At 49.2% G+C, this 139,007-nt stretch overlaps 7 protein-coding genes, 2 long non-coding RNA genes, 1 other non-coding gene and 1 pseudogene across 42 annotated transcripts in view; 5 read left to right on the plus strand and 6 right to left on the minus strand.

Annotated features, from left to right (window-relative positions):
* The window catches only part of Elavl3 (ELAV like RNA binding protein 3), a 37,142-nt gene extending 9,923 nt beyond the window's left edge, over positions 1-27,219 (minus strand). The window contains exons 1-5 of one of the 4 annotated variants that reach the window (XM_006510022.2): positions 26,663-27,219; positions 11,714-11,933; positions 11,385-11,488; positions 1,581-1,734; positions 1,246-1,471 (exon numbers count right to left, since the gene is read on the minus strand). In XM_006510022.2, coding sequence (XP_006510085.1) covers positions 1,246-1,471; positions 1,581-1,734; positions 11,385-11,488; positions 11,714-11,933; positions 26,663-26,671 — 713 coding nt within the window. In that variant the 5' untranslated portion in view covers positions 26,672-27,219. The remainder of the gene's footprint in view (positions 1-1,245; positions 1,472-1,580; positions 1,735-11,384; positions 11,489-11,713; positions 11,934-26,662) is intronic. The other 3 variants (XM_030244064.1, NM_010487.2, XM_006510021.2) reach the window with 3 other exon arrangements.
* A 3,264-nt stretch (positions 27,220-30,483) lies between these two features.
* On the minus strand, positions 30,484-46,468 carry Zfp653 (zinc finger protein 653). Of its 4 annotated transcripts, none has more exons than NM_177318.3 (9): positions 46,122-46,449; positions 43,221-43,264; positions 40,774-40,989; positions 32,877-33,488; positions 32,574-32,751; positions 32,360-32,471; positions 31,487-31,601; positions 31,066-31,165; positions 30,484-30,966 (listed from the first exon to the last, which is right to left on the minus strand). In NM_177318.3, exons 1-9 carry the CDS (start codon positions 46,412-46,414, stop codon positions 30,789-30,791), a joined length of 1,848 nt encoding a protein of 615 aa, NP_796292.1. In that variant the 5' UTR covers positions 46,415-46,449; the 3' UTR covers positions 30,484-30,788. The 4 variants fall into 4 exon arrangements, 3 of the variants coding, with proteins under 3 accessions (NP_796292.1, NP_001297688.1, XP_006510470.1); NM_001310759.1 differs by having other exon boundaries at positions 32,574-32,775; XR_001778929.2 differs by having other exon boundaries at positions 30,533-30,966; positions 32,574-32,789; positions 46,122-46,468.
* Positions 46,075-61,204, plus strand: Gm16845 (predicted gene, 16845). 2 transcript variants are annotated; one of them, NR_040406.1, is made up of 4 exons: positions 46,075-46,237; positions 51,093-51,156; positions 51,323-51,424; positions 60,016-61,204. It is a non-coding gene; the product is annotated as a predicted gene, 16845 (long non-coding RNA). The 2 variants fall into 2 exon arrangements; NR_040407.1 differs by lacking the exon at positions 51,093-51,156.
* On the minus strand, positions 46,508-61,369 carry Ecsit (ECSIT signalling integrator). 9 transcript variants are annotated; one of them, XM_011242539.3, is made up of 9 exons: positions 60,422-61,369; positions 59,096-59,281; positions 53,221-53,338; positions 51,301-51,718; positions 49,664-49,887; positions 48,756-48,813; positions 48,499-48,647; positions 48,055-48,160; positions 46,508-46,596 (listed from the first exon to the last, which is right to left on the minus strand). In XM_011242539.3, the coding sequence occupies exons 3-9, from the start codon at positions 53,314-53,316 to the stop codon at positions 46,541-46,543; spliced, it is 1,107 nt and encodes a 368-aa protein (XP_011240841.1). In that variant the 5' UTR covers positions 53,317-53,338; positions 59,096-59,281; positions 60,422-61,369; the 3' UTR covers positions 46,508-46,540. The 9 variants fall into 9 exon arrangements, with proteins under 9 accessions (XP_011240841.1, XP_011240840.1, XP_006510433.1 ...); XM_011242538.3 differs by lacking the exon at positions 46,508-46,596 and adding an exon at positions 47,312-47,653 and having other exon boundaries at positions 59,096-59,277; positions 60,430-61,369; NM_001253897.1 differs by lacking the exon at positions 46,508-46,596 and adding an exon at positions 47,319-47,653 and having other exon boundaries at positions 60,430-60,500.
* A 6,143-nt stretch (positions 61,370-67,512) lies between these two features.
* Gm6581 lies at positions 67,513-67,981 on the plus strand (annotated as a pseudogene).
* Positions 67,982-74,293: 6,312 nt separating this feature from the next.
* Positions 74,294-84,294, plus strand: Cnn1 (calponin 1). 3 transcript variants are annotated; one of them, XM_011242388.2, is made up of 7 exons: positions 74,294-74,491; positions 76,214-76,335; positions 79,379-79,445; positions 80,443-80,580; positions 80,743-80,853; positions 82,944-82,970; positions 83,059-83,801. In XM_011242388.2, the coding sequence occupies exons 1-7, from the start codon at positions 74,429-74,431 to the stop codon at positions 83,302-83,304; spliced, it is 774 nt and encodes a 257-aa protein (XP_011240690.1). In that variant the 5' UTR covers positions 74,294-74,428; the 3' UTR covers positions 83,305-83,801. The 3 variants fall into 3 exon arrangements, with proteins under 3 accessions (XP_011240690.1, NP_034052.3, XP_006510032.1); NM_009922.4 differs by having other exon boundaries at positions 74,326-74,491; positions 82,824-82,970; positions 83,059-84,294; XM_006509969.3 differs by lacking the exon at positions 74,294-74,491 and adding an exon at positions 75,395-75,476 and having other exon boundaries at positions 82,824-82,970.
* A 3,764-nt stretch (positions 84,295-88,058) lies between these two features.
* On the minus strand, positions 88,059-92,268 carry Elof1 (ELF1 homolog, elongation factor 1). Of its 7 annotated transcripts, none has more exons than NM_001357314.1 (3): positions 92,183-92,268; positions 88,881-88,998; positions 88,059-88,752 (listed from the first exon to the last, which is right to left on the minus strand). In NM_001357314.1, the coding sequence occupies exons 2-3, from the start codon at positions 88,994-88,996 to the stop codon at positions 88,617-88,619; spliced, it is 252 nt and encodes an 83-aa protein (NP_001344243.1). In that variant the 5' UTR covers positions 88,997-88,998; positions 92,183-92,268; the 3' UTR covers positions 88,059-88,616. The 7 variants fall into 7 exon arrangements, with proteins under 7 accessions (NP_001344243.1, NP_001344240.1, NP_001344242.1 ...); NM_001357311.1 differs by having other exon boundaries at positions 88,881-89,016; NM_001357313.1 differs by having other exon boundaries at positions 88,881-89,016; positions 92,010-92,268.
* On the minus strand, positions 89,017-89,086 carry Mir7084 (microRNA 7084). Its single transcript, NR_106052.1, has one exon. It is a non-coding gene; the product is annotated as a microRNA 7084 (primary transcript).
* Positions 92,269-101,799: 9,531 nt separating the features above from the next.
* On the minus strand, positions 101,800-110,819 carry Acp5 (acid phosphatase 5, tartrate resistant). 9 transcript variants are annotated; one of them, XM_006509944.3, is made up of 7 exons: positions 110,686-110,759; positions 106,810-108,012; positions 105,596-105,681; positions 104,936-105,202; positions 104,604-104,731; positions 102,748-103,093; positions 101,800-102,335 (listed from the first exon to the last, which is right to left on the minus strand). In XM_006509944.3, exons 4-7 carry the CDS (start codon positions 105,200-105,202, stop codon positions 102,093-102,095), a joined length of 984 nt encoding a protein of 327 aa, XP_006510007.1. In that variant the 5' UTR covers positions 105,596-105,681; positions 106,810-108,012; positions 110,686-110,759; the 3' UTR covers positions 101,800-102,092. The 9 variants fall into 9 exon arrangements, with proteins under 9 accessions (XP_006510007.1, XP_011240686.1, XP_030099880.1 ...); XM_011242384.2 differs by lacking the exon at positions 105,596-105,681; XM_030244020.1 differs by lacking the exons at positions 106,810-108,012; positions 110,686-110,759 and adding an exon at positions 106,574-106,717.
* A 176-nt stretch (positions 110,820-110,995) lies between these two features.
* Positions 110,996-112,830, plus strand: Gm39306. Of its 2 annotated transcripts, none has more exons than XR_870578.3 (2): positions 110,996-111,413; positions 112,695-112,830. It is a non-coding gene; the product is annotated as a predicted gene, 39306 (long non-coding RNA). The 2 variants fall into 2 exon arrangements; XR_870579.3 differs by having other exon boundaries at positions 110,996-111,186.
* A 19,088-nt stretch (positions 112,831-131,918) lies between these two features.
* Positions 131,919-133,428, plus strand: Pigyl (phosphatidylinositol glycan anchor biosynthesis, class Y-like). Its single transcript, NM_001082532.1, has 2 exons — positions 131,919-131,986; positions 132,805-133,428. Exon 2 carries the CDS (start codon positions 133,068-133,070, stop codon positions 133,281-133,283), a length of 216 nt encoding a protein of 71 aa, NP_001076001.1. The 5' UTR covers positions 131,919-131,986; positions 132,805-133,067; the 3' UTR covers positions 133,284-133,428.
* The last annotated feature ends 5,579 nt before the right edge of the window (positions 133,429-139,007 follow it).

Below are 139,007 nucleotides of genomic sequence, written 5' to 3' on the forward strand. Positions count from 1 at the left end.
GGCTACCCCCTCGGGTCCTGCCAGAGGATGAAGGGGCTAAGATCTCTCTGGCTTAAGAGGAGGGCTTACAAAGGTGGCAGGGAGGTTTTCCTCAGTCTACAGGGGGATGGGCAGCTTGGGCCATCCCAGGTCCACCAGGGGCTCCCACTGATCGCCCACTGGGGAGTGCCTGAGAGTGACTAGTCTGGATCTTGAGCTCAGGTCTTATTTTGGGCTTGTACATTCTCCATCTGGGGTGAAGGATTCTCAGTAAAATGGCCCAGCACAAGCCGCTCTACCCAGCTAACACACAGATCATGGCCAGGACACAATGAGAGGAAACCTTTGGTGGTGGCATTATCCACGAGGAAACTGAGGCACAGCTGGACCCATGTGTGGTGGTGGGTGGGCAGAGACAGAGAAAAGAGAGAAAAAGAGAGAAAGGAAAGAAAGAGAAACACACAGGCAGAGAGAGACAGAGACATGGAGCAGAAAGACAGACAGACAGAAAGACCAAAAGAGTAGCTCAATAGGAGAGACAGACACACAGATGCTAAAAAGGCAGACGCATGCAGAGGAAGATGGAGGAGAAAGGACAGGACAGACAAAGAAGGAGAAGAACAGGAGAGATGGGGTGTCCGGGCTGTTTTTTCATTCTTTTTGCTTACTGTCTTGTTTTTTGTCAGCTAGGAAGAGAAACCTCAATCAAGAAGCTGCCTCCATCAGATTGGCCTGCGGGCAAGACTGAGGGGTTTTCTTGACTGATGTGGGATGTCCCAGCCCACTGTGGCTGTGCAGCCGAGCCTGGGCTGAGCACGGCATGGGCAGCAGGTCAGCAAGCAGTGCTCCATGATCCCTGCTTCAGCCCCACCTCCAGCTTCCTGCCCTGATTTCCCCTCGTGGTGGGCTGCTTGCTGTAAGATGAACTTAAACCCCTTTATCCTCACACTGCTTTTAAATATGGTGCTTTACCACAGCAATAGACACCATAACCAAGACATGGGGGATGGGGTGGGGTGGGGTGGGGAAGACAGACGGGCGGACAGACAGACAGACAGACAGACAGAGAAAGAGACAGAAGGCCACAACTGGACCTCAATTTGTTGCCAAGTGTTGCAGCCAGCATGCACTGAGCTCCTGCCTGATGTACTAGGCCATGTTCCTGATGGTGGGGTGTCCCCGGGTCCCCACTCTGTGCAGGAAACAGGCTCAGAAAGAGCTGCAGGCTTGAGGCACCTGGCCTGGGGTCTGGGGACTCTGGCTCACCGGAAGCGCTGTGTCTGATGGTGCAGGGGGCCGGCGTAGCGCCTGGCAGAGGACTGGTACAGGTGGGTGAGCAGGGCCTGCCCTGTCTTCTGACTTGGGTTGTTTGCGAACTTGACCGTGATGGGCTCAGCAGCACCCAGTGGTTTCTGCCCATTCAGTCCCTTGATGGCCTCCTCTGCCTCGATCCTCTTGTCAAAGCGGATGAATCCCACACCCCGAGAGACACCTGCCAGGGGTATGAGGGCATTAGTCTCAGGCGCTCTGTCCCTTCTCACATGACTCTCCCCTCCCTGGGACACCCATGCTCAGTGCACCCTCCCTTCCTGCATTCTGACCTGTGGCCTGGTCCAGCAGGATTCTGGAAGTGATGATTCGGCCGTACTGGGAGAAGAGCTGCTCCATCTCCTTCTGGCTCATGGTCTTGGGGAGGCCACTGACATACAGGTTGGCATCCCGGATAGAGGCAGAACTGGGACGTGCATAGGACACCTGGGCGGGGTCAGAGGACGGTGAGGGTCATAGAAAATGACAAGCCTCAGAAATGCACCCCCACCCCACATACACACACACTAGTTTGCTTAGCACATGGCCTGGGACTGGGGCTGAGTGAGTGGCACCATAGAAACAGGCTAATACACACCCATCACCCCAGTGCCAGGCAGATGGAGGTAGGGGAGACCAGAAATTAAAAGTCACCTTTTTGCCGGGCGTGGTGGCACATGCCTTTAATCTCTGCACTCGAGAGTCAGAGGCAGGCTGATTTCTGAGTTCAAGGCCAGCCTGGTCTACAGAGTGAGTTCTAGGACAGCCAGGGCTACACAGAGAAAAAGTCACCTTTTACTGTATGTTAAGTTCAAGCGTGCCCGCGTGCCCTGGGCCACATGTCACCCTGTCTCAAAGAACAAAGTAGGAGCTTGGGGAGATGGCTCTACAGGAAACTCTGACAGCCTGAGTTTGTTCCCCAGAACTAATGGTGGAAGGAGAAGACAATGGCTCCCAAAGGCCTGACTGCTTACCCCCCCAATAATTAATAATAATGAAATTTTTCTTTTCTTTTCTTTTCTTTTCTTTTCTTTTCTTTTCTTTTCTTTTCTTTTCTTTTCTTTTCTTTTCCTTTCTTTCTTTCTTTCTTTCTTTCTTTCTTTCTTTCTTTCTTTCTTTCTTTCTTTCTTTCTTTCTCTTTCGACAGGGTTTCTCTGTGTAGTCCTGGCTGTCTTGAAACTCACTCTGTAGGCCAGGGTGGCCTTACTTGAGTCCAGAGGTCCTGCCTCGGCCTCTCAAATGTGGGGATTAAAGGTGTGTACCAGAATGCCTGACTAAACTTGGGAGGTAGAGGCAGGTGGATTTCTGAGTTCAAGGCCAGCCTGGTCTACAGGGTGAGTTCCAGAACAACACAGAGAAACCCTGTCTAAAACCACCACCCCCAAAAGACAACAACAACAAAAACAAACAAACAGAATACCTGACTAATATTTTTTTTTATCTAAAAAAGAAACAAATCTAAATGTCCCTGTGCACACTGGGTGATTCCTGGCTTCAGGAATCCAGTTGTAACTTATGGGTCATGCCCAGTTCTGGATAAGCCAGGGGTGTCGCACAAACCGGGGAGGCAGAGGCAAGTGGACTTCTGTGAGCTTGAGGCCACAGGTACGCATGTGCGTGGCTTGAGGACTGCACCCCCACCCCGCCCCTTGCATTCTTGAAAACTGTCTGACCAATTCACTACAGCTCCAACCTTTGAACTCTGTCCACAGACCTCGAATGCAGTAAGGTCACCTCTCAGCTTTCATCCCTCACCCCCTTGCTTCCTTTCTTTTACCCCAAATGGACCAGGCAGTCCAGCCTCAGGACCATTGCTCTTGCTGTTTTTGCTGCTTAGAAGTCTGTCTCTTCGTGCCAGCCTTGATGGCTGCTGTCTGTAGTACTAACACTCTGCAGGATTAGATGGAATGCTTGCCTGGTCTGCAGAGTGAGTCGGAGGCCCCGTCTCTACCCTACCCCATAGAAACACTCTTTCCTCTTTTCCTGCCAGTCCACAATCTGAAACATCCTTCCTATCCCCTCCGATTCTCTAGCATGTGTGTATGTGTGTGCTATCCAAGGTTGATGTGTAGCAGTCACAGGACAGCTCAGGGTGTCACTTCTGCCCTTGCACCATGGGAATCCATGTGGTCAAATCAAGTCACCAGGTTGGGCAGCAAGCGCATGTCACCCTACTGGAGCCTCTCCCTGGCCCCCAGTGATGACCTTATCTCCAGGTGACTTCTCTGGCTTGTGAGATCTGTACATTAGATATGGCCATTCCATTTGTGCCCTCGCTGAGGCCACATCTCAGCAATCCTGCAGCTGCTCACAAGTCGACCAGCTCAGACATTCACAGCACGAGAGAGACACTGGGAGTATTGTGAAGTGGGGAAAAGAAAAGTCTGTTTACAGAGTATTGTGGAACCCCAGCTCATTGTGTCTTTATCAATGTCCTGGAGACTCGGTGCAGGGGCCCCGCCCACAAGTGTCAATGGGGTGACCAGTCTGTGTGGTGGAAGGGTCCTGAGCGCCCCTCCCCCCTTTCTGCTGAAGTCTGCTTTCTGCTGCTTCTATTCAAACCCCTGAACCTGGGGTAGATAGGAACAATTATTATGGGTGGCTGTTTGGGGAGGGGCATTATGGGACTGCATTGCTTCGTTACAAGTAACTAATTAGGGGCTGCTGAGATGGCTCGCAGCCGGTAAAGGGCTTGCCACCAAGCCTGGTGACCTGAGTTTGATCTTTCAGACTCATGGGGTGGAAGGAGAGAAATGACTCCAAAAGCTGTCCTCTGGCTTCCCCACACACAAACATGCGTAAATGTTATGAAATTAAACCAGAAACCTAGTTAGGACTGGTGCTGTCACTCAGCTGGTGAGAGAAGCCCTCTCCATCCTCCCCAGGTGAGCGAGTGTGGTGGTGCTCTGGAGGTAGAGGCAGGCACATCTCCATGTGACTTTCAGACTTGTCTGGTCTACACAGCATGCTCCAGGCTGCCAGGGGAGAGCCCATCTCAAGAAAAAAAATTCTTTTCACACACACAAAAAATAAACAAAAATTATAGCCTAGTATTTGAGGTTTCTAACTCCACCATGGGAGTGTGTAGGTTTTGATTGACTGTTGTTAAGACAGGGTCTCACTATATAACCTCCAGGGGTCTGGAGCACACTGTGTAGACCAGACTAACATCCAACTCAGAGATCCACCTGCTCCATCTCCAGAGTGCTGGGATTAGAAGTGTGTGCATCACACCTGGACTGGAATGGTGACTTTTGGTCTCACTTTGTAGTCCTGGACAGCCTGGAAGGCACTGCAGCCGTGAATGATGAAATTGTGGGCATGTGCCACCACACCCAGTTAGGGGTGGCATCTTAGGTCTCAGGTCCTATAAGGCACAGGGTGGATCAATCACCTCATGTCTGTATAGAGATAGGTACACAATCCCACAGCACATGTGTGAGAGAGGACAGCCACAGTCTCGGCCCCCCTACTTCCCCATCTTCGTCTTGTCTGCTGCTGTGGACAGCAGCACACCTGGCCTGAAGACTTCCAGAGAGGCTCCTGTTTCCACTTCCTGTCTCCCTGCAGGAGACTACAGATACCCACAGCCCCCAGTCTTTTCCTGAATCCTGGGGTTTTGAACTTAGGTCTTAAGGCTTTTGCAGCAAGAACCTTATACGGTTCTTCCAAAATGGAAACATTCCATCCTGCAGGGACGCTCCTAGAGCAGGAGGATAAATAACTCAACAAAGTCTCAGGAAGTCCCTGAAACTGAGCAGATTCAACAGCCTCTTCCTGCCAGAGTAAGTAGAAAAAGCTGAGTGTCCCTCTGAGACTGGCACAACAGAGCTGTAAAGAAGACTGTGAGGCCAGACTGACTGCCTGGAAGAAAAACCAGCTGAGCTGCCTGAAAGAGGTTTAGACCACCCGAGGCCCCCAGAAAGGCCACTCTCTACCCTGTTGAGCTGCCTGAAGGCTGTGCAGTGTGCTCCCCCGTTCCCAGCTTTGTGAGCTGTCACTGTGCTGAAGTTGGCTTTGGTGATGCAGCTGTCTGAGTCTTTTCTGCTCCTGTAACTCCTCACGCACATTCCTGTAAGTAACCCCAATAAAAGGCATCGGCTCACCAAGCTGTACTCTCACTCTGGGCTGTTGTGGGTTCCTATGTGGAGTTAGTAGATGTGTGTGCTGTGTCGCCCCAGGATTAGTTTTGCCATATAATGTATTTGTCTCCTGATCAGTGACAGAACTAGAGATGAGTTGGGGAGGAGCGAGTGTGTGGCGTGCAGCTGAGGCTGAGAAAGAAGGGCAAATGGGGAGGGAAATCCTTGGGAGCTGTCTTTTCCTACGTGGTGTGTGGTAGTGTGCCGCTGCTGCTATGACAGCAGTTGCGTGCTTCTTGCCATGGGTGGTAGACATGCCACCAAGGCTGAGCCATCGGAATGAGGGATGTCTGTAGGAGGAATCTCAGCACGGCAGTCTTCGTCTATGTGGTATGAGGTGGCATGCCTGCTTGATGAGGTGGGGGGCACCATGTGAAGCTGGAGATGCCCTGAAAACAGTTGGAAGTTTAGAGATTTCACAGTCTTTTAATATTTGTGCAGTAGAGGTGGCCTGGCTGATGTGTGTGTGATCAGAAATGGATCCGCAGGTAAGATGGTGGCCAAGCAGGTTGTTTGTGTAAAGGAACAACTGCAACAAGAAAGGCAAGGTGCCGGGGTTTCCCTGCTAGCCTTGGATCCAGGAATAAGTCAGATGAAGGAGAGGATGAGATAGAAGATGCCCCTCAAGGCTGACCTTTAGTATGGGAAATAGGGAGATCTGAGACCTGGCGTATAGATGGGGCCTTTACAGAGTGACCAGGAAACACTGTGAAGTTGGAGGACGTGGTGAAAAAGACTGTGCCGGCCTGGCGTGTGTGGCTGTGGGACTTGGGAGCAGACGGGATCATGACTGCTGTGGAGGCGGAAAAGTGAGAAGTGTAACGTCCCATTCCTCCTTCAGACAAAGGCAGCTGACTGGAGGCCATGTGAGCGCAATCAGCCTAGATGGACCCTCATCAGCACCTCTAGGAGTAGGCGGTTATCTCCTTCTGAGGTTCCCATAAATAATCAGGAACGGAGGGACGTAGACGGGAGAGAGGAAAGCTGTGTTTGAACCTCAGCTCACTGAGCAGGATAGACCTACCCATGTTCATGGAGGAACTAAGGAAAAGTTCTATCTGGTCAGTCCGAGGCTGGTGTGGGGTTTCAGTGGCTTCACTGAGGCCTTTGGTGGGCAAAATCTTTATAAAGGAGGAAATGTTTTGGCAGGTCCCAGCAACTTAGACCTGCATCCAAAGGAAAAGACCAGCCAGGAGGAGTTAGTAAAAGGGAAAAGGAGAGAAACAGCTCAGCTCCAGTTACTCCAAGACAAAGGCGCCAGGATTTGTGTCTAGCTGGAGCTAAGGAGACTTGATAGAAGCCAGAGTGGGTGCTGAGGAGCCTGGTGAGCCGTTCCCAGGCCTGTGCTAGCACGATACAGGTGGAGACGATCAAGCCTGTCCCAGGGCCAGTAATTCTCCCCCAGACTAAGGAGGGTTCATTTCTCTCCACCAAGGGTTACGTCAGAGGTGGAGGTGGTTTGTCCAGCCACAAACTCCCCAAGCATCCAGGTGTGATGAGTAGAGAGACTACAGTCATATGCCAACCCAGGGCCTGTCTGATGCAAGGAGCCAGCGGGTCAGGCGCACCAGGGTGAAAACAGAGCCACATCCACTTTTGTCCCTGAGTAGGTCTGAGCAGATCAGGCTCACTGAGTTTATCGGGTGTGGAGAAATGTAGGGAGGCTCCAGGGAAGAGCTCCTGGTATGGAAACATACTGTCTCAGAGAGGATGACTGGGAGCTACAGGAACTAATTAAGTGAGCGCCTCCCATGCGTGCTTTGCAGCCAACCTTGAGCTGTAGAGCAAGCACCTGATACAAATGGATGGAGCGTCCACGCTGCACCTGAGCTTGCTCATGTCTGACTTTAGTATCTTCTTAGTTGTGAACATCTGGTATCACCTGACACTTGCTGAGGACAGGTAACAACAGACTTTCAGAGAGCTTCCCCAATGTCATCTCTGTAACCCACCATTTGTTATGGGATGGTGGCTCGGGATGTCACCGTGTCCTCCTGCCCAGTCTCTGAAAAAAGGTTTTATTAAAGAGATGACATAAAGCTTCCCTCCGAGTGTTTTGCAGATTTAGAAAAACATCATAGTCAGGTGCTGGTGCATGCTTTTAATCCCAGCGCTCAGGAGGCAGGCAGAGGCAGGAGGATCTCTGTGAGTTCAGGGCCAGTCTGGTCTACAGAGTGAGTTCCAAGACAGTCAGCCAGGGCTACACAGAGAAACACTGCCTCAAAACAAAACAAAACAAAACAAAGAAGAAAAATCAGAGCCACAGCTTAGGTGTAGTATTTCCCCCACTTAGTTTACAACCCTACTGGAGCTGGGTTCATTGAAAGGGAAAAAAAAACCAAAAACATGCTACGTGGGTGAAAAAGAACACTCTTAGACACCGTAAGTTTACTGAATGAAAACCCCAGTGCCAGGGGTGGGCTATCTTCCTATGAGTTGCTGGCCAGGGAAGCCCCCTGTGGCCCCACAAACCATAAAAACTATTGCTACTGCAGTTGGCTGTATGTCTGGACCTGAAAGTTACACCCTCTTGTTGAGGACAGAGCAAGTGCGAATGTGCTTGCTTTGATTGTAGGATGCAGGAAAATAAAGCTGGGACTGAAGGGAACAAACCCCACCCACCCCCACCCCGACCTGCTCCTGGCTTTTGTAGTGCCTGAAGGAGCCACGTTCAGGCTGTCAGTGAAGAGCTGCCACCAACATTCCTGCATGCGGTCATATGCGGACAGCACCTCCTTGTGCCCGCTTGTGCCGCAGTGGCTCCCCGGTCCTAGGTGAGACCAATAGCCTTCCAATTGGACCTAAGGCCGTTCCAAAAGAGAGTTCCTATCGGATACTAGAAGCCAGGACAAAAACCTTTGCCTGAGGAGGTTTTAGGTCCCAACGGGGAAGCAACTTGTATGGTTTTTTTTTCTAGATCACTGGTTCTCGACCTGTAGGTGGTGACCTCTTTGGGGGTCGAATATCAGATATTCTGCATATCAGATATTTACACTACGACTCAGTGACAAAATTACAGTTATGAAGTAGCAAGAAAACAATATTTTGGGGTCACCACAACATGAAGAAACGTATTAAAAGGTCACAGCGCTAGGAAGTCTGAGAACCACTGTTCTTGTCAAACTGCCTTCTAAGTGTGTGTTTACACCCATGGATCACCTTCATTAGCCTCAACTCATAACGCCTGGTGAAGCTCCTGAGAACACGGGGCTGCTGCTCTGGCACGGTGGCCTACTTTTCAGCCACAGGTGGACATCTGTAGTCACCTGCTCCAAGGCTCAGGGTTCATTGCAGAAAAGGGGCAGGAAGAATGGAAGAGAAGGAGGAAGGGGTGGGGTTCTGCCCAACAGTGAAACATTCCATCCTGCAGGGAAGCTCCTAGAGCAGGAAGGTAAATAACTCAACATAGTTTCAGGAAGTCCCTGAAACCGACCAGATTCACCGGCTTCTTCCTGCCAGAGTAAGTACTAAAAGCTGAGAATCCCTCTGAGACCAGCATAACAGACTGCAAAGAAGACTCTCTGATAAGCCAAGCAGTGTGCTCCAGGTTCCCTAGCTTGTGTGAGCTGTCACCCATGCTGGGGTGTGCCTTGGTGATGCAGCTATCTTTGAGTCACTTTTGCTCCTGTACGTACCCCTCCCCCATATTCCTGTAAGGAACCCCAATAGGACTCATGGCTCCCCAAGTTGGACTTTGGTGGTGCTATACTTTGGTCTGTCATGGGATGTCTACTGGGGGTGAGTAGCCGCGCATGCTTCCTCTCCCCAGGGACAGTTTCACCATACAACATCATCTCAGCCATTACTTGCCCTGTTTTTGTTCTTCTGGGGTGTGGTGTCTGAGGGGAGGTATAGGCTACGCTCTTCATTAACTCCACACCAGGATGGGACCTGGGGCGCCCAAGTAGCTGGAAACATTTTGGCACAAATCTGCCAGGGCACAATTTAGACATGATGGACATGATCACTGGACACAGACTCAGCTGCTACACAGTTCTGGTGAGAAAACTAGCTATGGAGTATCATAAAAGTCACTGCCATGCTTGGAATATTGGTCCTCCAGAACTACAGGAAGAAAGCAATCAGGGTTAACCCTGCACCAACCCTACAGCACACAGGGCCACATACCCTGCACAGGAGACACAGGCAGCCACACCAAGCCACCCAAATATCTTATTCCAACAGACACATCCCCCAAAGTATCCTGGAAGCCACAACAGGAAGTGTAGTGTCGCATTAACATCAGGGTCTGCACACACATAGTCACTTTTTCTGTTGCTGTTTGTCTTTTGAGACAGGGTCTCACGTAGCCCAGGCTGGCTTTGAACTTGCTATGAGACCAGAGATGATCTCCAATTTAGGATGCTCTGGTTGCCATTTCTAGAATGCTGGGATCCCAGGCTCTGTGCCCACTGTGGTGCTGGAGAGCTTTGTGCATGCTGGATTGATAGGTGTTTCTTGCAGGACTGTTACCCCAACCCTCAACTCTTGTGCATGAGGGTGTGTGCCTGTGTTGGCCAGGGTTTAACCTTAAGAGTCATTAGGAGCTGCCCACCTGTGAGGGTAGAATGCCAGGGGTCTGCCTCGTCACCTTCTGTACTAAGTTACAGGCAAAGGACACCAAGGTTGTTTGTTTGTTTGGACAGGGTCTCATACAGCTCTGGCTGCCCTGGAGCTAGCTATGTAGACCAGGGTAGCCCCACCTCACAGAAATCTGCTTGCCTCTGAGTCTTAAGTCCTGGGATTAAGGTTATATGCCACTACCTACACCTGGCTTGTCGACTAGGGTTCTGGGAATCAAACTCAGGTCTTCAAAACAATCCAAACAATTGGGCTATCTCCCATGCCCCACCCCCAGTCATTCATTTATTTATTTCTGTGTGGTAGATGGAACTCGGAGCCTCTCCAGGCTGGGTAAGCACTCTACCATTGAGCCACACTCCCAGATCTATACTTCAAAGTATAGTTATCCAGACCTGCCTGACAATAGTCACTTGCATACACACTGTGTCCCGTCTGTCACCACAGAGTCATGGTCCATTCTTTCGCATACCAGAAGATTCACTTTCAGGCACTAGGGTCCACCCTCACGTCCCTGGGGCTTCTGGATTAAGCTGACCCACAGAAAGGCTCATCCAGGGTTACCATCTTCCTCTTCTCCTCATTGGGGAGAGGAAAAGATCCCTCTGCTTCCGTTCCCATGACAAATTGGGGGCCAGATGGGCACCCTCCGCCTGGCCTCCCCAGGGGTCCTGGAGCAGATTTGAAGGGAGGAGCCCAAACACCCCCAGGCAAGTTAGAGAGGGGGGTTTCCATGGTGATTTCTCCCAAGGGAACTTTGGCTCACATGGTCCCAGCTGCAGCTGCTGAGAAGGGAGGCCATGGGGGGTGGGGCATTGTACAAAGGTGGGGGAGGGGCCATTCTAGCTTGCCCCCTCCCCAGTCTCTAATTAGATTCCAGATGGCAGATGGGCCCCACCCCCTTTTCCAGGACAAAGACAGTGCGGGGGTCTCTCCATGTTGTCCTGGTCACTCTGTCCTACCTCCTGGACCTGGCAGATTCTCTATGTTCCAAAGAAAGTGTGATATACTGTTGATAGTGCATTCTCCAGCCAGGGGAGTGGCTCAGCAGGTAAAGGCCTGGTGCCAAGGAGGACATCTGATTTTGATTCCTGGGACCCACATGGTGAAAGGAGAAAACCAGTTCCAACAAGTTTGCTCTAATCTCCACTCATACATTGACACATGTGTGACCATGCACACACACAGGCAGAATAGTAAAATATATAAGAATCTCTCACACTGATGAATGAGGAGACAGCCCCAAGAGATAAAGCCAGGCAACCAACAGGAAGACAAGGGACCAGACCGGAAGCTTCAGGAACAGAAAGGAATGATGGGGAGGGACAGGGACAGCAGTAAGGGGCAGGCGTCACAGAGGGTGGGGACACTCACCTTGATGGTCTTGGTCTGCAGTTTGAGGCCATTGAGGGTGTTGATGGCTTTGTCTGCATCATTGGGGTCAGAGTAGTTCACAAACCCATAGCCCAGGCTCTGCCCTGTGGGAGGATCAGAAGAGTGACTTCCCTAGTCTGCCTAATATCCCCCAACAAACCCTGCCACTGGACAGCTTCCCACTCATTTATCCTCCTCGTGGTGGTGTGTTCCCCAGAGAGCCACTTGGCTCCAATCATCTTGAGATATCCCACCAAGGTCACACTTGTTTTTCTGAGGCCACTTCCTCCCTGCTTCCCACCTGGGGCCACACATAGAAAGAGCCACACCTGTGATCTTATCCCGAACCAACTTGCAGGATTCAATGTCCCCGATGCTGCCGAAGAGACTCTTGAACTCGTCCTGTGTCATGTTCTGGGGTAGGTAGTTGACGATGAGGTTGGTCTTGCTGTCGTCAGTGGCTCCATTTGTCCCAAGGAGTGGCCCGTTGGGCAGGGCCGGGCCGGCCGGCCCCCCCCCAACCTGAGACTCCATGGCCCCCAGTATCTGCTGGAGAAAACAGGTCGTACCCGCTCACCGCCCAGTCCCCATCACTGGGCTAGAGCAGGAAAGATGGGTTTGGAGATGGATTAGACATGTCTAACATGGACTTTGTTGATAAAGAGGGTCACGGTTTCCACTGGGTTTTGTTTGCTGGTCTCTCTGACTGGAGGTCCTCTGGCTCTGTAGCCCAGGCTGGCTTGAGCTCACAGAGATCTACCTGCCTCTGCCTCCTGAGTTCTAAGATTATAGGTTCACCACCATGCCTCCTGGCTATATTCATCTCCTTCCTTCCTTTCTTTTTTTTTCTTCTTTCTTTCTTTCTTTCTTTCTTTCTTTCTTTCTTTCTTTCTTTCTTTTTTTTTTTTTTTGGTTTTCTGAGACAGGGTTTCTCTGTGTAGCCCTGGCTGTCCTGGAACCACTACTACCCGGCATTCATCTCCTTTCTTTTTTTTTTAATTATTTATGGAGCTGGAGCGACAGCTCAGCAGTAAAGGTGTTTTCATGCCAGCCTCAAGACCCGAGTTCTGTCTCCATAACCCAGTAAGACAGAGCCGACTGCCACATAAAGCGTCCTGTGACTCCACTAGAAGACTGTGACAAGTGTACCACACATATACACAAACAAAATGAAAAGCTAATGCATTTTGAATCAATCAAAAAAAAATAAATGCTTTATAAGTGTCTTACATGCTTATAATCCCAGCACTCAGGAGACCTGGGCTAAACGTTTAGTGAGAACTTGGCCTTTTTTTTTTTTGGAACATGGTTTTACATAACCCAGGCTAGTCTTAAAACTTGTTATGTAGCCAAGGTCAACTTTGAACTCCCAATTTTCCTACCTCTACCATCCAGGTGCTGGGATGTAGGAGTATGCCACCACACCCCAGAGCCTGTCTCAGAACCTAACCATAATACGGTGTATGGGCAGGGGCTACGACTCAGTGGTGGGGCCATTGCCTAAGATGGGTGAGCACCAGAGTCTGACCCCTAGTCCACAGATATCGTGAGCTTCGGTCCACCTTGGCTGGAGTGTGTGTGCTGGGTCTTGGTCCTAGTGTGGCTGGGTTGGGAAGTCGTAGAACCTTTAAGAAATGAGACCTAGTGGGAAGTAATTAGGTCATTGGCAGGGAGTGTTTACCTTGGAAGAGACTGGTGCTCTCCAGGGACCCTGGCCAGTTCTCTCGAGGGCGAGGGCGAGGGCGAGGGCGAGGGCGGGTTGTTTGAGGGTGAAGAACAAAGCTCAGCGGTTCAGAGAGTTTGAGTTATTGTGAAGGACCAGACTCTGTCAGGCACCTCAGTCACCTAACTCTGCCTTCAGGGCAATCTGATGTCTTCTTCTGGCCTCCAGAGGTACTACACTCATATGTGCATACATAAATAAAAACAATCTTAGAAAGAGGGAGAGGGAGAATGGAGAGAAGGGGAGAAGGGGAGAAGAGAAGGGGGGGAGACTGAGACTAGGTTTTTTCAGAGAAGAGTGCTGGGTGAAACCCAGGCCTAGCTGGAACAGGAGGGTGTCTAAGCTGCAAGCCCCTTTAGGTTTTGTGCAGAAAGAGCATCCCATGTGCCTGTCCCTTTTGAACTCAGCAGTTTCTTCTCCTTCTTTGCTTTCCTACCCTTCAGAGTAGGGGGTTAGCACAGGCTCCCAGGGATGGCCCGTTGGCCTCCTGGATTGGGAGAGAAACCCTCCAGTTTCTCCTTTCCCACTTCTCTGCCACTCTGTGACCTAGTCAGAAGGCCTTCCAGAGGATGACCAGATAGGCTCACCTGCTTTTGGACTTTCAACCTCTAAAGCCAAGAGAGTCTGCTTTGTTGCAGTAGTACCTGTATGTTGCTGACGCAGTAGCACGTGTCTATAATCCTACCCTGGGGAAGCGAGGCAGGACCCCTGCAAAGATCCTCCTGCCTCTGCCTCCCCAGTACTGGGATTAAAGATATGCCCACCACCAGCTGGCCTCCCTCCTTCCTTCCTCCCTCCCTCTTTCTTTCTTTCTTTCTTTCTTTCTTTCTTTCTTTCTTTCTTTCTTTCTTTCTTTCTCTCTCTTTTTTTAAGACTGAGTTTCTCTGTATAGCCCTGGCTGTCCTGGAACTCACTTTGTAGACCAGGCTGGCCTCGAACTCAGAAATCCACCTGCCTCTGCCTCTCGAGTGCTGGGATTAAAGGTGTGCGCCACCATACCCGGCCCCTCTTTTCTTAATAAGTATTCAGATTCAAGTATTGTGTTATAGCAAGAGAAAGTAGGCAGCTGTTCATATAAGCAAGCAAGTTCCTAAAATCAGCCTATTATTTTCAGAATAATAACAGAACACTTCTCTTCATATAAAGTAGTCATAGCCTGTCTGGCAGGGCACATTTTTAATGCCAGCACTTGGGAGGTTGGCCTGGTCTATATATCAACTTCCAGATTAGCCAGAGCTATACAGTGAGACCCTGTATTGAAGAGGGTGAGAGAAGAAAAAAGAAACCAACATCAGACAAAAAACTCGATATGTAACCGGGTATGGTGGCACACGCCTTTAATCCCCGCACTTGGGAGGCAGAGGCAGGTGGATTTCTGAGTTCGAGGCCAGCCTGGGCTACAAAGTGAGTTCCAGGACAGCCAGGGCTATACAGAGAAACCCTGTCAAAACAAACAAACAAACAAACAAACAAACAAACAAACCCCTTGACATGTAACAATTTCAGTAGTGTTAAAGCCAAAGCCAATCCCTTCTCTAATGTAATTTATTTTTCTTTTCTCACTAGAAGCAATTCCCATCTTGAGTGTGTCAATATTATTTCCTTACTGCATAATTTTCCTATTAACTGTTGCTCCCACAATTTCTCCATGATTTTGATTTGAATTTCTTTTCTTCTTCTTCTTCTCTTTTTTTTTTTTTTTTTTTGTAAAACAAAAAAACATCTGCAAAGAATACCAGCTTTGTTCCTTCATTTCTAGACTGTATCTGTCACCTTTTGTGGAGATGAGAAGCTCATTGCGAGGGTTCTTACCCCTGCTGTGAAAGCAACACACAAGGCTGGAGAGGCTGCTCAGCGGCTAAGAACACTGACTGGAAGAGGTCCTGAGTTCAAATCCCACAACTACATGGCGACTCACAACCATCTGTAGTGGGATCCAATGCCCTTTTCTGGTGTGTCTGATGACAGCTAGAGTGTACTTATTTATAGTAATAAATACATCTTTTTGTTGTTGTTTTTTCAAGACAGGGTTTCTCTGTGTAGCCCTGGCTGTCCTGGAACTCACTCTGTAGACCAGGCTGGCCTCGAACTCAGAAATCTGCCTGCCTCTGCCTCCCAAGTGCTGAGATTAAAGGCGTGTGCCACCACTGCCCGGCTTAAATAAATCTTTTTTTAAAAATGGAAAAAAAATACTTAAAAAGCTATCTGGGGTGTAGTGGTGCACAGTTTTTGTTTGTTTTGTTTTGTTTTTTTGAGACAGGGTTTCTCTGTGTAGCCTGGCTGGCCTGAAACTCACTCTGTAGACCAGGCTGGCCTCAGATCACCACCTGTCTCGGTGGTGTACTCCTTTAATCTCAGCACTAGGAAGGCAGAGGTGATGGATCTCTGTGAGTTCAATGCCATTGTGCATGCTAGGGATGCATGGTGAGACTTTGGCTCCAAAAGGAAAAGAGGAGAGCACTGGGCAGGATGGCATTTCCGTATGTTGTGTGTGATTCCAACATGTAGGGGACAAGGCAGGAGGATCCATGTATTCAAGGCCAACTGGAGCTACACAGTCAGACCATGTATCAGAAAGCCCAGCACAGGGAGCTGGAGGGATGGATGGCTCAGGGGTTGAGAGCGGTGGTTGCTCTGCAGAGACCGGGGTTTAATTCCCAGCACCCACTCCCAGTCATTTGCAACCGCAGCTCCAAGGAGCCTGATGCCCTCTTTTGGCGTCTATGGGCTCCCACACATTTGGGTGCACATAAACTCACACAAGCACACACATACACATAACTACAAAATACATAAATATTTTTAAAAGCCCCAAACAAAGAGACAAATAAATGTTTCAAATAGTTCACAGGCCCATAATCAGTTTAGCTACAGATATTCTGCCCCTCGGGATGGCAAGATGGCTCAGCAGATAAATGTGCTTTTCATTAAGCCTGGCAGCTTGAGTTCGAGCCCCTGGACCCACGTGGTGGAAAGAGAACCCATTCTTGCAAATTGTCTTCTTTTTTTTTTTTTAGGATTTATTTATTTACTTTATGTATATGAGTACACCATTGCTCTCTTCAGTCACACCAGAATAGAGCATTAATCCCATTACAGATGTTTGTGAGCCACCATGTGGTTGCTGGGATTTGAACTTGGACCTCTAGAAGAGCAGTCGGTGCTCTTAATTGCTGAGCCATCTCTCCAGTCCCGCAATCGTCTTCTTACCACCACACACGAACCATGGCACACACACACATGCTCACACACACACACGCTCACATACAATAAATAAATACTAAACAATTTTACACTGCAGTTGAGAAATTTTTTTCTATACAAGCTTCACTCAGTTAAGGTTGTTTAGTGTGGAAGTTGGAGGTGGGTGTGGGTGTGGTGACGGCACACACAGCCCCAAATCACTTGAGGAGCCCAGGCCAGAGATTCAGCATAATCCTCCCCTAAATGAGAGTTCAAGGCCAGCCTAAGCTACATGAGGTCCCACCTAAAAAGGTGGGGGTAGGGATGAAATGAGCCAGCAGGATGTCTCATTGGCACTTGCCTCAAAAACCTGACACCCTGAGTTTGATCCCCAGGCTCAGGTCCCACACTGGAAGGCAAGAATCAAGTTCTGAAGTTATCCTACGACCCTCTTCCACTCTCTAACACACACATACACACACACACACACACACACACACACACACAGAGATAATAGTACATTTTAAAGAAAGAAAAGAAGAACCCAGAATATTTTCTGCTGGGGCTGTAGCTCAGGAATAGTGTGCCTGTCCAGTGTGAGCCAGGCTCTGATTGACTCCCAGCAGTTAAAAACAAAGGAGATTTCCCCCCTAGATTTCCCCTTTCAGCAGGGCTTGAGCCTGAGTTCTCATACATGCCAGGTGAGTGCACCACACTGCCTTATTTCTCTAGCCATTTTGTTTTCTTGTTGAGCCAATGTCTCTTATACTCCAAAGTAGCCCATGGTGACCTTGAACTCCTGAACCTGAGTGCTGGGATTTGGGGCAGATACCACCACAGCACACTAGGCAAGCACTCTATCAACAGAGCTGTGTCCCAGCCTTCGCTTAGGCTCTGACATGGACCTTGTTAAGCTGTCTGGGTGTCCTTAATCTTGCAAATTCCCAAACTCCCAAGTAGCTAGGATCAAAACCATGCTTCACAATGCCTGTCCTGCCACGGCTTTGAAGAATCATATTGAATTTTATTGACTCATTTTCTGTAGCTATTGAAGTTTTTTGGGGTAAAGGTGGCTTTTTTGAGACAGGGCTTTGCTTTGTAGCCCTAGAAGGCATGGAGCTAACACATTTATTTTTATTCTGTTTAGATTTATTTTTATTCTTTTAAATTATGTGTTTGTGTGTGGGTGTGTGAGTGCAGATGCCAGCTGAGGTCAGAAATCTCCTGGAGCTGGAGTCAGAGGCAGGTGTGAGACATGGGTGCTGGAACTTGGGTTCCCTGTAAGAGCTGTAAGTGCTTTTAACTCCTAAGCCACCAGTCAGGCACCTCACCTCTCTCTCTGTGCCATGCTGGTCTGTCTCTTCCAGACAGGGTTTCTCTGTGATCAGTTTGTAACTCTCTCTAGACCAGACTGGCCTGTAACTCACAGAAATTCACCTGCCTCTGCTCCCAAGCAGTGGGATTGAAGGTGTGTGACAAGCCAGGCTTGGTATGTCTTTAACCCCAGCACTCATGAGGCAGAGGCACCAGAAACCCTGAGTTTGAGGGCAGCCTGGTCTACAGAGTGAATTCCAGGACAGCCAGGGTTACACAGAGAAATTTTGTCTTGAAAAACCAAAACCAACCAAACAAAAGTTATGGGTAGCCACACTTAGATTTTTTCCCCCTGTTTTGAGGCAGGATTTCAAGTACAGAAGACTGACCTGGAGCTCAGTATACAGCCAAGGATGACCTTGAACTCCTGATACTGCAGCCCCATCTCCGGATGCTGGGATAACAACTCCACTGGCCTTGAACTTGTGATCTTCCTGGTTCAGTCCCCCAGAGCTGTGATTCTAAGCCTGGACCACCACACCTAGTCTATTAAATGATATTTATGTTTAATAGGGTAGTGCTATGAATTATGTTAATTGATTTTCAAGCATCAAACCATGTACCCTAGGAAAACAAAGCTGCTCATGGATGCTTCTAAACATTTATTTTATTAAAGTTTGGAGTGAGGATGTTGGCAAACATGTTTCATCCCAGCATTCAGGAGCAGAGGTACACGGATCTCTGGGAGTTCCAGGCCAGCCAGGGTCAATAGTAATGCCCTACCTCAAATATTCTTCTAACCACATTTTATTTATTGATTTTTAATTTTTATTATTTTATTTACTCACTTGTAATAAGAATATTTGTGTAGGTGCACACACACCCTAATTTATGTGATGGTCAGAAGACAACTTGGAATTGGCTCTCTCCGTCTACCATGTGGGTCCTGAGGATTGAACTCAGGTCAGCAGGCTTGGCAGCAAGCACTTGTTGAGCCATTGCTCTGACCTGGTCATGCATATTGTAACTGTATTTTTTGCATTGCTTAATGTAGTTTGGTGGTTTTTATCTGTTTACTGGGATCTGGGAATTGAACCTAGAGCCTCACACTACCAGGCAAGTGTGAGACCCGCCCCTTCCACTCAGCCCCACCCCCTCCATGCAGCACTTTCTTTCATTCATTCATTCATTCATTCATTTAGTTTTTTGAGACAGGGTTTCTCTGTATAGCCCTGGCTGTCTGTCCTGGAACTCACTCTGTAGATCAGGCTGGCCTCGAACTCAGAAATCTGCCTGCCTCTGCCTTCCAAGTGCTGGGATTAAAGGCATGCGCCACCACCGCCCAGCGACTCAGCACTTCTTAAGTTTATATTCACTATATAACTCAGCTTGATACTTAACAGGTGTGTCCAGGCTTGACACTAGAACACGATGTTGCTCTCTATAAAGTTCACACTGTAAAACCACACAATCATTTACAAAATGTGCCCCTCAAAATATCATGTTTATTTGGAGGCAGGACCTCAAAGTGAAGACTGAGTTGCCCTTGACCACAGAGATTCACCTGCCTTGGCCTCCAGAATCCTGGGATTAATTGTGTGTGTCCGAATGTCAGGCAGAATCTGTGTTTAGCAGGGTAATGGTTTTGTGCTGGGTCAGCTTTGAAGCTCCTATGGCTACCCCACCTAGAAACAGGTGCTAATTCTGTTAAGACAGGTGAGAACTCAGGCTCAGAGATGGCAAGGAACCTACTGAGTCACACAGCATCAGCTGGCACTAGAGCTCAAATGCACTGGTCTCTCTGCACTGGAGAATAAGTTAGTATTCTCTCTGAGAGATGACAGTCACTAAGGCTGGCTTGGCTTTGACACTCAGTTGATGTCTTTGAACGCATCCCTTAAATTCTTGAGGCTCTGTTGTACCTTATAGCAAAATCAAGACAGCTGGAGAGATGTCTCAGCTGTTTTCCCATAGGACGGACCAGGGTTTGATTCCCAGCAGTCACATGGTGGCTCATGACCATCTGTAGCTCCAATCAGTCCTGGGGATCAGACACCTTCCGGCCCCAGGCACTGCACTTAGATGATACAATCACCCTTACACTTAAAAACGGAAAACAAAACAAAACAACCCAAAGCGGTTGGTAGTGACTCTGAAGGGTGGGCTGTGTTATGGGCCTTGGGAAACTAGGTCTCAGTTTGGCTGGAAAGAGTGCTGGGATCTCTATTGGTAGTGTCTGCCATGCCCTAAAGTAACCAGTACTGCCTCCAGCTCTTCTGGGCTGTGGTGGATAGAGAGGAGGCTGCAAGATGGTTCCGGTTCGGCAGGCAAAGGTGCTTGTTGCCAAACTTAATGACCTGAGTTCGACCCCCAGGGCCCATAAGATAAGAAAGAACTGACTCCTGGAAGCTGTCCTCTGACCTCCACGCTCATACTAATGTACACCCATGCTAGATACATGTAAATAAATAAAGGAAAGGAGAGGGTAATGAGCATAATAAAAAATGCCTTTTAGACAGGTAAAAGTAGCTTTAGGAGCCCAGCTACACCAAGGCTGCACTTCATACCCAGAACCCAGGGACATCCTCACTCAGGATAACCCAGACACTACTGGACATGGATCAGCAGAGACCAACAGCAATCAATACTCTGCTCTGCACATCTGGGGAGACACCTCCTTGACCTGCCCTGTGGGTGGAGAGTCTCCCCAGGATCCTGACCCTTGAATCCGAGATTTCTGTTAGAGGCTGGACCTGACCTTCAGCTAAGACAGGGCCGACAGATGAGGAGCCTTGGGGAGATAGGCCTAGGACTATAGTTAGGAATTTAGAGTGTGAACCTTATGTGATGACCCTCAGCATATGAAATACAACTTTTGTTATACTAACTGCGTGAATTAACCTGGCTCTCGATAGAGAGAGTATGGGTTTAAAAATCACCAAAGTTTGAGTGGAGATACACAGGGCACAGTGCTTTCCCAGCATGTGAGGCAGTGGTTTTAGGGCCTAGGACTGGAAAGCAGGAGAGGGACTTTTGTAATAATATCCTGGTGTTTTGGTTAATGCCTCTAATTCCTGTCGCCTTAGGTGATCTTCAGGAAGATCGCCACTACAGCTCAAGACCAGTGTGGGTTACAGTGAGCTGTGCATCAAAAACCAGTGGAGGTTGGTATCTTATGCCTCTTAACACAGCACTAGGCAGCTGAACACAGGATGATCACAAGTTCAAGGCCAGCCTGGACTACAAGAGAGTGTGTTTCAAAATAAATAAATAAATAAATAAAATGAACTGGATGTGGTGGCATGTACCTTTAATCCCAGTACCTGGTTGGCAGAGGCAGGCAGATCTCTGTGAGTTAGAGGATAACCTGGTCTACATAGAAAGTTCTAGGCAAACAAAAATAAAAACGGGACCAACAAGATACCTTAGAGCATCGATCCCCATGGGTCCTGTGAAATGGCATCAGGGTTTAGGCCGTTCCCAGATGGGCGTGCAAATCTGCAGTGATCCAGTCCCTTGGTGGCATCTATACTCGCAACTCAGAGGCCCAACTCAGCGTGGTCAGGTTATAGAGGAAACTCGGGAATTCCTTTTTTATTTGAGGTCAGGGCATCTACATGGAGCCTGAAGACCTGAATTCTGTTCCTGGGGCCCACATAGAGGAAGACCCAGTGCTTCAAGTTCTCTGAATCCTGCATACATACTGTGGCAGGTACCAAGGTGTGCATGCAAGCACTCCCCAACTCCCCTCACAGTCAACAAATAAAAATAGAAATGAAATGTTTGCCCAAGCTATCTATGCATAGTAGCTCACACACAATCCTAGCACTTGAGAAGCTGAGGCAGGAGTATGGGAAGTTTGCCTCAAAGCCAGCATGGTAGACACATCAAGGCCCTACCACTCCAAAAAAAAAAAAAAAAAAAAAATGCTGGGCACGGTGGTGGCACACACCTTTAACTCCAGACCTAGGCAGGCAGAAGCAGGCAAATCTCGGAGAATTTAAGGCCAGGCTGGTCCACATGTCACATTCCAGGCAAAACTACAAAATGAAACCATGTTTCAAAAAACAAAGCCCATATCATGCAGCAGGAAAGTGGTGGCTGAAGGGCTGGAGGGCAGCTAATAGTTCTTGGTTTGCTTCCACCAGACAGCCTATAACTGATCTCCAGGTCAGTGTTTTCATTGCCTTTTTCTGGTCTCTGTACTATCACCAGGCACATACGTGTACATAAACATGCATACAGTCAATACACACACACACACACACACACACACACACACATACATACACACACTATAGATCTTTAAAAACAAATGCTTGATGGGGCAGTAAGGTGGCTCAGTGGGTAAAGGCATTCATGCAGTCTTAGGACCAGAGTCTCACCTTGGCATTATGTAAAGGTGGATGGAGAGAACAGGCCAGCATCCTCTGACCTTCTCTCTCTCTCTCTCTCTCTCTCTCTCTCTCTCACACACACACACACACACACACACACACACACACACACACACACATTCACATGCACACTAATAAAATAATTTTCTTGAATGTGGTGGATGAGGGAGCTGAGCATCCTTGCCAACCATGCAGGACTGGCATTAGCTCGAACTATCCAGATGTGCATCCTCAGATATGCTGCCTAAAGTTTCTGAGACCCTCTCGTCCACACTGCTGAAGCTCAGATGACAGCGTGCAGCAGCCTGGGGAAGCACTGGGTCCAGTCAGCAGTGTCTGCTATGGGCTCTGTAAATTTCTAAGGTTCTTAGCCTCTGCCTTGCTCAGCATAGTGTTATTAGAACGCTCTGCCTCGGTGAGCACAGATCCCAGTACAACTCACAAGGGCTTTCTCTCTGCTATGCCTCGGTCCTGAATTCAGGTGGTCAGGCTCGGTGGCAAGTGTCTTTACCTGCTGAGCCTCCTCTCTCCTGGTCCCTGACCTTGAATGTCCAAGCCTCCCATCTCCACCCTGCACAGGCTGGGATTTCCAGGCATGCCTAGTTTGAGTGAGCTGGGAGTCCATTCCAGGCTTTGTGGTATGCCGAGAAGCAGTCAGTCGCCCAGCCAAATCACAGATCCTGCCCTTGTGGTGGCTCCTGAGTTCTTGGTTTAAAATGTCTGGACCTGGGGGCGGGGGCAGCGCTTGGGATGTAAACAAATAAATGAGTAAATTTTAAAAGGGTCAACCTCGTATGTAACTGTTGAGACAGTTGTGTGCCATTGGGCATAACTGCCTTTCTGTCTTCTAGAAAGGTTGACACAGGCTGGGTGTAGTTCAGTGGTGGGAGCTCTTGTCTCACATGTGCAAAGCCCTGGGCATTCGGGTATAATAGGGTGAAGGAACAGGAATCAGAGAGAGTCAACTCTGACCTCTAAGTCAGCTGAAAGTGACTGCCTACTGTGATCCTCTCAGAGTAATACAAAGCCACATCTAGTCTCTAAAGGAACATGTTCTGCATTGATTAAATCCCAGGCGTATTAGTAATGTCTGCCATGGGCATAGCTGTCAGACAGTGAACACTGCAAGGTCTGCAGTCAGGTTCCCTGATAGTGTTACTATATCAATAGCATAGCTGTGTTCTGAGAGCCTGCTCCTCTCCTGCTCTTGTTTGGTTGTTTTGTCTTTTAGTACCAGGAATTGAACTTGGGGCCTCACTCATACTAGACAGGCACTCTACCACCGAGCCCTCTACACAGTTTTTTTTTTTTTCATGAGAAACTTCTAGAAATCCTCCCAACACGAAACATTATGAGTGTCTTTTCTCCTCCGAACACAGGGATTGCACCGGGTGAAAAGGCAGAGCAGACACTCAAACCCAGGGCTCATCAGATAAAGTAGCTTGCCACCGAGAACTTGAGTTTGACACCTGGAATCCACACAGGAGAGAGCCAAATCCTGCAAGTTGTCCTCTGATCTTCACACAGAAATAAACTAATTTAAAAGTGTAATAAAAGTTAAAAATAAAGCCCAGGATCAAAGGACGAAAGGCCAATAATAGTAACAGCAGCCACGACAGCATAACTGTGGCAGAGCAGAACACCTGGGTTTGAGCCCCAGCAGTACAAAACCAAACCAAAACGAAAAACACCACAAAGCAAAGCAAAACAAAACAAAACTAGCAAGCCAAGACTGTAGCCCATGCCTGTAATTCCCGGAACCTTGGAACCTGATGCAGAACAATACCTGTCTTCCAAACAACAAAACGGAATCAAAAGATAAGCAAACGTCCCAGGAGAGCAAAGCATCCCTGTGTGCCTGCTGGTCACTGGGCTCTGAGCTTTGCTGTTTGTGGGGACGAGAGTGGGGACTGAACATAAGACGCTGTGCACACTAGGCGCTCTGTGTCTTCACTGTCACAAGTGAAGCCTTACTGGGTGACAGGCACTGAGCATATGGAGTTTGGATTTTTGTTTTATTTCGAGACAGGGTCTCGTTATGTAGCCCTGGCTGTCCTGGACCTCACCAGGCTGGACTTGAAGTGGTAGACATCCACTGGCCTCTGCCTCCCAAGTGCTGGGATCAAAGGCAATGTGTCACCACACCCAGCTACATGTTTTTAGACTTTCAGTGCTATATAGAAAAGTGGAAAGCATTTGTTCCATTTCTTAGTGAGGAATTTAGTGTTTGCTCTGGAGCCTACGCAGGCCTGTGTGTGTGTGTGCGCGCGTGTGTGTGCTCCTGCACCCGTGTGGAGATGGAAGGACAACTTTGGGTGTTGGTTCTTTCCTTCCATCTGTGTGTTCCAGCGATGCAACTCAAGTTGGTCCAGTTGGTCGCAAGCCCCTGCTGAGCCATATTGCCAGCCTTGAGTCAGCATGACACCTGACTCGACCCCAGCGTCTATGGAGTTACCTGGCAGCCATCCTGCCCACAACTGGGGGATACCAGGCTGTGTTAGTTCCGAGGGGTTCACTGCCCAGCCTGCGCTTCTTTCACTACTTCTCTCGCCTTGCCGTGCACCAGCTTAGCTGGGCAGGGCCGGGTGTTCATTTCACAGCTGAACCAACTGAGCCGCCTAAGCCGATAATGGGGATGGGATTGGCAGAAGCCACACCCGGGCTGCCCTGGTCCAGGACAGAAAGGAGGGGGGACAGGAGAGGCAAGGTTGACTGATGGGGACCTTATCTCCCTCCCTTCCGCTCTTCCTGTGGGCCTGTTTCCCACTCTAGGCTTAAACAGCCCCCTCACTCTTTCTCTTTTCCCCCACCCCCAGACTCCCTCTTTGTAACTGCCCTTACTCCCAATCACACACAGCTGAAGAAGGAATTTGTCAGCAACACACCTAAAGCTACTTGCTCCTCAGACCCCCTTGGCCTCCAGCTGGGCCTCTGGCCTCCAGTCACAGTGACAGATGCCTGGATACTGGTGACAATAGGGCTTTGAGTGGCTATCTAAGCACAGCAAGTCAGGGCCACCACGTGGTACAGACCGAACCTTGTATTTCTGAGCCCTTTTCCTTCTACTTCTAATCTACGAGGGGCCCCACTGAATCCGGCATCCCCTCACTTCCTCCTGGTCTATCCTCAAGGCATCCCTTCTTGAGTGTCCCCACCACCACCAGTGGTAATTCCAGGCCTCCAAGGGTCTCCAGGCCCTGCTGTAACCTCTGACCACACCCTCTTCTCTTTTCAAACAGAACAACAGATGAGGGAAGTCTTGGAGGTATATTGTAGGGTTTCTGAGAGTCTCCAGGAGGCTACATTCCTGTTCTCAGACCTGGATGAGCACCTTGAGGCCCAGAGATGGTAAGAAAATAGCCTGAGGTCACACAGCAAGCTGAGCCCTTGGGAAGGCATGGGGAGGAGGTGGTTCTTTCTTAAAGCCAGGTGGCCTAGTGCCAGGGCCCAGGAGAGAGGAGACTCAAGATGGACTACTGAGCTTCCCGACCCCCACCGTGCACACCACGACTCGAAAAGGAGGCCGGGAACAACACTTGGTGTTCAGAGACACACAGGAAGAGATCTCCAAAGAGCGGAAAAGGTAGGCTGGGCGCGGGGACCAGACAAAGGACGCTTGGCGGCGCGGGGAGCTAGTCGCTCAGGGAGGCGGGGGTGGAGCCAGGGTGCGGTGAGCACTGGCCAGCCCCGCCCCGGGACACGCCCGGGCTGCGGGGTGGAGGTCCTAGGGCTCGCTTGAGGCCAGGTCCAGGGGGCCTAGGGGCGGGGCCTGGATGGGCGTGGCACGACAGGGCGTGGCATGTCGGGCGGGGCCGTGAGTTCGGGAGCTGACCAGCTCCGAGGCTGCTGAAAGCAACCGTGCGCCGGCCAGGCGGCCCGATTTGCGGGCGCGTTCAAGGTCACCCTGCGGCCCGGAGCCCTGACCGGGGAGGGCGCGTGCAGCAGGCCCTATGGAGTACTGCTGCAGCCCCGGACGCCCTCACCCGGAGGCAGCGGCCGGGGAACGGGGAGCCCCCCTCCCGCACTACCCCCCCCCCCGCAGCCCCAAGGCCCCGCGCGAGGCTACGGCCCGGCGGAGAAACAAAGGGATCACGGCGGCCGCCGCGAGGCCTCAGGGCGCCCCCTCCTCTTCCCCTCCCCGCTTGCCGCAAGGTCGACGGGGTTCGAGGACGAAGATGCCCGCCTTTCGGGTGCGGCTCGGGCTTAGAGCAGCGCGATCCGACGCCACCCGCCTCTCCATCTCCCCTCCCCCCCAAAAAGCTCTCAGAGAAGGCCGAGTGGCATTACCCGGACCAACAGTGGGAGATCGTGGCCCTTGTCCTCCTGGGCGGCCTGCGGGTCTGGGCCTGGGATGCTGGAAGCATCCTCCGCCGCCGCGGCCCCTCCCCCACAGCCTTCCAGTGAGGAGCCACAAGGACCACCGGGTGGCTGAGGGCACCCTGTACACAGCCTGGCTTTCCAAAGCCTCTCGAACCAGGCTCCACTCCCCAAAACTCCGGATGCAGCTCTGGCCACTCTCAGGCCCGAGGCGCGGTACTACCCCCCCCCCTCCCCTAGGCCTAGCTAGGCCTGGTCCTACCCCCCCACTCCCCGCGTTTCCGTGGAGCCAGCCTCCGCCCCTCCCTCCCGTGTTCGTCTCGCGGCGACAAGGGAGTACCTACAGTGACCATTCTTGTGTGCCCGGCGGGCGCGGTCCGTATCGAGGGCGGCTCCGGGGGTCGTGCACTCCTAGGGGGGCGCCTGGTGCTCACGCCGGGGTCCCGCCCGGGCGTCTGCGTCTGCGGCCGCTGCAGAGGAGGAGATGGAGGCGGCGGCGCCTTCGAAGGCCGGGAACTGACCCGAGCCTGGGGATGCGCGCTTCGACGGCCAGACCCCCAGCGGCAGGTGGATGGAGGGAGCGGGCACGCAGTGGAGGGTGCCCGGAGCGCGGCCCCGCCGGGCCTGAAGAAGTCGCTCTTTCTGTGACTGAGATCTCGGCAGCTCTGCCTTCTGCGGCGGGCCCTCAGTTCGGCCTGTCCCGTGCCGGGTGATGGGTCCTCTCCTCTCGCCCGCCCTCCCTCCCTCCCACCGGCCCGCGCTGCGCGCTCCGCGCTCTGGGTCGCACTGCCGCCGCCCCCAGCCCTTTATAGAGGCAGCTGCCAGCGCCGGCGTCGCTCATTGGCTGAGACGGTGGGTCTCCGCCTCCTCCCGGCTCCCGACGGCGCGGCAGGTGGAAGCGAGTGCGGGCCTAGACTCTGCGTGCCAAAAGAGAATAGGATGAGGCATCAGATCTTGGCTCTTTCTTGCCTGCGGACTCTGACTCTAGTCTTGACACCACTCTCGAGTATTACTTTAGCTTTGCCGACAAATTGGGTTCCCCTCTTCAGTCCAGCATCTAACTCTGAAGGGGTAAAAAACAGCCTTTGGTGACCCAAACACAACCAGGGGTGCATGGGTGATGTCTGGGAGGGCTGGGAAAGGGCAAACACTCAGACCCAGACCCGTTCTGCTAGATCCGAAGTGAACAGTTTTTGTTTCCACATGGCCTCTGGTGATATTAGAATACTAGGTGTGGTGAGCCAGGAAGGTAGTTTGAGTCTAGCATGGGCTACACAGCACTTTATGCTGATCTGGGCTACATAGCAAACTTCAGGCTGTTGCGTGCTGCTTAGGAGACCCTGGGTTTTTTTTTTTTTAATTAAAGAACAAAGAAAAGAAAATCTAAACAAACAAACAACAACAACAACAAAAAAACCCAAACCAAACCAACCAACCAACCAAACATAAAACAAAAGTAAGGTGAGCACGATGTAAGGCTAACTTTAGAAGATAGTCAGAGTGATCAAGAGTTCAAAGCCAGCCTGGGTTACATAAGACCGGTTCTCAAAAATAAATAAAATAAAATAAAACAAAACAGAAGGCTGCAGGAAGCTGGAAAGATAGCTCAGCAAGAAAAGGTTCTTGCCATACAGGCCTGGAAATCTGATGTTTGTTTGTTTGTTTTTTGAGACAGGGTTCCTCGGTGTAGCACTGACTGTCCTGGAACGTCCTTGATAGGTCAGAGTGGCCTCCAGCTCAGGTATCCATCTGCCTCTCCCAGGTGTTGGAATGAAAGATATTTGCCACCATGCTAGGTAGCGACCTGAAGTGTGATCCCCTGAACCCATGTAAAGAAAGAAAGAGAGAATCAACTCTACATGGTACACACACACACACACACACACACACACACACACACACACACACGCACATGCACACACACTAATAGTAATAAATTAAAAAAAAATGGGTTGAGGATTGGTTCAGTTACTAGCCCATGAAACCCCAGATCCGATCCCTAGCACCACATAAACAAGCCTGGAATCACAACACTGGGGGTGCTGAGGCAAAAGGGTCAGAATCTTAAAGTCAGGGTCAGTTATGTAGTGAATTCCAGGCCAGCCTAGGCTACATAGACCTTGTAGCAAAATGAACAAAAAACAAAGAAGAACAGCAACAGAAAAAAGAAAGAAAGGAAAAGTGGTGGCGAGGGAAATGATTGAGCGTTTAGGGTGGTCTTTATCATCCTTGGAAGGACACACATTGTGTTGGTTTTAAGTGTGCCAAGTACTCTAGACCTCAGAATGTGGGCGCTAGCACCTTTTCTGTCAGGGGGACATCACACTGCTCCGAAGCAGGTGAAGAGGTTTGTGCTAAAGGTTCGGTATGATAGATCCCCATTAGACTCATACAGCTTAAGAGGTCATAAATAGGTATCCAAACTTGGATAAGCAAGACTTGAGAGTCGTACTGATTGTTTGGCTTTTTGGGCATGTATTTGGTTGTCCTGTGAAAGCACGCTTTTTATTTTTTTATTATTATTTTTTTAATTTTTTAAAGGAGGTTGGAGTGGCAACACCTCCTTTAGTGTTTAGAACATTTGCTGGAGCGGGATTGGGGGAGGGGGGTGGCTCACGCAAGGCTTCAGCACCACAGACAGCGGTCTGACAGGGTGGGAAAGTGGGAAAGCGCTGCTGGGAGCAGCCAGAATCACAAGACCTAGCCTAACCTCAAACTTTTTGTTTTGTTTTGAATTAACATTGTGTGTGTGTGTGTGTGTGTGTGTGTGTGTGTGCGAGAGAGAGAGAGAGAGAGAGAGAGAGAGAGAGAGAGAGAGAGAGAGAGAGAGAGAGAGAGAGAGAGAGAGAGAGAGAACATGCACGTGTGTCATGGTGCATGGGTGTGGGTCAGAGGGCAATTTTCAGGATTTTGGTCTCTTCTTCCAAGATGTAGCGCCCTGGAATCGAACTCAGCCAATCTTGGGGGAAGGGGGTGAAGGTAGACGCCTTTACCCATGAGCTGTCTCAGCAGTCCTATTCTTTTTTTTTTTTTTTTTTTTTTGATTTCTCTGTATAGTTCTGGCTGTCCTGGAACTCACTTTGTAAACCAGGCTGGCCTCGAACCCAGAAATCCGCCTGCCTCTGCCTCCCCTGCCCGGCCCCTATTCTTATTCTTGTATGCCCTTTCAGGATCCGGTTTGTCTAGAGTGCGAATCAACCTGATTTAACCAATCAGAAATGGCTCTCGAGAGACCCAATTGTAAGAAGCTCTGGAGATTGAGCCAATGAGAGGGCGCACGCGCTGGAGAGGGCGGGCTAATCACAGTGATCCACACAGTAGGGGCGATGGCAAAGCAGGCTCCTCCGGGTTTGTAGGGCAACTCGGCTGCGGAAGCAGGACCTCCCCCAAATGATAGCTCACCCCTGACCCCACGTTCCCCTTGGCTGGCAGTCAGTCTCTGCAGCCAGGTTACTCCAGGGGCAAAGGTCCCACCGTGGTTCCCATGGAAACTGCCTGCTCCCACTGCCTGAGTAAGAGAACTGGCTCTTGGAGAGCTTAGACCAGCCCCGTTAATTCTGCACCAGGCTGATGTACCCCCGAGTCCCAAGAGGGAATTGGGTCTTGTTGCCACTCCCTCGGGACCAATCTGCGCGTGGCGCCGCAAGGCTCCCAAGGGCACGTGCCAGAGCTCGCGGCTGTGCTCCCCTGGGTCACGTGTCAGCTACTATTTCGTCCGAATAGACAAACGGCTCGCGCACCACCTGGTGGTGGCACCTACTTCTTCATGAGTCTCCCCGCACGCAGTGGGTCCAAGGCAATTGTTATGCCACGGTGTCCTGTTCCAGGAACACACTGAGTCCTCCCATACAGGGATGGATTCTCTGTCACTCAAGTTTAAGAGCAAAAGCCACCTCCTCAGGGAAGGTTCCTAACCCAACCAATCACTCCATTTTTTGCCTGATGCTGTCTACATTGGAGTTTCCAAATGTTTGTTCAACAGCTTAGCTCCTCCCACAATTCTCTGGGCCAGGAACAAACATTCTGTAAGGGATGGAAGGTGTGGGCATCAGGATTCTAGCCCCCATCCCCTACCCGTGGGAGCAGAGGCTAACAGGAAAGATCCTCGTGTGTTATCCAAAGGTAGCCACTCCCAACTTAGCCTGGGTCAGGAAGAGAGCAGGTTAATTGGTCACAAAGGGATGCCCAGTGCCCACAATTATCCAGGCTTAGGGGAAGGGCAACTCTTTTTTCACTTTAATCTCATTCTGTGCTCTTGACACAGTTCAGCAGTGCAATCCCATGTGCCAGCTCCATGGGTGGGATGTGATGGGGCAGGGTGGGGCACCTGCCCAGGGAAGAGTGGGAATGCCTCCTTCCGGCCTGCGGTTGGGGCAGCCCCTGTGGCTGGCTATCTAGGGCTCTGATCGTCTGGACATAATGTCCAAGAGTACAAATAAATAGAGGCTGAGGTCCATGGGCATGGGCACGTCAGGTAGGTTTGTGGTCCGGGTGGCTTTTGAGCGTGTGGAACTTGACACTGTCCAGCTTCTCGAAGCGCTTCCCGCAGCGATCGCACGTGAAGTTGTACTGCACCTCGGCTGTGTGCTTCTTCATGTGCCAATTGAGCGAAGCACGCTGCCGACACTGGTACCCGCATATCTCGCACCTGCGTAGCAGGAGAGGGGGCCCAAAGGCAGTTCACCGCGGGCTGAGCCTCCCCTGCAACCCGCTCAGGTCACCTCCCTCCCTAGCGCTGGACACTCACTGCAGGGGCGTCTCCCCAGTGTGCGTGCGCCGGTGCACCTCCAGATGGTTCTTCCTCTTGAAAGACTTGCCGCAGGTCTCACAGGTGAACTCGCGGACGCCTGCAGGTGGCAGCGGCCTCAGGACCCCGCCCAGTAGAGGTGGCTACAAGGAGCAAGCTCTCCCCACCCCCACCCGGGCACCAACATCCACTGGAGTGACAGCAGGTAGGAAGAGGGCTTCTGACACAAGGTGTCAACTGCCAAGCTAAAATGAGCTTGCATATGACTCGTGTCGGGACTCAGGACAACTGCACATAAAAACCAGTGCCGGGTATAGGTATAAATGTGGGAGTTCACGGGTACAGCCTAGGCTTCCTGAACGCTGGAATTTACACATGTGCACTACACCTGGCCTATGGGTTCTAGCTGGCAGGGCCTGACCTGAATGGATGATCATGTGGCGTCGCAGGTGGTTGGATAAATAAAACTTCTTGCCACAGCCAGGGTGAGGACACACTTTGGTCTTCCCTTTTCGGTGCACAAGGTTGACGTGGTTCTAGGGGTGAGAGGGGCAGGAGTGGGTGCCATGGGTCCACGGGGGAAGGGGCTGTTAAAGTGGGGAGACATGCAGGTAGCCAGGACATAAGCCATAGCTGGCCTAGACCAGGAAGTGAAAGAGGCATCCTAGTGTCCAGCTTGGACAGGAGTACTGGGGTCAAAAAGCAGTTTTTCCAGTCCTGGCCCAGTTCCAGTTAACCTCGGTAGGCTCCTGCCCAGTACTTGGGAGGAAACCGAGGCTCCAGAGCACAAAGTTGGCTGATGCCTCTCAAGTGCTGGACTGCCCCTGGGAGATTTGAGTCTCTTCTCTCTTTTTTCTTTTTCTTTCTTTAACCCATGAGAACAGCCTAGGTGCTTAAAACATTCTCAGCAAGTTCAAAGGCTTACTGGTGCGGCCTTTTGTGTGAAGTGATGAGGAAACACCACTCTGCCTCTCCCTAGGGTATACTATCCACACTATAGAAGGTGAGCTATGGGGAAAGTTCTAATTATAGAAGAATCTGGCGCTCCCATGGCTAGTGCCTGAGGCCAAGATCAAGAGCGTGACCTGGGAGATGCTGGCCAGATCAGGTTGGCTATACCTATGTCTGCAGACATGGGGTCGAGGAAGTCAGAAGTCAAGCAAGGCCAGCTGTGAAGAAATGGGCTCATGGAGGCAGGCCCTACACCACTGACACCTGGTAGAGCCCTCTACTGCAGCCACATGGCCCAGGCCAGCTGGACCCAACAACAGGCCTGCCTGGGGGGTGGCCTCACCTGGAAGCTGCTGAGAGCCACATACACCTGGCTGCAGCCCTCGTATGGACAGTGGAACATCTCCAGCAGGCCATCAGCATCCATCACACGTGACCGCTTGCTCCGCCGTCTCCTGGAGAGAAGGGGCCTGTGGCATCAGGGTGCCAGTCCCCAGTGGGCTATAACCTGCAGCTGCCCCTTGCCCTTGGTCCCACCCATCCACCCTAGCACCCACTTCTCGGGCTCCTTGGGAATCTCATAGATGATGGCTGACATTTCACTGCTGTCCAATTCTTCTCCATCCACTTCTGCCTCTGCCTCTGCATTCTCAGGCACCGTGGCTGCCAGCTCTGCCAGCTCTGGGGCCACTGAATCCTCTTTCTCCTCCTTGAGCATATACAGGTCCTCCTTCTCTACGGGGTGACACGGGGTGGTGTCTGTGGGGATAAGGCTGTCAAGGAGCTCACTTCGAGGGCTACTCCTTTCCCTCTGCCACCCTTCCCAACCCCTGCCAAAGGCCACAGTGGCACCCCCAGACCTTTCTTGGTCTCAATGCTGGCTATAGAGGTGGTATCCATGGTGCTGTGCTGAGTGCCCTCGGGCTCCGTCTGTGTGTAGGCTGCCACACCCTCCATCATGGCACAGGGCACCTCCTCACCCAGGCTGCTGCTGGGAGTGCCGCCGCCAGCAGCTACATTGAGGCGGATGCCCTCGGCTGTGAGAGCGTCATAGCCAGGACCAGCAATGATGATCACCTGGGAGCCGGGCACCATGCCTGACACCGGGCAGCTGGCCACCACCTCACCCAGTGCCTCCTGGGGCATGTTCTCAAAGAGGGTGCCGGGGCCAGTGCCCACTTGCATGGGAACTGGCACACACACCACCGTCTCCAGGGCCTCAGGCCCGCTGCCTGCAGGGTTTTGGCACAGAGGGGTGCCCTGCTCAGCCAGGCTCTCCACATGGTGGACGTCAAAGGGGATATGAACTCCTTCCTGAGTGATAAGCCCACTGCTGCCCGTGGGGCTGGCAGGGGTGAGAGCTGCAGCAGCAGCTGAGGCTTTGGCTGGCTGGGTCTCAGGAGGCTCCTCCGAGTCAGAGCTGGAGCCCGAGCTGGATGAGTCAGAGCTGCCAGCCACCAGGCCACTGCCCACTGCAGGGAGAAGAAAGGAGACAGTTACTAGCTGGGGAGGTGGCTCAGCTTAAAGTGTTTGTTTATATATACAAGGACCTGGGGTCCACTCCCAGAGCCCATGTGAGAATACCATGCACGGGGACTAGAAAGACTGCTCACTGGTGATGACCCGGGTTCAGTTCCCAGCACTCATATGGTGGCTCAATCTAGTCTGTAACTCTAGTTGAAGGGGATCTGATGACAGCCTTTTCTAGCCTCTATGAGTACTGCACACATGTGATATACTTACGTACAAAGACTAATCACTCATAAAATAAAAACAAATCTTTAAATTTCTGTGTATCAACTAGTGAGATGGCTAAAGGCATTTGCCATGCACGTCTTGCTACCTGAGTTGGTTCCTGGAACCCAGATGTGGTGATCTGAGTGGTAAATGTTCCCATAGGCTGAGGCACTTGAACACTTGGTCCCTAGCTGGTGTCACTGTTTGGAGAAGTTTAAGTCATACAGCCTTGCTGCAGGAAGTATGTCAGTAGGGGCAGGATTTGAGGTTACACAACCTCATTGTCCCTCTCTCTCTCTCTCTCTCTCTTCTTCTCTCTCTCATACATACACATGTACACACACATATACACAAAAAGACACAGAGAAGACAAATACATACATGTACTCACATACATACACACAAATACCCATGTGCATGTACATACACAGAAACACGAAAATGCATGTATACACAATACAGGCATACACATATACATACAGATAAAGTAAAAATAAATCAAGGAACTACTCATTGTGTGACTAATTTACAAAAAAACAACATTTACACTCATGAAATTCTAAGGATTTTAGAAGTTTTTGCAGAGGGGATTGGTTCTTGAATTCCAAGCTGACATCCAAAATCTTTGATCAATTTTGGGGTAAAGAGGTGTCTCAGTGGTTGAGAGCACTGGCTGTTCTTGCAGAGGACCAGAGTGCGGTTCCCAGCACCCACATGGCAGCTCATAATTGGCTATAACTCCAGTTCCAGGGGATCAGAGACATTCTTTTGGCCTTTACAGGATATGTGTATGGTGCACATATGTATGCAGGCAAACACACACACACACACACACACACACACACACACACATATTTAGACAAGGTTTTTCTAGATAGTCGCAGCTTTTCTGAAGTCTCTCCATAGACTAGGTTGACCTCGAACTTGCAGAGATCCACCTGTATCTGCCTGCCAAGTGCAGGGATCAAAGGTGCGCATCACTATGCCCAACCTATGTAATTTTTGTAAATGTAGCATTTGCAAGGCTGTATCCGCAGCTCAGGTGGTAGAGTGCTTGCCGTGCACACGTGAGGTTCTGGGTTCCATCTCCAGTACTGCGTAAACTGGAGTGGTGCTGTTCCTCCAGCACTGTGGTAATGAGACTGGAGGACCAGGAGTTCACAATTATTCTTGGCTATATAATGAGTTCAAGGCCAGCCTGGAATACATGAGAACCTGTCTCAAAAAATAAGCAGGGAAGCTTGGCATGGTGGTACATGGGAGGAGAGGCAGGCAGATCTCTGTGAATTTGAGGCCAGCCTGGTGTACAGAGTGAGTTCCAGGCCAATCAGGGCTACACTGAGATGTGTCTCAGAGTAAGGATCTGAGTTTGATTCCCAGGACCCAGAGTGGAATGTCAATCACCAACACCCATTAAATTGTCCTCTGATATACTGACATCCACAACAGTGCTGCTATGCCACCCACACTCCCCCAACAAATAAATGTAATAAAAATTAAATAAGTTGTAAACCTTCATAGAACTTATATACACTCCCCCATTTGCCTTAAATCACTTATAATGCCTGATACAATACAAATTACTCTTTCAATACTGTATTGTTTCAGAAGCAAATAAACAAAAGCAAACAGAACAAAGTAAGGATTAAGCATCTCAAGAAACCGAAAAGAAGCCAGGCAGTGGTGTCGCACGCCTTTAATCCCAGCACTCCGGAAGCAAGAAGCAGGCAGATTTCTGAGTTCTAGGCCAGCCTGGTCTACAGAGTGCAGGACAGTCAGGGCTACACAGAGAAACCCTGTCTCAAAAAACCAAAAAAAAAAAACCAAAAAGAAAGAAAGAAAGAAAGAAAGAAAGAAAGAGAGAGAGAGAGAGAGAGAGAGAGAGAGAGAGAGAGAAAGAAAGAAAGAAAGAAAGAAAGGAACCAGGAAGAAAAAGGAACCAATAAGAAAAGAGGCCCACACTACACTGTGTGTGGGCCGAGGGTGTGCATGCTGCCTCTCACTCTCACGCCCTCCAGTTCTTGGATGGCTGAATCTGCATGCAGACAGAAGCAGTGCATTTGGAGCCTCTGGGTGCAGAGTACAGGCTGCATCCATTTTGCATGCATATGTTTATGTATCTGCATTTGTATGCACATATGTACAGATACATAAGGAGGTCAGAAACCAACAAGTATTGAGTACTTTCCTCAATAACTCTCTACCTATTTTATTTATTTTTATTTTATTTTTGAATCAGGGTTTCAGTATGTAGTCCTGGCTGGCCCACAACTTACTTTGTAGACAAAGATGGCCTTGAACTCACAGAGATTCACCTGCGTCTGCCTCTCCAGTGCCACATTAAAGATATCTGACATCATGTCTAGTTCCAACTCATTTTTGTAGACAGTCTCTCTTTCAACAGAGCTCACCATTTTGGTGATTAGCCCGGTTGGTCAGTGAGCCTCAGGGATCTCCTGTCTCCATCCTCCCACTGCTGGGGTTACAGGAGCTGTGGGAACTGAAATCATGTTCTCACGCTTGCATAGCAAGCGCCTTACCATCTCAGACATGTCCCTAGCTCCTGAACTGTATCTATTCTTATGACAACATAGACTGTATCAATGTCCTGGTGACTCTATGCTTTCATGAGGAGCTGGGTCTCCCTATTGAGCCTCAAGTTCTTGGTACCACACTTTCTGCTGCCCCTTCTCAGAATCCACTCAGCAACACTGGGATCCTCTTCACAAGACATTCTTCCGACAGAGCCTGTGCAGCTCTGCTCACAGGTGGCCCTGTCTCACAGGGTGGCAGTCCTGTCCTTCCTGTGGCTCAAGCCAACGTCCTAGGGCTTTCCTTGACTTTCTCTCTCACACCCACTTCCAATCTGTCAGCAAAACCTGTTGGGACTGGATCCAAAGTCCATCCACCCACAGCCCAACTGTCTCTTCTCAATCTCTACAGATGCTGGTCAAAGCCTCAGCATTCCTGCAACAGGAGCAGCTTGGTCCCCTAGCTCCTGGGAATCTGCTTATTGCTTCTCACAAGAAACAAGCTGGATATTCTCAAACCCAGCTTTTTCCTGTCCATTCTGCTGTTCAGCCATCTCCCATGCCCTGCAACAAGTAGATACCACCCAGCACTGGTTCCAGCCAATAGAGCAGCAGATACAGTTTCCCTTGGGTCAAGCGTCTACCTCCCTGTCCCTACCATCTAGCCAGGTAGGCCCAGGAGGAAGCTAGAGTCACAGGATGAAAAGTCCCTGAGTCCCCAGGTACTGGGAACAAGTACATTAGGGTTGTCAGGTTTGTGAGAAACAAGAGCTTCATGCAATAGTAACTGTGATGTAGCCAGGGGGACGGCTCTAAGGGTAAATGACAAGCTGAGTCTATCCAGGAAAAACTACATGTTACATGACAGAAGTGACTCCTGGGAGCTGGTGAGATGGCTCAGTGATTAAGAATGCCGACTGTTCTTCCGAAGGTCCTGAGTTCAAATCCCAGCAACCACATGGTGGCTCACAACCGTCTGTAACAAAATCTGATGCCCTCTTCTGGAGTGTCTGAAGACAGCTACTGTGTACTTACATATAAAAAATAAATTAATTAATAAAAAAAAAAAAAGAAGTGACTCCTGCAAATTGTCCTCTGACCTCTACATACATGTTATGCCATGGTCAGCCACATACCTACACTCACACACACAATGTCTTAAAAAGTATAAAACTTCTGAGTATGGAGGTACACACCTTTGATTTTAGCACTCAAGAGGCAGAGGTGGGCAAATCTCTCAGTTCAAGGCTAGCCTGCTCTATAGACCTAGTTCCAGGACAACTAGGGCTACACAGAGAAACTCTGCCTCGAAAAACCAAAACCAAAACACAAAAGTAAAAAAGTCCTAATGTGTGTCACTGTGAGGCCAGGTCTTCTTTAGTAAGTATTCTGAAGGCACTCAGTGTACACCTGCAGCCCATGCTATGTGTCCCAAGTCATCTCCCTGCCTCCTGCCTTCATTTCCTCTCTAGGTCTCTCACTCCAGGGACATTACACAAGTTCTGGCCTCAGGGTCTTTGCACCTGCAACCCCAGCTGCCTGCCAGAACCTTCTCTCTGGCATTGGTTGGGGCTGTCAGGCAGCTTACTCAGTTTCCCAGGGAGGTACCCTGATCACCTGCCTCCAACAGCACCTCTCCTAAAGTATTTGATGCTGTACTGATTATTTTGTTTACTGACTGGGCCAGAGAAGTAGTTAAGAGCATGTACTGCTATTGCAGAAGGTCTGAGTTCAGTCTCAACACCCATGTCAGAAAGCTCACCACCTATACCTCTAGATCCAGGGAATCTGATGCCTCTACACACAGACACACAGACACCCACCTACCCACCCCTCCCATTCCCAGAAGGCCACCAGTAAGCCAAGGGGCCCTGACATGTCAATTAGGCATTTGCTTCTAAAATACTAAAATTCACAAAGAGACTGAGGGAGCCACGAGTGACTGTGACTTTGACTATGCCCACAACACAACTGAAGCATGCTGTCTGGTACCCTGAGTTCTATGGCTCCAGAGCCTGGGCTGGTACTTACTTGCAGTCATGTGCATGGCCTGCCTTCACAGCACCACTCTAGGTCCCAGAATCATTTTGCTATCAGCCTAACTGACACTGGAGCCATTTACTAAGAAGACAGACCTAACGAGTAGATGGGGTTCTGACATTCTGTTTGGTTTTTTTTTTTTTTTGCTTCATGGCTATGGCTTGGCTAAGTGTTCACCAAGGCTCCTGCTTTAAAGACACAGTCCCCGAGATGGCACCATTAGAAGATGGTAGAACCTTTATCAGGCAGGCTGATCCTGAGGTCCCGGGTCACAAGTGTGCCCTGAAGGAAACTGCAGTACCTCTGCCTGCTCTAGCTTTCTATGGTGGAGGCTGTGGCGAGTGGCTCTTTTCTGCAGGCACTTCCTCTGTTGCTATCTATCCCTGAGTACCAGGTTCCAACATCTCCAGAGCCTCTGAAGCCTAGACAAGCCTTTTTCTTCCTAAGTTGACGGTCTCAGGCACTCATTATAGTGACAGGTGACTCACATAGGCATGGAGACACCACCTGATTCAGGGCCACAGAATGGTTACGAAGAGGAACAGGCCTTCCCGACACCTATAACTTCTCAGTTCCTAGCAACTTCCTGAAGGATATGTGATCACAATGGGCCTGGGGGGTGCCAGTCTGAAACCTCAGCTACTCAAAAGACTGAGGCCGAAAGATAGCTAGTTCAAAGCCAGCATGGACAACTTGGTGCCCCATATCCAGCTTCCAAATAGCTCAAAGGTAGACAGCTTGCCTAGCAGGGTAAAGCTTTTGGTCCCAGGCACCAACCAAGAAAACATCTGTGTGCTTCTGGATTTCCTTCACGGCTCCAGTAGAAGGTTCTCGGGCTGACTCTGGCATTACCACCCCAGATGTAGGGAGAGGTGCTTGGGGAAGAGGCCAGGATAGGAGCAAAGACATTTCCTTACTCCTGCCTGGGCAGACATGGCTAATGGATCACAGGGCTCATTCCCCAAAGCCCAATTATGGAGATCAGTATTGGTCTGGGGTGACACCATCGCAGCCTAGGAAGGTACAAGATAGACAAGTCTCAATCTTCCTGGGCTTCCTCAAGAGCTGTATGGCAGGACAGATGACAGAGTTATGAGGAGGAGTCAGATGGCCCGGGACAGGGCCTCCAGTAGGACATACTGAGGAGTGGCAGGCCGAGGAGGGCAGGGTGCTAACCAAAAGCACAGGACACCTTCCCTCTGGAGACTGGCCGAGGCCCAGCAGGGTGGCTGTGGGTGTGGACCCATCAGGAGTATTTCTCACCCCAGCTTCTCCTCAGCCAGCTGGGATGCCACCTGCTTGGTGATGCCTGCCAGCACAGACTAGCTCCACCCTCAAGCTGCCATAGCACTTGGCAACTGGCCCTCCCTATAGGCCTTGTCAGCCATGCCAGGTCCTGAGGTAGCATCCTCACTGCCCACACCAGGATGTACTTGGGCCTTCCTGGGAGTCCCTCTCAGCCTCTGTGGGCAGCTAGCCTAGTGTGACTTGTGTGGAACTGAGGGAGGGAGGGATGAAAAGTGTGACAGACTCAAGAGGCAGGGGGTAGTAGCGGAGAAAAAGGGACCACAGTGAGAAACAGAAGATCAAGGACAGGAAAGAAGCCTGAGTTCAGCCCAGGCCTGTAATCCTAGTTGCTTAGGATGCTGAGGCAGGAGGATTTCAAGTTCAAACTTGAGGTTCACTTGAGCTAGAGAGTTAACAGCCAGTGTGGGTGACTCAGTGAGACCATAGCTCAAAAGTAAAAAGGCTGAAGGGGCTAGAGAGCCTGCTCAGAGGTTAAGAACATTGACTGCTCTTCCAGAGGACCAGAGTTCAGTTCCCAGCAACCACATGGTGGCTCACAACCATCTGTAATGGGATCTGAGGCCCTCTTCTGGCGTGTCTGAAGATAGCTACAGTGTACTTATGTATAATAAAGAAATAAATCTTAAAAAACAAACAAACAAACACCCACAAAACAGGGCTGAGTGTGGTGGTGCACACCTTACCTCCAGCGCTCAGGAGGCAGAGACAGGCAGACTAGTGTAAGTCTCAAGTCAGCATGTCTAAAATACCAAATCAGGCCAGCCAGAGCTATATAATGGGACCCTGTCCCCAAAGCAAATGGAAAACAAACAAACACCACAAAACCACAAAGCATAAACTCTTACAAGGAAGCCAGTGAGTAACCCAGCTGATGAGAATGGAGGGGAGCAAGATGAGAAAGGGTGGGAAAGAGAGTGAGCAGGAGAGAGCTGAAAGGCCGGAGGGAACTTAAAAAGGTTGCTAGTACACACGAGGACAAAATTCTGCTCAACTTGGCAGGGACTTAGGCTGCAAGTCCTGAAAAGGGCTTGTCCAAGCTACTGTCCTAAAGCCACCAGTGCCACAGTCCTGCCTGACCCACAAGGGAAGTGTGCAGAGGCCCCTGTGCCTGCTACGCAGTGCCCTTGCCCTGCAGACCCACCTTTGTCACTGTCAGGCTCTGAGTCACTGAGGGGCTTGAGCGGGGAGTGTAGATCCTGGAAGTAGCGGTGTCCAGCCTCGCACTGCCACACAGCCGTTGTGTAAAGGCCAAAGGTTGGGTCAAGCTCAGCCAGGTGTGGCTCATACGGGCAGCGGTGTTTGTGGTCCTCATACCAGATGACCACGTTCTTCAGGCAGTTCACATTGCGCCGCCGCCCTGTGGACACAGGGCCCCAGGCAGATGTGAGGACAAGTGCTCCACTCCCCCTGGGGCCAACAATTCCCAGTTTGAGACAGCCTCTTGAATCCCACTCTCATTTTGCAGAGAGGAAACTGAGGTTTGGGGAGGTAACACAGCCTAGAGATAACTAGGACCTGGAGATAGCCAGAAACTGTCTTTGGCTGAGAGAAGTCATACAGTAGTGGAGCCTGGCACAGGCGAGGGCACAAAAATTGTTGGCTGTGTTTCTTTCTTTTTTCTAATAGGACCTTATTATGTAGCTGAAGATAGCTTTTGAACTCACAGAGATCTGCCTACTTTGTCTCACCGGTGCTGGGAGTAAAGTGTACCACGCTCAGCCTTTAGCTGTTTCTCTGGGATTGAAGACATGCACCACCACACTGAGCTGTTTCTAAATAAAAATCTTCATCCTGCCACCACTGGGCAGTGGTGCACTCGCCTTTAATTCCAGCACTCGAAAGGCAGAGGCAGGCAGATCTCTGTGAGTTTGAGGCCAGCCTGGTCTATAGAGCTAGTTCCAGGACAGCCTAGACTACACAGAGAAACCCTGTCTCAAAAAACAAGAAACAAAGAAAAAACAACCCCAAACCAAACCAAAATCTTCATCCCACACAATCCTGGAAGGTCTTCCTGGTGCCTTCCCACTGCCATCTACAGCCACCAGGGGGTGCCAGGAGAGCAGGGCATATCCTTTCTCAGCTTTTCAAGGGGGATGGAGAGAAAGGAGCAAGTGCCATGGTGGCTAGCAAGGCCATATGGCACCGCCAGGTCCCATGCCCTCCCTTCTACCTCCTTCTAGCCACACGGCCTCCTAGCTATCATTCAAACATGCTAGATATGACCCTGCCCCGGCCTTTGCACAGGTTCCTTGTCAGTGCCTTCATTTAGAAACCTCCCCCATGGACACTCTTCTCAGCAGGCACCCTTACCAGTGTCCGGCTAGTCAACTCTGGTTTGTTTATAACAGCACAAAGAGGCTGCCTGTGGCACCCACTTAGATGCCTCTTGTCTGTCTTCTCCAGTAGAGTATCTGCCCCACAGGGGCAGAAACATAGATCAGCTTTGCTTCCTTGGGGCAAGAGCTTCCAGACAGGGTAAGGAACTGGAGGGTGGGCATGGCAGAACCAGATGCCTGCATTTAGATCCTGGCTTTGCCACAATCTGGCTAGGCAACTCCTGGCCAGGGGCAAACCCAAATTCTGCATCTGCCAGGGAGCAGGAGGGAGCAAAGAAGCCAGGAAGGCCCTGAGGAAGGCTGAAGCCTATGATAGTAAGATGATGTTGGGACTGTCCTCCACCTGTAGGACTGGAAGGGAGAGAGAGCCAAAAGAAGCACCTGGGCTGCGGGAGTGAGCCCAGGGTCTCCACTCTAGTGAGACTCATGTCAGCGACATGGACCTCCACAGATGCTCCACTGCCAGCTCGGCACTCCCTAGCCCCCTGGGGCTACAGAGGGAAACCTACAGCTCACTTGTGTGCCGACACTGGGAAGGGGAATGTTTAGGCATGCCTGTGACCCTGACACAGGGCCATTTTAAGTTTTGAGGCCAGCCTTGGTTACACAGCAAAACCAGCCAGAAAAAACAAGCAGGCAGTCAAGACGGCTGAGTGAGTGAGTAAGGGTGCTTGCTCTCAAGCCTGGCCCACCCAGCTTAGGTACTCAGAACCCACGTGGTAGAAAGCAAAGACCAACCCCCGCAAGTTGTTCTCTGATTCCCACACCTGTGATGTACACACACAAAAAAGGATAAATGCATGTAAAAACAATTTTTAAGATGGGGAGCTGGAGAGCTCCTACTTACTATGCACAAAGCCCTGGGTTCCATCGCTAGCACCACGTGAGATGCAGGTGGTACACACCTGTCAGCCAAGTATCGTGGGATACAGGCAGCCTCTGCCATAGGATGAGTTTGAGGCTAATGCATCAAAAAAGAGGCAGAGCAGGGCTCACTGCCACCAGGTGGTTCTCTCTTGAACCACCATGATGGGCATGATGTAGACCCAAAACCCAAGGATTTGGCAAGGCACTGAGGTCATACTTAGTGGGGCTATTTTAGATTCACAGCATACTGCCTCGAGCAGCTACCAGACTGGCTTCCCAGTCTCCCTTCTGACAGTGTAGCAAAGGGACGAGAATGGCTACTGGCCACTTCCAGCATGCTCTGTTCTGCATGCTCCCACCCCTCCCCATGCTGGGCTCCACTTACTTTTCTTCCGCTTTGGCTTTTTGGGGACTTGCTCCCAAGGCTTCCTGTAACACAGAGAGGTGGTGAGGGTGAACAAGGGGCCCAGGCAGCCAAGTCCTGGCCTGATAGAAAACAACAGCAGTTTATGTGCTCTGGGTGCCACCTGAAGGTCTGTCGTCCTGCTCCCTTTCCAGCTCTGAATGGAGGTCTCACCATTCCTTAGCTCAGAGAACACTGGCACTCAGAGGTCCCTGGTAGATGGGATGTGGGACAGTGGAAGGAATGCTGAGAGGGGACCATGCCTACCCTGGGGGACACATACCCCGGATGTAGTCAGCCTTTGTGTCAATCATTAGAAACGTTACAGATGCAGGAGAGGTGGTGCACGCCTGTCTCCCCAGCACTCAGAAGGCAGAGGTGTGGGGATCTTGAATTGAGACTAGTCTGGACTATATCAAGAAAAGGACAGCTTAGGTTATATAGGAAAGCCTTGTTTCAAAAAGGCAAAGTAGGGGCTGGAGAGATGGCTCAGTGGGTAAGAGCACCCGACTGCTCTTCCGAAGGTCCGAAGTTCAAATCCCAGCAACCACATGGTGGCTCACAACCATCTGTAATGAGATCTGACGCCCTCTTCTGGTGTGTCTGAAGACAGCTACAGTGTACTTACATATAATAAATAAATAAATAAATAAATCTTTAAAAAAAAAAAAAAATTTAAAAAGGCAAAATATTGGAGCACATACTTAGAGTGCACAATGCCCAGGTTTCCTTTTCCTGAACCACACAAACCTATGTGGTAGCTCCCGCCTGTAAGCCCAGCACTCAGGCAGGAGAGCAGGAGGACAACTGCAGGTTCCTCCTCCCTGGCTGCCCAGGGCCTACCCTTACCACTCATGCTTCTGTGTCCAGGTTTCCTGGTTTAAAAAGAACGTGTTAACTCATTTATTTACAGGGTAAGGAATGTGCCATAGTGCTTGTGTATGGAGGGCAGAGGATAACCTGAGGGAGGAGCGTCCTTCCACTACCATGTGTCAAACACTTTCCTCTGAAGTGCTGGGATTACAAATATGCAAAGAATCTAGAGCTTCATGAAGGATGGGCAAGCTACTGATGGAGCCATATGCCCAACTAGTAGGGTTGTGTGTGTGTGTGTGTGTGTGTGTGTGTGTGAGAGCGTGCGCCCAGAGCTTCTCACACATGAGACACTCCACCACTGAGTTATACCCCTTGCTCCTAGCTGGTTATTGCCCCTAAGAATCAATGTATTTTTGTTTTTTGTTTTTGTTTTGAGACCTCTGTCTCTCTGTGTAGCCCTGGCTATCCTGGAACTCAACATATAGACCCAGCTGGGCTCAAACTCAAAAAGCTCTAGTTGCATCTGCCTCCAAAATGCTGGAATTACAGGCATGTGCCACTATGCCTGGATAACTTCTTAAAAATGATTTTACTATTTCATGTGCATAAGTTTTTACTTGCATTCATGTCTCTGCACCTGCCTGATGCCCTTGGAGGTCAGAAGAGGGCATGGAATCCCTTGGAACTGGAGTTACAGATGGTTGTGAACCACAATGCTGGTGACTGGAACCAAACCCAGGCCCTCTGAAAGAGCAACAAATGCTCTTAACTACTGATCCAACCTCTTCAGGGCCTAGAATCAACTCTTAAAGAATCATTCATACAGATGAGTGCAGACAAGAGCAGAACACGCTACACCTGAACCCTTACTATGGGCCAAACCCTTTCTATGCTCTCTATTTTCATTTTGTATTTTATTTGAGATAGAGTATCGTTATGCAGCCCTGGCTGGCTGGAACTGTCTGTGCAAACCAGACAGATAATATCCAATCCAGTGTTCACACCATGCAGCTACTGGCTGGGGAAGCTGGGGCAACAGCTGGAGTCCCAGGGTGAGCTTTCCCTCCATGGCTTAGCATCCAGCTTGTCTTCCCACTGTGGACACCTGCACTGTGAGACAGCAGGAGTAACCTCTATTGGAAATGCTCCACCTTCTAGCTGTTCTTAAGGGCATGGGGTTTTTACTCTTGGGCACTTCTGCTGTCCTTGTCTCTTCCTGGAGGACACTGAGAGAGACATGCTTGAGTCTCAAACAGGAGAGGCCATCTACACTTTCAGAGCCTGCTTCTCAGTGTGGCAAGCTGCACATGACAGTTTACCAATAGGTCTGACAACTACAGCGTGGTGAACCATTCATGGTCTTAGTCTGATCCCTAGAGGGCACGTGGTAGAAGAGGACTAGCTCTGCAAAGCTGTCTTCCCACCTCCTTATGTGGGCCTACATACACCACACACGCACACATACACAAGAATAAAAGTGCCCTCACACCAAGCCTGGCACATGCCTTTAGTCCCAGCACTCAGGATGCACACAAGTAACCCTGACAAGGTTGTTGAAACAGGTGGCTGGGTTAAGGCTGCTTTCTTGTTGAGGATCCGGGTTTGGTTCCCACAACCTACATGGTGGTTCACAATGGTGGTTTCTGGGGATCCGACACCCTTTTCTGACCTCTGCAGGTAGTTCATGCACGTGGTACACATATATCCACGAAGGCAAGGCACTCATACGCAGAAAATCAGAGTGCCCAGCACCTTTGGAGGTTTACACCTGAGAGCCAGCCCCAGGCCAGGCCAGTGGAGGCGGGTCGACTCTTCAGACGGGCCAGTCGGAGCTTCCGAAGGCGGGCAGAGGGGTGGGGCACAGGCTTGCATTGGGTAGTCAATGGGTCGGAGGCGGAGCCGCGAGGAGGCGCGTGAGGGGTCTGGGTTGCCTAAGCCCGAGACCGAGGGCCGCCAGGCGGCCCGGGGGTGGGGCTTCACGCTCCGGGGGCGGGGCCGCTGCCCTTTTCGTCCCTCCCCCGGCTTCTTCTCTCCCTCCCTCCCTCTCCCGGCCCCGCGCCCCCTTACCCGTGGCGACCGCTACGCTGGCCACGCTCCAGCGAAATGAGGTAGGCGGCAAGTTTGGCGTCGCTCCAGCCGCTGCGGCGTCTCAGGTCCACCCAGGGGCCGTGCGCCTCGCCCAGGTACACGCGCCGCACGTCGTACTTCTTCCGGGACTCGAGCCGCCTCCGGGCCCGGTCCGACTCGGTGAGCCGCGGCCGGCCCCGCGCCTTTCTGCCTGCCGCGCCTTCCTCTGCCGCCGCCTCCCCGCCTGCGCCCGCCTCCGCCTCCGCCCCGGGCTCTGGAGCCCGCTCCGCCATCCCCCCCTCCCTGGTTACCGGCCTCCCCCGTTGTTAGGAGCCTCGACCGGAAGTGGCGCGCCTAGTCTGCGCCGCCGGGAGATTTCTCACAGGGTCTTCTCTGCCCGCGGCGCCAAACGGGGACAACTAGCCATAGCTGCGCATGCGCGTAGTCCGTCCGGCCCAGGCCATGGAAGTGCGTTCTGTTGACAAGTCAGTTATTTGGGAGGTAGAGGCACTGGGTACTGAAACTCAGGTAATCCTTGCCTCTCTATTGAATTCTTCGGCAATGTGATTAAAGATTTTTTCAAAAGGGCTGGAGAAATGGCTCACTGGTTAAGGGCACTCACTGCTTTTCCAGAGGACCTGCGCTCAAATTCAGCACCTACATGGCAGCTAGAACTGTCTGTAATTCCAAGATCTACCATTCTCACATAAACATATATACATGCAGAACACCAATGCACATAAAATAAAGGTAAATACATTTAAAAGATGTTTTTAAAGGCCAACAAGTCGGCTCTGCAGGTAAGGTGATGGCTGGCATACTTGACAATCTGAGTTACATTTCCGAGATTCACAGGGTCATATATCGGAACAGACTCCAGCAAATGGTCTTCTGACCTCCACACATCCCTCCCATACCATAAATATATAAATGGATTTTTTTTTTTTTTTTTGGTTTTTCGAGACAAGGTTTCTCTGTGTAGCCCTGGCTGTCCTGGAACTCACTCTGTAGACCAGGCTGGCCTCGAACTCAGAAATCTGTCTGCCTGCCTCCCGAGTGCTGGGATTAAAGGCGTGTGCCACCACGCCCATCTATAAATGGAATTTTTGAAAAGACAAGTTTAAAAAAGGGTCCCAAGGTGGTAAACCCAAAAGAGCCCATGCAGAACATACGAAGGGAAGCCACAGGGCCAGGGAAGAGGTTTTGATTTTTTTATTTTCTCCATATTATTTCATACCAGCCCAGTCTTTTCTCCTCATGCCAGCTCTATCTGACTCAACTTTGCCCCTGCTGCTGCTCTGCCTGAATGGTCTCATCATCTTCCTCAGGCCCCTTGGGAGGACTGTGGGGAGGGGACTGTCCCTCCAGCCTTGAAGTTGTCAGGAGCTCCCCCGTGGACCTGGCCAGGCGGAATACCACTGGGATCTGTGCCAGGGTTGGGTTGGTCTCCTGCAAGCCTTGGATCCACTTGATCAATGTTGCCTGATCATGGGCACCAGCCATGCACATGGCGAAGACAGGGCCTTCTGTCACTGTTAGGAGAAGAGTTTGTGTCTCACCACTGTGACGTACTCTGAGCACCTCCATGAGTTCACAGCCAGCTCCCTGTGCCACATAAATGTTCTACATTTCCCTTGGCCATGCCACCCGCTGCTCAGATACTATCAAGAGACTAAGTTTGAGCCCTAACTTGGAGGCTACCATGTGCCTCCTCCCAACTCCCCACATATAACTTGACTGTTCCCTGCTGACCTGAGGCTTGCGCGTATTCTGGTCACATCACTAGTCAGTATAGAATGCTCCTTAAAAGATAGTACAAAGGGGAGAGGGAGTAGCCAAGGAGAGGTACCCTGGGGGGCATATGACCCCTCATCCTGTGGAGCGTGGACAAATGGCCACCACACAGATGTGCTGTGTTGAGACCTGCTTTTACCTTCATCCACGTCAAACTCATAGTCGTCCCAACCACTCCTTGAATATTCCAGGTCCAGCTTCTGTGGGTAGTACAGCTCCCATTCTTCTGGGATCTCCTCTACTTTCTACCTCAGGCAAGAGAGCAGGCAGGATTAGAGGCCAGAACACAAAACCTGTCCCTCAGCTGAGCCTTCAGGACAGTGCCAGCCCCACCCCCAACACAGAATCTGTAGTTCTGGCTAATCTGGAAGTTGCTGTGTAGACCAAGCTGGCCTTAAACTCAGAGAGCTCGGCCTGCCTTGCCTTTTTTTTTTTTTTTTTTTTTTTTGGGTAAACATTTATGCATACCCCTGTGTAATTCAGAGGACAACTTGTAGGAGTGAGATCTCTCCTTCTACATGGGCCCTGGGGGTCAAACTCAGGTGGTCTGGCTTGGCAGCAAATGCTTTGGCCAGTAACTCACCTCTTCCTCAGGAGGTGGCAGGTCAGCTCTTAGGATGTGATAGTAGACACACTTATTACGAAGCCAGAGAGGGAAGGGGCCCTCAACAAAAACAGGCCTGGATGGGTTGTGGCGGGCCAGGGCAGCTTGCTGATCTGGACTCTGGATTCCTGGTGTAGAGATGAGAACCTGTTGGTGCCTTAGCAGCAAAAGGCCCAGGAGCTCATTTAGTGGGCCCAGAGGGATCCAGCAGAAACTGGGATAGGCTGGGGCCTTACCTACAATGTGAGGCTGTGTGGGATCTTCCATGCCTGTCGAGTCACTGGGCAAAGACATCTGCAAAGAAGAGCAGGGCGGTGACTCCCCAACCTCTACAGGGGAGCCTAAGAGCAAAGGGAGGGAAGGGGTGCTTCCTGGGCGACTGCACCACGTCTTTACAAGTAGCCTTTCTCTGCTTCTTTGTAGCCAGCTTGACCAGAGTGCCAACACTGAGAGTTTACCCAGAAGCCATCAGCCTAAGTTCAGCCTGCAGTGAGCTAATCCAAGTCACTGTACCTACATAGCTCAGTTTATCCATGCGCAAAAATGGCAGTGACAGAAAGTAACAGTTCTTCAGATGGTATCAAGAGCTTGACTCGGCTGGGGAGTGCTTGCCTAGCATACAGCATAAAGCCAAGTTTCTCTCTTTTGTCACTCACTAGGAATGGAACCACAAGCCTTGAACAAGGAAAGCAGGTGTCCTACCACTGAGCCATACCCCCAGCTCCATCCCAACAGGGAATAAGGCAGAGACTCCTGTGTAGCTCTGGCTGACATAGAGCTCCCTATGTACGGGCCACACCTGGCCCGTCAGTGGTTTTTTGTTTTGTTTGAAGCACTATGTAGCCCAGGCTGACCTTTAACTCAGAAAGATCCAGGCATCTCTGCTTCCCAAGAGCTAGGATTAAAGACAGGAGCCACTGTGCCTGGCTGCTCTTTTCTTTATAAAGTACCCAGCCTCCAGAATTTTGTTTCAGCAACAAGAGGAGGATATAGGGTCTTTTCTTCCAATGAGTAAATAGACTAAGACAGGTCCAACTGTGGTAATAAAGGGACGATCACGGTCACTGTCAGGACAGTAGCAGAACCCAGGGAAGCAGTAAGGCCCAGCCAGGGAGGGCAGCGACATGTATACAGGAATGCATACCTGGTAGACAGTGACCTTAGCACTGAGGTCAGGCTCCATGTGTCGCAGGCCTAGCTTGGCCAGGTCCAAAGGGTCCTGGGGAAGATCTCGGGGCACTGGGTAGGGGTTGATATTCTTGAATCGGGTGAACCACAGCTTCATCCGCAGGAACTTGAGCATGGGGTAACTTTTGCGCCCGAATATCTGAATCAGTAGGAACTCTGTCTCTGCGCTGGGCATGACCCCTGTTTTGGGCAGATCCAGGACTTGTTAAACACAAGTTTGAAGTCAGTAAGAACAGAATTACAAGGGATTTACTTTTCATGATTTGTTTTCTTCTTACTTTGAGACAGCGTCTTGCTACTAGCTATGTAGGTAGCCCTGGCTGGCCTGGAAGTCTGTCATCTATAGAGCAGAACTCACAGATATCTGCCTGTCCATGCCTTCCAACTGCTGGAGTTAAAAGGTGTGCACTACCACATCTGGCCCATCCATGGTTTCTTGTTTGTTTGTTTGTTGGAAGCTGAGGCTGAGGCTAGGGCACAGTTGAGTAGTGTGCTGGTCTGGCACATACGGTGGAAGGCTTGACTCCCAGCACCATATAAAAGGGGCACTGTTGCACATGCCTGAGATCCCAGCACTTGGAACAGTAGGCAAAAACCTGCCAAGGCCAGACATGGCTACCCAGCACAGCAAATTCAAGGGCAGCCTAGGCTACATGAGACCATGTAAAGTGTGTGTGTTGGGGAAAGAGGGCTGGAGAAAGAAATAGCTCAGCAATTAGGAGTATGCACTGCACCACTTTTAACTCGAATTCCAGGGCATCCACCACCCTTTTCTGGCCTCCTTGGGCACCAGAATTCACATACCCACTAACACATAGCATACATATAATTTTTCTAAAAAAGATTTATTATATTTATGTGAGTACATTGTACCTATCTCCAGACACACAAGAATAGGACATCAGATCCCATTATGGATGGTTGTGAACCACCATGTGAGTGCTAGGATTTGAACTCAGGACCTTTGGAAGAGCAGTCAGTGCTCTTAACTGCTGAGCCATCTCTCCAGCCATAGCATACATATAATTAAAAATAAATCATAAAAACAAAAAAACCAAAACCAAACCAACCAACCAACAACAAAAAACCCCAGAAACGGGCTGGTGAGATGGCTCAGTGGGTAAGAGCACCCGACTGTTCTTCAGAAGGTCCAAAGTTCAAATCCCAGCAACCACATGGTGGCTCACAACCATCTGTAACAAGATCTGACGCCCTCTTCTGGAGCGTCTGAAGACAGCTACAGTGTACTTACATATAATAAATAAATAAATCTTAAAAAAAAAAAAAAAAAAAAAAAAAGAATTCTTTAAAAAAAAAAAAAAAAAAACCCAGAACCATACGGAGTGAAGGATGAGCTTGAAGCCCTGTCTCCCCTCACTGCCTAGGAGCTGAGGTGACAGGGAAGCACCCGAGGTTTAGATACAGGGGATCAGCCTGGAGACATCCCAGGTAAGTCCTCCTCCAACTTTTCTACAGCCCAAGCCTAATAATTGGAAGAGGGAGGGGAGAGGGGAGGGGCAGGCGAAGGACTTGGGAGACTGAGAAAGGTGAGTGGAGAAGGATGCGAAGGAAGGCTGGGCCCACATTCCTCACCGTGTCGTTCCATCTGCTCCAGGACTGCGACCCCACATTCCTGCTGCCGTGGGTAGTGGACGAAGATGCGCTGGATAACGTTGCGGGGCCGGAAGACCTCCTTGGGGAAAACATCCAGCAGCAGGTTGTATACTGACAAGTCCCGCTCCACACCAAACTCTGGCATCTTGCGCAGTGCTAGGTAGATGAAGTCCACGTGGCCGCGCTTGCGCACATTGTGCGCCCCAAAGCTGCGCACTGCGTTCAGGAAGCTTGCCTTGTCCCGCTCCCTGTTTCCTGATGGCTTGAACGAGTCTTCATGCATTGCTGGAACCTTGATGGGCTTCCTCTGGGGCTCCGGGGGTCGAGGAACCAACCACGGCTCATCCTTGTGTGTAGCTGCACTACAGTGAAGGCCTCGTAGAGCCTGGAGGGACACCTGGGAGAAAGGATGGTGCCTGCTTTTTGTTTTCTGTTTCTTGGCAGAGGTACCCTGGACATCATGGAGGACCTTTTAGGCGCTTTGATACTGTTACTGCTAACCGTAGCTTAGATATCATGATATAGTACATTAAAGTACAATGCCACATGGTAGTACACACCTGAAATCCCAACCCCAAGGAAGCTAAGGCAGGAGAATTGAGAGCTCAATACTTGCTTGAGCCACACATACATGTTCTAAGGCCATATGAGATTACATATGGTGCATACACACGCATACACACACGCGAAGAAAACATCAAGAAGCATTGCCAGGACCACATTGTTGTGGTTTGAATGAGAATTTTCCCCACAGACCTGTCAAACTCTGCTTACAGCATTCACTTGCTTGGTTAGACCAAATTTCCAAAGTCTTCCACCTTCCCAAAATAACACAGTCAGGGTCTTTATAGCAACCACCCTATTTGTGGACACCAACTTCTGTACTAGTGCTTCCCTGTTACTGTGATGAAGTACCATGAGCTAATCTGGCAGTGTTGTATGGTACTGGCTTTGAAGGCAGGAAGGAAGCAAGAATCCTGAGAAGGTAGGAGGTCCCAGGATACCACTGCATCAATCTGTGAGAGTGAAGCTTGGGCTGCTGAGCAGACCTCAAGATGTTGGTGATGTCAGAGCTATGAGATGTCTGCCAAGGACAGCCGCACAGGGACTGGAGCCAGTCTGGGGTGGGGTATGGCTTAGGGCAGCTGAGCTAGAGGAGTGGGGCTGTCTGAGCACATTGGAGCTACAGGGCTTCCTGTTTGCACTGCTGGGTTTTCAGTCTTGTTTGGGGTTCAGTATTTCTTCATTTTGGCTTCATTCCTCCCTTTTGGAATGGAAGGATGGAATGTGTCATTCCCTGATGGAAGAGTGTGATTTACTTCTACGTAGAATGTCACAGTTGCGAGATTGCACGAGTCTCAGAATAGACTTTGGACTTTTAAATGGTATTGACACTGTGACAGACCATAGGAACATTAGAAATTGGATGAAATGCATTTTGCATCATGATAGTGTCAGGAGTCTATGTGGCCAGGAGAGAGGCAGATTGTCATGGTCTGAGTGAGAAATGTCCCTCAAAGGCTCTCGTATTTGAATACTTGGCCCAGCTGGTGGCAGTGCACAGGGAGGGTACAGAACCTTCAGGTTTATACCGGCTTCTCATTTACAGGTTGTTCTCCTTCCTACATGCTTGAGATGTGATCTCCAGTTTCTACTCTGGCCACAAACAGCCATAAGGGACTCTACCCTTGGAACTGTAAACCAAGACACTCTTTCTAATGTAAATTGCTTTTGGCCATGGTCATAGTACTTTAGTACTGCGATGGCAAGCTAACACAGGACCACAACTAGGACAGGCAGGACAAGGGCCACCTTCAGTTTCTGTGGCCTGATCCTGAGAGGGTGAGAGTAAAGCCAGGCCGTTCCCTCTCCACCCACAAATGCCCAGCCTGTGGTTACCTGAGCAAAGGGAGTTCCTGAAAGGGCAGGCCTGCAGAGGCCTCCCCAGCCCCTAGAGAGGCTTCGCACCAGCAAGTTGACCTGCACCCAGCTCATGTCTCTGTAGATTCAACCACACCTAGTTGAGAGGGATTGAGACAGCATTAGCCTGCAGCATACCTTCCATGAGACAGGGCGTCACTATGACAAAGAGCACAGTTCAGACAGAAGAGCCTAGTCCACCAAGCTCCAAGGGTTACTTCTGTCTGATTTTGTTATTTTCAAAAATAGAATATCATATTGCCCAGGTAGCCAAGGGTGGCCTTAAGCTCCTGATCCTCCTGCCTCTGTTTCCCCAGTGCTGAGACTACAGGTGTGAGCTATCATGCTTGGGAATCTTTCCACTATATTTACTGATTTAGTGTGCATGTGTGTGTGTGTGTGAGCGTGCACATGTGTGCATGCACATGCATGTATGCGTGTGCGTGCCCTTGTGTGGAGGTCTGAGGATAGCTTGGAGAACTGGTTCTCTCTTCCATGTGGGTCTCAGCATAGAGCTTGGTTTCTAGGCTTCAGCAAGCACCTTCATACAGTAATCATTCCACTGCCTCATACCTGGGAGTTTTTCTTCTTCATTTTTTTTTAAAGATCTATTTATTATTATATGTAAGTACACTGTAGCTATCTTCAGACTCTCCAGAAGAGGAAGTCAGATCTCGTTATGGATGGTTATGAGCCACCATGTGGTTGCTGAGGTTTGAACTCAGGACCTTCAGAAGAGCACTCAGTGTTCTTACCCACTGAGCCATCTCTCCAGCCTCTTCATTTTTTTTTTTTTTTTGAAAGACTTGCCTGTTTATTTTGTGTGTATACTCAGGTTCACATGCTACAATACTTTTGTGCAGGCCAGAGGACAACTTTTCAGTAGTCTTCTCCCTCACTTTAGGAATGCCATGACATCTAGCTTTTTGTTTGTTTGTTTTTTGTTTTTTGAGACAGGGTTTCTCTGTGTAGCCCTGGCTGTCCTGGAACTTACTTTGTAGACCAGACTGGCCTCGAACTCCGAAATCCGCCTGCCTCTGCCTCCCAAGTGCTGGGGTTAAAGGCGTGCGCCACCACCACACCTGGCTCCAGCCTTCTTTTTGAGACAGGGTCCTACTAGCCCAGGCTGGTTTAAAAGTTGCTATGCAGACTAGGCTGGCCTCAAACATCACAGAGATCCCCAACCTCTGCCTCTTGCGTACTGGGACTAACAGCATGCACCATGTTTCCTGAGACAGCTGTCACTGATCTGGAGCTTACCAGTTAAGCTAGACTGGCTGACCAGTGGGCCCCAAGGATTCCCTTTCTCTGCCTCCTCCATCTTTAAAAGGAAAAGAAGGCAGGCTTGGTTGGGCACAAGGGTTAAGAGAAGGGGCTCAGGGGCTAGAGAGATGATGCAGAGGTTAAGAAGAGCACTGACTGCTCTCCCAGAGGTCCTGAGTTCCATTCCCAGCAACCACATGGTGGCTCACAACCATCTGTAATGGGATCCTATGCCCTTTTCTGGGGTGTCTGAAGACAGCTACAGTATGCTCACATACATAAAATAAATAAAATCTCTTAAGAAGAGAGAGTGGGCTCAGAAGGAAGTAGGAGTCACCTGACAACAAGTGTGGCTGCAAACAAAATTATTATTGTTATTTTTATAAAACTTTATGTGTGCATTCCTGAGAGTATATACAAATGTGCCAGGCACCAGCACAGAGGACAACTTGCAAAATCGAGTTCTCTCTCCCACCACGTGGGTCCTCGGGATGGAATTCAGGTCCTCGTGATTAGTAGCAAGCACCTTTATCCCAAACTATCTCCCTCTTTTCTTTGGTTTTTCCAGAAAGGGTTTCTCTGTGTAGCTTTAGCTGTCCAGGAACTCATTCCGTAGCTTGGGCAGGCCTCGAACTCACAGAGATCTGCCGGCCTCTGCCTCCTAAATGCTGGGCATGTGCCACCGCCAACTGGCTGATTTGTTTAACTAAAAAAAAATTTCTTTTGCCACATGTATGAATATTTTTCCATTATGTAGGTGCATCACATGAGTGCCTGGTGCCTGAAGACATCAGCATAGGGCTTTGGAGCCTCTGCAACTCAAGGTTCAGATGGTTGGGAGCCACCATGTGGGTGCTGGGGATTGAACTCAGGTCCTTAGGCTTGGCAGCAAGCACTTTTACCCTGTAAGCCATCTTACCCGTCCCATCTCCTTTTGACCCTGGGTACCTGAGATAGAGCTCAGGTGGTCAGGCTCCTGCAGGAAGCACTTACCTATCTGCACTGTCTCCATGGCAGCTCTAGGTCCTTTTCCTGCCTGAGTGCTACAACCAGACACTTGGTGCAACACTGACAAGTGGCCAGAGTGCACAGCCTTGCCTGGCAAAAGAATCTATTCTTTCACTGGGCATGGTGGCTCATAGCTTTAATCCCAGCACTCAGGAGGCAGAGGCAGGCAGGTATCTGTGAGTTCGAGGCCAGCTGTAGATAGAGCAGAGCTTACAGACAGCACTAAAGAAGAAGAAACTGACTCCCATTTTCCATCCAGAAGGCTGGAGATGGACGTGTTAATACTTGGCAGACTTTGTTCCTCTATAAAGCCAGCCCCACAGCACCCCAGGATCCTGAGAGCTTTGTCTCAGTCAGTAGAGCCCATTTTCAGGAAAGAGGGCCCTTGTATTCTGCAAAAGAGATTGCTATTCTGCTTATTCTTCCATGGGCCCTTGTCCTGATCACTGTTCTCAGCCAACAAAAGCCACTCTTGTGGGGCAGGTGCTTTGCTAGGGATTTTCAATGCAGCCATGCCTAAAGCTTTGTTGTGATAACTGTCTCGTGTACACTTATCCCCAAACTTTTACTGCTTAAATGTGCAAGAAATAAGTCACTCAGCATTAGACTCCAGAAGTTTGGAACCAGGACCAGCTAAGTTCTGCTGACCCAAGTTTCCTTCTTTGTTTGTTTGTTTTTTCCAAGACAGGGTTTCTCTGAGTAGCCCTGGCTATCCTGGAACTCACTCTGTAGACCAGGCTGGCCTTGAACTCAGAAATCCACCTGCCTCTGCCTCCCAAGTACTGGGATTAAAGGCGTGCACCACCACTGCCCGGCTCCAAGTTTCCTTCTTAACCTTATCTGGACTCAGTGCTGGGTATGACACTTGCAGGGACAGCGCAGCCAGTGTGTTCTACACAGAGAGATGTTGTTTCTAACAAATAAATAGAGCAAGTGTTGGATTTTCTCAAATATTTTTCTGCATTGCCTGAAATAATCATGTAGTTTTAGGGTTTTTTTTCTATTGATATATACATAAATGTTCAGATATTAAACTAACCTTGCATTTTGAAGATAAATTCTCTTAGGATGATGTAGAATTCTTTTTGCATGTTTGCAAGCCCATTGCGAGAGAATTTTATAGTCATATTCAAGAGGCACTAGTGTGCAGTTTTCTCTCTTTCTTTCTTTCTTTCTTTCTTTCTTTCTTTCTTTCTTTCTTTCTTTTTTATGGTTTTAGAGCTTTATTGTAGAAGGGCAGAGAGAAAGAGAGATGGTTAAAGAAAGAGAGGGGCTGGCCATGGCCACGTGGAGAGAGGGAGAAGAGTGGGAGAGAAGGAGGGCTAGAGATGAGCGTAAGAAAGGAGAGAGCTTAAGAGATGTGTACAGTTTTCTTGGTATACCTGTTTGGTTTTGGTATTGGGGTATCTAGGCCACAGAGAACATGTTAGGAAGAGTTTGGATCGTTCTTGCCACCACTAAAACTTTGCAGAAGTGGGTGCTGTGGCATACACCTGTAAATCCCAGCACTGGGGTGGAAGCCTTGGGTCAGCCTTAGATACACAGCAATATGAAAAGTATGAAGCCAGCCTGGACTACATGCAAACCTGTCTCAAAAACAGGAAAAGAGCTGGGCAGGGGTGGTGCATGCCTTTAATCCCAGCACTTGGGAGGCAGAGGCAGGCGGATTTCTGAGTTCAAGGCCAGCCTGGTCTACAGAGTGAGTTCCAGGACAGCCAAGGGAACACAGAGAAACCCTGTCTTGAAAAACAACAACAACAAAAAAAAAAAATACAGGAAAAGAAAACAACACAACAAAACACCTTTGGGATGACACAATGGCTTTGCAGATAAAGGCAGTTGCTGCCATCCTGACAACCAGAATTCCATCCCTGCAATCAATCCAGGGTGGAAGGGGAGAACCGACCCCACAAGTCGTCCTCTGACCTCCACTCCTCCAGTGGCATGACAGGCACGGGCACACAGACGCAGAGTAAATAAGTGAAAACAAACAAACAAACAAACAACTTTCTCTAGTTGAGCCAGACATGGTAACACACACCTTTAATCCCAGCATTCAGGATGTAAAGACAGCCAGACCTTTGTGAGTGCCAAGTTCTTACATATGAGAACTTATTTAAGGAAAAAAACAACAACCCCTTTTCTAGTGTCTCCCATTTTGGCCCAAAATCTCCGCTCAGCTCCCTGCTTTCTTATCATTAAAGCTACACCTTAGCCATGTCTACGCACTGGCTCCTTCCTCAGCAACCTGATGGCTGCCCTAGTAATGCCTGTCCAGTGAGTTGGTGTGCGCAACTCTTTGAGGAAGCCAATGACTTCAAGATGTCAACTTTCTCCCAAGTATTAGATAGTGAAGTCCCCTTCCCCTCAGCCCTTGTTAACATCTTGGGTTTCTTCCTAGCATCCATGCCTATTTCTCAGCCAATCATGAGATGGCTTTCAGTGTCCACAGTGTCTGCAAAGCTGAGGATGCAGACAAATGCCCTGGGAGCACAAAGCCTGCAGATTCAGGCTTAGTGGAAATATGTCCGCCCTTCTGCAACTTTCAGGTGATAGCAACAGCTGCTGGTCTGAGGATATGCAATTGGACCGGACTCAGGCTGTGACTCGGTAATACAGACCTGGCCTAGACTCCTCCAGTGAGCTGCTGGCCCCCGTGAGCCTCTGCTAGGGGGCTAGGAGTGTGGCTCAGTAGTAGAGCCCCTGCCTAGAATGCCCCAGTTAGAGGCTGAGGGTGTGGCTCATGGTATGTACTTGCTTGGTATAGTTAGATGAAAAGAATCTAAAACCTTGCTTTGCAAATTGTGTTCCAGGACCTGTAAAATATTGGCTCTAACTGCATGAGAATCTGCATTGTAATGCCCATAGGTGGCTCCAACTTGTATCAGTGTCGTGAGTATTCATGCTCATGGTTCCCTGATGCGTTTGCCTCCTACAGAAGCACAACTCTGGTACAAAGCAGCCACCCCAAACTCCATTCAGGGAACACCAACTGACAGCACTTTTGTTTACAGTGCTTCTCTGGAGGTAGCCAGTAGCACCAGTGCTTACTCCAGCCACAACGTAGGAACCATCCAGCATTCACTGTGTCCCTATTCAATCCATCCGAGTTCTGAAGATGGCTTCCAAATCTATCCCTCTTGCAGGTCACCACAGCAGTCCGTGGTCTACTCTCCTGCATACGTTTTTGCCCTCTCTCTTCTGCCCTCCCAGTTACTTCCTTCCATTGCAAAGGAAAGCTTTTAACAACAGGAGCTAGGTGAGCTTGAAATGTGGCTCCATTGGTAAAAATGCTTGCCCTGAAAGTATGAGGACCAGGGCTTGAGCCCTACATACAAAGCGGCTTGCAATCTGAGCAGTCGGAGGAAGCAAAAAAGGGCAGGTCCCCGAGCTCGCTGCTAGCCAGCCTAGTCAGTGAGCTACATGTCCCACTGAAAGATCTGTCTCAGAGCACACGGTGGACAGCTCCTGAGGGACAACATCCAAGGTTGACATTTGTCCTTTGTACACGTGAACACATACTAACATACATCCCTGTACCCACATATGAACACATAAGATTGCTGGGTGGGATAGCACATACCTGTAATCTCAGCACTTGGGAGACCCCGGCTGGCAGACCTCTGAGTTTGAGGTGAGACGATCTATATAGGCATAGCAAGTTCCAGACCAGCCAGGACTACATAGGCAGGAAGATGGCCTCCAGAATCAAACCAGCTGGTGATAATTAGTAAGTCCCATGTCAGTCTGAGCTACAGTAAGGTCCTGTCTAAAATTTAAATAAATAAGAGTGGGGAGAGGAAATTTAGCTGAGAAAGGAACTTGCTGTTGGAACAAACAAAGCAAACCTAATGACCTGAGTTTAAACCCTGGAACCAACATAAGGTGTATGGATAAAACTCCAGAGCTGTCCTCTGACCTCCACCATGCACCAGTGCACATGTGCCCCACCTCCATACCATGGCTAAAATAAAAACTTCAAAGTAAATACACATCGGATGGAGTCCACCTGCTGTACCTCCCCTCTCTCTCATAACTCCAGCCACACTGTTTTGGTCTGATGCACCTCAGGCACGGGCTTTGAACTTTTTTTTTTTTTTTTTTTTTTTTGGTTTTTGAGACAGGGTTTCTCTGGCTGTCCTGGAACTCACTCTGTAGACCAGGCTGGCCTCGAACTCAGAAATCCGCCTGCCTCTGCCTCCCGAGTGCTGGGATTAAAGGCGTGTACCACCACGATTCTTTTACCCTCTGCCTACTACTTACTGTCTTGGTATATGCCTGTAATCCAGCACTCAGAAGGCTGGAGCAGGAGGATGTTCATGATGAATTCAAGGCCAACTTGGGGTACATAAAGAATCTTGTCGCAGGGAAAAACACATTGCTTGCAACAATCACTGTTTTGAATTATCTGTTATGTTTGTGGTTTGCTCAATTAGGAAATACTTTTTAAAATCTGTTTTTCTCATCTGATTTCTGTTTAAAATCTGGTTGTGTCTCCACTAGCTGGGCCAGTGCATGGTACATGGTAACTGCCCAACACCGACCAACGGAGTGGAACTAAGCAAGTTTCTACAAAACAGAGAGAAATCTGAACAGCCAGGTCGCGTGTGTGTATGCGTGTGGGCTGGCACGATTCCGGGTCTCTAAGAGGTCTCATTGGAAGGTTCCAATGCCTGCGTCACAGACAAGATGTGTGGCCCAAGTCCGCGGTCCCATCTGTGAAACGGACCGCCTGCAGCAAGAGGTGCCCAGCAACCTTTCCAGGCACGTTCCCAAGCCTGCACCCCAAAAGGTCACAGTGTCCCGACTCTGAGGCCGAGTTGAAGGTCATCCTCCCCGGCTCTACCAGGCCTGGAAGTGGACGCCCCGAATCCCAGACAGTCCCATAAACCTCCCACGCGCGACCCACCTACTCACGTGGCCAGCCGCAGACCCGAGCCGGCTCTGTGGGACCGCTGGACGCTGTCATGTTGAGCCACGGAGCTTCCGGTTACGAGTCGAAGGTGACAGCAAATCAGAAGAGCCTGTGACGATAGGTCCCGCCCTCAGGAAGAGATCCACCAATAGGAAGGGGGGAGACGCTGGTTTCTCCTCAGGAGCAGGCCCTGCCCCTCACTGAGCTCCAGAAGCCTGGAGACTTTGGATACCAGTACGGAGGCGCTGGAGCGGGTTCCCCGGCGTCCGTCCGGTCCAACTTTCTCCGCGGTGTGGTAAATTATTATTATTGTTACGGACTGGAAGCACCACATCCGGTTCGGAGCCCAGGGCGGCTTGCGTGCTAAGCAAGCACTCTACTGCTGTCAACTAAGCCGCAGCCCCAGTCCCGGAATGCATTTTTTTACTAAAGAGGTTTTTTCAGTTTGGTTGGTTGAGTTGTTTGAGTCAGGGTCTTGCAGTGGTGCTCAGCCTGTTCTCAAAACCCTGGATTCAAGAGATCCTCGGGGTTCAGCCTCCCGAATAGCTGGAACCTCAGCTGGGCAACACTGCCAACAGCTTTAACAGAATGTCAAGCTGTGTTTATTTTTACTGTGTGTTATGTGTGTAAGTCTATGTGAGCATGTTCGTGTGGGAGTCAGAGGGCAGCTTGGGGGATGTTCTTTCCATGTGGGTACTGGGGATGAAACCTGGGTCATCAGGCTTGGCTGCGAGCACTTTTAACGCCCTTTAATAAAAATGTTTGAAGTTTGAATTCATCTATGTGAAATGGCCATATAAGTACAACAAGGGCTACTGTGAAAAAGGACATGCATTCCTGACCCCCCTCTCTCCCTCCCCAACAGGGAGTCTAGATTGACTCTTTAGCCCACCCACACTGAGGGCTGCGAGGCCTATGGAGTGCATGTCTAGATGACTGGATCGCCGGGGAATTGTACGCATGTATAGAGGAGAGGGATTTTATACATGTATAAAATGATTGAATATAGGCTTTTATTGTTTTAAGTGCATTTTTAAACATTGTTGTATTTTGGGTGGCACATGTGGTGATAATTTACTAGAATCTATCCTTTGAGTCCCAGGGATTGAACTTGGGCCATCAGACTTGGCAGCACTTTACCCACAGAGCTGACCTGTCAACCCCATAAGTAATTATTTTTATTTATTTATTTATTTATTTATTTATTTTGTTTGTTTGTTTTTTCGAGACAGGGTTTCTCTGTATAGCCCTGCTGGCTGTCCTGGAACTCACTTTGTAGACCAGGGTGGCCTCGAACTCAGAAATCCGCCTGCCTCTGCCTCCCAAGTACTGGGATTAAAGGCGTGTGCCATCACCGCCCGGCAGTAATTATTTTTAAAACAAGGTCTTGTGTAGCCCAGACTAGCTTTGAGCTTGTGTGTAGCTGAATTTGATTTTGATCTGATCTTCCTGCCTCTCTTGTCCTGGGATTACGAGCCTGTACCACCATGCATTGTCTCTGTAGTGCCAGGGATACAGTCCAGAGCCTCTTACATTGTAGGCAGGTTCTCTACCAACTGAGGTGTAGCCCCAGTCCTTTTCTTTCGTCTAGACAGGGTCTTACTGTGCTGCTTGGCCTGGCTGACCTGGACCTCTTTATATAGACCTAGCTAGCCTTTGTTTATGGCTCTAGTTGGCAGTGTAAACCTGGGAGAGTGGAGCCTCAAAATGAGGCTGACTAAAGTCTCATGCTACAGCACATCAGGCAAGTTATACTCTGGGCATTAAGAAGCATCGCATGGGTAAGGTGTTCAATTGTAAGGGCACACGTGGCAAAAACATGTTTTCCCATAGAGGTAACATGAATAACAACAGCTGAAGCAAATGTACTGCTGTTCACTACCCCCTGGGGGAGTAGCACAGAAGCACATCCAAGAACAGTTCTGTGTTGTGAAAAAACTGAAGTCACAAGAGTCATGTCTGGTTTTCTTAAGAGCACCCAGAATTCTCACACAACTCCATCCTTGGACTGTGTTCCCACAGGCCTTGATTTCATGGAGATCTGCAGTGTAGTGTGTGCTGCTGCAGGAAGTGCTGCTCTAGACTTGGCCATAGATAAGCATCTTGTGCCACTGTGCTTGGCCACTACATTAACTATTTTTAGGTTATTAGGATACTAGCTGTATTAGTCAGGGTTCTCTAGAGTCTCAGAACTTATGTATGGGTAGTCTCTGTATAGTAAAGGAATTTGTTGATGACTTACAGTCTGCAGTCCAACTCCCAACAATGGTCTGCAGCAGCTGTAAATGGAAGTCCAAGGATCTAGCAGTTGCTCAGTCCCACAAGGCAAGCAGGCAAAGAAGATAGAGAGTAAATCTTCCTTCTTCCAATGTCCTTAAGTAGGTCTCCAGCAGAAGATGTAGCCCAGATTAAAGGTGTGTGCCATCACACACACACACACACACACACACACACACACACACACACACATGCACACATGACCTTGAACTCAGAGATCCCCTGTCTTAATCTTCTGGAATTCATAGCCACTATGCTTCAAGATCTCCCTGCCAAGATCCAGGTCAGAAACTTTTAACTCCCAGCCTCCAGATTAGGATCACAGGAGAGCCTTCCGATTCTAGATTGTAGTTCATTCCAGATATAGTCAAGTGGACAACCAGGAATAACCACTACACTAGCTATTTTTAGGATTACTATTATTATGTAGTCCAGGTTAGCCTCAAACTGGATCTGTAGCTAAGAAAAGGAAGAAGATGGGAAAGGAAAGTGAGCAAGCCCAGCACGCGCCTGGCATCCTAGAACTGGAGAGGTGGCGGTGGGAGAATCAGCAGTTCACACTCAGCCTGGACATGGTGGAGCCTGGGCTAGATGAGACCCTGACTCCACAAAAAGGACAGACTTTAACCCAGGTGTGACTTACGAGGTGATGCCACTGAGGGCTGATTGGGATACATGGAGTCATCAGAATGGGGACCAGTTATTGAGACCTGATGGCTTCATATAGAGAAGAGGCAGAGGCAAGCACACCTCTTAGAGCTGGAGACTAGCCTAGTTCACCTAGCCTTTCCTAGTCCAGCTAGAGCTACATAATAAGAAACCCTGTCTCAAAAGGTGTGTGTGTCAGGAGGACCCAGAGGACGTGTTCCCACTCCCCGTCTCTTGGCATGCAATGCTTTGCACTTACTGTGCACTCTGCCAGCAAGAAGGCATCACTCAGTGTTGAGCCTTTGAACCTCCAGAACATATGTTAAACTGAATGAATCCTTTTTTATAAAGCTACCCAGTCTTGGGCATTTCACTATAGCAACAGGAAACAGATTAAAGCACCCAGACAAGGCAGAGGGAGATCTAGGGCCTTGATTTGTCTCTGCCAACCCCTTACTGCCTAGTTAAGGCTGTCCAGTGAGAGATGATGTGCATGCTACTGACCTTTCTATGACCTTTTCTATGGCTTCTGCCTTAGTTACTTACTGTAAAAGTAGGGTGCTCTAGCTGGGCAGACCAGGGGTCAGCTCAGGGGACCAGTTACACTGCTACGACTTTCTCTTTGCCTTTGATGGTTAATTGTTTTTGGTTTTTGGTTTTTTGTTTGTTTGTTTTTTAAAGATTTATTTATTTTATTTTATGTGAGTACACTGTAGCTGTCTTTAGACACTCCAGAAGAGGACATCAGATCTCATTATGGATGGTTGTGAGCCACCATGTGGTTGCTGGGATTTGAACTCAGGACCTTCAGAAGAGCAGTCAGTGCTCTTAACCACTGAGCCATCTCCCCAGCCCCTAAATGTGTAGCCCAGGCTGGCCTCGAACTCATGATCCTCCTGCCTCTGCCTCCTTCAGCAAATCCTACTGGCATGTGCCACCACAACCAGCGGTTAATTTTTAAAAAGATTTATTATTATTATTATTATTATTATTATTATTATTATTATTATTATTATTGACTATGAATCCCTGACTAGCCTGGAACTTGCTATGTAGACTAGACTGGCCTTGAACTCACTGAGATTCACCTGCTTCTTCCTCCCAAGTACTTGGATTAAAGGCCTGGGCTACCATGCTCAGATAGTTTGATTATTTTTATGTGTGTGTGTGTGCGCGCGCGCGCGCACTTGTGTACAATGCCTGTAAAGGCCAGAAGAGGGCATTGAGTCTGAAACTGGAGTCACAGGCAGTTGTGAGCTGCCTGCCACATGGGTGCTGGGAACTAAACTTGCTCTTGCTGGCTTTGAAGGCACATGTGACACTTAAGTGCAAGCAAAACACTCATGCACATAAAACTTTAAAAAGAATAAAGTCTTTAAAATGAAAAGGTACCGTGGGGCTTAATGTGTAGTTCAGTGGTAGAGTGCTTAATCAGCATGCATAAAAGTCCCGAGGTTCAGTTCTCATGCCAGCCCCAGAGCAGTGAGGTAGTGGTGTGACCCATGTCAGTGCGTTTGCAACCCCAGAGCTGCCTTGGATTCCTGGGACTCGCGGGGGAAGGGAGAACAGATTCCCACATGTTTTCCTTTGCTCTTTTTGTATGTGTTTTAGCTTGTGCTTGGATGCACTCACACAAGTATATGAATGTAATAAACATTTAAAAACAAACAGGGCTGAGGAATGCAGCCCCAAGTGGCTGATTTAAACAAGTGCTTTCACTGACACCTGTGTCCCTGTGTCAGTCCTACGTGGTCTAGAACACAATAGTATATTTGAGGCCCCAGGTGTCCCTCTTTATCATGAGGTCCTTAACATAACCCTAGGAAAATAGTGGAGAGTGCTGGCAGACCTCCTGGCAGCCAGAGGACCATGCTTCCCATCACCAGCCATGAGTCACCGTGACAACACATACCCTGGGTATGACGCACACAGAAGGCATACTGTCACCTCTCCTGTGCTCTTCCCAAAACGCTTCAGTCAGGGCCAACTACATAGAGAATCACTGCTGAGGGGTTGGCACGGGGGTCAGGCTCACAGACGACTGAAGGACAACCAGTGGAGAGTCTATAGAGGCGTGAGACTGAAGGCACACTCTACTTGCCTATAATCCCCAGACTTAGGAAGCTGAAGCAGGAGACTTGTGAATTTGAGGCCGGCCTCGACTACATAATGAAATCCAGTCTCAACCAACTAAACAAACAAGCCAAAAAGTTCATTTATTTTTTTACAGCAGTTAACATTAAGGGCTGGAGAGAGAGCTCAGGAGTTAAGAACACTTACTGTTCTTACTCTGCTCTTGCAGAGAACCTGAGCTCAGTTTGCAGGACCCATGTGATAGCTTGTAACTCCAGCTCCATGGATCCAACCCTCTGAATACTGCATACACATACATACACTCATGTGTACATGCAAACACAAGGGAGCACATATACACATGTACTACTTTAAAAAAAAATGTTAACACTGGGGCTGGAGAGGTGGCTCAGCAGTTTCTTAAGAGCACCAACTGCTTTTCCAAAGGTCCTTCTTGCGCGCGCTCGACTGGCCAGGAAGAACGACGCTGCAACAGGATCCTTCTGCAGATGTTTATTGGGAGAGCTTGATTGTAGAGGCGAAGAGACCTCGAGCCCAGAACTGGTGCTGCTTTTATAGGCCTAGGAGGGGCGTGTCTCACACCCGGATTGGTTATGCACTAAGCCTTATTTGCATGTTCCTCATCTGATTGGCTACTCTCTCTCAGTACCTTACAGAACCTCATTATCATACCTCATTTGCATGTCTCACATCTGATTGGTTATACTCTCAGTACCTTACAGAACCTCATTATCATACCTCATTTGCATGTCTCACATCTGATTGGTTATACTCTCTCTCAGTACCTTACAGAACCTCATTATCATACCTCATTTGCATGTCTCACATCTGATTGGTTATACTCTCAGTACCTTACAGAACCTCATTATCATGCCCGGGCCAGGCAGTGTCTTTGCAAAAAACTTTACTGCATATGTACACATTGGTTGTTTGTCCAAACTTATGCGTGGTGGCCAGCAGTAGTCAGTGCCACTCTGCAACCGCACATGTGGCTTCCCACAGGTCCTGAATACAATTCCCAGAAAACTCATGGTGGCTCACAACTATCTGTAATGGAATCCAATGCCCTCTTCTTGTGAGTCTGAAGACAGCTACGGTATACTCATATACATTAAATTTTTAAAAATGTTAACATAAGCATCTAGGAATAAGTATACAGGAGAACTCTGTAACTAGTTTCACAACTCTTTTCTAAAAATTACCAGTTGTGTGTGTGTGTGTGTGTGTGTGTGTGTATGTGTGATATGTATGTGTAAGTAAATGTGTGTCAAGGTGCCTGTGCCCTGTATGTGCCCTGAGGAGTCCAGGGGAGGACATCTGGTGTCTTTCTTTATTGCTGTCTTATTCCCTGACCACGAAGCCTCTCAATGAACCTGACTCCTGTTGTCGGGAGGCTGGCTTACTCAGCCAGCTTCCAGGACCCTTCCTGTCTCTGCCCCAGCTCCTAGCCCATGCTGGGCTCACAGGCGCAGGCAGCTCTGCCTGGCTTTTATTTATTTGTTTTGTTGCTGTTTTGAGACAGGCTATCTCTGTTATGTAGCCTTCACTGTCCTGGAACTCAATGTATAGGGTAGGCTGGCCTTGAACTCACAGAGATCCATCTGATTCTGCCTCCCAAGTGCTGGGATTAAACGTGTGCACCACCACACTCAGCTGCTTTTTTTTTTTTTTAACATGGTGTACTGGCTGGTTTTGTTTGTCAACTTGACACAAGCTGGAGTTGTCACAGAGAAAGGAGCTTCAGTTGAGGAAATGCCTCCATGAGATCCAACTGTAAGGCATTTTCTCAATTAGTGATCAAAGGTGAAAGGCCCCTTGTGGGTGGGACCATCTCTGGGCTGGTAGTCTTGGGTTCTATAAGAGAGCAGGCTGAGCAAGCCAGTGGAAGCAAGCTAGTAAGGAACATCCCTCCATGGCCTCTGCATCAGCTCCTGCTTTCTGACCTGCTTGAGTTCCAGTCCTGACTTCCTTTGGTGATGAACAGCAGTATGGAAGCTGAATAAACCCTTTCCTCCCCAACTGCTTCTTGGTCATGGTGTTTGTGCAGGAACGGAAACCCTGACTGAGACAGATGGGTTCTAGGGATTCGAATCCAGCCCCTCATTCTTAGTGGGTATGAATGCTTGCACCCACTTCAAGATGGCGTTGCTCGTGCCATTGAAGGAGAAGAAGCTCATGGGAGTCAGACTTGGAGAGCTTCTGAGCTGGATAATGATGCGGGATTTCACCCCCAGTGGCATTGCAGGAGCCTTTCGGAGAGGGTATGACCGGTATTACAAGTACATCAACGTTTGAAAGGCAGCATCTCAGGGATTAGCATGGTCCTGGCAGCCTACGTGGTTTTCAGCTACTGCATTTCTTACAAGGAACTCAAACATGAGCGGCGACGCAAATACCACTGAAGAGGGGTCACTGGAGGGCATTGCATGGCCGAGCATAACTGCCTGCCCCACTCCGACCTAGGAAGAATTCAACTGGCTGAACCTTCATACCCTGACTGAGAACTAGTGCCCAATAAAAGGTGACTGATTCACAAAAAAAAAAAAAAAAAAAAAAAAAAAAAAAAAAAATGCTTGCACCCACTAGACCAGTTTATAAATGCTTGCACCCAGGAGGCCGGGAGATGAGTCAGCAGGTAAGGCACTTGCCACCAATCCTGAGGGCCCAAGTCCCATTCCTGTGACTCCCATAATGGAAGGAGAAAACATTTCTGCAAGTTGTCCTATGACCTCCACATATACTGGCACACAAATACAAATGAATGAATGAATGAATGAATGAATGAATGAATAAATAAATAAATGTTAAAAACGAGCAAGCCTCAGAAGAACAATTTCAGTGCCCATTACAGAAGGGATGGAGGTTCATAAATGTGAGGACAGCTGTCCAGAGCCAAGGAGGTGGCCGTGGGGTGGGGGGTGAGGGTGTGTGCACATGCCAGCTGTCATCCCATCACTCAGAAGACACAGGATCAAAAGCTTAAGTCTCTCCTGAACTACATGTTAAGTTACGTTTAAAAAGTATTTGACTTTATCTGTGTGGGTCATGTGTGCCTTGGTGTGGATGTGGAAGCCGGAGGACATTAAATAAGTTGGTCTTCTCAGGGGTCCTAAGGAAAAGTTTGAGGTCTTCAGGCTTCGTATCAAACCACTGAGTCATTTCAGTGACCCCCACATTGACTTCTTAATCAGCTACCTGAGACATGTATTTTTTTTTAAAGGCAATCCAGAATAAAGTCAACCTGTCTAAGGCCAGGAAGCCAGGAAGCATTGGCTCACGTCCTCATCTTAGTAGCGGTTTTATTGCTGTGAAGAGACACCATGCAAGGCAACTTATAAAAGAGAGCATTTACTTGCGGAGCTTGCTTACAGTCTCACAGGGTGAGGCCATGACCAGCATGGCGGGAGTATGGCGGGAGCATGGTGGGAGCTCGGCGGCAGACAGGCAAACATGATGCTGGAGCAGCAGCTGAGTGCTCATATCTGACCCAAAAGTTGGAGTCAGAGGGACAAAGTCTGACATGGACTTTTGAACCCACATCTAAGGACACATCTCCAACAAGGCCATGCCTCCTAGTCCTTCCTAAATAGCCCACCAACTAAGGACCAAACATTCAAATGTATCAGCAGATGGATGGGGGAGGCGGGACATCCTCATGCAAACCACCGCAGCCCCAGAGAGAGCAAACGGTGAGGAGTTCTGCACTTACCATCTCTGTCTGGCTGCAGCGGAGGCTGCATGCAGTGGGAGAATGTGAGACCCGCATCTTTTTCTCTTCTCTTCTTCTTCTTCTTCTTCTTCTTCTTCTTCTTCTTCTTCTTCTTCTTCTTCTTCTTCTTCTTCTTCTTCTTCTTCTTCTTCTTCCTCTCTCTCTCTCTCTCTCTCTCTCTCTCCCTCCCTCCCTCCCTCCCTCCCTCCCTCCCTCCCTCCCTCCCTTCCTTCCTTCCTTCCATCCTTTTTTTCTTTTTCTTTTTTTTTGATTTTTCGAGACAGGGTTTCTCTGTGTAGCCCTGGCTGTCCTGGAACTCACTCTGTAGACCAGGCTGGCCTTGAACTCAGAAATCCGCCTGCCTGCCTCCCAAGTGCTGGGGTTAAAGGCATGTATCACCACTGCCAGGCAACCCGGATCTTCCACTGCTCTTGTGTTTAGGGATGAAATCTCCCTCTATTTTCCCCCAATTTGATCCTGCCCCATCCTAGCCCCTCCCCCACCCACCCCCCTTCCACCCATCTGATCCATCTGATGTCTATTCTATTTCCCCTTCTGAGTGGGATTCAGGCATGACCCCATGGGCTCTCCTTGTTACTTAGTTTCTTTGGGTCTCTGGATTGTAGCATGGTTATCCTGTAATTTATGGCTACTATTCACTTACAAGTGAGTACATTCCATGTTTGTCTTTCTGAGTCTGGGTTACCTCACTCAGGATGATATTCTCAAGCTCCATCCATTTGCCTGAAAATTTCATGATGTCATTGTTTTTAATAGCTATGTCATAATATTCCATTGTGTAAATGTACCACATTTTCTTTATCTGTTCTTCGTTTGAGGGACATCTGTGTTGTTTCCAGTCTCCATTACAAATAAAGCTACTATGAACATAGTTGAGTCCTCGTCGTATGGTTAAGCATCTTTTGGGTATATGCCCATCAGTGGTATAGCTGGGTCTTGATGTAGAACTATTCCCAGTTTTCTGAGAAACTGCCAAATTGGCTTCCAAAGTGGCTATATAAGTTTGCAATCCACCAGCAATGGAGGAGTGTTCCTCTTGCTCCACATCCTCGCCAGCATCTGCTGTCACCTGAGTTTTTGATCTTAGCTATTCTGACAGGTGTAAGGTGGAATCTCAGAGTCGTTTTGATTTGCATTTCCCTGGTGACTAAGGATGTTGAACATTTCTTTAAGAGAGGGCTGCCAAGAAAAACTGGTGTAGTGGAGTTTAATCACTCATGCCAACATACAAAGGTATTGAAATGTGTGGGGAAGTGTTTTAGGGAGTCCCCTCAAGCTTAGGGAAACACCAGTTTTACCTTTCCTTCTTTCCTATTTGTTTGTTTGTTTGTTTAATATTTATTTATTTAACTTTTTATTTTTTGACACAGGGTTTCTCTGTGTAGCCCTCGCTGTCCTGTAACTTGCTTTGTAGACCTTGAATTCAGAGATCTGCCTGCTGATGTGCACCACCACTGCCTGGCTTATTTAAAAAGTTTTGTTTGTTTGTTTGTTTTTTGTTTTGCTTTGTTTTGTTTTTCGAGACAGGGTTTCTCTGTATAGCCCTGGCTGTCCTGGAACTCACTTTGTAGACCAGGCTGGCCTCGAACTCAGAAATCTGCCTGCCTCTGCCTCCCGAGTGCTGGGATTAAAGGCATGCGCCACCATGCCCGGCTTAAAAAAAGTTATTAATTAAATTTTTTGTTTTGTTTTGAGACAGGTTATCATGTAGCCCAGGCTAGCCTGGAACTCAGTCTGTAGTCCATGTTGACCTGAACTCCTGATGCCCCTGCTCCACCTCCGAGTGCTAACCTCACAGCTGTATATCGGCAAACTTGAAAGATTCCCGCGTTTCTTGTAGGAGTGGGAAACAGGCACTGTGGGCCTGTGGTTAGGTGGTCTGAGACTAGGATGGGACCAGCGACGAACTCCAGGATCAGGATGCCAAGGGAGGCCCATAGAGCACCGCCCCTGGGGTACCCGGGCTCCCCACCCACTGCCCCCTCGGCCGGCCGTGCCTGCGCTCTGACTTCAGAGCTCCCAGGGATTCTATAAATGGCCAAGCCGCGGCGGACTCGGGAGCCCCGCGAGTGAGTCAGCGCTGACGTCAGCCGCTCGCCTCGGCGCAGTGCCCTGGCCACCAGGGGGTACCAGACCTTGCTGTAGCAATAGCTCTCTTGGTGGAAGAAGCTTTTGGTTATGAATTAATTCAAATTCCACTCTACTTCCTTCAGGCTGTATGACCTGTACAACCGACTACACTTCTCTGTTCCTCCTTAGGGCTGTTGGGAGGCACGGGTTGCTACGTTATTTGATGCTTAGCCCAATGGGTCTGTCTGTCTGTCTCTCACTCTCTTGCTATCTTTGTCTCTGTTTCTGTCTCTGTCTCTCCTTTCCCACTCCCTCTCTCCTTCTCTTCCTCCTGTCCAGACTCTCACTGTGTAGCCCTGTCAGGCCTGTGTGTGTGTGTGTGTGTGTGTGTGTGTGTGTGTGTGTGTGTACTCACAAATTATATATATATACATATATACATACAAAGATATATATATATATATATATACATATACTATATATATATAGAGAGAGAGAGAGAGCCCATGATAACAGCATTGATAATAGCATTGGTTGTAGAGGTGCAGTGAGTATCGAGCAGGCTATATGGTCACAGATTAGACAATGCATGCCTGTAATCCCAGCTACATAGAAGGTAGAGAGAGGCAGATTCTAGTTCAAGTCCAGCCTGGGAATTTAGTGAGACCGTGTCTCAAACAAGGTTTTCTTTTTTCTGTGTCTATGTTTGTGTGTGCAGTGCCCTTAAAGGCCAGGCCAGTGTATCAGATCCCCTGAATCTGGAGTTACAAGAGATTGTGAGCCACCGGATACGGGAGCCAGGAACTGAGTTCAGGCCCTCTGCAAGAACAGTGTGCTCTTAGCCACGGAGCCAGCTCCCCAGCCTGAGAAGTTTTGTGTGTTTGTTTGTTTAATATTCTATATGGTGTGAAAGCAGACATGGGGCCAACTGGGGAGAGAAAGACAATCTAATATAAAAAGGGGGAGCAGGGAGGAGGAGTGGTGGGGGACTGGTTGACAGCGTGCCTGGGTGTGGTTGTCCATGATGGACATGTCAGGGCTGGGAGTTGAGGAAGGAGAATCAGGAGTTCAAGGTCATCATTGGCTAGATTGCAAGTTTGATATCAGCCTGAGCCACATTAGACATTGTCTCACTCACCACCTAGAAATGTTAGAATAAACACTTGTATTTCACTCTGTGTGTGTGTGTGTGTGTGTGTGTGTGTATGTGTGTGTGTGTGTATGTGTGTTCATACATATGTGGAGGTCAGGGAACAACTTTCAGATTTCTCCTTCCATCATGGAGGTCCCAGAAATCAAACTCAGGTAGTCAGGCTTGGTGGCAAGTTCCTTCACCTGCCAGGCCACCTCATCAGCCCTTCTGTTCACTGATCTGTTCAGCATCTGGAAGCATCTTCAGTCTACACTGTTTGCTTGCAGTGGACAGTGAGTTATACTTGAAGATTGTCACATGCTGGGTAAGGGCTTGTCACTGAGGCTTGTCCACTGACATGTGTCCCCAACCCATACCAAAAACCAAACTTATTATTATTTATTATTGTTGAGACAGGGTCTTGCCATGCAACTTTGGCTTGTCTGGAACTCCCTGTGATCTGCCTGCCTCTGCCTCCTGAGTGCTGGGATTAATGGTGTGGCCCTCCATGCCTTGCCAGATGTGCCCTTTATATATGGCCAACAAATTGCAGGTTCTAAAGTGCCATTAATGCATAGAAGACTGATGTCATGTCCTTGACATGATGTGGGTGGAGCATCCAACTCCATGGTCCAGATGAGAGCTGTCTAGATCTGTACTTACAGACCAGCCTGATTTGGATAGAGATAGGGGCGTGTTCGTGGCCCAAGACCTGTTAACCTGGCCCCAGGGGCTCAGGTGGCCAGTGAATGGATATTGGAACCAGATCCAGGATATTTCCTTGTTTGTTTTTTCATTTCAAATAGCCCAGACTGGTCTTGAACTCATGTAGCTAAGGATGACCTTGTACTTCTGAGCATCCTGCCTATTCCTCCTGGGTGCTGGGATTACACACACAAATTACCAGGCTTGGTTTATGTGGTCCTGGGGATTGAGCCTAGGGTTTGTGGATGGAAATGCTCTACTAACAAATCTATGTCCTAGCCTCACCCTTTAAAAATGTCTCATTACATGTGTGTGTGTGTGTGTGTGTGTGTGTGTGCGTGCATGTGTGGCTTGTTCTCTCATTCTATTGAGTCCCGGAGTTCAAACTCTAGACATCAAACTTGTTGGTAAACACCTTACCATTTTAAACTAATGTGTGTGTGTGTGTGTGTGTGTGTGTGTGTGTGTGTGTGTGTGTGAGAGAGAGAGAGAGAGAGAGAGAGAGAGAGAGAGTCAGTCTCAAGGCCAGGCTGTGCTGGAATTCTGTGTAGCCCAGGCTGGCCCCAAACTCTCAGGCATCCTTTTGCTTCAGGTTCTCAAGTGCTAGGATTGCAGGCACGGGTCATCTACGAGCTTAGATCTAGGTTCTTTGCTGTTCCAATTCCTTATGAGTGACTGGAGAGGACAGAACTGGGTACTAGATTCTTCAAAGAAATAAAGCTTTGCTGAAGTTCTCCTTTGTGCCAGCTTTCATACTGGGCACCCTGGAGGTGACATTTCCTCCCTGCCCTTTACTGCACCCTTGTGAGGCAAGCACAGTTGTTAGCCCCTCTAGAGATTTGGCAATAGGGTCCCATAGAGGGGAAGGCTCTGTGTAGAGGGTTGGTGAATGGAGGTCTGTCAGATCATCTTGCTATGCTAGGGGCTTGGGTGGGGGTGCAGCGGTTCTGTCTTGGGACTGAAGAAGGAGATCAATGACCTCTGAGATAAGGAGTCTCAGAGACGGGACAGTTGGCATGGGGAGAAGGGTGGAAAAGGGGTGGGCTGTATGAGAACCCCTCTCCCAGAATAAGGCATTCAGCCCCCTAGGTGGAAACAATGACACAGTCAGCTCCCAATACCAAGGCTCTGACATCAGGAGGTGGGGGTGGCCAGAGTATGTGTGGGGTGCCACGCCTCTTGGCAGCCCCCGTGGCCAATGGGACAGGCTTGGAAGAGCCCAGGGCTGGCTTCTGGAGCTTCAAAAACGTGTGAGGAGGGAAGAGGGTGCAGACGGAGGCTCGGCTGCCTGTTGCGCTTGTCTGTGTCATCTGCACCTCTGCTTTGCCAGAGCCCCCTGGCCAGCATGTCTTCTGCACATTTTAACCGAGGTCCTGCCTACGGCTTGTCTGCTGAAGTAAAGAACAAGGTAAGGCTGGAAGGACTGACAAACACCCCGCCGGGACAGAGCCCTGTTCCCCAAAATCCCTCCTACCTGTGTCACGTGTCCTAAGACCTGAGAAGTTAACGGTAGGGGCTGTTTTTCTGTCCTTTCAACACCCCAGAGCCCTCAGTTGCTTCAGGGGTGAAGTGAGGGGACCCCATGATCTATACATAGAAATAATCAGAGTGCTGCAAAGCTTCCGCACCTGCTCAGACTCCTTGGTCAATCTTCTTGTTCCTGGGAGGGATGTAAGGAGAAGGGACAGATCCCTAGCTTTAAAAAAAAAAACCAAAAAACAAAACAAAACTCTGCCGGTCTGCAGAGCTAAAAGATATTGAGAGATAGCATCTTCCTGTCATGGATGGGTAAACTGAGGCTTAGAAAGGAGAAACAAGGATCTAGGGCGCCAGGTAAGGCAAGTGCAAAGCTTTAAACCGTCTCCACAACTAGGTGGGCAAGCCTCTCAGGACAGGGGACTGCACGGAGGGAGAGAGACAGTCCCATTTGACAGAAGGGAACACTGAGGCACTTTCTTTCCAGGGCGAGGAGCAGGGATTGGGACCTGGATCCGGTTAGGGTATCCTAGGGGCTGGAGTTCAGGGAGTGTGGGGGCGGGTGCTCTGCCAGAGACTGATGGCAGCGCCGCCCCCTCCCCCCAGCGCCGGCCCCAGAGTCGCAGAGGAGCCGCCGCGCCTTATAAGGCGGCCTTGGGCAGCCCGGGCCCGCGCTATATAAGGGCCGGTTTGCTTTATAAAGCCGGGCTGGTGAGGAGGGGGGCAGCAGGGCTGGGGCCAGGTAAGGGGCTGCATCCCTCCTCTCCCCATGCAGAAGTGAAGCATCCCTCTATCTCACCGCCACCAGGGTCTGGGAGGCTAGCATGCAGAAGGATTGCAGAAAGGACTTGAAGCAGTCTTGGAGACTGGAGACAGGAGACAGGAGAGCAAGCCAGGAGGGAGATAAGAGCTAAGAGGTTGAGAAAGAGTGTGCAGAATCCCACCCCTACCCGGGAAGATGGGATAAGAGCTGAAGCTAAAAAAAAAAAAAAGCCATGGGTCCCACAGTTCTTCAGACATGGGACCCTCAAGACTGAGTGAAAGATAATATAGAGAGTTGGAAAACAACGAGAGACCAAGTGGGACTGAGGACAGACCTAAAGAAACATAGACAGTCAAGGGTTTGGAGGGTGACAAGATGCTCTCATTTCTAACTAGAGATTGTATGCACAATGACCTGGGAGAACATGGAGGGATTGAGCAACGCGGTGGGGAGGGGGGGGCTTCTTCTTAGGGTTCCTCCCCACCCCCAGTGTAAGGCATTTCCCCTTCCAACAGGAGAGTGGGGAGGGCTGGGTCAGGGGAAGCTAAGACCCAAGTTTGGCTTGGAGGGGAAACCAAGGAGCCAAGCGCCGCCTCACCCCCACCCCCCAGCTTCAAGGATCTGGCTTTCCAGCCCCCTCTTGTCTATTCATTGGTGCCAAACCTCAGAATGCCCGGAATGGCCCCCTGGGCAGGTGCCACCTCAACCCTGGCCCTCAGCCTCCCCCCAACACCCCTCCCCTACTGTGGACACTAAGACAGGATTGCCTTAGTTGGGATGAGGTAGGAGATCCGACCTATCCGGGCAGGGCTGGCCAGGCTCGGGGAAAGCCAGAGCCACTCTATTGCCTGGGTCCTCATCACCTGCTCTGTGTGCCTGTCTCCTCCTCAGCTGGCCCAGAAATACGACCATCAGCGGGAGCAGGAGCTGAGAGAGTGGATTGAGGGGGTGACAGGCCGGCGCATCGGGAACAACTTCATGGATGGCCTCAAAGACGGGATCATTCTTTGCGAGTGAGTGATGTTCTTAGGGTGCAGGACCTGCCCCCTAGCCCAGCAGCCCCTCTCCAGAAAACCCCTCAGCATCCCCTGGTGACCCCCAGCCTGGAGCTGGAGTTACACACTGATATTTGATGCCACCCCCATTCCTTGAAAGGCCAAAGAGACTCTTCCCGTGCCTGCATCACAGGCAGAGATGACAAGAGTCAGTCAGGTAACCCCAGAGCCCTCAGGTGTTGCAAGGGCATTATTCAGCGAGCACACTCTACAGAGCAGGCCTGCCTGTGGATTCCAGCATCATAGCTAAATGGCAGTGGGCAACAGTGGCTGTTTATCACCAGCTTAAATGACATGAGGGTGGAGTCATAGGAATTTATGTAGACCATGGCTTCCCACTCTCCTCATCGCTGGGGAAGATGGAAATCCTTACTGTGGCCTGGCATACGCCTGTGCCCCCATTGCTGGCAAAGCTGAGGTAGGGTTCAGAATTCTATGTCAGCCTAGGCTGCATAATAAGAACATGTCTTCTAAAACGAGGAAGGCTGGGGTGGGGAGGGTGGAGCGCTCCCCCAGCATGCAGGAGGCACTGCGTTCATCTGGCACAGTATAAAGCCAGGTATGGTGGTGTAGGCCTGTAACCCCAGACACATTAGAGGTGGAGGTATCAGAAAGTCGATGTCACCGGTGTCTCCACACTGAGTTTGGGACCATAGGCTACAGGAAAGCCTGCTTTGCAAAACAAAACAAAACAAAACAAAACAAAACAAAACAAAACAACATAACACCAACACTAGGCCCAGGGAGATGGCTCAGTCAGGAAGGCCTCGCTGTGTAGGTCTGAGGACTTGGTTGCTAAAACAGAAGGCAGGCTGGAGAGATGGCTTAGCGATGGATAGCACTTGTTCTATGATCAGAAGAACAGAGTTGGGGCCCGAACATCCATATAGCGAGTGAAACATCCCTGCAAATGCTGGCAACCCTGGCTCGGAGGGTTAGGAAGACACGAAGAACATTGAGGCTTGATGGCTTCCAACCCAGTTGAGGAAAAGTGAGCCCCAGGTTCAGAGAGAGACCCTGCCTCAAAAGCATGAGCAGAGAGCAATAGAGGAGGACACCCAGTGTCATTCTGTGGCCTCTACACACGTGAGCAGAGGTACACACAATGTACACGCACACACGCATACACATTTTTATCATATGTGTTTACTTGTTTGCTAGGGCTCACACATATATGTGTTGTAGCATGAGTGTGGAGGCTGGAGAATAGCTCCCAGATTCAGATCTCCCCTTGTGCTATGTGGGTCCTGGGGGTCAGACACAGGTGTTCAGGCTTGGCGGCAAGCAAGCAGAGCCCAGGGGTTCATTGTCTGTCCAGTCTAGCCTATTTGGTAAGCTCCAGGCCTTGTCTCAAAAAAACAAGGTAGAGGCTAGAGAGACCTCTCACTGGGTACAGGCGCTGCTGTGCAGGCCTGGCAGTCTGAGCTCCATTGCTGACCCATGGAAAGATGGAGGAGAGGGAGGGCAGAATCCACACAGCTGTCCTCTGACTTCTACTTAGGCACTCCATCTCATACGCCTCCCCCCAACACCAAGGTGAATGGTACCTGAGGGGTCACAGGGGAGACTGGCCTCTGACCTCTACACACATATGCTGCACACATGCAAACATGCACACATAAGCACATAGCAATAGTAAAAGAGACTCTTGCCAGTCCTAGCACCTGGTACAAGTTCTTCTTTGTTCATGTATTTGTGAGTGTGAAATGGGGTGCACATATTGTGTATGTGCATATAGAGGTCAGAGGGCAAACTGTGGGAGTTGGTTCTCTCCTCTTACCCAGGATTTGAGCTCAAGTCATCAGGCTGGGTAGCAAATGGACTGACCCGCTGAGCCACCTTGCTTGCCCTCTTCTATGTAAAACAAAACAACCAAAGCCACTTTTGCTTATACATGTGGGTGTTTGGCAGCATGTACGTCTTCCCCCGGACGATCAGCCAGTGCTCTTTACCACTGAGCCATCCTTCTAGCTCCCTCTTTCATTTTGTGGTAGACAGGGTTTCTTGTAGCAGAGGCTGGTCTTAAAATCCTCATCCTGCTGCCTCCACCTTCTGGATGCTGAGGTTTCAGGCTAGCATGACCACACCTAGACATCCCACTTCCCCCTAACACTGGGCAAGGTCCTGAGCCCAGCGGGCCTGTCTGCTTCTGAGTCTGACACCATGAGTTACAGCTCACCCTGGGAAAACTCCTCAAAGGTGTAGCACATACAGCTCAGCTTCCCCAAGGCCCAGATGCTCAGAGGTGGGGCTGTCTACCTTGTTCCACTCCTATCTACCAGAAACAAGGATCCCGGACATGCTGGAGTCCTGACTTACAGAGAGCTGGCTCAGGCTTGAGCAGAGAGCCAGGATTGAGGTCCTACAGTGTAGGACATAGGCCTAAGCAAGGCTGCCTGAATCCCATCCCCCACACTTATACAGCTAGTGGGACAACCAGTCATTTCCTTAGTCAGTCATGTACTAAGCACGTATAGAGCTTCTGGTATATGCAGGCCTTTGCTCTAGGCATGTGCACAGTGAACCAGACTCCGTGTGGACCCTACAGAGGGAGCTTTGGTACTGTAAGTGGGCAAAATCTTGGTGACTCCATACCCAGCAATAGTGTCACAAGGGTAAGAAAAGATTATCAACCAACCAACCACATAATCACACTCATGCCCATAGCAAGAGAGCACAACGAAGACCACTCAACGGACTGACGATTGGCTCAGTGGGTCCAGGCACTTGCCACCAACACTGCTGGCCTGAGTTCAATTCCCAGGACCCACATGTTGGAAGGAAAGGACAGACTCCTAAAAGTGGCCCATCGATTTTCACACACGTGTGGCTGACATGAGGATTTCCTGACTGGCAACTGGGTCTAGCTACCCATAGTTGCGTCCACCATAAGCACGTGCTAGGTACAAAAGTATCCCCTTCCAGCTGTGGACTCTTCCACCCAGCCTGGATCCTGAAGCAACTGGGACTCAGCCGCTCCATCTCTGCTTCTCTTTGTTAGATTTATCAACAAGCTGCAGCCGGGTTCTGTGAAGAAGGTCAATGAGTCAACTCAGAACTGGCACCAGGTGAGTCCAGACACAATGTACTAGCTTGTTTCCTATTTTAGTAATGAAGCTTGAACCCAAAGCCGCCAGCGTGTGCTAGGCTGGAGCTCCACTGCCTAGCCATGCCTCAGCCTCTCTCTGGGAGACTCCAGGCAGGGTCTTAGAACCACACTAAAGCCCAGATCTCCATGGTTGGTACCGTCAAAGCCCCCCCTCACGGTCAGATGACTACTCTGGTCTTGGTCCTCTCCTACTTGTTTGAGACAAGGTCTTCAACTCTTCATTGTTTTCCTCTGGGACCAGGCTGGCAGTCTCCTGAACTAAGGATTCTTTCTGTCCCTGCTTCTGGTCTCACCTATAGGAGTCCTAGGATTTCAGACATTCATGCCATGTATCGGGCTTTTACTTGGTTTCTGGAGATTCGAACTCTGATCCTGACACTTGTACAGAAAGTGTTTGCTTGTTTGGAACTCACTCTGTAGACCAGGCTGGCCTCGAACTCAGAAATCCACCTGCCTCTGCCTCCCGAGTGCTAGGATTAAAGGCGTGCGCCACCATGCCCGGCTTTGTTTGTATTTCTTACCAGAATCACCTTCATGGCTCCTACTTTTTATTCTGAGACAACGTCTCATTAAGTTACCCAGGCAACCCTTGAATTTGCAGCTGCAGCTGCCTCAGCCTCCTCAGGGGGATTCCTTTTTATGTATTTGTGTGTGTGTGTGTGTGTGTGTGTTTGTGTGAGGGTGAGTGGGTATGTGTGTGTGTGAGGGTGTGTGTGTGTGTGTGTGTGTGTGTGTGTGTGTGTGTGAGGGTGAGTGGGGGTAGGGGGTGTGAGGGTGTGTGTGTGTGAGGGTGAGTGTGTGTGTGTGTGTGTGTGTGGGTGGGTGGGTGGGTGGGGACGTGCCACAGAGGCCTGGGAGAGGCACTGGATCCCTTGGAACTGGCGTTACAGGAGTTTCAGTCAATCCCTTGTCCCCTAGCCCCTCAGCCCTCCACCCTCCCATCTCTTCCCCTACAGCTGGAGAACATAGGTAATTTCATCAAAGCCATTACCAAGTATGGGGTGAAACCCCACGACATCTTTGAGGCCAACGACCTGTTTGAAAACACCAACCATACACAAGTTCAGTCCACTCTCCTGGCTCTGGCCAGCATGGTGAGTGTGGGGGAAGAGTGGGCCTGGGGCCGGGGCCAGGGCTGGGGCCGGGCTGAGGTCTGATATCCACGGGGACACTTAGACCCTTGAGCCTCACTGAGGTGAGCCACTGAGGGACAGTGAGGCCTGCTGGAGGCTTATGTCCTCCTTTCCTCCATTCAGGCCAAGACAAAAGGAAACAAAGTCAATGTGGGAGTCAAGTATGCAGAGAAACAAGAGCGGAGATTTGAGCCGGAGAAGTTGAGAGAAGGCAGGAACATCATTGGACTGCAGGTATGGCCCCTTCTCCACCAGGCTGCTCTGTGCTGAGGGGAAGGTAGCCCAGACCCTGGAGGCTTTGCAGCTCAGAATATTAGTACGGACTGGGTGGGGCACTGGACAGCATTAGTGCCTCCTAGTTACTAACTTGCTCCCTCTGCCCACAGTCCTAAGTAGTTCCTGATTTTACAGACCCTTAAGATATTTTATTTATTTTTACCTGTATGAGTGTTTTGCCTGCATGTATACCTATGAACCACATGTGTACCTAGTACACACCAAGGCCAGAAGAGGGCATCGGATCCCCTGGACCATTGTTGGCAGCCACGTGGGCGCTGGAAAACAAACCCAGGTCCTCTGTAAGAGCAGCCAGTGCTCTGAAATGCTGAGCCTTCTCTTTGGCCTCTAGATAGTTTTCTTTTTCTTTTCTTTTCTTTTTATTTTTTAAACATTATTTTTATTATTTGCCTGCCTCCATGTATGTATGTGCACCATGGTGTGGACACAGAGACAACAAGAGGATGTTGTGTCTCCTAGGGATGGAGTTGATTGCTGTGCAGGCTGGGAATAGAACCTGGATCCTCTGGAAGAGCAGTCAGTGTTCTTAACCATTGAGTATCTCTCCATCCTTTATACAGGCAGGGGAGTTTGCAGAAGGAAGCACACTACTCTCTTCCTCCTCCTCTTCCTCTTCCTCCTCCTCCTCCTCCTCTACCTCCTCCTCCAGTATTGGGGATTGAGTCTAGGCAAACACGCTGCCTTAGTTACATCTCCAGCCCTGTTCACTTTTATGTTGTGTGTCTGCGTCTGTGGATGTGTGTGCATCAAGGTCAGAAGTCTCAGCCACTGTCACTCCTCAGGAGCCATCCATGTCCATTTGTTTTTGTTTTGTTTTGAGACAGGGTTTCTCTTTGTAGCCCTGGCTGTCGTAGGACTTGCTATGTGGACCCCAAGCTGGCCTCAAAAACAGAGATCCACCTGCATCTGCTTCCCAAGAGCTGGGGTCAAAGGTGTGCGCCTCCACATCTGGCCATCTTGCTTTTTGAGACAGAGTCTCTCACTGGGTTTTCTAGCTTACATTGTGATGTAATAAAACACTGACCGAAGTAATTGACACGAGGAAGGGTTATTTGGCTTCCATATCACAGTATGTACAGGGCAGAAGTCAGGCAAGGAGTTCCAGCAGGAACCCGGAGGCAGGAACTGAAGCAGAGATCATGGAGAAACATTACTTACCGGTAGCATTGCTTCTGAGGCTTGCTCAATTTTCTTATATAACTCAGGACCACCTGCCTAGGGATAGCACTGCCCTGTGGGCTGGGTCCTAGGCAAGCACTTGAGGCAGGGTCTCCTAGAGCCCAGGTTGGCCCTGAATTCACTATTCAAAGCTAGCCTTGAGCTTGTCTTTTGATCCCCCTTCTACCTCCCCAGTACAGTTTTTACCCTGACACAGGGTCTTGCTAAGTTGCTCATGCTGGTGGCCGTCTGCTGGAGGCAAGGCAGGCCTTTACCTTGCCGTCCTCTCTCCTCGGGCTCCCCATTGAGTAGCTAGGACTACGGACCTGTGCTGGCAGCCCCAGCCTAATCTGCCTCCCTTTTTCTTTTCATTTGTTTTATTGTTTGAGACAAGTTCTCACTGTGTGGCCCAGGCTGGCCTGGAACTCACCATGTAAACCAGGCTGGTTTCAAACTCACTGAGATCCACTTGCCTCTGCCTTCTCAGGTTCTTTTACTATGTGGGTCCCATGGGTCCAACTCAGAGGGATCAGGTTTGGAGGCAAGACCCTTTACCCACTGAGCCATCTGTCCCTCAGGGCCTGACCTTAAATGTCTTATCCTCTTGGGATTACAGCTGTACTTCCCTCCGGCCAGGATTCCAGTTGACAGGATGTGGGCCACACGTTGAATCTTGTTATATAATATCCCCTCTGTTTCTGGCCTCCCGCTCTTGTGTCTCCTTATTGATTAGTTAATCTCTTTCCTAGATGGGCACCAACAAGTTTGCCAGTCAGCAGGGCATGACGGCCTACGGTACACGGCGTCACCTCTATGATCCCAAACTGGGTACAGATCAGCCTCTGGACCAGGCGACCATCAGCCTGCAGATGGGCACCAACAAGGGTGCCAGCCAGGTCTGTGTAGTCAGTGGGACACCTGGTGAGATGTGGTGGGGGAGAGGGGCTGCTACCCCTGTGGCTTGACGGCTGTTCCATCCTCTAGGCTGGCATGACTGCACCAGGCACCAAGCGGCAGATCTTTGAGCCAGGTCTGGGCATGGAACACTGCGACACACTCAACGTCAGCTTGCAGATGGGCAGCAACAAGGGGGCCTCCCAGAGGGGCATGACAGTGTATGGGCTTCCTCGCCAGGTGTACGATCCCAAGTACTGCCTGAACCCGGAGTACCCAGAGCTGAGTGAGCCCACCCACAATCACCACCCGCACAACTACTACAACTCTGCCTAGGGGCCCCCAAGGGGCTGGCTGCTGCTCTTGGCTGGACCCAGCTGGCCCAGCCAACCCCATCTCCTGCATGGCGTCCTCCCAGCCCCCTGGCACCTGCCTATAGGGTTACGGTTTGGGGAGATGAGGCCGAGGGGGGCAATGGGAAGAAGGGGGCCCCTCATCCCTGGAGCTTTCGCAGGGCCCAACATAGAACTGGGTGTCCCCAACAGTGCCCGAAGGAAGCACTGAGTTGAGCTGTTTCAGCTGCCCCCCTTTATTCCCTCACAAGTAAGTACCTCCCAGAACCAGAAACCCTTCCAGCGAAGCCCCCAGAACCCAGGCTTGGCCTGACCCCTGCCCCATTCCTGCGACGGGAGCAGATGCATGCCTGGAAACGCAGTGGACACACGCATTTTGGTTTTGCAGTGACTGGTGTTTGTGGATGTGACAGCAGCGTTTGTAACTCGAACACATTCTTTTCTATTTCACTGGAGCACAATAAATGGCTGTGACATCATTGGAGTCTTGGGGCCAGTTGTTTAGGAGCATGGCTTAGATAATCTCCATCCTCCCATATATGTAGGAGGTATACATACCCTCCTATACACACTAGGATCAGTGAGATGGCTCAGAGCTAGTAAATGCACTTGACACCAATCAAGTGCCTTTACTTATGACTTGAGTTCAATCCTTGAGACCCACATGGCCAGAAAGAATAGGTTTCTGCAGTACCCACTGACCTCCACACACAGGCCATGTGATACATACCCTTCCTTAAATATGTATTTAAAAAAATTAAATAAACCTAGACCTTACACCACTACACAAGGTGAGCACATAGCAAATGCCACATATATTTTAACAAAATGATCAGGAGTGTCTTGGGGTGGGAGGGGAGGGGCGGCATCCCAGATTGTGTGCATGCGGTGTGCACTGGTTCTACTGGGCCAGGTAATGTACCTAATATTGGCAGAGCAGTTGAGTAGCTAACTTTGGGACATGGCTTTCTCTATATGCCTGCCTTGTTCTCAGAGGTCTCTCTCTTTTTTCTCCTTAAAACTGAATCCCATGGGCTGGTGAGATGTCACAGCTGTAAAGGTGTGTTGTGTGTAATTAAGATACACACAACAAAGTTGTTTGCTGCCAAGTCTGACAACTTTGTGTTCAAACCCCAGTTCCTACATGATGAAGGACCAACTCCATTAAACTGCCTTCCACCTCTTGCCACAGCATGCATGCACCCATCCACACTTTTATTTTTTTTTGGCTTTTTGAGGCAGGATTTGTGATGTGTTTAATCCTGGATGGCCTAGAACTTGCTCTTTTGACCAGGCTGGCCTTGAACTAACGAAGATCTGCCTACCTCTGTTTCCTGAGTGCCGGGACTACCATCATCCACTAATAAATGTCTTTGGAAAACAAACAAACAAAAACTGAATCCCAGGGCTGGCCTAGGATCCTGAAAGTCTAGACAGGACTTTGACATCACCTTGCTTTAGCAAAGACACTGTTCTCTTGAAGAAGGCTCTAGATGTTTTTCCTGAAAACTATCCGTCCTCTGGCCAGGACTCCAGAGAATGCAGAACCCAGTCTCTTCCCCACCCCATCATTCCCAGGACAAAGGTTGAGGCTGTAACCCTTGGGGAATATCTGAAATTTTGCATACAGACACATAGATGCTGGCCTCACAAACTGGACTCCAGGCATCTTGGTCCCCTTTGTTCTGGGGAGGGCATGAGCCTAGACCAGGCTTGGCCTGTCAGTCAGATAAGGTAGCACTGACCCCTGTCACATAAGAGGGCACTGATGTCAGCTTTGGGAGTCCCATCTGCTGAGGACACCAATCAAGGAACCTACCTACCATTGTTGCCTGGGGACTCTGGCTCCAGCCAAGGCTACAGAACCTCAGTGCACCAAGGGGCACAACACTGAAGGGTGAATCAGGAGATAAGGTCTAGCAGCCCAGCCTAGCAGCCATCATTTCTGGGTCAGCGTCATTCCTACCTTGGCTGTTTACCTGCCCTGGGGTAGCTACAGAACCACCTGATGCCAGGTTCTGTCACCGGCTCATTCAGCATGACTCCAGCAGTGTTCGTGTGTGGTTTACACAACTACTTGTGTGGGCACGTGCTTGTGTGAGCACGAGGACAGAGGCTGATGTCACACCATCCTTGGTCAACCTGTATTTTATTTTTGGAGACGGCCTTCCCTGACCTGAGCTCACTGATGTGGTAAGGCTGGTAGGCCATCAAACCCCAACAATCTATCTGTCCATCTCTGCCCCAGCGCTGAGGTACACACACTGCTTTTACACAGATGCTAGGGACTTGATCTCGGGGCAAGTACTTTACTGGCAGCCACCTCCCGAGCTCTCTACAAGAGATACACCATGTGGAGCTCTAAGCCGCAGGTGAGGGGCTGAGTACAGGTCACTTGTGTACCCTTAGGGCACACAGGCGGGGCTCTCACACACTTACCATAAAAGTGTGTCCATCCCGGGCCGGGGGTGGTGGCCTTTAATCCCAGCGCTTGGGAGGCAGAGGCAGGTGGATTTCTGAGTTCGAGGCCAGCCTGGTCTACAGAGTGAGTTCCAGGACAGCCGGGGATACACAGAGAAACCCTGTCTCGAAAAAACCAAAAAAAAAAAAAAAAGATAAAATAAAGTGTGTCCATCCCGTCACAGCCTCCAGCCTTCCAAGAGCCCTCACCACCCTTAGAAAATGTCCCTTCTGTGACCATTACTTTCCCAGTGGCCCAAAATACCCAGTACTTGAGACCTGAGCCCAGAACCTGAACTACAAGGAATGAAACTGGTGGGCTGTGAGGCCGAGCTTCCTTGACCCAGGTCCTTCTGTGCAGTTAAGGCTGCAGGGCATCAGCCTCCCCTCTTATCTAGGAACCTGCTTCACCTCCACAGGGTGGCTGCCAGCACACAGCAAGATATCCAACGTGGGTACCAACTTTTGAGGGTCACCTGTAGGTCACCTGTCTAGAAGTCTTGTGTTTATGTGGATGGACAAGCGTGCCAGAGGTCAACCTCAAATGGTGGTCTTCCTTGCTGTCCACATTTTCTATTTTTAGAAAAGTTTTATTTGGAGCAGGAAAGATGGCTCGGTGGTTATGAGCACTATCTGCTCTTGTAGAGCACCCAAGTTCAGTTCCCACGTCAAGCAGCTCATGACTGTTGAAACTACAACTCCACGGAACCCAACACCCTATTCTGATCTTCAGGGACTCGCTCATGTGTCACGACCACCTGCAGCTCCAGTTCCAGGAGAGCCGAGTTGCTTCTGGACTCCTCAGCACTGCGCGCACGTGGCACAGACACCAGACAAAATGTCATCACACATAAAATCCTTCCCAAAATGTGTACAAAACAATCTTTCTTTAGTGTGTGGGCGCCACAGAGCACGTGTGCTCGAGGACCCCAGAGGTTGGTTCTTTCAGCCCACGCACGTGTGGCGTGGGGCTTGAGGACAGTTTAGATAGTCAAGCTGACACAGCAAACACCTGCCAGCTGAGACATTTCGTTGGCCTAGTTTTTGTGACTTAAAACAATTTTGTTATTAGTGTATGATGTGTGTGTGTGTGTGGGGGGGGGGGGGTTGTGTGCTACCAGGCATATGTGGAGGTCAGAGAACAACTTTCAGGAGTCACCATGAGGGTGCTGGGGACTGAATTCAGGGCATCAGGCTGGGCCATCTGACTTTCTCTTTATTTTTATTTTATTTTTTTATTTTTTTTGGTTTTTCGAGACAAGGTTTCTGTGTAGCCCTGGCTGTGCTGGAACTCACTCTGTAGACCAGGCTGGTCTTGAACTCTCTCACTGTGCAGCTTTGGCTGGCCCAGACCTTGCTATGTAGACCACACTTGCCTCAAATGCACATTTTCCTGAGTGTTGCAAACTGGCCTGGTGGTTAAGAGCACTTGCTGTTCTTCCAGAGGAGCCGAGCTCAGTTCTTAGCACCCACATCAGGTCTCCCAGAATGCTCCAGGAGATCAGAAGCCTTTCCTCCTCAGGCACCTGCTCACACACCTGCGCTCATACACCTCCATGTAATTAGAGGAACACCCCAACCTTTCACAGTGTGTGCTCCTACGCCCAGCACAGCCATGCTTCTCTGAGACAGGGTCTCTCACTGGCCCGGAATTAACCAACTAGACAAGGCTGGCTGGTGGGGAGCCCCAGGGATCTGCTGTTTCTGCAGCCTCGGCACTGGGGTTACAAGCACACTCAGCCATTCCCAGCGTTTTCATGTGGTTTCTGGGGATCAGCTATAGTCTTCACGTTTGTCGGCAAAGGCTCTACTTACTGAACTGTCTCCCTAACCATGTCTATTGTTTACTGCTGCTGTACATACAAAGCCAGATGCCCATCTGGTTCACTGGTGTCCTCAGTACCCAGAGTCATCCAACTGTGCAGTGTTTGAAGTGGTATAATATCTCTGTAATTCTGCCATTTAGAAGCTGGGGCAGAAGGATCAACTTGAGACTATTCTGGGCTGCACAGTGAGATCTTGTCTTAAACACTACCACTGGTTGGGTATGGTGGCTCACACCTTTCATCTCAATACTTGGGCAGGCAAGCTGATCTCTGAGCACAGAGGCCAACCTGGTCCTATGTCACCTTACCCCTCAAACCAAAACTAAACCAACCAACCAACCAACCAACCAACCAACCATCCATCCAAGAAAAACTGACTGGACCATACATCATAGAGTCCTCCCTCCCCTTCTGATACTGGAGCTACCTCATATCCAAGAAGTACAGCGGCGGGGATACACACTGGCTGTTTTATTGATGGGCTCATGAATGAATGACAGCTGTACCCCAACTAGCCCCTACCTTGTCTACAAAGGCAAACCAAGAAAATGGTGTTCCCCAGCCGAGCCCAGCCAGGGGACCTGGGTGGCCAGTAGCCTCGACCACAAGCACTAGGAGACTGGGAAGGACAGAAAGTCTAGGTCCCAAGGGCAAGGTGCTGGTGAGGTGGCTGAGGAGACAGGAGGTCCCACAGCTATTCCTTGCCTGGATGTCAGGAACCGTCACCAGAGAAGACAGGAGCCTGAAGTGTGGGGGCAGGGTGGGGGCTGAAGATGGGAGCAACTCAAAGGCTTGTAGAGTCACCTGAGGCTCAGGGTTCCATGAGGCCACCCTGGGCTGCTTGGTGAGACCCAGTGTCGCTCGCCTCCATCCCTACAGTCACATCTGCAGCCACGAAATCTACTCACTCACATCCATCCCATCTGCAGAGGGCGGGCTGTCCTAGCCCTGGAATGTCTCTGGATTGGTAGCCAGATGGGGGCTGTGGAGGAGCAGGTCCCTGACTTTGCTACTGATTGGCTGCCTCGCAGGCATCTATCCAGTCGCTGTACACATCCACTGGTTCTGACAGGTATGTGATGGGTGTCTGGAATTCCTCTAGGCACACAGTACAGGAGATGACTCCAGTGTTTCGAGCACGGTCCCTGCAGTGAGACAAGGTGTAGGTATGCATGAGAAGCGAGCCCTGAGCCTCTGGAGATGACCCCTTCAGTAGGAAGGCCCAGGGGAAGCAAGTGGGGAGCCTGGATGCCCACCCTGAACACCCACTCACATTTTCACATCACAAGACTTCTCGTGGTTGCAGAAAGGGCAGGTGAACTGGGTCTCCAGGGTGCCTGTCATCTTCTTTTTTGGGGGCGGCTTCCGTTTGGACTTTCTTCGTCCCATAACTGCAGAGGGAATAAAACCTGTGGTGCAGAGGACAGGGGTCAGAGGCTGGCAGCAGCTGGCCACTCTCTACCTCTATCCTCTAGAAGCAGGCCAGAGGCAACCAGCAGTGGTCCTCAGAGAGGGGAAGAGGTATACTCTGTCGTCACCCAGGCTCCTGGGCCGAGGCACAACAGTCCCTGTGTACACCCTGGGCAACAGGACCAAGAACAGCCTTTAACCTTGGTTTCCAACTTCCTGTTCATCATTAAGTAGGTCACTTACGACCTGTGCTCAGGATCTCAGGATGGTAGGGTGGGCAGCTGGCTGGAGAGAAACCAGGGACAGAGAGGGGGGTGCTGACATAATGATGCATGCTGTTCAGGGGTGAGGGAATTAAGTCCCAAGAGTGACTATAGATGACGTCAAGGGCAGAAAGATAGCTTAGTACAAACCATGACAACACAGCCACCCTAGTTCAATTCCAGAAACCTATACAAGGCCCAGCACAGTGGCTCAAATCTGAAACCCTGGCATTCTCACATGGAGGTGGGAGGCAGAGACAGGAAGGATTGTCTGGGAACCCACTGGCTAACCAGTTAGCCTGGACTACATGGAGATGGGCCAGAAACAAGATGAAAGATGAGGACAGACTCCCCAAATTCTGTTCTCTGACGTCCACATGCATGACATAGGACATGTGCCTCCCCTAACCAAATACAGACTTTCAATTACTGCCCCACCCCCCCACGAAACAGTCTCACTATAGTCCAGGGCTGATCTGGAACTCACCTTGTAGACCTGCCTCTGCTGTCCACATATGGAGACTAAAGGAATGCAGCACCACACTCAGCTATTTATTTATTGAAACATGGTCTCACTGTATAACTCTGATTGACCTAGAATTAACTATGCAGAACGGGCTCGCCTCAAACTCAGAGACCTGGCAGTCTCTGCCTGGGATTAAAGGCACACATGTGCCATCACACTTGGCTTTTGCACTAAAAAGAGAGAACTGGAAAACGCCAGCATGTTAGCATGTGCCAGAAGTTCTAGAACCCAGGAGGCTCAGGGAGGAGGGTGGAAAACTCATCTCAGTTGGAGTCTAGTCTGAGCTAGCCCAGCCCACTCTGCAACTCCCAGCACTTCAGGTTACTGAAAGCTGGAGGCCAGTGTAGGCAACAAAACCAATTTAAATCTACTGTCTAAAACAAGACAAAACAAAGGAAGTACACAGACATATATGCAGGCAAAGCGTCTATCTCTATATATATGATAAAAATAAATTAAAAAACCCATGTTAATAAAGGTTTACAGGGGCTGGAGATGGCTCAGCGGTTAAGAGCACTGACTGCTCTTCCAAAGGTCCTGAGTTCAAATCCCAGCAACCATATGGTGGCTCACAACCATCTGTAATGAGATCTGAAGCCCTCTTCTGGTGCGTCTGAAGACAGCTACAATGTACTTACATTTAACAATAAATAAATCTTTAAAAAATAAAATAAAATAAAGGTTTACAGTTGTTTTGTTTTTTTCAAGACAGGGTTTCTCTGTGTAGCCCTGGCTGTCCTGGAACTCACTTTGTAGACCAGGCTGGCCTCGAACTCAGAAATCCGCCTGCCTCTGCCTCCCGAGTGCTGGGATTAAAGGCGTGTGCCACCACCGCCCAGCAGGTTTACAGCTCTTAACATGAAAACTCAACAGGGTTTCTCTGTGTAGCCCTGGCTGTCCTGGAACTCACTATGTAGACCAGGCTAGCCTTGAACTCAGAGATCCAAGTTTATCATCCACCTGCCCCTGTCTCTCCTGGGCTGGGATTAAAGGCGTGTGCCACCACCACCTGGCAACAGGAACACGCTTAACTGGATGAATTCAGCTGATAGTAGCCAAGCATGGATAAGGCTCTAGGGCAGGGGTCCTCAATCTGTGGGTTTTGAGGTCACATATCAGATACCCTGGATCCAGATATGGCAGACACAAAAGATAAAAATAAATAAATCTTTAATATATCTGTACTAATAGTTACAGATGACAGGCTCCTGAGAAAACTTGTAACTGGATGAATCCTATTTCTACGAGGCTATTAGAGCGAAATACAAATCTCTGAGCTGGGGCTACTTTGGGTGAAAGAGATCAGGAAAGACCTTCTCTTCTGGAGTCATTCCAGATGACAAAAGGCAGCTTTGATGACAAGACAGCCAGGAAGAGTCTGAGCCAGATGAAGGGTTTTCTCGTCGTTTTACTTCAGAACGAATGGCTGAAGCTCCCGGAGCAACGGAGACAAAAGTGTGAGACACACAAAAGGAAAGGCCAAACCCTCACGGTGAAGCGTTGCCTGGTGCCGAGCCCAGCTGTCAACTGTCTAGGTGGATGTGTTTGCATCCCCTCCCATCTGGCCCTGGCAACCAGCTAGCTACAACGGAATCGCAGGCGGGGCAGGCGGGGCATCTTAGTCGATCCTGTCTCAGCTGCTATGGGCACTGCTGCCAAGCCAGAAAAGCTGAATTTGGAACCCTAACCCACGTAAAGGTGGAAAGCGAGGATGTATTTCCCAAGTTGTCCATTAACTTCTGTACACATTCTACTACACATATAGGGAAAAATGTAGGACAAAAGATTTCTAACACTTTCAAAATAGGGCAAGGGAGATGGCTTGGCAGGTGAAGTTGTTGGCTGCCTCTCTCTCTCTCTCTCTCTCTCTCTCTCCCGCGCGCGCACACACACACAGCATCCAAAACAAACTCACGATCACCTTAAAACTCCTCAAAGCTCCTCCGGCGTCTGCCACCCTGCCCATCAATCTCTGAGGAAGGATTTCACTTGGTCACTGCTGTATCCCCAGGACGCACAGTGCTTGGTATACCTTAGGCACTTAATAACTACTTGTTGAACAAATCAGTGAATTGCCCGGAATCTGTCTCTGTGGGGCCCCAGAATCCCACCGGCAAACCGCAGCCTGCGAACGAGCCATGGTGTCCCGAGGCGACCGGGACGGCGGGAAGGGATCTGGGCAGAGCGACGGCGTCCGCCTCACCCAGGTTTCGGTGGCGCCGCCCGCTCGCCCAGCTGCAGGGATCCAGGGGTCAGGCTCCCCACGAGGCCGTCCTCAAAGCCATGCCCCGGCCTCAGCTCTACGCCCTGCGGGTGATCTAGAGAAGAGCGCCGGTCCGCCCGGCCCAACGCCCGCCCGCGAGACCCTACACTTACTTGTACCAGCCCTGCCTCTCAGCCAAGGCCGCTTCACCCAGGAGACGCTAACTTCCGGCCCCTAACGGAAACGGAAATATCGCTTTGGGTTTCCCGCCCACTCCTTAACCAATTAAATGCGCGTGTAGACCCCGCCTCCAACTACCTGGCTCCGCGCAATTGTTACAGCGCATGCGCCACAGTCCTGCTCAATCACAAGCAAAATCCTAGGGGTGTTCGTGATCGCGAGGAGCGGTGGCTCCACCTGTACTCATCCTGGTTAAGGTCCTCACCTGTAATCATCTTCCTGGATTCGTCTCACTTGTCTTACCTCCTTGAAACCCTAGATTTTCCCTACCCTCCATGCTCACTCCAATATCCTAGCCCTAGAAGAGACGAGTTGGGAGAGGGAGGGGATCAGCGGGATTGTGAGACAGGAGAACGGGTAAGGGGGTTTAATGGTCAAAATACATTGTACTAGTCAGAGTTCTCTACAGTCACAGAACTTATGGAATGTCTCTATATTGAGGGGATTTATTGTGATGACTTAACAGTCTGTAGTCCAACTACCCGAACGATGGTCAGCTGTGAATGGGAAGTCCAAGAATCTAGTAGTTCGTCGCTCAGTCCCACGAGGCCAGTTGGTTTAGCTGGTAAAGAAATAGAAATAGGTTCCAACAGACGTACTGGCAAGTAAATGCAAGCAGGCGAAGAAAAGTGAGCCTTCCTTCTTCCAGGGTCCTTATATGGGCCTCCAGCACGCTTGTCAGGTAAGCTTGAAGACAGGAGCTTGAATCCCTAGCATCTACAGAAAAGCCAGGTAGGCTTGGTTACCCGCCTGTAATCCAAGCCTGCAGGAGACAGGATCCCCAGGGCACGGTGACTAGCCAGATGAGGTGAGTTCTGGGTTCAAGAGACACTGCGTTACATCAATATGTAAGATGGAGAGATGTGAGGGTCTGGCTTTCACATGCAGACCCTCACAAATATACCTGCTGAGTACATACTTCTTTTCTTAATTAAAGGCTCTGACCAGCAAGATGGCTCAGCGGGTAAAGGCAATTCTTAACACACACACACACACACACACACACACACACACACACACACGGAAAGTGCTTAGCTGTGTCACACGTTGTTACGCATGCTTTAAAGAGAATGCCCTATAGGGGGCAGTGCCATCCTTGGAACTGCCTTTTCTGAAGACCATTTCTGGTTGGCAGCATCTACTCACACAGGAGTGTAGTGGTTCAGGACTTAAATCCCAGTACTCAGAAGGCAGAAACAAGATCTGTGCTAGTTCTTAACCAGCCTGGGCTAATGTGAATAATTCAAAGCTAACCTTGGCAACAGTGGGAGGCTCACAAAAACAAAACAAAACCACAAATGCACGTGGGATAAGTCTATGCATGTTACCCTGTAGCTTGCCGACTTGATGAAATATCTTGCCTGCAGCGTGAGAGAAGACGAGTTTCTTCTGGCTCACAATTCAAGGGCATGGTCTGCGGCGACGTGGAAGACTGGCAGCAGGGGCTTGGGGCAGCCAATCACAGGGTTTCTCTCTATAGCCCATTCTGACAATGAAATCCTTCTATCTCAGCCTCCTGAGCTGGGATTACAGGTGTGTTCAACCATGCCGTGCTTTTGACTCCTAACCACAAGGACTTGGCCAGCCATCATGCCTCGTATCAAAATAAATAAAATCACAGAATTAAAATAAACAATCCGATGTCTTAGCCTGGCTTGTTGTAAGTCGTCATGCCAGCCTCTGTGGAGGCTGAAGCAAGAGGCTAAACAGATCAAGGTCAGCCTGGGCAACTTAGCTCCAGCCCCCAAAACTTAAAAAAAAAATCAAAGATAGGCATGGTAAATCGACCCTTTAATTTCTACACTCAGGATTGGGAAACGAGAAATCTGCATACACCAGAGACCAGCCTAACTTCACAGTGGTCTCCAGAAAAACCCAAGCTATACGGTGAATTCTTGTTTCAAAAAGCCAACCGTGGGGTGGAGAGACAGCTCACAAGGTAACCATGATTGCCCTGCAAGCTAGGTGACTCGAGTTCAATACCCAGAGTCCATGGTGGAAGAAGAAAAACCAGTCCCTCCAAGTAGTTCTCTGGCTTCCATGTGTGTGTCATGATATATGTGCACATACACACACACACACACACACACCAGTAGTAATAAACTGGGTGTGGTAGCACACAGCACCAAGGAAGCAGAGGCAGGCAGAGCTCTGTGAGTCTGAGGCCAGGCTGGTTTACATGGTGAGACCGTATCTAAGAAAAAGCACCCAGGGACTGTGGATTGCGTGGTCGAGTGTTTGCTTAGCATGCACAGGGCCCTGGGTTTCACTTCAAGTGCAGGGGACAAACAACATTGATCTCAAAACCAGCAAGTGGTAGCTACTGTCACCTCAGCTGGACAGAAGTCCATCTGCGGGCATGGCACAGCCTCCAGTGTCCCTCGCCGTGCCTCTGAGAAATCTTTGTAGCATTTGGTGCTTAGCTGGATAGGGAACTTGGTTTGCATTCTACATGTGACATTTACTTTGTCACTTCTCCTTTCTAGACTCTGGGAAAAGGGACATTGGGTGAAGCTGACTGCTGATTCAGAGCTCCGACTGCCAGGAGCCTCTGAATCAGTGGGAAGAGGCTTGGTGGCTGTGAATTTCCAAGAGAGTTGAGAAGGGCCGAGCTGTAGTCACAGCTAGTTGGCAACCTGTGTTGGGTATGTGGGTTTGGTTTTTTTGTTTTTTTCAACTTGGCACACAACTAGGGTCATCTGGGGACAGGGAACCTCAATTGAGAAATGCCTCCATCAGACTATCCAGTAGGCAAGCCTGTGGGACACTTTCTTCGTGATCGATGTGAGAGGACCCAGCCTACTGTGGGTGGTGCCAGCCCTGGGCAGATGGTCCTAGGTGGATGACAGCGCCATGGAGAGCAACCCATGTGCAGCACCATTTAACAGCTTCTGCCTCAGTTCCTGCCTTGAGTTCCTGTGCTGACTTCCCTCAGTGATGGACTGAGATCTGGAAGTACAAGCCTAATAAACCCTTTCCCCCTTATGTTGTTCTTGGTCAGAGCGGTTTATCACCACAGTAGAGAGCAAACCAGAACAAACATGATGCTGAGAATTGTGTGGGCCTCCGTAATGTCCTATGAGAAACAAGGATGAGTCTAGACTTTGCCTCAAGGATCAGGGTCAGAAGTGATTTCTTTTTAAGGACAGGGTGTCATATATCCTAGGCTGGTTACAGACATGCCACTCTGCCCTTTAACTTCTTTTTTTCTTTTTTTACATTAACTCAGTGTGTGTGTGGAGGGGGGTGTAAGTGTGTGTGTGTGGGGGGGTGTAAGTGTGTGTGTGTGTGTGGTGTATGTGTGGTATGTGTGTATGTATATGTGATATGTGTGTGCCGTGTGGTAATCATTTACTGAAAGCAGCCAGTGGGTTGAAAGCAATCTTAAACAAAACAAATATCCTGTAAGTATTGGAAGCCACTTGAGGACACAGACTGGTCACCTCACTGTGGTGTTTGGTGCCAGTCTAGGTAACTGAAGCTGGCAAAGTAATTCCCCTTGCAAACTCTGCAAGCCATTTCCCTACAGAACCCGCTTCCTTTCCCATGCCCAGGCTTCTGTGCTGTTCAATAAATGCAGAACAGAGACCCTTGTTTGGGACAGACACAACAGACAGACAGACAGGCACAGACAACAGGGACAGATCAGACACACACAGCAGGCAGGCTACCGACCAGCCGGTACCCAGACTACACACACGGATATGGCACAGAGAGAAACATGGAGAATTCAAATTTGGGCTTATCCTGGTCAAAATAATCAAGACTAGTTTCTTTCTACTTTCTCCTTAATGTGACATTGATGCAAGGATCCGCTGCAGCCCAGGCTAACCGGGAATTCCTTTTGTAGCCCAGGTTGTCCTCAGACTCATAGTGATCTTCCTACATAAGCCTCCCAAGTGTTAGAATTACACACATGAGCTATCACACTAAAACCTGCCATCTTGGGCAGTGGTGCCGAAGCCTGTAATCCCAGCACTCAGGAGGCCAGGCTGGTCTACAGAGCTGGTTCCAGGACAGCCAGGCTATATAGAGAAAGAGAGAAAGCCTGTCTTGAACAAAGAAGGATCTGTATGTCTGTCTTTCTGTCTGTCTGTCTAGCCATCCAACCATCCATCCACCCATCCTTCTCAGCTCAAGGAACAGTTTATAGAGTCTGAGAGAAAAATAACGGAGCAAGCAAGCTGTAAGAAAGCGCCTCTCAGGGCTGGAGAAATGGCTTAGTGGTTAAGAGCACCAACTGCCCTTCCAAAGGTCCCAGCAACCACATGGTGGCTCACAACCATCCTTAACAAAATCTGACTCCCTCTTCTGGACTGTCTGAAGACAGCTACAGTGATCTTAGAAAGAAAGAAAGAAAGAAAGAAAGAAAGAAAGAAAGAAAGAAAGAAAGAAAGAAAGAAAGAAAGAAAGAAAGAAAGGAAGGAAGGAAGGAAGGAAGGAAGGAAGGAAGGAAGGAAGGAAGGAAGGACTCAGCAGCTGGCAAGGAGGAAGGTGAAGGAAAGATAGGCCTTTTATCTTAGGTTCAGGAAGGCAGGCAGGATCAGGAAAGGAGGCTGCCAGCAGCTGTGTGGGGTTGGATGCCTTCAGGAGATAAGAAAAAGTCTAGTCAGATGAAGCTGTGGAGGCAGACAACTGCAAAAACTGCTTTTTTAAACAAACAAATGAACTAACAAACCCTCAAAATATTTATTTTATTAGTAGGGATAGGAGGAAGTTGTATATAAGTGAAGGTCAGAATACAATTTTGTAAGTTAGTTCTCTCTCCACCATGTTTGTTCCAGGCATGGAATCTGGGTCCTCAGGCTTGGCTGCAATCATCTTTACCCCCTGAGCCATTGCCCCAGCCCCATGATCCCTTTTTCTTAACCATAACAGTAACTTGTGTCTGAGGTTCAACAGTGCCAACCCAGGGTAGCACATGGTAGCTCGTCTGCCGTGCTCCTCTCTGTGGATGAAAACATGGATGAAGTGCTGTCAGTTGCCACTTGACTTAGCCAGGCAGAAGACAACCCAGCACCCCATTCTGTCACTCCTGGTGTGACAGCTGAAGCTCTCAAGAGAGTGGTTTGTGTGACTTTCCTCACACCAATGGTTTAGGCAAATGTGTCTGCGGGTAAATGTTACTCAATTCCCCCCCTAGAAGGGAACTGGACTCCTGGTAGTTGTCAGACCAGCTAGCTTTTTGTGTTTATTCTCTTTTCTTTCTACCTCTGTCTCTGTCTCCCTCTCTTATTCTTTTTCTTTCTTCTTGAGATATAGTCTCACTATAGCCCTGAAATGCACTATGTAGACCAGGCTAGGATTGAACTCACAGAGATCCACCTGCCTCTGTCTTGAGTGCTGATATTGAAGGTGTGCACCACCAGCAGGCTCTGTATTCACTCCATGTGGAGCAGGGAGGGTCATTTATGAGCAGAGCGCTTGCCCACACTGGGTGAGGCTCTGGAGTTCATTCCCAATGCCATCAAACAGAAGCTACAATGACAGTGGTTCTCCCAGGAGCAAATCCAGTTTATCCAGAAGTAAGTCTGAACACAGGATGTGAGTACACAGGACAGCCATTGCAGTTCTGTCTGCAGGCAGATTGCAACATCTACTGCAAGTCGCCCGAGAGATCCTTGATAGATGGAGGGTTAGAAGTTCAGGATCAGGTCCCTGCCTCTGTACTAAAAAAAAAGATCTCCGGAGCTCTCCCACTGCTGCTGGGGCAGATCTCAGATGTAAATCCTATAACGTACAACCATTAAATTGCGAAAGAAATTTTTTTGTCTAATGAAAAGTCTGTGTTTGGGATTAGGGGTGGAACCCAGGAACTCACAGATGCTAGGCAGGTGACCTAGCGTGGACCACATCCCCAGCCCTTACTGAGAGATTCAAGGCAGGAGCTCTGCCACTGAGCCACACCCCAAGCCCCTCATTAGGGGATTCTAGGCTAAGGCTCTCTTTGCTGATCTGTATTTCCCCACAATGTCACATGTGGTGGGTTTATGACTTTGCCAAAACTTATCAGAAAGGTTGGTGTAGTACTTGCATGAAGTCCTGGGTTTGATCCCCAGTTCCTCATATACTGGGTGTAGCTGGCACAGGCCTCTGATCTGAGGTCTTGGGAGGCAACAAAAAATTAAAGGGTGACAGGGACCAAGAACCACATGCAAATACAGATATCTTAAAAAAAAAAAAAAGCAGCTTAGGCCAGCTGGCTAGGGGCGTGGTTAGGATACTGTGGGTACTTAGTGTTCTCAAGTCTCTGTCTTGATGTACACATGCTTGCACATACAGGCATGCATGCGTATAGTCGTGCATGCACAGACACACGCAAGCATGCGTGCTCACTCTTGTAAAACTGTACGTTTGATGAGTTTGAATTATGTGTGTGAATTACACGTCAAAAAAAAAAGTGGGCTTTGAAAAAAAGGAAGGTTTAAAAAACAAGGTGTGGTTCAGTGGGTAAGAAAAAAAACATGTTCTGGTTTGCTTTGGTTTTTGTAAGAAAAGGTACAAAAGAAACTGGGCAGAGTGACACACAGTTGTAGTCAAAGCTTGTGAGGCTGGGGCAGGAGGATGGAGCTGGAGGCCCAGCTGGGGCTGCATGGCAGACAGTGAGACCCTCTTTCTATGGGGACAGGGAGGGAGGGAGGGGAAGGAGAGAGAATGGTTATGAGATGAACAGGAAGGGATGTCCTGTCAGGACAGAAGGCAGGAAAGGGGCAGACTTGGAGAAGGAAACACTTTTTAATTTTCTATTTTATTTTAATATTTACATTGCCTTAATTTTTTTATCATATTTATTTGTGTGGAGGGGGCGTGCATGTGTCACAGAGTGTGGAGGTCACAGGACATTTGCAGGACTCAGTTCTTTCCTTCCACCTTGTGGCCATGACTCAGGTCACCAGGCTGTGTGACAAGCAGTTTTTACAAATTTTTATATGTTTATTTTATGCACACGGATATTTTGCCTGTATGTATTTTTAAAAAGATTTTATTTAGTTTATGTATATGAGTACACTGTAGCTGTCTTCAGATCCACCAGAAGAGAGCATTGGGTCCTATTACAGATGGTTGTGAGCCACCATGTAGTTGCAGGGATTTGAACTCAGGACCTCTGGAAGAGCAGTCAGTGCTCTTAACCACTGAGCCATCTCTCCAGCCCCCATCTGTATGTATTTCTGTGTACCATGCCCACGCCAGGTGCCTGTGGAGGCCAGAAGAGAGTGTTGATCCCCTAGGTCTAGAGTTACAAGCAGTTGTGAGCTTCCATGTGTGTGCTGAGTCCTCTGTGAGAGTAGCCAATGCTCTTAACCACTGAGCCAACTCTCTAGCCCAGGAGCAGGCAGCACTTGTACCTAGCTGGTCCCTTGGTTGTTGTTTAGGACGACAGATGTGCGCACCCATCCAGCCAGCTGGTTTTATCTAGTTCTGCAATGGAACCCAGGACTTTGTGCATACCTAACAAATGTGCTATATCCCCAGCCATAGATTTTTCTTATTTTCACTTTTTGGTGTTTTTGACACAGGAGCTCTCTGTGTAGTCCTGGCTGTCCTGGAGCTTGCTGTATAGACCAAGCTTACCTCAAACTCACAGAAATCCACCTGCCTCTGCCTTCTTCGTACTGGGATTAAAGTCATGTGCTATCACTCCCAACTCACACGTATATTCTAAGACAGGGTGCCATGTAGCCCAGGCTGACCTCAAACTTCTATGTTTCAGAGGATAACCTTGACCTTCTGACCTTTGAACTTCGACTTCCTGTATGCTGGGATTATATGTTTGCACCACTAAGCCCTGCTGCACTTTCCTATAAATTTTAGATCTTTGAATGTATGAATATTCCCAGCTCCATATTGAAATGGTTGAAAGTTAATGTTGTGAGACTAACCTGTGCAGAGCTGTGGTGAAGTAGAGGGACCTTGAATAGAGCCGTGTTCTCGGGGCTCCATACCTGTGAAGAATGTGATAACAAAGAAGACAGGGAAAACAGAGTGCCCCGGGGTGTAGCTTAGTGGTAAGGCCTTCAAAAAGGTGTCAAAATGTCTGGATTCCACACTCAGTGTGAGAGGAACCCAGTGCTCTGTGGTAAGCTGTATGCTTAGAGTCTCAAAGCCCTCAGTTTAATTCTCCAAAGTCCCTATAACTTGGAGCCTTCTGTGGTGGTGTATCTGCTGTTCTGGCCCTCGTGAGATGGAGGGAGGACAGTCAGGAATTCAAACTCACCCTTGGCTACTTAGTGAACTACTTGTTGGCTGGAAACTGCTTGCGATTCCAGCCCTGGGGGGACCCAACGCCCTCTTCTGGCCTTTGTCGGAAACTTCAAGTACACAGTACACATAGATGAGCAGACGCACGCGTGCGCACACACACCTACATCATTAAAAATAACATTTAACAATAATAAAAAAAATTAAAAATTAGGTTAGAAATGCACCCTTGTTGGTCAGGTGCTGGCCTAACATTTGTGAGGCCCCAGGTTCTTGCCTCAGCATCACAGAAACCAGTGTGCTGTGGAAAACCTCTAACTCCAGCCCTCAGGGACTGAAGTAGGGGAGCCAAGGTCATTTCTGCTATATAGCAAGTCTGAGCACACAAACTTTATGAGTCCTTGTCTCAAACAAGCAAAGAGAACAGGGAAGTGAGGACGTGGAGGGGCGGGCTCTGACTGAGAGGGGACGAGGACGGCCACAGACAGGAACTTGGAAGGCTCACTATGTCCTTCCTTCTAATGGTAACTGACTGACTGATACATTCATTCGGTTTTTGAGACAGGGTCTCACCATGTAGCATGAGCGGGCCGGAACCTTCATGTGTAGACAGACCATGGTCCAGAGCTCACAGAGATAAGCCTGTCTCTATCTTCTCATGGATAGAATTAAAGGCATGCAACACCAAGCCAGCTGTTCATGTTCAGCAGGACCTTGCTAAGCTGCCAGGCTGGCCCTCCTGTTTCACTCTCCTGTGTGCCTGGGAAAATCACATCTGCAGCCAGGCATGATGGTAGTTGCTTATAATCTCAGTGGCGGGAGGTGGGTGTATGGAACAGAGACAGGAGGATCTCAGTTCAAGGCCAGCCTGTGCTACATGAGACCTGGCTTCAAAAAAACCAAACCAAACCAAACCAAAGGTTAAGAATGTAGCTCAATGGCAGAGCGATTGATTGTATAGCACACAGGAGGCCTGGACTCCACAGCTCCTGGATTCTCAGGCTCACAGCTGAGGAAGGAGGGCTAATGAAGTTAGCCTGGGCTACAAAGTGAGTTCTAGGACAGCCAGGGCTATACAGAGAAACCCTGTCTCGAAAAAAAAAAAAAAGTTAGTTGGCTATGTATTGGACTAAGAGACTGAAGGGAGGGCTGGAGAGATGGCTTAGCAGGTAATGGCACTTGCCATCAAGTGGAACCTGTTATGTGTGATCCCTGGGTCCCACATGGTGGAAGGAGAGAGCAGACCCCCACACCCCCACCACAAGGTGACTTTTAACTTCCACAGCCCAACAGGGCTGCAGCTGCCTATATGCATACACAGACAGGCATTTTAACCTTGATGACACACCCATTCTGGAGACAAAGCATTGTTTTATTGAATAGCAGTGACAGTAAGACTTGACTGAAAGGAAAGCCCGTTCCCAAGAAAGCTCTACCCTAAAAGGGGTGAGCCTGGCTGTGGGATCAGTTGGTGTGGGCATACTTCTTTCCTGTAAGTAAGCCCCTTGGTTCCCCTTCCCTCTCTGCCAGAGTACCAGGGCAGAGAAGCTGCCGTGAGTGAGGTCCTCACAGGGCCCACCCACCACGCCTGCAGACGCCTCCTCCCTCACACCCGTTAGCGGACAAGCAGGACTCTCGTGGTGTTCAGGGTCTGGGTCTCCTTGGGAGGCTGGTCTTAAAGAGTGATTTTCCAGAGGCTTCCACATATATGATGGTCATTTCTTTGGGGCTTATCTCCACATGTGTGAAGCCGCCCAGGGAGTCCTCAGATCCATAGTGAAACCGCAAGTAGCCGTTGGGGACCTTTCGTTGATGTCGCACAGAGGGATCCATGAAGTTGCCGGCCCCACTCAGCACATAGCCCACACCGTTCTCGTCCTGAAGATACTGGGGGCAAAGGATACAAGGTTGGTCCGGAATAGGTCTAGCCCTGGCTACAGAGCTGAGTGGATAGCCTCTCTTTGCTTCAGTTTCCCTGGTCTGCTGAAGTGGAGCCTACTTCAAAGGCATGACTGGGAGTTACTTTAAGCATTTAGGGAACCTTTTGGTTTTGGTGGTGTTGAGATTGAACATGGCTTCCTGCTTGGTAGGCAAGCACTCTATTTCTGAGTCCTAGTCTCAGGCCCTCACTGGGGGATTCTAGGCAGGGGCTCTGCCACTGAGCCACGCCCCCAGCCCCTCACTGGGGAATTCTAATCCAGTATTCTGCAGAGCCCCTCTGAACAAAAGGGCAGCCATGTGACGCCTTGCAGTATAGTTAAGAATTCCTTGCCCGATTCCCCATCCACAGAGTCCTCACCTGCAGGTTGTGGTCATGTCCACACAGGTAGGCAGTGACCCCGTATGTGGCTAACAATGGTCGCAAGTTCTTGACAAGGCAGCGCGTGGGTCCGTGCTCGGCGATGGACCAGATGGGGTAGTGGCCGGCCACCAAAACGTAGTCCTCCTTGGCTGCTGCCAACTGCTTTTTGAGCCAGGACAGCTGAGTGCGGGCCACTCCCAGGTCTCGAGGCATTTTGGGCTGCTGACTGGCAAAGTCATCTGAGTTGCCACACAGCATCACTGTGTCCAGCATAAAGATGGCCACAGTTATGTTTGTACGTGGAATTTTGAAGCGCAAACGGTAGTAAGGGCTGGGGAAGTTCCTGTGGAGGGAACAGAAGTCGTGGGCAACACATTTTAAGCAGAGACACACTAAAGTTGGTTCTGGCCAAAGGACCTCCCGTTTTTATTTTTTTTTTAGAAAAATCTTAAAAACATTTCTTTTTAGTTGTGAGCTACCATATGGGTGCTAGGAATTAAAGCCAGAGGCAAAGGACCTCTTTTTATAGTGTGTGTGTGTGTGTGTGTGTGTGTGTGTGTGTGTGTATTCACATATATTCACATTGCACATGTGCAATCAGGGTCCGGTCAGGAACAATGGCTGTTGTTCCTCAAGACCCACTCATCTTGAGTTTTCTGGTGTATTTCTCTATGTGTGGTGTGGTGGACACACTCATACATCCATGGAAGCCACACAGGGGGCTTAGTGTCCTCTGTCACTTTCTACCATGTTCACTGACCAGGTGAACTGTTCAGGGTCTCTTGTTGACCCTGCCGTGTATCCCATCCCCAGACTAGCCTGGAAACCGGAAAGCCCCTTCATCCTCCTGTCTCCCCTACCACCCCACCGACTTTTTTGTTTGTTTGTTTGTTTGTTTCCATTTTTTATTATTAGGATGCGTGGGTAAGGGTCAGAGGACAACTTTTGGTAATGGGTTTTCTTTTCATGGTGGGTTCCGAGGATTGAACTTGGGTCCTTAGGTTTACAAGGCAAATGCTTTTGTATCCACTGAGCGACTTGGCTCGCTTATCCCTCAATCTTGCTTTCTGAGATGGGGCATCTCACTGAGCTGTGGGGCTCGAGGATTTGGCTAGGCTGGCTGGCGGCTGAACCTCAGGATGCTCTGTCCCTGCCTCCCGCCCCCAGCACTGACTCAGGCATGTGCTGCCACGCTGCCCCCAGCACTGACTCAGGCATGGGCTGCCACGCTGCTTTTCACACAGGCTGTGGACTGACCTCAGGTCCTTGTGTTTGCTTACCAAGCGCTTTCCTGACTGAGCTGCTCTGCCTCAAAAGGCTTCTTTGACTAGGCACTGTGGCATGTATCTGCCACCTCAATACTTTGGAGGCTGAGGCAAGAGAATCTTAAATTTTTGAGACCAGCTAAGACCACATAACAAGATCCCATCTCAAAAATGAGCAGCTGAATGTAGGGATGTTTGTGTGAAATCCTGCCACTTGGGAGTTGGAGGGTCAGTTCAAGATATCCTTGGCTACATAGCCAGTTCAAGGCCAGCCTGGGCTACACAATACCCTGTTTTAACAAAACCAAACCCAGACCTTCTGAGGGCAGTGCCATGGTCCAGTGAGAAAAGCGCCCGCTGCCTGATGACCTAAACTCCATCCCTGCAGCTACACAGGAGGAGAAAACTGATCCCATAATCTGTCCTCTGGCCTGCACACATGGGCTGTGCCCCCAATAAATAAAACACACACACACACACAGACACACACACACACAGAGACATACACACAGACACACACAAACCAAAAGCCAAAGGAACTCTTTGTCTCTGAGTGACAGTCTCTTCAGGGAAAGAGGGAAGGCTCACCAGCGCTTGGAGATCTTAGAGTATGCAATCTGTGCAGAGACGTTGCCAAGGTGATCATGGTTTCCAGCCAGCACATACCAGGGGATGTTGCGAAGGGCACGGTCAGAGAACACGTCCTCAAAGGTCTCCTGTGGCAGACAGTAAGGGCATCCCTCCTCTGGAGTCAACAGCCACTCTGCAGCTTCCACCGAATCAGAAATCAAGGGCAAGGGAACCAATGGAAGCCCGAGGTACCCAAAGGCATCCTTCTGCCTTCTGCTCTCCCCAGAGGAAGGTCCCAGTGTGAAGTGACCTCACCGCTGTCACCTCTGACCCTGCTGTTGAGCACATACCTGGAACCTCTTGTCGCTGGCATCGTGCACTCCAGTGAAGTAGAAATTGTCCCCCAGAGACATGATGAAGTCAGCGCCCATCGTCTGCACGGTTCTGGCGATCTCTTTGGCATTGGCCATTTCCCGGGCTGTGTGGAATGGGGCATTGGGGACCCCTCCCCAGTCGCCCACAGCCACAAATCTCAGGGTGGGAGTGGGGGCTGTACCGTGGGTCAGGAGTGGGAGCCATATGATTTGTAGGCCCAGCAGCACCACCCATGAATCCATCTGTGAGGAAGAGAGGGAGTTCAGAGTCTCTGGTGAGGACAGAGAGCGAGACCCTGGTCCAAGCAAAGAAAGACTAGCCCGCTGAGCCTGGTCTCACGGTGCATGCCTATAAACTCAGGCACTACCATGGAGGTGGAGCAACTGGACCAGAAGTTCAAGGCCAGCCTCAGCTACATTGGGAAGTTTGAAAAATGGAAACAGAAAGTCTGAGATAAAGACATAAGACCGGTCTTAAGACACACACACACACACACACACACACACACACACACCCTAGCCATCTACAGCCGTCAGTTCCACAGACACACCAGTAGCAATTGGGCCTGCAAGGAGCTGAGGAGCTGGGAAGGTGGCCCCCACAGGCCTCTTCCACCTCGCTCCTCTGACACTTACCCTGGAGGAAGCACAGGTGGTCAGAGAGGCTGCAAGAGGCAGTTAAGCTCCTGGACCAAAAGCGGTGATCACCGAGTCTTTATTCTCTGGGGCAGAAGTGCATCATTGGGAAAGATGATGCATTTTCTCCGAGGATTGTCCAGAAGCCCTCCCCTTGGGTCATGTGAGCACTGGACTTCCCCAGAACTGGAAATGGGGCTGGGGCGGGGGCACCCAGGCCAGACTGAGCCGTGAAAAGTTTCTCGAAGCCAGCACAGTCAGCCAGGGTCTGATGGTAATGTGTACTGGGCATCTGTAGGTCCCGAGTTTGACTGTTCACTGCACTGAGGCTGTTCTAGGCTGAACGTCTGTGTTTTCACACCCTTGGCTGTCTGTAACTCGCTGTCACTTTTTCTGGGTGGGTGTCTCGACTCTAGCATGGGAACCTCAGTGGCTTGCCTGTGACATACACTCCAATTATTTTTTTTTTTTTGTTTTTGTTTTGAGACAGTGTCTCAAGAAGCCCAGGCTATCCCTAACTTCCTCCCTGGGTAGCCAAAGATGAGCCACTTCCAAGTGTTGGAATTACAGGCCTAAATAATTCCTCTGTGGCGCCCATGTAACAGCCCCCTGTCTCCTCTGTGTTTTGTAAGTCCTAGTGCAAATTGTGTATCTGGAGTCATCTAAGTGTGGGACTGTCTCCGAGTTCCCCCTCGCCATCATAAACAGCAGCAATAACTGCCTTTTCCAGGAAGTTCTGTCCACACTCTTCCATGGCCTTTCCCACACCCGGTTTCCAGCCTAAGGAACTTCCAGAAGGCACACACCACGTGGCTGGCTGTAGCCTTTTGACCTTGGCACCTACAGCAGTCAGCTGCAGGCTGTTTCGACCGCAGAGCCCAGCGCTGTGGTGGGTGTGGCCAGCTTCCCACCTCCTCCCCTCCCTCCTTAACTTCACAAGCCGCCCAATCTTTCCAGACTCCTTCCTTGAACACTCACCACCAACCCCTCCGGTCCCTGCAAGCTCGGATTCTGGAATCTCTCGTTCCGTGCTTTGCATAAAGGCTCAGAGAGGGTCAGCGACTCACCCCAGGTCACCCAGCGAAGAGTTTGCCTTGCATTCCCCACTCGCACCTCTCAGTAGAGGCGAACAGGAAGGAAGTGGGGTGGCCCCAACAGACAGAGACCCCCTCCCCCGTGGGAGGCAGAGCAAGGGCCTGGCGGGCGAGTCTCACCTTGGCGGTGGGTCCAGGACAAGCTGTGCTACCCAACTGAGCTGCGGATTCGCGGCGGGTCGCTCCGGGCTGCACGAGTTGGGAAGAGGCGGCGCGGGCCAGCCTTCGCCCACGGCTCCCTGCCTGCCCTACAGAGTCCAGAGTTGCAGAGGGCGGGTGCCTCGGTTTCCCCGCCCCAATCCTGCCTCAGCCATTACCTGGCGCCTCGCCTCCAAGGTTCAGAGTCCCAGGAGTTAAGGGAGACCCGGGACCTGATTTCAATACCACCTGCCTTCGACTTTTGGGGTGCTCACAGCCTCTGGTGGCCGCGCAGGGGAGGTCCAGCCCCGGACTGAGCCAGGCTCGGTCTCCCGGTCTTTAAAATGGGTGAGAAGATACCAGGCTGGTGGCAGGTCAGCGGTGGAGGGCTTGCTTGGCCCCAGAGCGGCTCGGGTTCCATCCCAGCAGTGGGTTTGGGGCGCGCGGGGGGGCGGAGGAGGGGATTTGACTGAGCTATCTGTGCCAGATAACAGCCACCTGTAAAACAGGCCTTCAAGATTGATCGGGAGAGAAGGAATTTAGGCAGAGAGGGACCCAGAGGGGCGGAGCAAAGCCATCCTCTTCCGCACACTGCAGGTCTTTCCTGTTATTTCAAACAAGAAATTTTGCCGGTTTGCAGGGAGGCTGGGGTGTGACTCAGTTGGTAGAGTGCGTGCCAACACGTACGAAGCCCTAGGTCACAGACGCAGGCCGGTATACACCAGGTGCGCAGTGTAACCCTGGGCCGTGGAGGTCAGAGGGTCAAGAGTTCATGATAAATCTCAGCTCCATAGCAAGTTCAAGACCTGAGACTGTCTCATTCATAAATAAATAGGTTGTCCTTAGAATTCCACAAAATAAAGCTGGGCCAGAATGGGACTCACTTCTTTAATCCCATCACTCGAGAGGCGGAAGCAGATCTCTGAGTTAAAAGGCGGCCTGATCTATATAGCAAGTTCCAGGATATCCACAGCTACACAGAGAAACCCTGTCTCTAAAACCAAAACAAAACCTAAACAGAACAACAAAGGAATCCCAAAGAATAAAGTCTGGCGATGGGCCTTCGAGATGGCTCAGAGCGGCACTTTCTGGCAAGACTTGAGAGCCTGAGTTCCATCAGGTTTCCGGAAGGAGAGCACCGGCTCCCAAAAGTTGTCCTCTGACCTCCACATCCGGGTTGTTGCCCTACCAATAATAAGTAAGTAAATAAATGTAATAAAGATTTAAAGAGTCCTGGTGTGGTAGATCATGTCTGTTAATGGCAGGAGGATTGGAGTGAGTTTGAGACAACTGGGCTAAATAGGGAGGACTGGGTCAGCCTGGGCTAAAGTGTGAGATCCTGTCTAAAAAATACACTTCCCCAAAAAATGAATTCCTGAGAAAAAGAACATAATCCCAGGGGTTGCTATCTTTCACATGCCCAGTGCACTCATAACTGTACACTGCTCCAGTGGTTATCTCTCACATAGCCCAGTGCACTCATAACTGTACACTGCTCTTGCAGAGGACCAGGTTTGGTTCCCAGGACACATGCGGGGAGGCTCACAACTGCCTGTAACTTCAGCTCCAGGTCAACTGATGCCTCTGCAGGCCTCCGAAGGCACCTGCACTTGTGTGCATATAGACTCACACAGGCACCTGCACAAGTGAAAAGAATAAATAAATCTACACACTCCTAGAGACCTGCCGGTAGTTAACAGGTACCGAAGGATGGAGAGGCAGTTTCTTCAGTGGTGAGATTCCCATGCTCCTGTAAGCAAGCCTTAGGAAACTCACGCGCACACACACACACACAGTGCGCACATGCGTGCATGCACGCGCACACACACACACACACACACACACGCACACAGTGCGCACATGCGTGCATGCATGCACGCACACACACACACACACACACAGTGCGCACATGCGTGCATGCATGCACACACACACACACACACACACACATGTTCACAATCACTACACAATCACACAACGCCATGGAAGCAGAGAGGATTGGGAAGACCTTTGCAGGGGAGCCTGAGATTGTCCCTGGAGCCCATGTCAAAGCGGAGGGAGAGAAACATCTGCACAAAGTTCTCTTCTGATCGCTACAGTTTTGGTTTGTTTGTTTGTTTTGCTTTGTTTTTAAAGATTTATTTATTTATTTAATGTAAGTACACTGTAACTGTCTTCAGACACTTGTTAAGGATGGTTGTGAGCCACCATGTGGTTGCTGAGATTCGAACTCAGGACCTTCGGAAGAGCAGTCAATGCTCTTAACCACTGAGCCATCTCTCCAGCCCCCTGTTTTGTTTTTTTAAGACAGTGTCTCGCTGTGTAGCTCTAGCTGTTCTGGAATTGGATAGGTAGATCAGGCTGCCCTTGAACTCACAGAGCTATGTCTGCCTCTGCGTCTAGAGTGCTGGGAGTAGAGGCCACTGTGCCTGGCTGACCTCCACAGTCTTTCCATAGCATCCATGTGAGCCCACACATATATCATGCACATAAATATTAAAAATTTTAAATCCTGAAGTAGAAGAGGGTAGGTGCACACCACACACACACACACACACACACACACACACACACACACACAGAGGGAAATCTTCATCTGATGTCTCAATGATGTCATGTAGCTTTGAGCTAATGTGTGAGCTCCCCCACCCCTCCTACCCCTCATTCCCCATCCCCTAACCACCTCCCCCCCCCCCACTTCCTGTGTGCCTCTCCCTGAACTGCATAGCTGGCACTGATGAGCTAGGTATGGTGAGAGGGCTCAGTGTGTAAAAGTGCTTGTTGACAAAGATGAGGGAAGGACAGATGGACCGGGCCTCCAAGTCCTGTACACACATACCTACATATGCCATACACACGCTGATGAAGTTAAGCAAATGGGCGCAGACACAGCCGGGCAAGGTGGCCACGCCTGGGATCCCAGCACTGGGAAGGCAGAAGTCAGAGGACCATGAACTTCAGCCTCAGAGCCAGAGGCTGCATAAACAAACAAACAAACAGGTTGGAGTCTGAGGAGACCAAAGAGCCAGCGGTGGAGCCTGAGTATGGTGGGAATTCCAGGCCACCAGGAGGACACTGGTGGAAAGCTGGTAAAATCTACAGACATTTTAGGGACCAGGCTGGCCTCATCCCCCGGGGAGTTGGGGATGACTTTGAACTCCTGGGCTTGCAGAGCACTGAGGATCAGTGTCACAAAGCCTGCTCGTTTGTTTGTTTGTTTGTTTGTTTTTAGGCAGTGTCACAGGAACTCGCTAGGTAGACCTGGCTGGCCTCAAATATCCAGAGGCTGGCTTGCGCTCTCAAGTGCTGGGACCAGAGGCGTGCTCCCCATGCTGTGCTCTGCTTATTGTAGTTTTTTGAGATTAGGATTTGTGGTTAGTCCAGGTTGCCCTGAAACTCCTGGCCTCAAGCCATCCTCCTGCTTCACCCTTCCAAGGAGCAGAGACAACAGGCATGTTAGCACCGTGCCCCAGCTGGCAGGCGAGTACCACTGTGCCCCAGCTGGCAGGCATGTACCACCGTGCCCCAGCGGGCTCAAGGTCTAGTCACTTTTCTGTGCTTTAATTTGCCTTCAGAGAAAAACGGGCTACCATTTCATAATTGTCTTTTTGTTTTTAACTTTAATGACCTGAATTTGATTTAAACTCACTAGATAGCAGAGGCTGGCCTTGAACTCCTGATCTTCCTGCCTCCACCTCCCTAGTGCCAGGAGCAAGGAAGAGCAACCATGCAGGGTCCCCATCTACTCCACCCAACCCTGCACCGTCAGCCTCAGAGCTCCTCTCTGCTATATCTGCCCCTTCCTCCTCCTGCCTGTTCTCTTCCCACTGTCCTCCCAACCTGGCTTCTCTGACTTACCTTCTAGGGAGCTGCTGACCTCTGACCTCAGGGCCTTTGTCCTCAATGTTCCACTTACTTGAAGGCTCTTCCTTCTTCCCCTGGTGCTCCAGAGTTCCTGCCCTGCCACTCCCTTGACTTTCTCTCTTTTTCTCCCTCCCCTCCGCCGCCGCCCACACCCGAGTGCTAGCTGTGGACCTAGGGGCTCTTGATCTACCACTGAGCCACACCCAAGTGTCCAGGCTTATCATCTTGCCTTAGCTTTTTCTGTAGCACATTATCAATGCCTGGCCAGTGTCTTGTGTATTTATCTTCTTTTTCCTTTCTCTCCACCTGCTTGGCTGTCTCATGATAACCTTTTCTGCTTGTGAGGTTTGTTTCTTTGTTTCTTTGAGTGTTTTTGTTTTTGTTGTTGTTGTTGTTTTTGCATTTGAAACAGGGTTTCACATAGACCAGGGTAGCCTGGAACTTTGTGTCGCTAAGGATGCTTGTCTTCTGGTCCTCCTGGCTGTGATTATAGCGGTAAGAATGACAGCATTCCATTCTCTCTCTGTGTCATCTCTGGCTGTGCCTCTAGCATCTATCATGAGTGCACAGGATGTGGCATCTCTGGCTGTGCCTCTAGCATCTATCAATCATGAGTGCACAGGATGAGGCGAAGCCTTTTGAACATTCTGTTCTCTCCATCCTCCATCAAGTCTGAATATGCAGCCTACTTACTGGTCTCCCTTAACTCCTTCTTCACAAAGGTACTCTGTGGGAGCAGAAGTGAAGTGTGTGTGTGTGTGTGTGTGTGTATGTGTGTGTGTGTGTGTGTGTGTGTGTGTGTGTGTGTGTGTGTGTGTAAGGGGATTTCATAGCTGAAGAGATGGCTCAGAGATTAAGAACACTGGCTGCTCTTCCAGAAGGCTGAGTTTATGGTGGAAACTCCAGTTCCAGGGGATCTGATGCCCTCTTCTGACCTCCACAGGCATCATCAAGCTTACACACAGTACACATACATACATACATACATACATGCAGCCAAACACTCACCTACAGAAAATAAATCTTAAAAAGTACAATAAAAACACCCAAACCAGACTGGGTGGCTCACATGATGGGGGCTTGCTATGACAACAGTGGCTGTCTCACTCCGGGGAGGGTGAGAACCAGGTAGCTGCTTCAGTGCAGGGAACTGAATGCCTCAGAAGTCCCAGCCTGGTGGTGAATTCCTGGGCAGCCGGCAGCCGCTGGCCTATGGAAGGTGGAGGAAGTTGGGTTCCAGTGTTAGTGAAGGACAAATATGGCAGTGACAGCAGCGGCAATAGGCAGTCAAAAGAAGGAGAGGCAGGCGGGAGGGAGGCCAGGCAGGTGGGAGGGCAGGCGGGCAGCTTTCCATATCTGGGCCACCAGCAGGGAGGCACCACCCATCCAGGTGAGAGAAGGGTATCCCCCCACCCCCACCCCACCCCCGCTCCCCTCTGATAACCCTTCCTGAAAGCACAGGTTCGTTCAGAGGAGTCACATCTTGGTCCAGTTCCCATCAGGTTGACTTGAAGGGTTCATTTTTCGTATCCCATTTTATCTGCACTTAGAAACTAGGCCGTGGGCCATTTGCTCTCTATTCTGGGTGAAAGGTGCACTGCGCCTGCAGTTCTGCAGCTGACCCACCAGACTGCGTCACTTAAGGCCGGCTTCTGAAGCCTCGGGGCAGCACCTCAAAGCGACACAGCGGGAGGCTAGGTTGAGGCAGCGGACTGGCTTCTCTGCCTTTTGTTCTCAGGCCTTGACCGACTCTGGGAGCGTGCCGTTCACACGGTAATAAACCTCCTGTGAGTCAGCACTTAAATTCAGTCCTAAGTTGACTAAGAGGCTGTAACAGAGAATGCCTGCGTGCCTATGCACTAGGAGCAACGGTCTGACTTCACTTTCACCCTTTGTTATTGGCTTGCAGGGTCACGAAAAAGTTTAAGACTGTAACTAAGCGGTCCTTAAAGTTGTGTTTAGACAAACCCAGCCTATATCTTATCTCCTGTTTTTGCACCTAGGGCCCTGTGATGCATATCTTCTTTATTACCTTCAGTTGAAGATGTCTGCAAACCCTTGGAATGCGCCCTAAGTTTTAGAAGTCTGCTGTTATCTCAGAAGCAATTAAGCAGTCCCATTATAAAAGGTCTTTGCACACCTTCTGAGTCTTTCTTCAGCGATTCTCCGACCCTCACAGACTGTCAATCAAATTGACTGTCAAGGATAGCCACCACACTGGAGTCTACTGCCTCCTGCCAGCTTGACTGTATTCCAAAAGTGTTTCATTTGCTCCCCCACCCCTCTCACTGGCCCCAGGGAGGGTCTCATGTTCCCCAGGCTGACCTCCAACTTACTGTGTAGCTGAGGCTGGCCTTAAACTCCTGATCTTCCTGTTTATGCCTCCCAAGTGCTGGGACGACAGGCAATTGTCACATCCCAGTCCCCCTCACCCCCAATTCACAAGAGCGAGTAGGCTCAGATGCTAATCCGATGGATTTTCCCTCTTGACCTACCCAGCTTGGCATAGAAACAACAGAGTAGCTTTCTTTTCTTTCTTTCTTTCTTTTTTTTTTTTTTTTTTTTTTTTTGGTTTTTTGAGACAGGGTTTCTCTGTATAGCCCTGGCTGTCCTGGAACTCCTCACTCTGTAGGCCTCAAACTCAGAAATCCGCCTGCCTCTGCCTCCCAAGTGCTGGGATTAAAGGCGTGTGCCACCACACCTGGTTGAGTAGTTTTCATTTTAACTAAAGGTTTGAAGAAAACTGTCTCCAAAGGTGTATTTTATTTATTCAGTTGCAACTTATTTTATGGAGATAAAGTCTGACTTATAGGGCAAGCTGTCCTGAAACTCAGACTCCCCCTACCTCTGCCCTAATGCTGGGCTGTTCAGGTTTTTTGTTATTGTCATTGTTGTTTGTTTTTTTAATTTTTTCAGTATTGGAGATGGAACTCAAGGCCTTGAACACTGTAAGCAACCACTCTAGCTCTGAAGTGACCTCTCCGTCCCTCTTTCCTTCCCTCCTTAGTAAAGGGACATTAGCATCTAGAATTCCTGTAACTGATGGTCTGCTCACTGCTGCCCCACGTGGCCAGCATGGGAACTGTAATCAATGTGATAATCCAGATTTGTTCTAATGAACTAATAAACACTGAGTGCTAGGCTGGAGCTGGTGGGACAAAGCACATCCTACAGTAGAACCAGCCAAGCCTGGAGTGGTAGTATAAGCTGCCATCCCACTATTGAGTAGGTAGAAGCAGGGGAGGCAGGAGACCAAGGTTATCCCCTTGTGATTCAAGGCCAACCTGGGCTACTTGACATACTGTTTCAAAACACTAAAGACGCGAGGCATGTGCTGTCTGTCTTTGACCCTTTGATTCCAGTTCTTGGGAGGCAGAGTCAGGAGCGTCTCTGTGAGTTTGAGGCCAGCTGGGTCTTCATAATGGCAGGGATACACAATGAGATTCTAAGAGAGAGGAGGAGGGAGGTAGAGAAGAGGGAGGAGACGGAGGGAAGGAGAAAGGCGGGAGGAAGAGCAGAAGCAGGCAGGCAAGCAACATGGCTCACTGGACAAAAGTGCTTGCTGCTAAATCTGAGACCTTAGTTCTGAAAGTATAACAAAGTAAAAACAGAATTCTAGGCCTTTAGGCCCAGGCTTGGGAATGTGGCCTTTGTAAAAGTATGCTAATCATAAAACAGATAGCGACATTCCTCCACCCACCCCCTTCCTGGGTTCAAAGAGTGCTCATTCAAAGAAAGTCACCCTGACCATTACCAGATCTTTGGTATCTTCCAACAACGCCCTCCCCACTTCCTTGAGTTGTGGTTTCTTCCTTTAAATACCCCCTTACCCAGCTACTCGGCGCGCCAGGGTCCTCTACCCCTACGTGGTGTATGACTGTGGGCCCGAGAGCGCTCTTGAATAAAAATCCTCTTGCAGTTTGCAACAAGACCGTTTCTTGTGGGTGATTTTGGGGTGTCGCCTCTCCTGAGTCAGAACGTGGGGGAGTCCTCACGTTGTGGGTCTTTCAGTTCAAGGTCTTGTGATAGAAGGAAAAATTACTTGCAAATTGTCCTCTGACCTCCATATGATCATTGTGGTACACACACACACTCACACCCCACCCCTAAAATACACATACATATATACATACATAAAAGTAAATTTAAAAAGAACCCCCCCCCAGAAAACTAAAGCCATTGAACACAAGTTTCCTCCCCGCACACCTTCCCAAGGGCTCCCCCATGAGTAAAGCCCATATTCACCTCATGTGCCTGTCCTAGTGAACAGGCCTTCAGCCTCCAGTTCCTGGACACTTGGCCCAGTTCCGTATCTTTCCCATCTGCCACCTGCTCACACTTTCCTAGGATTCCCCAGTGCTCAGGCCGGCAAGTCCTTCAGCCTGGAGCTGAGGCTGTAAGACCCGTCCACATCTGACTTACTGCTACAGACAACCTTAGTCACAGGGGCTGGCTCTGCTCTTCTGACTGAGGGCCCACATGGAATGAAGACAAATTCCGGGCAGTGGGAAGACAGCTTTACAATAAGTTATTTTGAGGCAGGATCGTCTGTGGTCCAGGCTGGCCTTGGGCTCCCTGTGTAGCCAAGGGTGACCTGATCTCTCCTGCTTCCCCTCGGTGCTGGGGTGACAGTCTGGTTTCTACGGTGCTGGGGAGTAGAACCCAGGGCTACATGCATACTAGGTGACTTAGTTAGGATTTCAATTGGTTTGAGAAACACTATGACCAAAAGCTACTCGGGGAAGGAAGGGTTTATTCCATGTACACTCGAGGCAACGATGCACGGTGGGCATTAAAGGCATGTGCCATCATACCCGGGCGCCATCAGTCATACCCGGGCACAGCCCTGCAGTTTTCTGACTCACTCTCTCACTGGCCAGCCAGTGAGCCCCTGGGACCTTAGCTGTCTCCAGGTCCTCATCCCCAGTGAGGCTTAGAGAAGTGCACCACCTCCGTGTCCAGTTTTATTACTATTAATATTTATTTTAAATTATGCATGTATGTGTGTGCATGGATCTGTGCACATATGAGTCCATAAGCAGCCATCTGATCTCTTGAAGCTGGAATTACAGCTGTGACGAGCCACCCAGCACGGGCTCTGGGAACCAAGCTTGGGTGCTCTGTAAGAGACTTCTAACTGCTCCTTTAAAAGAATTTATTTATTTATTTTACACATATTAATACACCACAATTGCACTCTTCAGACATACATGAAGAGGGCACCAGACCCCATTACAGATGGTTGTGAGCCACCATGTACTTGCTGGGAATTGAACTCAGGACCTCTGAAAGAGCAGTCGGTACTCTTAACCACTGAGCCATCTCTCCAGCCACACACACCCCCAACTGCTCCTTTAAATATTTACATTGGTGAGTGATTGCGGTTCTTCAGAGGACCCCAGTCTCTCATCATGTACACAGCAGCTCACAACTGCCTGTAACTCCAGCTCCAAGGGATCTCACGTTTGCTTCTGACCCTCATGGGTAATGTGTGTGTGATTCACATTAAATTCTGGGAAACACACACACACATACACACATACACACACACACACACTTAAAAACCAAAATCTGCTGGGCGTGGTGGCATACGCCTTTAATCCCAGCACTCGGGAGGCAGAGGCAGGCAGATTTCTGAGTTTGAGGCCAGCCTGGTCTACAAAGTGAGTTCCAGGACAGCCAGGGCTATACAGAGAAACCCTGTCTTGAAAAACCAAAAAAAAAAAAAAAAAAAAAAAAAAAAACCCAAAATCTTGGGCTGGAGAGATGGCTCAGTGGTTAAGAGCACTGACTGTTCTTCTGAAGGTCCTGAGTTCAAATCCCAGCAACCACATTGTGGCTCACAACCTACCCGTAATAAGATCTGACACCCTTTTCTGGTGTGTCTGAAGACAGCTACCGTGTACTTACATATAAATAAATAAATCTTAAAAAAAAAACCAAAATCTTTTAAAATTATTATTATTATTATTATTATTGGTTTTTTCGAGACAGGGTTTCTCTGTATAGCCCTGGCTGTCCTGGAACTCAGTCTGTAGACCAGGCTGGCCTCGAACTCAGAAATCCAACTGTCTCTGCCTCCCAAGTGCTGGGATTAAGTGCGCCACCACCGCCCGGCTTAAAATTATTTTTGAGTGTTCCTTTATTTATTTGTGTATTCACACATTACATCACGTCTTGTGTGTGGGACTTGATTGGCAACCTCGAGAGACAGTTTTCTTCTTCCACCGTGTAGGTGCCAGAGATGGAACTCCAGTTGTCAAAAATTGGTGGTAGGGGGCTGGCGAGATGGCTCAGTGGTTAAGAGCAGTGACTGCTCTTCCAAAGGTCCCAAGTTCAAATCCCAGCAACCACATGGTGGCTCACAACCATCCGTAACGAAATCTGATGCCCTCTTCTGGAGTGTCTGAGGACAGCTACAGTGTACTTACATATAATAAATAAATAAATCTTTAAAAAAAAAAAAAAAAAAAATTGGTGGCAAAGGCCTTGCCTTTAAGGTGGGGGCCATCTTACAGCCTTCTCCTGTGTTCTGGGATCCAGCTTAAATCCACACACAATAAACACTTTGTTGACAGAGACATCTCCCATCTCTTCCAGAAAAATGTCTTTGTGCCTCCTTATATGTAACTGGTTATTGTATTTAATCTGCTATTATGTATAATCGGTTATAGGGCAGACATGTCTGTTAGTGAGAAAGTCCTGGGGTGTCTGTAGGAAGCTCCGTTCCCTTCCTCTTTTCCTGTACTTTTTAAAGTCTCTCCGTATGCACAGGAATTTTATGTTCTCTTCTAGAATAAACACTTGGGAGGGGGCATGTTCTCATGTAGCTCAGGCTAGCCTCCAACTCCCTATGTACTCAAGGATGACCTTTGAACCTCTTGTCCTGGGATTCAGGCTTGTGTGACCAGACTTGATAAGAAACTACTCACTGAAGCTGGGTGTGCTGGCACACACCTTTAATCCCAGCACTTGGGAGGCAGAGGCAGGCGGATTTCTGAGTTCGAAGCCAGCCTGATCTATAGAGTGAGTTCCAAGACAGCCAGGGCTACACAGAGAAACCCTGTCTCGGAAAAAAAAAAAAAGAAAGAAAGAAAGAAAGAGAAAGAAATTACTCACTGAAAATAAAAACCGGGGCTGGAGAGATGGCACAGTGGTTAAGAGCACTGGTTTCTCTTTCAGAAAACCCAGGTTCAATTCCCAGCATTCACACGGCAGCTCAAAACCATCCCTAACACGAGGCTGAGGGGACCTGACCCCCTCTTCTGACTTCCCTGAGCACCCTAACCATAACCATAACCCTAGCCCTAACCATATATATGGTTCACAGACATGCACACAGGCAATACATATACCCATATATGTACCAGTATACATAAAAAAGAAACAAATTTTAAGAATAATTTTTTTTTTTGGTTTTTCGAGACAGGGTTTTCTCTGTGTAGCCCTGGCTGTCCTGGAACTCACTCTGTAGACCAGGCTGTCCTGGAACTCACTCTGTAGACCAGGCTGGCCCCGAACTCAGAAATTCACCTGCCTCTGCCTCCCAAGTGCTGGGATTAAAGGCGTGCGCCACCACGCCCGGCTAAGAATAATTTTAAAAAGAAAAAAGATAAACCATAAAGTAGAATACGGAGGAACCCCTGAGGGGAACCTCAGTTTCATAAGGGAAGCTGCGTGAACGGTGTCGCTTTACACCCAGCAACCATTATTTCTGCTTATGTATTAACCTGATCAAGGCCACGAGCATGCAGGTTCATGCCTGTAATCTCAGATCTGGGAAAGCTGAGACAGGAAGATTGCTGAGTTTGAAGCCAATCTGGGCTATATAGCAAGCAAGCAGACAAAAATCTTCCAGCAAACAGCTTTGAGCCATTTCCCAGAGAAAGGGAGTTAGCGCCCCCTTGTGGGCACTGCCATCCCTAGACGAGTGGGTTTGGACTGTACAAAAAAGGTAGCAGACACATCCTCCGCGCTGGATGTTAGTGCAGAATTTGTGTACCCTAAACCAGTGACAGGGTAAGAAGAACGGAAGCAGGAAAAGTGGATGTGGTCCTACCCCAGGTAGCACAGTTTATTTTGGAAGGCAAATTCACATTAATAATGTATTGATTTATTTAGCTCGTGACTGAGATGCCTCAGCCGTTAAGAGCACTTGCTGTTTTTGCAGAGGACCTGGGTTCAGTTTCCTGGACCCAGTTGGTGAGCCCCAACTGCCTGTAACCACAGTCCCAGGGGACCTGACCCCTCTTCTGACCTCTGGGCTCTCCTGCATGCACATACATACACTCAGGCACACAGGCATAAAATAAGATAAATATATAAATCTTTTAAAAACATTTAAATTTGTCCTTGTTTTATAAAAGCTGAATATCTTTCTTGATTGACAGCATTACATGGGAAATATTAAATCTCTGTCTTTAGAGTTAGCATCAACAACTTGATCTGCATGGGAGGAGGGAAACTGCGTTGAAGAATTGCCACCATTGGATTGGCCTATGTGTGCATCTGTGGATCATTTTCCTGATTTCTAGTTGATGTAGGAGGGGTTGTCCACCATGGGTGGTACCATCCCTAGGCAAGTGGGTTTGGACTGTTTAAAAAAAAAAAAAAGTAGCTGAGCAAAGCAAAGCAAGCCAGCCAGGAGCAGCATTCCTTCCTGGCTCCTGCTGCAGTTCTTGCCTGTGGGTTCCAGCTCTGCTCTGACTTCTCTTGGTGAGAAGAGAAGGTGCAACTTGTAAGCCTGGTCAGTGTTTATCACAGCAACAGAGAAGCAAACTGCCACATCCCCTCCAAGGGGTTTCACAGGAAGTGTGCTATCAGTGAAATCACTAATCTCTGGGAGTAGGAAGTGACTTAATGTTAGGTCATATGTGCATAAGCAGCATTGAAAATTAACAAGATTGGGGGCTGGTGAGATGGCTCAGTGGGTAAGAGCACCCGACTGTTCTTCTAAAGGTCCGGAGTTCAAATCCCAGCAACCACATGGTGGCTCACAACCATCCGTAACAAGATCTGACGCCCTCTTCTGGAGTGTCTGAAGACAGCTACAGTGTACTTACATATAATAAATAAATAAATCTTTAAAAAAAAAGAAAATTAACAAGCTTGCATAGTGAAAATGTGCTTCCAGAGAAAAACCTGGGTATGGTGGCACGTGACTTTACTCCCAGCACTCAGGAGGCAGAGGTAGGCAGGTCACCAGGAGTTTGGAGCCAGCCTGGGCCACATAGTGAGAGATCTGTCTCCAAATAAGAATAGACGATGATAAAGCTGAATGCCCACCAGCCAGCGCTGTGACAGCCCTTCAGTTTGGACTCTGATACAGCCGTTACCACTGAAATGAACTGCACCCTGGGTCTGAAACCACATCACGGCAGACACAAGCTTGCTGGTTTGGTGACCACTCAGAGTGTTGGACTTTGGAAAAGCCAGGGAAGTACCAGAGCCCCTGACAGGGGGAGCCTTCTGAAGGACCCCTGAGGCCAGGCCCGTGGGACCCCTCCACTCACAGATGGAGGTCACAATTGTGACCTGACTTCTTGTGCAGCACTGGGAAGATGAAGTTCAGATCTGTTTGTTTTTCTTTTATAGGTTTTTAAAATTAAAAACAAATTTCCATACAATATGCTCTGATCACTCCCCCCTCCCCCAACTCTTCCCACATCCCACTCATCCAACTCGACGCACCCCCTCGTTAAAGAACAAGCAGCTGGGCAGTGGTGGCGCACGCCTCTAATCCCAGCACTCTGCAGGCAGATCTCTGTGTTCAAGGCCAGCCTGGTCTACAGAGTGAGTCCCAGGACAGCCAGGGCTACACAGAAAAACAAAAAACCAAAAAACCAAAAAACCTTTCTCAGACAGACAGGCAAGCAGGCAGACAGAAACAAAAAAGATAACATAAAAAACAAACAAAAATATACAAGCAAAAGGCCAATAAGACAAAAATGCTCAAACAAAGCAGTTTGAGACCAACAGTCTCTAAAAATACCATTAAGTTCATTTTTGTGTTGGCCGTCTGTGGCTAGACAAGCGGTCTACTGTAAAGTGTGGTTTATAAGCCCAGTGAGATTTCTTTGGTCAGTCTGCCTCCTCTTCTTCACAGTTCCTTGAGCCCTGAAGGGAGGGGTTTGATGAAGACATCTGTTTTAGGATGGAGTACTCCAAAGTCTCTCACTCTCTGCACACTGTCAGTTTATGGGTCTCTGTTAGTTTTCACCGATTGCCAGAAACTTCTCTGATGATGGCTGAACAAGGCAGGCACTGAGTGCAGTGAATGTCCTCAGGAGTCATTTTTATTGCTGTAATAGTATTTGGCTTTCCCCCATGTCCACGGCCTGTCCTATCTCAGGTTCTTTGTGAGGCATGTCAGGTTCCATCTTGTGGAGTGGGCCTTAAATACAATCACAATGGGTGGTGACTCTCACAATGTTTGTAGCACTATCACATCAGCATATCATGCAGGCAGGTAACCAGGGTGGATGGCAGGTTTTGCAGCTAGACTGGTGGCTACCTTTCTCTTTCAGAAGCCGGTAGAGTGCTTATTACAAACACTTGTCAGTAGGGGTGAAGGCTTTAGGTAGGCACCCGTTCAGCTTCTCTGTGTTCAATGAGTTTTGTGCGTGTTAGTTTTAGTGGTAGGACCTTTCCATCAGTTTGTAGAAAGTAACCAATTGCTTTGTTATAGCTGAGATGTTTGGGGATTTCCATGGGGACACTTTGAGTTATGATTCAGCAAGATGTGACACACGCCTGGCACTGAAATTTCACAGGAATTGGTGGTGAAAAATGTCACTCCCCAGTATTTGGTGGTACGTGTGTGTGTGTGTGTGTGTGTGTGTGTGTGTGTGTATGTGTATTTTAGGAAGCCTCTACAGTAGCAGGTTTTCATATGGCCTCTCAAATGGCCCTTAGTACCAGTTGTCCCTCCCACAGTCCCTCTGTCACCCTTCCACATTGAACGGTTCCACTCCAGTCCCCCCCCCCCCCCATAACTGTATATTTTATTTCCCCTTCCTTGGGAGAGCCTCCCCTCCCTCTTAGTCCCTTACTTTGTACCTAACCTCTGTAGTTATACAAATCACAGCAAACATAAGAAGGCTTAAAAGTTCACACATATGTAAGAGAAAACATACAGCATCCTTCTTTTGGGGTCTGGGTTATCTTACTCAGGATGGCTCTTTCTGTCTGTCTGTCTGTCTTTCTTGTTCCACCCATTTACCTGTGAATTTTGTAATTTCATTTTTCTTTTTTTTTTTTAATATTTATTTATTTATTTATTTATTTATTTATTTATTTTATGTGTATGAGTACATTGCAGCTGTACCGGAAGAGGGCATTGGATCCCGTTGCAGATGATTATGAGCCATTATGTAGTTGCTGAGAATTAAACTCAGGACCTCTGGAAGAGCAACCACTCTTAACCGCTGAGCCATCTCTCCAGCTCCCAATTTTATTTTCCTAAACAGCTGAATATGTTTCATTGTGTAAACGTACCACGTTGTCATCATCTATTCATTAGCTGATGGACATCTAGGCTGTAATTTCTGGCTATCACGAATAGATCAGCAGTGGACATGGGTGAGCAGCTGTCACTGTAGTAGGATGTTCGAGTCCTTTGCGTATATGTCCCAGAGTGGTGCAGCTAGATCCTGAGATAACTGGTTCCCAGCTTCTTGAGGAACTGCCACACTGATTCCCATAGTACAAGTTTGCAGTTCTACCAGCAATGGGTGCACGTTCCCTTTATCCCACATCCCTGACAGGGTAAGCAGTCACTGATGCTAATCTTCTGTCAGATGTATAATTAGTAAAGATCCTTTCCCATTCTGTATCCTGACTCTTCGTCTGAATGATGGTGTCCTTTTCCATAAACATTTCAGCTTCACAGTGTGCCAGGAGCCTCCGGGCCTGGAAGGATAGAGGCAGGGCACAGAGTAGGACTCTGGTGTGGCTTTAAAGCCTGAGTGTCTCAGACTGCTCTAACTCTCTAACTATACTGAAATGCTGATGATAACTTCTAAAAAATCCTAAAAACCCTCTCGATCCTTTCGAGGGTAAAAAGCTGCCGGCTTAGGCGACACTTGTAGCCTGACAGCTGAGGATTAAGTAATGTGGCCTTTGTTCTATCTCAGCAGGAAGTTTGTGGCTCTAACTTTCAGCCTGCTAGTCTGAAGTCACAGGGGAAAAAAGGGACACTTTGAAAAGTGATTATACAGTTTATTACTAAGTTGTAGAAACTTTCCTATGAAAGCCATTTAAGAAAAGGAGGAAAACCAGAAACATCCCCAGTGGGGCAAGGGAAATTTGTTTTCTCTTCTGTTCATTGTCTAAGAAGTGTTCCGTACAAAAACGTTCTCCTCGGGTCAGTTCTTCTGATTCTTCTCTTTGTCCTCAGCACTTCAACATTTTTCAGAATATATGTTAAAAAGTTCATCTGAAGTTCACAACATAAAATCAAACCATAAATTAAAATAGTTTACAACAGAGAATGTTTACATGTGAATCCATTAGGAATAATTATCTGGCTAAACATCCATCACCTGTCTGAGCTCCACAGGTTCACTGAAAGTTAAAAACCACAACTAAGTTATTAGTGAAGTTTTGTATAAATTACCCAGTCAATATTTTATCTTCTGCTTTAGCACCTATAATGAATCATTAGTTCTCTTTTTATGACCTTTGATTGTTTTACAACTTCTTGGAATGGGCTCTGAGTAGTGGAAAGTCTGGTTACCATCTAAGAGCAATTAACTGGTGACACTTGTGTGGCAGAGTTCTCATTGCAGTTTTGACTATCAGAAAAGGACCTAATAGCAGCCCCATTATAAAAGAGCTTAGTAATCACTGATATATTTTTAGGAATTCTTATAGGATCATTATTAAGACTTAAGATGTCATCTATTGGGCTGGAGAGATGGCTCAGTGGTTAGGAGCACTGACTGCTCTTCCAAAGGTCCTGAGTTCGATTCCCAGCAACCACATGGTGGCTCACAACCATCTGTAACGAGATCTGACTCCCTCTTCTGGAGTGTCTGAAGACAGCTACAGTGTACTTACATATAATAAATAAATAAATCTTTAAAAAAAAAGATGTCATCTATTTGTCTATATAGCATCACTACAAGACAGTACATCTGCAGAGATCTGCTCAAGAGGGTGGGCTAACACCTAGTAATTGTTATATATGTTTAATAACAGGAAAAGCATATTAATAGCAGGAATATTTCCTAAAATGATTTTCTCCTGGGCCTTGCCTTTAGGGACAAATCTGTCGTGGTCTATAATCCCAGGCACACCATCTCAGGAAGATCACCTGCTAGTTATGAGCTTGTTCTGTTCTGGCTCCTGACAACAGTGTCATACACTAATTGTTGGTGTCCTGTTAGAAAGTCATTTCCTGCGCTGTGAATTCATGCTTGTTCCCAGGTTTCTCTTCTATCAGACCCAGTGGATCTGGCCTTTTGTTGAGGTCCTTAATCCATTTGTAGTGGAGTTTTGTGCAGGGTGATAAATATGGATCTATTTGGATTCTTCAACATCAGCTAACTAGTTTGATCAACAGTTTCTTTGAAGATGCTGTCTTTGTTTGTTTGTTTTCCAGTGTGTATTTTTGGCTTTGTTGTCAACAGTCAGGTCCTTATAGATGTGTGGACTTATATCTATCTGGGTTTTCAATTTGGTTTCATTGATCAGCTAGTCTGTTTTATGCTGTTCTTACTACTGTGGATCTGTACTACACCTTGCAATTGGGGAGGTGGAATCTCAGCAGTTCTTTTATTTTTACGCGTGGGCCTGAGTGCCAGAGGCTTTCCACGGAGATTTCTGGCCCGGCCTGGTGTGAGAGTTCCTGCGAAGGAAAGTGAGCGTGGGCAGGGAGGGGCAGTTACTTCTGCCTGGTCTGCTACTGCAGTTGGCTCCGCCTCCATCTCTGCCACGCCTTCCAGGTTACTCAGTTACTCTGCACCTCCCTGCACTGAGTCGGGTGGGGCTGGGCTGCAGTGAGGAGTGTGGTGCAGCTGATTCAGGTGGCGGTTCGGGAGAGCAGCCCTCTTCCTGAGTGTTACAGCTCTTAGGACAGAAGGCTCAGATGACCAAGTAGTTCTCACACCCCTCTAATCCTTACGGATAGGATTCTTTTTTTTTTTTTTTCCATTTCCTTTTTGGTCTTTTCGAGACAGGGTTTCTCTGTGTAGCCCTGGTTGTCCTGGAACTCATTCTGTAGACCATTCTCGAACTCAGAAATCTACCCGCCTCTGCCTCTGGGATTAAAGGAGTGCGCCACCACTGCCTGGCGCCGATAGGATTCTTATATACAGTTTTGGGATGGGTCAAGGTCTGACAACAGGTACTTCTCATTGGTTTGGTCTGAGAGCTTTGGGGCAACCTTATTTGCATGTGGGAGGGCTTGGTGCTGCTCCTATGTGACTGATGGCCACATACCTCTCTGTGGGGAGCTGTGGAAGGCTGTAGCTACAACCGGATCCAGGGGCCCAGGAGGCAGGGTCGAGTACCTTCCATCCCATGCAGGCAGAAATCACCTCCCACTGGGTCACAGGGGTTCCAGACCTTAGCTTAACCGGGGAACCAGACTGTGTACAGCCCACTGCGTGCCACACCCACTCCAGTGGCGTCTGCATGACAAGTCTAAAAGCTTGGCCACAGTCCTGAGGCAAAAAGTTTCACGGAAACTGGTCTCCTGGAGGTCCTTGGCATCCCGTAACATGGATGTGGTCCAGATAGTTGTCCTTGTGATAGTTGTGGAGGGTTTTGTGTGCTTTCTTTCAGTATTGTTTTACTATAGGTGCCCCCAAGGAATGATTTGACTAATAGCCAAGTTAGATTGAACTTTGCTTCCTGGCCTCCACCGGTGTCCCAATAGCCTAGTCAACCATTGAGCTGAACTTCGTCTTTGAATTTCGTAAGAATGCTACTTATTCAGACGAAATACCTCCAGTGTTAATAGAGAGATATTGAAAGGAATCAGGCATTGCAGTTTACTGGATAAGAGTTAGAAATCTCAGGGCTAGTTCAACAAAGTAAACTTAGAATTCTCATTTCAGTCATGTATGGCAGACTACATTACATAATAGTAGAAAGAAGGTGGATTGTGGTTTAAGAAGGAACTAAAGTAAATACTTAGAATAACAGCTGAGTCACTCCCATACACAGGGATTTACAATGGCCCAGGAAGAAGGTGGATTATATAATAGACTAGAATTGGAACTATGGCAAGGGCAGAAAGCCCTTGCCCCTGGCTTCTAAGAATAAGCTGACTTTAGATAGGGCTGAATTTTTTTTTTTTTTAGATTTATTTATTATTATACACAAGTACACTGTAGCTGTCTTTAGACCCACCAGAAGAGGGCATCAGATCTCATTATGGGTGGTTGTGAGCCACCATGAGGTTGCTGAGATTTGAACTCAGGACCTTTGGAAGAGCAGTCAGTGCTCTCACCAGCCCAGGGCTGATTTTTATCTCAAAACACTGTCTGTTTTGTTTAAAGAATGATTATGCATCAGATGACCTCAATGTATCTTGGCTGACGTATCACTTCCTTGTTTAATTTGGCTAAAGGTTTGTCAATCTCACGGTGTCACTGATTCTCTGTAGAGTCTTTTGTTTGTTTGTTTTTGTTTCATTGATTTCAGCCCAAGCTTGATTATTTCTTGCCACCTCTTCTTTTGGACAATATTTCTTTCTTTTGTTCTAGAGTTTTTAGTGTGCTGTCAACTTACAAATAAGGTCTCTCTAGTTTTGTTTTTGTCTTTCTTTCTCTTTCTTTCTTTCTTTCTTTCTTTCTTTCTTTCTTCCTTCCTTCCTTCCTTCCTTCCTTCCTTCCTTCTTCCTTCCTTCCTTCCTTCCTTCCTTCCTTCCTTCCTCTCTTTCTCTCTTTCTTTCTTTCTTTCTTTCTTTCTTTCTTTCTTTCTTTCTTTCTTTCTTTCTTTCTTTTTTATGGCTTTTCGAGACAGTGTTTCTCTCTGTAGCTCTGGCTGTCCTGGAACTCACTCTGTAGACCAGGCTGGCCAAATCTGCCTGCCTCTGCCTCTCAAGTTCTGGGATTAAAGGCATGTGCCACCACTGCCCGGCTTGTTTTTTTCTTGATGTAGGCATTTAGAGCTATGAACTTGCCTCTTAGAACCACCTTCAATGTATCCCATAGAATTTAGTATGCTGTAATTTCATTTTCATCCTGTCCTAAAAAGATTTTAATTTCCTTCATGATTTATGTTTTGATTCAAGATAGGATGTGTGGTTTATTTCAATTATCTTGTATCTGTTGAGACTGGTTTTGTGTCCAAGTATGTGGTCAGGATTGGAGAATTGGAGAGAGTTCCATGGGCTGCTGAGAAGAAAGTTTAACTCTAGCACTTCTCTTTAGTTTTTGTCTAGAGGGCCTGTCTGTTGGAGAGAGTTTTATGTAGGGATATATTTTTTTCTTGATCTACTTAAATAAGGGTTCAACCTCCCTTCTAGACCACCCCCTACCAGAGGTCATGGAAAAGAAAGGTTATTACGACATGGGGGGAGTGGGTCTGTTTAGAAATAGTCTTTGAGGCATTTCCCATCTTTATTGTACTCAGTCCAGTCCACTAGCAAACACCAAACATGAGTCAGAAGCTGCAGTCCAGTTTACTCAGCAGACACCACACATGAACCAGCAAGGGCCATCCAATCCAGAAGAAACTGCAAGGCTTGCCAATTAGCCCAAGTCCAAAGAAGCAACGAGAAGCCAGCTTCAGGAACCTCATCTCTCTCTCTCTCTCTCTCTCTCTCTCTCTCTCTCTCTCTCTCTCTCTCTGGTGTCACCACAAGTGAAGCTCAACAATGCAATGTAAGATGAACCAATGCATGCATGCGGTCAACGAACACTAGCAAGGTGAGCGAAGCCAATCAGTGCTCGAGCTCCCACGTCTTCGAGGTCATACTTACATTCTTTCTAAACACCATGCGTCCTTTCACGTGTCTGCTATGGCAAAACATCTGACTTAACTGACTTTCCAAAGAAGCCAGAAGTCTCCACTTCAGACTTATCCACTGCTTTTACCGTTTTCAATGCCTGCGATGCTCTCTTCCATGTGTTGTTCTGTTTGTGAGTCACATTTCTGGGGCTTTGTTTGACATCCTACACTTTTCCCTTTTAGTTTTATTTCAGCTTGGGTTTTTTTTTAGTGATTCTCTTTCTACTTTTATCTGTTGTTAGGATGTCAGTTCACAGGAATCGGCAGCGGAATCCACTTGCAAACAGCATTCACAGGTCAGCAAGGGCAGCTCAAGTCAGTGGCAACCTTGAGGCTTTGCCAGTCGGTCGGAGTCTGCAGAAGCTGCAAGAAGCCATCAGAACACCACCAGAAGTTCTTTGATGCATTTCTCTTTATGAAATCATGATAAACATTGATCAGCATAGATGGCAAGGTGAACCAATACCACACAGTGCCCTCCACTGTCTGTTGGGTTATACTTATACCCTTTCCAAAAACCACATGTTCTCACAAGCATTCGCTCTGGCGAAACATCACATGCTCTTTTTCTAGGCAGCTTCCAGAAAAAAACACCATGTGTCTGCTTCAGCAAAATATTCTCCCATGTGTCTGCTTCAGCAAAAACATCCTGTCATTAAGACAGCTTTCAGAAAAACATTGCATGACACAATTGAGTCTCCAAAGGAACCAGAAATCTCCACCTTCAGATAACTTATAAGGAGACAGTTGTCTGAGTTCAGCTATCTCAAGGACAGCTTCTCCATCTTGCTGTCGGCTTCAAACTAAATTCAAGTTCCCAGGCCTGGGATCCAACTCCTATCCTGATTAGTGGAAACTCCCTTGCTAACCCCTTATGTCAAATATGATTGAGCAATGCCACAGTCTACCCTGCTTACCTAGCTTTACGGTTTTGTCCTTTAAATATGCTGTGCGACTTTCCTCCAGGGTTGCAGTTCAGCTCACGGGTCTGATCTCTGGCCCTGATCACTCAGTAGTGGCTTGATTACAATAATTTTGTCATCGCCTTGACCTGGTATTTGAGTTGTGTTGGATCTAAGCAGATTCCATAACATAGGAAAGCCTTAATCTGGGGCTGCAGCAGGAGGCAGAGTCTAAGATATAAATCTCTGAAAATCTTCAAAAGGAAAGAATCAGAACTGGAGCTGGAAAGATGCTTAGTGGACAAAAGAACTCACTGCCAGTTTAACAACCTGAGTTTGAATCCTGGGATCCACATGAAGAAAGGAGAGAAATGACTGCCATAAATTCTCCTCTGACCTCTCCATGCTCAATGTGGCACAGAAGCATGTGTGTCCACACACAAATAAACAAATGAAATAAAATGTTTTATAGATTTGCTTATGTATATGGGCATTTTGCCTGCACATGTCTGTGTACTGCGTGCAATGCCCGAAGAGGCCAGAAGAGGCGTTACATGGCCTGGAACTGGAGTTACAGGTGGTTGTGAGCTGCTATGTGGAGATATAAGTCACCAATTTAGGAAGAACTTAATTACAGATTTGTGAGATAGTCACACAATTCCTTTAAATTAAAAAAGAATGCATTTTCATCTTGTCACTTACCAGGCAAGCTGTGACAATTAAAATATTAACCGAGGGGGCTGGAGAGATGGCTCAGCAGTTAAGAGCATTGACTGTTCTTCTGAAGGTTCTGAGTTCAAATCCCAACAACCACATGGTGGCTTACAATCACCTGTAATGAGATCTGATGCCCTCATCTGGTGTGTCTGAAGAAAGCTACAGTGTCCTTAGATATAATAATAAATAAATCTTTAGGCCGGAGTGAGCAGGGCTGACCGGAGTGAGCAGAGGTCCTGAATTCAAATTCCCATCAACCACATGATATACATAAAATAAATTAAAAAATATTTTAAAAAATTAACCTAAAGGTTAAGGAGAGCTAGTAGAGAAAGGGGGAAATGGCAATTGAGAAAGACATTTTTAAAGGTACCATGACTGTAGAGGCTCTAATGAAAATCTTAGACTGAAACGCCCTTACTTGTAAAAGGGTAAAGTGTGTGCAAGACGTAGGCCAGGTGCATATGCATCCTGCTGGTTGGTTTTTACCATCAGCTTGGTACACACTAGAGTCATCTGGGGAGAAGGGTCCTCAATTGAAGAATTACATCCATCAGATCGGCTTGTGGGACTGTCTCTGGGGCATTTTCTTGGTTTCTAGCTGATATAGGAGCGGCCAGCCCATCGTGGGCGGTAACAAACCTAGGCAAGTGGGCCTAGGTTACATGGAAAGCTGTCTGAGTGTGGGAGAAGAGGCAAGCCAGTAAGAAGTGGTCCTCCGTGGTTTCTGCTTCAAACTTCTGCCTTGAGTCTCTGCAATGAAGTCCCTCCATGATAGATCGTGACCCCTCTGCTGTCTGCCCCTCATCTCTCTGACACCCTCTTCTGGTATGTCCGAAGAGAGCGACAGTGTACTCATATTCATTAAAAGTAAATCTTTTGTTGTTGTTGTTGTTGTTGTTGTTTTTTCGACACACGGTTTTTCTGTGTAGCCCTGGGTATCCTGGAACTCACTCTGTAGACCAGGCTGGCCTTGAACTCAAAATCCGCCTGCCTCTGCCTCCCAAGTGCTGGGATTAAAGGCGCGTACCACCACTGCCCCGCAAAAAGTAAACCTTTGAAAAAACAAAACAAAAAACACCTTGTCCTAACACGGGGTTTCCTCTTTACCTTTTTAAACCGCCATTTCCCTGTGCACCACGTCTTTCTCCCCTCTACCCAGAGGCAGTCCTTTGCTGTGCTGTCATCATCCTGTCTGTTGTGACCCCCCCCACCCCCCTTCTCCCTCATCCTCTATCTCCTGTCTTTGGCTCTTATTCCCTGCCCTTTGAACTTTGGGGCAAAACCCCTCTACGCTAAGAACTTGGTCTTGGGTATCTTGCGCCAATACTGGCCTTTTCACAGGCGTGTGTAGTGAGTGCCTTTACCTCTTGAACTATCTTGCTGGCTATTTTTTGTTCCGATTTTAAATTTTTAAATTAAAAAATGTTTGTTACTTGCTCTGTGTAAACCATAGGATGGTTTGTCCTCAGCTCTCTCCTGCCACCTTGTGGTTGCAACAGAAGCTGCACGGACTCTATACCACTACTTACCTCTGAGAAGAAAAACTTTCTGATCTTTTAGCTTGCGGGAAGATTAAGGGATGGAGCTTCCTGTGCAGTACTGTGCAGAATCCTAGCTCAGCCTCATTTTTCTTTACGCTGGGATCAGAGATAACACTGCCTCACTAGGCAAGGCAGTGGCCGGCCCCGTGGACAGCATTTACGAACACCGTCCCTCCCCCCAACCCCAAGGCACACACACTCATCGTCTTACTATGTAGTCCGGATGACCTGGAACTTGCTATGTAGACCAGGCTGGTCTCGAACTCACAGAAATCCGCTAGCTTTTGCCTAAGGAGTGCTAGGATTAGGAGTGTGCTTGGCTACATTTTCTCTTAAAACTTCATTTTGCACTTTTTGCGGGAGTACACTCAGGTGTGCCACAATACATGTGTGGAGGTCAGAGGAAAATAGTTCTCCACCATGTGGGTACCGGAAGGTCGATCTCAGGTAGTCTGACCTGGCAGGAAACGCCTATACTCGCTGAGCCATCTCATCAGCACAAACTATTATTTTGCCATTTACCGATTCATACGTAAAATAATGTATCAGTCATCTTTCCGCTGCTTAAGAGGATAGATGATAGTGGCTGAGGCCAGGTGCGATTCAGGATTCAAGTTTATCAATTAGAAGTGGGGAAGGCAGCCGGGCATGGTGGTGCACGCCTTTAACCCCAGCAGAGGCAGAGGCAAGTGGATTTCTGAGTTCGAGGCCAGCCTGTTCTACAGAGTGAGTTCCAGGACAGCCAGGGCTGTCTCGAAAAACCAAAAAAAAAAAGTGGGGAAGGCTTTTCAGTGCAGAAAGACCCCACTGTCTGCTCTGGAGCGCCATGAATAAACTGTGGCAAATACGTTCCTCTCCTACTTCCAGCAGGACTAGCATAGGGGACGCCCAGCCAGAGACGATGGGATCCTTAGCTATCCGGTGCTCTCAGAGTCTTTCTGGCCTCACCCGTCAATCAAGACCACGGGGGCGGAGCCTGAGCCTGGGAGCGAAGGCAAGGTGAACTGTCCAATGAGCACGCGCGGACCGGCTCCATCGCGGGATCTGGGTTCCTCACCCCGCCCCTGCAGGGATTTGATTGGGCGGCTGGCCGGGCTGTCCCGCCTTCGTGGGGCGGTGACTGTCACCGCCAGGCGCCGAAGGGACCGGACTCCTACAGGCCTGCAAACGGTGAGTTGAGGGTCTCGAAATACGAGCGGAGGAGCTGTTGAAACCGGCTGGGGCGGGACTCGCGCCAGCTTGGCGTCTGCGCCATGGACGCCGCCGACTCCGTTTGTCTGGCTGGTTCGTTTTCGGTTCGGCCGGGTTCCCCCTGTCCTGTCTTGCCCCGCTCGGCTCGGCTCGGTTTTCTTCGGCTCGGCTCGGCTCGGCTCGGCTCTGTCCCTCCGTCGGTCAGAGACTGCAGCGGGCTCGTTGCCCCTTCTGGTCCCCGAGGCGACTGCGCCCAAGGGATGGCGCTGTCTTCGGTCTGTGCATTGACCGCGGGTGGCTCGTGACCTGGCCCCAGGTTCTGGTGCTGGTTCCCAGCCAGTCCTCGTATAGAAAGCCTCACTCAGATGTCTGAAGCGAACCCGGATTTGTAGGTCGCATTCCGCTTCCCCAGTTCACAAAAACATTATCAGTCCACCTGTCCTTCATTCTGTTTTTCAAATTGCTTACTTCCCAAAGTAATTCATGACACTTGTAGTGTTTTAAGCATGGTCTGGCAGCCGTTCTTTTGTCACTGCCTCCTCAATACTGATACCTCTGATGGGGGTCACTATAGGCAGTTTTGGAGGACACTCCTTTTTTTAAAGGCTTCTTTCTAGCCGGATGTGGTGGCTTGGGGAGGCTGATGCAGGAGGATCACAACGTTCGAGGCCAGCCTGCCGGTTCCAGCAATCCTGTCTCTAACCTACTCAGTGCTGGTACTGGCTGCTTCCCCATCCTTTCCTCTCCCTTCCCGTCGCCTGCCCTTCATCTTGTCATCTTGCATTTTTCTCATACAGTTAAAAGACCTCTCGCCTGCGCTGCGAGGGACACAGGTGGTGTCTGCAGTCGCTGGTAACCGCTGCGTGTGACGCGGAGGCTGAGGAGCCGGCACCTTCGGCCTGGGACCCCTGGACTTTCTGCGTGCCCTTGGGAAGCATGCCTGGGTGAATGAGGAGTCGGGACAAGGGGAAGATAAGACAAGAGCGCACCCGCACGAGAACAGAACTTTTCAAACAACTGAGTTTTCTTGAGACAGTTAACCTTTTAAGAAGGGAGGAAGATGATCCGGTCCCTGCCCACCATGACCGTCCTCATCCCACTGGTCTCGCTGGCAGGCCTGCTCTACTCCGCCTCCGTGGAGGAAGGCTTCCCAGAGGGCTGCACCAGCGCCAGCAGCCTGTGCTTCTACAGCTTGCTCTTGCCGGTCACCGTGCCTGTGTACGTGTTCTTCCATCTGTGGACATGGATGGGCCTGAAGCTCTTCAGACATAACTAGGGGAGCCGAGGCCCCTCCTGCTCGGGCTGCCTGCGGAGTGGGGCATGGCCGGAGGTTCCTGGCTGTTGCAGATTCTTTTGTAGCTGAAAAATACTTTTCAATAAAATGTCTTATGGGAGAGGAACACGACCAGCCTTCATCCAAAGACTGTTTCTTCTAAGATTTGTTCTTAATTGTGTGTCTGTGTGTGGGTATGCGCATGTGAGTGTGGGTGCCCAAGGAGGCCATGCAAGTGATGGGTCCCTGGAGTTGGGGGTACAGGCAGTTGTAGGCTACCGGAGCTGTGTTCAGATCATCCATAAAGGATGCGAGTTCATGTTCTTAGCCCCTGAGCCATCTCTCTGCCCGCCTATTGCCTTCTCATTTAGTTCTGGGGAACCTCAAGCTGTGAGAGGCAGACCTTGTCCTCCTTACCTTCCTGTCTCTACCTCCTGAGTGCTAAACTTATAGGCAAGAGCTCCACATCCATTCATGTGGTGCTGGAGGAACCCAGGGTTTCAGGAACGCCAAGCCAGCACTCTGCCAACCAAGCACCCAGGCCCTAAGGACTGTCTTTTTTTTAGCCCATTCATTTAAAAGTTAGTTGTTTGGAAGCCAGGCAGTGGTGACACACACACTTGGGAGGCAGAGGTGGATCTCTTGAGGGTCCAGGCCAGCATAGTGAGACTGTCAAAAATAATTTGGGATTTTGTTTCCGCTTCAAGGTCAATGGTGAAGTGTTAGGTTTGACTCCTCCCAGAGGAGCTGAGTGGAGTAGTGCCATATATAAAAACCAATATCTGGAAGCTGGACATACCAAGCCTGGGTCTGCGGCTGGGCAGATGGCTCAGCAGTTCCTTGGACCAGCTGCTCTTAGTCCCCAGGTTGGTGACTCACGACTGCCTGTAACTCCAGTTCCAGAGGATCAGACCTCATTCTGGGCACCTGCAGACCTGTGGCATGTTTATTCATGCACACACACATTAATAAAAAAATTGTTTTACAGAGGAAAGAAATCTGACTTTATAAAGTTACTTTTGTATTTTTCTTTTAGGTTTATTTATTTTATTTAGATGAGTACACTGTAGCTGTCTTCAGACACACCAGAAGAGGGAGTCAGATCTCATTACAGATGATTATGAGCCACCATGTGGTTGCTGGGAATTGAACTCTGGACCTCTGGAAGAACAGTCAGTGCTTTTAACTGCTGAGCCATATCTCCAGCCCAGTGTTTTGTTTTGTTTTGTTTTGTTTTGTTTTGTTTTCTTTCTGAGACAGGGTTTCTCTGTATAGCACTGGCTGTCCTGGAACTCACTCTGTAGACCAGGCTGGCCTCGAACTCAGAAATCCACCTGCCTGCCTCTGCCTACCAAGTGCTAGGTTCTTGGATTCTTTTTTGTTTGTTTTTGTTTTTGGAGACAGGGTTTCTCTGTGTAGTCCTGGCTATTTTGGAACTCACTTCGTAGGCCAGGCTGGCCTCGAACTCAGAAATCTGCCTACCTCTGCCTTCCGAGTGCTGGGATTAAAGGCGTGCACCACCAGCGCCCGGCTAGGTTCTTGGATTCTTATTCAAGGAATAAAAGCCCATATACAGATTTGCAAAGTTGCCAGGAAACTTAACTCAAAGCCAAGCTATAGGTCAGGCATGCAGATATGTGTCTATGAGGGTGTATTAGTCAGGGTTCTCTAGAGCACAGAACTTATGGATAGTCTCCATATAGTAAAGGAATTTATTGATTACTTATAGTCTGCAGTCCAATTCCCAACAATGGTTCAGTAGTAGCTGTGAATGGAAGTCCAAGGATCTAGCAGTTACTCAGTCTCACAGCAAGCAGGCGAAAGAGCAAGAGTGAGACTCCCTTCTTCCAATGTCCTTATATGGTCTCCAGCAGAAGGTGTAGCCCAGATTAAAGGTGTGTTTCACCACACCTTTAATCCCGAATGACCTTGAACTCTGAGATTTAATCTTCTGGAATCCATAGCCACTATGCCTCAAAGATCTCCATACCAAGATTCAGATCAGAATCTTCTATCTCCCAGCCTCCAAATTAGGGTCACTGGTGAGCCTTCCAATTCTGGATTGTACTTCATTCCAGATATAGTCAAGTTGACAACCAGGAATAGCCACTACAGAGGGTTTGGGTTTGTTTTTTTATCAAAGCAGCACACCTGTTCTCCCAGACTAAACCCCTCTGATCCTCTTTTTCTCCCTGTACCTCCAGGTTCAAAAACTCTGCCTCCAAAAGCACGGTACTCAGGTTTGTAACACACACCCCTAAAAATAGACACAAAGTCTTGAAAAAAGAGAAAGTTCTCTTTGGCTTGAGGGTAAGCCAGAGATGGGAAGTGTTGGGTGTGACCATTTCTAGTTTTTGATGCCTGCATGGGACACAGAGTCTGGAATTCCTTGAGTACATTGGACTTTGTGGCCCCTGGGGAAGTCCCCACAGCCACCCTGGGAACAGGATTAAAGAAGTCAGGGACTGGAGTGATGGCTCAGAGATTGAGAGTGTGTCCTACTTTTATAAAGTGTTTTTATTAAGATTATTTTGTGAGTATTTGACTTGCATGTGTAAATGAGCACCGTATGCGCGCGATGTACTTGGAGGTCAGAGGCCGGTGTCAGGTCCTCTGGAACGTGACTTAGGGGAGTTACAGGAGCCACCATGTGGGAATTGAACCTGGGCCCTCTTAAAGAACAGCAGGTGCTCATAACGTCTAAGCCAGCGCTCCAGCTCTGGGCTTGTTTTCTGTTGCTGTGATAAAACCACAAGCAAGTTGGGGCAAGAAAGGGTTTGTTTGACTTCCACTTTTAAATCATAGTTCATCAATGAGGGGGACGTTGGGGCAGGAGCTCAGGGTGGGAGCCTGAAGGCAGGGATTGAAGCAAACCCTGGATGGCTTACTCCCTAGCTCACATCAGCTACTGTTCAGGCCAGGCCTGGGGATGGCACCACCCACAGTGGGCTGGGCCCTCCTGTATCAGTAATTAAATTATGTCATAGACATACCCACAGGCCAATCAACTAAGCCATTAAGTAGTTCCTTGAGGTTCCCTCTTTCTAGATGACTAGTCAAGCGTAGCTGCCTGCTACTGGGTTCCTGAAAGTAAAGATGGAAGATGGGAAGGGCAGCCAGAGAAATAAGGAGCCAAGACAAAATTTTCTGATCAAGGCCGTGTTTACTTCTTGCGTCTGAGCTTATAAAGGGGGGGAACCCATCCCCCACCACGCCAGGATCTTGTTGCTTGGTCAGGATAGTGTCAGAACAGGTTCAGCCTCTCAGCAGGTAGTGGTGTCTTGGGGGAAAGCTGCTGACCGTGGCAGGACAATAGACCTAACTTGGTCTGAAGACTCCACCCTAGGTGGGCTAGCAAGTGTGGCAAGCCAGGTCTGAGCCAGCCTGCTCAAGGCTGGGGGAAGGGCACAGTCAAGGTGACAAGACTAACCAGCACGGAATTCGTGCTGCTCTTGAAGAAGACTGTGGTTTCCAGTGCCTGTGGATGGTGGCTCACTATTGCCTGTGAAAGACCCACAACGTGAGGACTCCCCCACGTTCTGACTTAGGAGAGGCGACACCCCAAAATCACCAACGAGAAACGGCCTAGATGCAAATTGCAAGAGGATTTTTATTCAAGAGCACTCTCGGGCCCACGGTCATACACCACGCAGGGGTAGAGGACTGTGGTGTGCCGAGTAGCTGAGTAAGGGGGTATTTAAAGGAAAAAACCATAACTCAAGGAGGTGGGAAGGGCGTTGTTGGAAAATACCAAAAATACCAGATAAGAGTCACAAGGAAGTACAAAGTCACAGGTGTCACAAGGAATACCTGGTAATTGTTAACTCTCAAGACCGTTTCTAAGAGCCCCTAACAATAGCACATTTGCATTGCAGGTTCCAGCAATGGTCAGGGTGACTTTCTTTGAATGAGCACTCTTTGAACCCAGGAAGCAGGTGGGTAGAGGAATGTCACTATCTGTTTTATGATTAGCATACCTTGGAGCACTGAGTTTACTACTCTTTCACCTGTAACTCAGTGCCTTTCTGACAGCCTCAGACAACTGCACTCATACATGCACCCAGGTACCGATACAAACAGACAGATAATAAGTAATATAAATAAATCTTCTTATTGTTGCTGTTAGCTTAGGGGGATCAGAAGTCACAGCTGGGGAGGGGGCCATGGAGATGGGGGTCTCCTGCCCCAAGCCTTCCCTCCACCTGTGCTTACGCTTGAGTAGCTTGCCTTGTTCCTTCCTGTGTGAGGGGTGGGAGCCGGCAGACAGCACCACCCCTCCCCAGATGGCGAGGAGGCTCATGGTCATGGACAGGAGGATCTGTGGTGTGCGTGCGTTTTGTCTGCCCCTGTTCCCCATGTAGCCCTTTGCCTTCGAGTCTTCCAACGGCACAGGAAGAAGTCTCACATCCACGGCCCTATCCCTCAGAGGCCCAGCTCTCCCCTTCCTTCTCTGGACAGGCTGAAGGGCCTTTTCTGCAACTGTTTGAAGAACAACGAAGCACACCTGTGCTACACAGGAGAGATGAGAGTGGCTCACTGCGAGAGTGGTTGTAGGCCTGTGATGAGTGTGTAAAGCATGTGTGTGTGTGTGTTGTGGGCCATGGCTTCAGTAAAAATAAACTTTAGTAGCCAATAAACTCGAAACATTCTTGGCCTCCTTTGGGGCTAACATTCTAGAATTTTTGTTTTTTTAAATCCAATTTGATGTTACTCAACCAGGTTCTGTTGCCCATTTGAAACGAGCTTTGCAAAGACAAGAGACAGTCAGATACAACATGGGGGATCCAGTTCTTCAGTTGGCGTCCTGAGCTGGGGTAAGGCTTAGGGGTACTTAAGAGATAAAGAAGCGGAACTGAGGAGGAGCCGTTAGGTAAGACAGCATGTGAGGTCATGAGGAGAAGCCGTTACGTAAGACAGCATGTGAGGTCAGACCACCCCTGGGCCTCCACCTGCCATGCATGCAGGGGTCTAAGTACATCACACCCATGCCGTAATGTGCATTTCCCCTCCAGAAATAATTTAAAATTATTTTATCTCTTTGAAACATAGTCTGTGTATCCTTGGCTGGCCTGGAGCTTGATATATAAACCTGTCTAGCCTCATACTCAGAGACCTACCTGCCTCTGCCTCTGGCTCTGGCTCTGCCTCTGGAGGGCTGAGTTAAAGGAAAGCAGCACCACACTGGGCCTTTTTATTTTCTTAATCCCTGGGGACTGAACCCAGGGATTCTTGAATCCTAGGCAAGGAAGGACTCTGTTAACTGAAGTTACATCTCTGGTTTCCTCACAGGCATTCTGCCCTTAGTAATGAGCAGTGGGTGTTTTCTGAAGGGTTATTGACTGGGAAACCGGACAGGCTGATAACATCTGCACACCGGAGCTCGGACCACACCGGTGTTCCTCTGTATCTACACCGCCGAGGCTTCTCGAGGTAACAGATCTGCAGATGGGATCATCCACCCCGAACTTCCCTTTGCTGTCCTACAAAACCCCAAGCTCTGACCCCAAGCCATAAAATTATTTTCATAGCTACTTCATAACTATGACTCTGCTAGTGTTATGAATTGTAATGTAAATATCCTTCATTGTCCTGGCCAAAGGACCTCTGTGGAGGTCCGCCTCTTACTTTCCATCGATCCTGTTCTAAAACTTTTAGTAGTTTGAGATGAACAAAAGCAAGCTCAGAGTTCCTGAAAGACAACACAGGTGATCTATTAATACCGTCATG

Source organism: Mus musculus, chromosome 9 (genome assembly GCF_000001635.26).
Source record: "Mus musculus strain C57BL/6J chromosome 9, GRCm38.p6 C57BL/6J".
Lineage (NCBI taxonomy): Eukaryota > Metazoa > Chordata > Mammalia > Rodentia > Muridae > Mus > Mus musculus.

Coding starts and splice junctions, on each gene's coding strand:
- Cnn1 (NM_009922.4), top strand. CDS start 74,429: ATGTCTTCTGCACATTTTAACCGAGGTCCTGCCTACGGCTTGTCTGCT. Junction 74,492..76,213: donor CTGCTGAAGTAAAGAACAAG/GTAAGGCTGGAA, acceptor TCTCCTCCTCAG/CTGGCCCAGAAATACGACCA. Junction 76,336..79,378: donor GACGGGATCATTCTTTGCGA/GTGAGTGATGTT, acceptor TCTCTTTGTTAG/ATTTATCAACAAGCTGCAGC.
- Zfp653 (NM_001310759.1), bottom strand. CDS start 46,414: ATGGCGGAGCGGGCTCCAGAGCCCGGGGCGGAGGCGGAGGCGGGCGCA. Junction 32,776..32,876: donor CAGCATTGAGACCAAGAAAG/GTCTGGGGGTGC, acceptor TTATCCCCACAG/ACACCACCCCGTGTCACCCC. Junction 31,602..32,359: donor TGGCTCTCAGCAGCTTCCAG/GTGAGGCCACCC, acceptor TCTCACCCCTAG/AACCACGTCAACCTTGTGCA.
- Elof1 (NM_001357314.1), bottom strand. CDS start 88,996: ATGGGACGAAGAAAGTCCAAACGGAAGCCGCCCCCAAAAAAGAAGATG. Junction 88,753..88,880: donor AAGTCTTGTGATGTGAAAAT/GTGAGTGGGTGT, acceptor GTCTCACTGCAG/GGACCGTGCTCGAAACACTG.
- Acp5 (NM_001102405.1), bottom strand. CDS start 105,202: ATGGATTCATGGGTGGTGCTGCTGGGCCTACAAATCATATGGCTCCCA. Junction 104,732..104,935: donor CCAGCGACAAGAGGTTCCAG/GTATGTGCTCAA, acceptor TGTCTGCCACAG/GAGACCTTTGAGGACGTGTT. Junction 103,094..104,603: donor TCTAAGATCTCCAAGCGCTG/GTGAGCCTTCCC, acceptor TTCCCTCCACAG/GAACTTCCCCAGCCCTTACT.
- Pigyl (NM_001082532.1), top strand. CDS start 133,068: ATGATCCGGTCCCTGCCCACCATGACCGTCCTCATCCCACTGGTCTCG.
- Ecsit (XM_006510370.4), bottom strand. CDS start 53,316: ATGAGCTGGGTGCAGGTCAACTTGCTGGTGCGAAGCCTCTCTAGGGGC. Junction 48,814..49,663: donor CTAAGGTCACTGTCTACCAG/GTATGCATTCCT, acceptor TCTTCTTTGCAG/ATGTCTTTGCCCAGTGACTC. Junction 48,648..48,755: donor CACACAGCCTCACATTGTAG/GTAAGGCCCCAG, acceptor TCTCTACACCAG/GAATCCAGAGTCCAGATCAG.